At 58.6% G+C, this 102,127-nt stretch overlaps 10 protein-coding genes across 15 annotated transcripts; 2 read left to right on the plus strand and 8 right to left on the minus strand.

Annotated features, from left to right (window-relative positions):
- Window positions 1–8,711: 8,711 nt before the first annotated feature.
- On the minus strand, window positions 8,712–12,399 carry LCNL1 (lipocalin like 1). The gene is made up of 7 exons (XM_056352910.1): window positions 12,162–12,399; window positions 11,725–11,864; window positions 11,066–11,136; window positions 10,345–10,455; window positions 9,704–9,805; window positions 9,414–9,439; window positions 8,712–8,884 (listed from the first exon to the last, which is right to left on the minus strand). The coding sequence occupies exons 1-6, from the start codon at window positions 12,255–12,257 to the stop codon at window positions 9,414–9,416; spliced, it is 546 nt and encodes a 181-aa protein (XP_056208885.1). The 5' UTR covers window positions 12,258–12,399; the 3' UTR covers window positions 8,712–8,884.
- Window positions 12,400–13,591: 1,192 nt separating this feature from the next.
- Window positions 13,592–16,986, minus strand: LOC130155464 (lipocalin-15-like). 2 transcript variants are annotated; one of them, XM_056352777.1, is made up of 7 exons: window positions 16,052–16,986; window positions 15,345–15,484; window positions 15,049–15,113; window positions 14,635–14,748; window positions 14,059–14,160; window positions 13,923–13,944; window positions 13,592–13,762 (listed from the first exon to the last, which is right to left on the minus strand). In XM_056352777.1, exons 1-7 carry the CDS (start codon window positions 16,145–16,147, stop codon window positions 13,759–13,761), a joined length of 543 nt encoding a protein of 180 aa, XP_056208752.1. In that variant the 5' UTR covers window positions 16,148–16,986; the 3' UTR covers window positions 13,592–13,758. The 2 variants fall into 2 exon arrangements, with proteins under 2 accessions (XP_056208752.1, XP_056208751.1); XM_056352776.1 differs by having other exon boundaries at window positions 14,635–14,751.
- Window positions 16,987–17,093: 107 nt separating this feature from the next.
- Window positions 17,094–21,989, minus strand: LOC130155463 (lipocalin-like). Its single transcript, XM_056352774.1, has 8 exons — window positions 21,656–21,989; window positions 19,970–20,129; window positions 18,655–18,794; window positions 18,434–18,510; window positions 18,153–18,266; window positions 17,806–17,907; window positions 17,549–17,574; window positions 17,094–17,262 (listed from the first exon to the last, which is right to left on the minus strand). Exons 2-7 carry the CDS (start codon window positions 20,066–20,068, stop codon window positions 17,549–17,551), a joined length of 558 nt encoding a protein of 185 aa, XP_056208749.1. The 5' UTR covers window positions 20,069–20,129; window positions 21,656–21,989; the 3' UTR covers window positions 17,094–17,262.
- A 1,085-nt stretch (window positions 21,990–23,074) lies between these two features.
- Window positions 23,075–27,173, minus strand: C8G (complement C8 gamma chain). The gene is made up of 7 exons (XM_056352773.1): window positions 26,987–27,173; window positions 26,020–26,159; window positions 25,147–25,217; window positions 24,693–24,800; window positions 24,269–24,370; window positions 23,896–23,934; window positions 23,075–23,359 (listed from the first exon to the last, which is right to left on the minus strand). The coding sequence occupies exons 1-7, from the start codon at window positions 27,140–27,142 to the stop codon at window positions 23,346–23,348; spliced, it is 630 nt and encodes a 209-aa protein (XP_056208748.1). The 5' UTR covers window positions 27,143–27,173; the 3' UTR covers window positions 23,075–23,345.
- Window positions 27,174–27,577: 404 nt separating this feature from the next.
- On the plus strand, window positions 27,578–41,225 carry FBXW5 (F-box and WD repeat domain containing 5). The gene is made up of 9 exons (XM_056350814.1): window positions 27,578–27,729; window positions 27,903–28,116; window positions 30,765–30,922; window positions 31,563–31,737; window positions 32,614–32,762; window positions 34,079–34,565; window positions 37,330–37,477; window positions 38,554–38,766; window positions 39,246–41,225. The coding sequence occupies exons 2-9, from the start codon at window positions 27,924–27,926 to the stop codon at window positions 39,490–39,492; spliced, it is 1,770 nt and encodes a 589-aa protein (XP_056206789.1). The 5' UTR covers window positions 27,578–27,729; window positions 27,903–27,923; the 3' UTR covers window positions 39,493–41,225.
- Window positions 41,226–41,783: 558 nt separating this feature from the next.
- On the minus strand, window positions 41,784–68,721 carry TRAF2 (TNF receptor associated factor 2). Of its 3 annotated transcripts, none has more exons than XM_056350815.1 (10): window positions 68,110–68,721; window positions 65,517–65,737; window positions 64,814–64,892; window positions 64,352–64,450; window positions 53,936–54,007; window positions 51,640–51,714; window positions 50,568–50,927; window positions 49,442–49,619; window positions 45,828–45,976; window positions 41,784–45,061 (listed from the first exon to the last, which is right to left on the minus strand). In XM_056350815.1, exons 2-10 carry the CDS (start codon window positions 65,702–65,704, stop codon window positions 44,843–44,845), a joined length of 1,419 nt encoding a protein of 472 aa, XP_056206790.1. In that variant the 5' UTR covers window positions 65,705–65,737; window positions 68,110–68,721; the 3' UTR covers window positions 41,784–44,842. The 3 variants fall into 3 exon arrangements, with proteins under 3 accessions (XP_056206790.1, XP_056206792.1, XP_056206793.1); XM_056350817.1 differs by lacking the exon at window positions 68,110–68,721 and adding an exon at window positions 66,680–66,720; XM_056350818.1 differs by lacking the exon at window positions 68,110–68,721 and adding an exon at window positions 66,328–66,454.
- Window positions 68,722–69,148: 427 nt separating this feature from the next.
- On the plus strand, window positions 69,149–72,683 carry EDF1 (endothelial differentiation related factor 1). The gene is made up of 5 exons (XM_056350819.1): window positions 69,149–69,306; window positions 69,456–69,507; window positions 70,579–70,739; window positions 71,376–71,469; window positions 72,110–72,683. Exons 1-5 carry the CDS (start codon window positions 69,229–69,231, stop codon window positions 72,169–72,171), a joined length of 447 nt encoding a protein of 148 aa, XP_056206794.1. The 5' UTR covers window positions 69,149–69,228; the 3' UTR covers window positions 72,172–72,683.
- Window positions 72,684–73,561: 878 nt separating this feature from the next.
- MAMDC4 (MAM domain containing 4) lies at window positions 73,562–85,014 on the minus strand. 3 transcript variants are annotated; one of them, XM_056352919.1, is made up of 29 exons: window positions 84,832–85,014; window positions 84,069–84,182; window positions 83,665–83,838; window positions 83,323–83,448; window positions 82,912–83,057; window positions 82,685–82,769; window positions 82,289–82,417; window positions 81,870–82,016; window positions 81,578–81,672; window positions 81,170–81,328; window positions 80,471–80,555; window positions 79,881–80,030; window positions 79,612–79,719; window positions 79,287–79,418; window positions 78,883–79,013; window positions 78,683–78,788; window positions 78,252–78,368; window positions 77,887–78,021; window positions 77,643–77,773; window positions 77,343–77,559; window positions 76,817–76,954; window positions 76,584–76,705; window positions 76,378–76,468; window positions 76,000–76,146; window positions 75,591–75,725; window positions 75,188–75,315; window positions 74,988–75,102; window positions 74,689–74,864; window positions 73,562–74,106 (listed from the first exon to the last, which is right to left on the minus strand). In XM_056352919.1, exons 1-29 carry the CDS (start codon window positions 84,869–84,871, stop codon window positions 74,059–74,061), a joined length of 3,627 nt encoding a protein of 1,208 aa, XP_056208894.1. In that variant the 5' UTR covers window positions 84,872–85,014; the 3' UTR covers window positions 73,562–74,058. The 3 variants fall into 3 exon arrangements, with proteins under 3 accessions (XP_056208894.1, XP_056208893.1, XP_056208895.1); XM_056352918.1 differs by lacking the exon at window positions 84,832–85,014 and having other exon boundaries at window positions 84,069–84,474; XM_056352920.1 differs by lacking the exons at window positions 74,689–74,864; window positions 84,832–85,014 and having other exon boundaries at window positions 84,069–84,476.
- Window positions 85,015–88,080: 3,066 nt separating this feature from the next.
- Window positions 88,081–89,402, minus strand: PHPT1 (phosphohistidine phosphatase 1). The gene is made up of 3 exons (XM_056351832.1): window positions 89,237–89,402; window positions 88,844–88,968; window positions 88,081–88,470 (listed from the first exon to the last, which is right to left on the minus strand). The coding sequence occupies exons 1-3, from the start codon at window positions 89,388–89,390 to the stop codon at window positions 88,378–88,380; spliced, it is 372 nt and encodes a 123-aa protein (XP_056207807.1). The 5' UTR covers window positions 89,391–89,402; the 3' UTR covers window positions 88,081–88,377.
- Window positions 89,403–90,387: 985 nt separating this feature from the next.
- On the minus strand, window positions 90,388–99,672 carry AJM1 (apical junction component 1 homolog). The gene is made up of 3 exons (XM_056353098.1): window positions 99,349–99,672; window positions 95,696–95,769; window positions 90,388–93,875 (listed from the first exon to the last, which is right to left on the minus strand). Exon 3 carries the CDS (start codon window positions 93,810–93,812, stop codon window positions 90,567–90,569), a length of 3,246 nt encoding a protein of 1,081 aa, XP_056209073.1. The 5' UTR covers window positions 93,813–93,875; window positions 95,696–95,769; window positions 99,349–99,672; the 3' UTR covers window positions 90,388–90,566.
- Between the last annotated feature and the right edge of the window lie 2,455 nt (window positions 99,673–102,127).

Here is a 102,127-nt window from a genome sequence, read left to right on the forward strand (position 1 = left end):
ATGGAAGCAGCTGGGGCAGGGGGCGGCGGGGGGGGGGGGAGCAGTATGGGTAGCAAAATACTGGTGTCTCCTCTGGCTCAGGAAGAGCAGATGGTCCATATGAAATAAACACAAGTGGTTGTGGCCTCATGCAAAGCTAGTATGGAGGAACTCGAATTCCTACATGGAGCCGTCCATGGCAGCAGGTGTTCCCAGAGGTCAGAGAAACAGCTGGTGTGACCAGAGCAGAGGCAGCAGAGGACGCAGGAGGAGAGGGTAAGAATGGGAGGTGAGGACAAAGGGTAGCACAGCACAAGACATTGAAAGGCACCATCAGAATATCTTCCTGGGTCTAAATTGCCTTGGGAACTAGGGAAAGGAAGATCTGCCCAGACAGGGCCGGGAGCCTGTCACAGATCCCTCAGCCAGACTGGGGTGAGGACAAAGCCCCAGGAGAGAAATTCTTCCAAGAAGAGTTACTCTTTGGAGGGGCAGTGGTGGTATAACTCACAGGCTTGTCTGTAACGGTCATTCCAGATATCCTTGGATATGACATCTCACATGCCTCTTCACCAGGTCACAGTATGAAATGAGCTGATGAAGTTTTTTGTACCTGTTCCTGTAAAACAGGCTGTTTTTAGAAGAGCTATCTGAGAAAATAACTTCAGCTAGAGTAGGCATGACTCAATGCCATTTTGAGTAAATGGGAAGATCAATAGGAGCAGATTGGTGGCTGTGGCTGTGAACAAGCAAAAATCAGGACAAGTGAGGAGAGCTGGTTACTGCAGCTGGGCAGATTTGGAAAGTCGAGCATGCAAACATAGAGGAGAGCTGGGATTTCGTGAAAGACACAGTGCAAAACCCAGCTAAAAACTGTTTCAAGCACAAAGGAGAGGCTGGTGGAGCAGGGCTTCTCCCCTAGCAAACAAGCAAGGTATATACACCAAGGAGGATATTTGGAAAGAGTGGAAAGTCTGCAAGGAAAGAAAAGAGCCTGAAAAGCTGTAAGCAAGGTCTGCCGCTGAAAGATGAAGGAACGTGGGTAGACTGTGAAAATTGCTTGTAGTGTTATGAGATTAATATACGCCCTTCAGCCACGTATTTGGAAGGCAGGCAGTCCCGCAGCGCTTCTCGGTTCAGTGCCCTGGAAGTCAGACATCGCCCACTCCCAGTTTTCCAGGAGGACAATGACAAGTTGTGGCAAAGGTAGGGTGGTTGGTGACAACATGAGTGCACGGGGACAGAAGCATGAAGGAGGCAGGAGAGTCTTCAGAGGTTTGCTGAGTGTCAGCGGGGCTGTGGGAGGGGAGCATGGTTGTACCTGAATTCAGGAAGAATGAATGCTGCTTCTCCTGCTATGAGGATACAAAGCATCTTTGTGACGGGGGCTATGTCTGGTGGGAGAAGAGAAATCCAGCACCAGGTGTTTGCAAGGCTTTAGGGGAAAGAAAAAGAAAGAAAACTAGGTGGGCACAGAAGCTCTGGGAGTATGGATCAGTCTGCCTGCCTACAGGGTCCTTGGCTGGACATCCAGTGGTGCGGTCAGCCCAGGGTAGTCATGAGCTGTAAGTATGGCCCAGGACGCCAAACTGGCCATGGGGATAGCAGAAAGGTTTCCAGTCCATGTGGGAAAATGCTGATGCTGTGGTACCTTAGTGAGACCTTGCTGGGTGGTGCATGGGCAGCGGGGAGCCCACTCAAGGAGAAGGATGCTGAGCTGGGCTGCCAGGATGCCTGGAGAGAGGAGAGTCCATCGGAGAGGACACGGCACGATGTGGTCAGTCTGGAGAAGCAAAGCTAAGCAGGGAGATGGCTGCAGCATTGGGGAGCAGAGTCCTTTGCTTGAGCATGCTGCTGTAGGCAACTTTGGCATGGGAAAGCCTGCAAGATCTAGCAGGTTAAACCTGATTTCAAAAATTACTTTGACCCAGAGATCTTCTCCTTAGATCTAATGCACCAGGGTTTTGACAAGGAACCAAGGTCTCACATTGGTGCCTTCTCAGAAGGTTTGGGGTCCAAAGTACTCACACCATGGGGCAAAAGCAGGAGTGGTTTTGGTTCCTAGATCTGTCACCACTGAAAACTTTCCTCTTTACCTAAAATAAACCTGTTCGAAGTATAAGTAGGTGTCCAAGTGTCCATTAAACCATGCATTGATTTAATGAAGCAGAGGTGGAGAACCACATGCCTGGTTCACTTGGAAGGTGACACACAAACACAATGCAAGACCCCTGGGGAGGACCACCCCCACCACCCCCCCAGCTCTCCTGCCATGCCCTGTGGCTTTCCCAGAACTGGGGGCATACCAAGGACCTAGCGTACCCAGGGCACTGCCACAGTCTGGGCTACCAGAAAACCAGCTTGGCTTCCCCGGCACCAGTGGCCTCATTGGGAGGAGGTGGGCACAGGAGGGATGAGGCATAGCAGACTGTCCCCCTCCCAGCAATGCCCTCAGCCCACGAGCCAGGGAAGGAGGGGATATCAAAGGTGTTGCGCGACTGGGATGCAAGCAGCATCTTCATTTCACTTCCCAGTAACTGTAGGGGTTTGCAATTACATCTGCTGATCTGACAGTCATCAGCTGGGTGATCAGGCAGTCATTGGAAGCATCTGTTTGCCTTTCTGCTGATTAAATTGCATTTGATTTGCAATCAAATCTAACATGAGACAGGTGATCTCAAGGTAGGCTCAGGAGCAGGTGATGGGCACTGCCCCATGCAGAGCAGAGGCCAGCACCACGGTCTCCCTGTGTTTGTAGAGCTGCAGACCGGGAACACTGATGGGAAACAGGCTGTGGCACAGGTGAGTGAGGGACACATTGCAGCCAGGCAGTGTTTGCAGTAGGGGCAGGGCTCCTGCCGTGCCACCGGCAGGTGAGCTGCAGTGCTGTGAACTTTGAAATGTGTACCAGGTACTCATCTGGCTGCCGGGCCATGAGGGGGGCAGCGAGGACACCCACGTCTGTTGGTTGTGGGAGAGGGGCACAGAGCAGAGCTGGACATGGGGCTGACTCCTTCCCTCCTCCATCCCACAGCTGTCCTGCCCTCAAGCACTCACCCCACACAGGTGTCGGGGACACCAGTGGTCCAGCACCTGCACAACTTACCTTGAGAACAGGCTTTCTCTCTTCACACCACCTGTGTCTGGCACCACCAGCAGTTTGGGACATCAGGATGATTTCAATACAGTCCTGAGAAGCACCTGGGAAAAGATCCTCTGTACAGCACAGCCCATAATTGCTCTGCAGAGTCCCTCAGGCATGGCGCTTTGCGATGCTGTGGGAGCAGGGAAGTGCACTGCCAGGGAATACGGTGCGGCGAGTCCTGTGCTCAGTGCCCAGCTGTGGACATCCCCCCGAGGGGTGCTCCAGCAGCATCCCAATGAAGAGGGCCCAAAACCTCCAGGGACCAGGACTGGAGGGCAGGTCTGAAGTTGTCTTTAAACTTCTTAGCAGCTAGAGACACCGATAGCAGCCAGAGACACTGGTAGGGGTGGTCCCACGGTGGAGCTGGAGTAGCCAAAGTGGCTCAGAGTCACCTGTAAGCAAGATCCCGAGTCCAGGAATATATCAGTTTGGCTCTTCAGCACAGGAAGCTGTGCTTCCCTTTTCCAGCTTGTTTTCCCCACTTTTGCACCCAAGAGTGCACCTCCTGGCTTTGCTGGATAAACCTGGTTTCTTCTAGACGAGCTCATCCAGATTTAAGAGTGAGTTAAGGGACTCTAGCAAGCATAAGGTGTGTTGCTTCTCTGAACCACTGCTCAGAGACCTTCTACCCTTCAGAAATTTGAGAATCTGGAAGCGGGTTTTCCCCCTAGATGTACCAAACTGCAAAGCTCAGGGTGGGGCCTGAGAGCATCCACATCTTTGGGGAGGGGAGAATGATGGAGATGCTGGCCAGAAACAGGAGCCCCTCTTCCTGAAGCGGCATTTCTCCCCACCCCTCCAACTCAGCACTTCTTCCCACTTCCAGCACACAGAAATGCATTTTGGAGCCTAAAGCTTCCCTCCTTCTGTTTTACCACAGCCACCTCAGCCTTTGCCTGCTCTGCCCGTGGGTGTCTGGCAGCAGCCAGCAGCGCAGGGAACAGCCAGAGCAGGGGAGGGAGGGCTGAAAGCATGCTGAGACCACATGTTAGGAGGGGGCATCTTCCTTGGTATTGGCCACAATTATGTTTACTGGTGGTTAATAAAGAATAAATAATTTCTATGAGCGTTTGGTGTTCAGCTGGGTTCCTTGTTATCAGTCCTGTTTACATAGCCCTGTGGCCTGGGAAGCCTGGGCTGGAAGGCACCTCAGAAGTCTCCTCTGATCCTGCCCCTGCTCAGAGCAGGGCTAGTTTTAAAGGTAGATCAGGTTGGTCAGGGACTTGTTGGCCTCAGTGTGGGTACCTCCAAGGATGAGGAGGTACTTGGTCATGTTTCTAGATGTGCTCTGGCACAGGACCACTTATGATGAAGAACTTTCTCCTTTTGTCCTGCTGGAATTTGCCATGTTGCAGCCCATGCCCATTTCCCTTCCTCCTGTGACTGAGCACTCCAGGAAGAGTCTGGCCACATCTTCTCCAGATCCTCCCCTGAGGCAGCAGGAGACAGCAGCCAGATGTCTCCTTCTTCTCTTCTGAAGGCTGCGCCAGCCCACCTCTCAGTCTCTTTCCATACATGCTGTGCTCCAGTCCTCCACTGGACTTTCTGTGTTTGTCAGGAGTTTGTCTTGTACTGGGGAGCCCTGAACTGGACCCAGGTCTCCCAAAGTGGTCTCCCAAGCGCTGCCTCAGGCTGATGGCTGCCCTTCACTAACCCAGACCAGGATGCATCTGCCCGCCTTTGCTGCAAAGGCGCTCTGCTGACTGATGTTCAGCTTGGTGCCCATTGGATGTGCAGGGCTTTTCTTGCAATGCTGCCAACTCCCTGCAGACCCAGTCTGCCCAGTTGCATGGGATTAGCCCAGCCCAGTGATAGGACTTTGCATTTGCCTTGGCTGAATGTCAGGAGGTTTGTGCCACCCCATTCCAGGGGCTGCTGTGGCCTTTCTGAATGGCAGCTCCAACATAACAACCTGTCCCCAAAGCTTTGTTGTCTCCAAAGCCTGCCCATCGTCATTGATACTGGGCATTGCTGGGACTGATGCATCTTCACACATTTCAGGACATGCTGACCTGGCAGCTTGGGAAGTCCCCAGCCACATCGCTTCCCACCTTAAGGCCACCAGACACTTCCCATCAGCTGCCTGGGGTCAGCCAGTTGTGGAGCTAGGGTATAAAACCACGTCCCGAGATGATCCAGGGTGAAAATAGCCACGTGCTTTCAACAGCTTTCAACACCTGGAGGAAGCAGGAACATCTGGAACTGGTTGCGTTTCAGGTACCAGTGCCTTGTGAAGCTGTTTTTTGCTCACTTTTAATGGGTCTCAGTTGTATCCTTAAAAGTTTCTGAACTTCTGCATGTTTAACTTCTGAAAAGGCTCCAGAGGGCTTGTTGTGCCACTGCAATGCCTGGGGACAGGAGCTATATTTGCCCCTTCCCAACCCAGGGAGCAAAACCAGTATGTATTCCTCTGTGGGGCTCAGACCAGTGCAGAGGTGTCTACAAGCGGTAATTGGCAATTTAGAGGTGACTTACTCCTGACCCATGGGACTTCAACTTGTTTATGCCTGTGCTGCTGAGAGCTGATGTCTGTCACCCAAATCCCGTTGAGGGGCTGTCCCTGAGGCTGGAGGGTGGGGAAAGGCTCAGCTGGGCTGGCATCTGCTAGGTCCCACATCCAGTGATGCTTGGAGAACCCCATGATCTCACTCTACACCATCCAAGACAGACGGACAAGACCTGATGACCACATGTCGTTGGAGTGACTCCAGCTGTGGTGACTGTACCGCTGCTGGGGACAGTGGTGCTGGCACCTGTCACATGCAAAGGGACATCCAGGAGGCTCTAACATGTTGGACGGGTACCTGGGGGCTCAGGTTTCTGGGATGGCCAAAAGCCCACCCACAGTTCCTGAGCAGCAGGTTGGACCTGGGCTGAAATCAAAACGCCATTCCTGTGACAGCCAGTGCAACCTTTAGAACCAGAGACAATCTGATACAGTTGCATTTTATTTTTAAAAGGGGAAAAAATGGAAAGTCAAGAGGATTAAGTATCACATATGGCACAGAGATTGTCTGGAAAGACCAGCTTAGCTTCACTCTGAGCACTTAAGCTGATATTAGCAAATGCAAACACTAAACAACATTACCAAGGGAAAGCCTACATGGAAGCCAGTGTGATTAAATCAATTTAAAGAAGCTGATCAGAAATAAGAGAAATGTTCTTAAACTTGCTGAAGCTGCATCCACATGAAGATAAGTGAAACGACTCCTGGTAAATTGACTGGCAATGATGTAAGACAAACAACAAAGGCACCAGAATCTGGCCCCTTGCTCCTCTGCTCTGGGGAACGACAGCTGCACTTCCATGTATTCCTTTCTTCAAAGGCCCCAGGAGCAGGAATTTAACATTAGAAAGTGTTTGACCAGGAGCCAGTCAAATTCAAGGTGAGTATTCAAAGAAAATAAGCTGATAAAGCGAAGAAACTATGCATCCACCTTGCCTGAGGAGGAGCTTTGGTGGGTCCCCAGGCTGGACCATCTCCTTTGCAAGCACTTGAGAAGGTCCATCCTACCAATACGGAAGTGCAAGTGAGTAGTAAGACAGAGGACATGACATTTCCAGTCCAAATGGATCAGGTATGAAACTCAAACTTTTCGCTGCAGCATGTCATCTCTGCTTAGACTCATCTTTGCTACCTCTAGTTTTCACCAGAAGACTAGGAGAAGCAAATATGCTGACTTTTAAAGAGGTTGTGTGAGGTAAAGAAACTTCAGATAAGTGGATTTACTATGCAGGGTGGGCAAATACTCAAAAAAGCAGTAGTAAGTGGCAGACCTGGTTGACGTATGGACAAATTATGTCACAGGGGAGACTGAATCCAACTTTTGCACAGGAAGATCACCCCTCAGAAATACAGTTTCTGGAGGAGTCAACAAGATATGGGTGTTGGACACCCCTTGGTCAGCTGGGAAGGCTCTTTACCAAAGGACACAAGCTGCCATAGGCTAGGGAGGAAGATCCTCACTTGGATAAATGAGTGACTGAGAGAGAAAAAGGGAGGAAGATCACCCAGGGATCATGGGGGGGCTGTGGTGGGGACCCCCTGCCTGCCATGCATGGGAGGGGCTCATAGCCAGGAAAGATCTGAAATTGTAGCCTTTATATATACATCCTGCTCTGGGCCATGGGGAGAAAACAGACGGGAAAAAGGAGTGGAAAATGCGGGGCAGCAGAGAGAAATGATCTCACTGCTGTCTGGCAGGGTGATGCCTGCACACGGCAGGAAGGAAATATTTGGCTGGAACACGATGTGGAGACACTGGGACTCCCCGCCACACAAAGCCCTTGGCGAAGAGCATTGCTGGCAGCAGGATGTTTTCATCTCCATCAATACACATACCCAAAACAAGCCTCAAGGCAAAGCCATATGTGGGCCCAGGGCTCTTGGGAGCGCAGCACATGCTGAACTGTTCCAGTCCACAATGCCAGGGAGAATTCCTGCTGGAAATGCTGGGCTCTTTCCAAAGAGGGTGGAGATGATGCTAGGCTGGGAAGTCCCAGTGAGGTCCCTTGCCCTGCTGCTACTGGGATGTGTCCAGCTCTTGTGATCCTCAAGATCAGGAGAGGCAGTTTCCCAAAAGTATTTTCCTGGTCTGTGGAAGGAGGAAAGAGAACCTGGGAACATCTCGAGGCGCTCAGCTGCTGGGATGATACCTTCCAGGGGTACCTGTTACCATCATGCAGCAGCAAGGCAGATCCTGGGATGATACGAAAACCCAGGTGACTGGCCAGGGATGGGCAAGGTGGAAAGGCCAGCACAAAGAATTTTGGAGGAAATTCCTTTTCCAGGAGAGGCACAAAATTCTTCGTACCCTGCCAGCCCTCAGTGTCTGTGAGCACTGCCTGAGCCCTGGAGATGAGCACGGATGAGGTGGCAACAGGTTACCCTGGGTGGGTTGTGGTTTCTCCTGGGTGGATTTGAGAAGCTGAATAGTGCAAGAAAGGAAGGATAGAGTGGGATTTCAGAAATACAAGTTTAAAGGAAGGCAGTCTCTGGAGGCAGACACCCACCACCACCAGATAGTCTGACTCCAGTGGGGGTTTTCTCTGTGCAGTGACCACAGGCAGCCCCACACCAGCCCTCCAGGTTTGGGTAGGGGGGATTGAGACCCTCACATTCTACCTTGTACCAGCCCTGCAGCACTGCGGGCCTGGGAGGTCCCAAAGTGGGGTCTTGGCCCAAGCCTGAGCTGGTGGACAAGCGGGGCCCCAGGGGAGCAGAGGGCTACAGCTGCTGCAGGACGAGTGGAGGGAAGGTGAGTTGGATGGTGGTGGTGGCTGCAGCCCTTCAAACCACAGCCTCAATCTCTGTGGCCAAGTCCCACAACCTTTCTTCACCCAGCCCCTCATGCCCACATGATTTCCAGCCTCACTGCTCCCTTTGCCTCACCTCTGCCTGGCCATGGTCCTGCCCCATGGGAGGCACCAGGAGCAAAAATCCTGCTGGGCTCCAAAACTGTCCTCACTTGGGTAAGCTCAGCCCAGGATCACTCCTGGCTGCTCACCATCCACAGACCCCATGAGGACAACAGAAGGGACTACATGCCCGAGCACCCCAGGTTCTCCCCAGACAGCTACACCAAGCTCTGGGATGAGTTGGTTTATTGGCAAAAAGGAGGGATTGTGCACTGGAGGAGCAGGGGATGTGTCAGAGCCTTGGCCACTGAGCTCGGAAGGGTGGTGGAGCAGCAGCATAGAGCTTCAGAGCATAGGTCTTGCATCACTTGGCAGGAGCATCCATCAGCCAGTCCACACCTCCTGGAAAACAGCCAGAAGAGGTGGGCTGAGTATTTGAAGTGAGGGACCGATGGAGAGGGACAAGCAGGGCTCTCCATCAGGATCAGTGCATCCCCTTCCAGTTCCCTGCAGCTTTGTAGGGTGAGTGATCTCCAGCACTGGGTTTCTAGCTAACCCTTACGACTGGATGTGTATTGATCTGGTGGGAAAGCATGTGGCAGGGTGGGCCAACAACAATCAACCAAACAAAAAAATGTTTTGCATGGTGAGCCACCAACCCAACCAGTGTCCCGGCCCCCATGGCTGGATGAGCTCTGTAGCCGTTTGGCCACTGAGCCAGCGGTTTCAGTTCAAGTTCACCCCGAGGGTCCTTCCTGCAGAGCAGTTCCAAAGAGAATGGTCCAACCTGGGTGGGAGCTCCAGCACAGGTTCAAACAACTCAGCCCCCAGAGTAATTTGAAGAGTTCATGGTGGCCCTTGCTGGGGCACCAAGGGGGACAATTTCCAGCTGGGGACATTGCAAACGCTGTGCTGTGCTGCAGCAACTCACCTACGCTCCGTCGAGGCTGCATTCCTCTGTGAAAATAAAGAGAAAGGTTGAGTTCAGGGCTGTGGTCTGGCTAGTTCTATTTAGCACCCAAAATAGACAACTCAGGAATGAACTTGAACAAGGCAAAAGCCACAACATGCCGAGCCAGAGCACCTCTTGCTCCCAGAGCTTTCTCCTGCCAGCTCAGACCACAAAGTGGTGGCAGTGATGGGCTGAGCTGGTCCCTGCCAGCGTGTCCTGCCTCCCTGTATTGACTGAGCCAGCCCGACATGGTGCTGGGCAGTGCTCACCCTGGCTGGGCAGCATCGTGATCATCTTGTCGGTGAAGCCCTTCTCCCTTGCAAACTTCTTGAACAGCGCTGTGATTTTGGGTCTCACCTCCCGGGTTCTGCCTAAAGGCAAAGACACAAGTTAGCTCCAGGCTTTGGCCTGTCCCTGCATCTCCTGGGCACCAGGCGAGTGCACCCAGGCGAGGACAGGGTAGATGATAGTCCCTGGGAGAAGGCTGAAGGCAGTGGCGGAGGTCCTGGAGAGTGGTAGTGGCCAGGCACATGAGACATGCCTCCCAGGGGACAAGACAAAGTGGAGGTGCCGGCACTGGCACAGTGTCTCCTCCTCTCTCGGTTCCCATCCCCACCATTTCTGCCCCCCTTGCAGTAGGATCCCTGCTCTTTACCCTGTTCCACCAAGCAATTTACCCAAGGCCATGGACTCCCAACACAGTGCAGGAGCCTGACCCCCAGCCTCCCCTGCCACATGGGGGACACACAGCACCCCCAGCCCCGCTCCCGCACCCCATCCAGGGCAGGGGGGCATAGTGAGGAGGGGGTCTCTCCCACAGCCCTTTTGACTCCTGGCTCTCAGGACACTACGAAGCACCCCAGCACCTCCGAGCTGTTCACCCCCCGTCAGAACACCACTGGCTACGCACTGTAGAGCCTCAGCATGCGGTAGGTCTTCCCATCCTTCACTCTGAAGGCAAGGATAACGGCATATGTCTTGCCGTCGGTATGCAGCACCTGCACTGTTTTATTGCCTCTCTCTGCAAAAGGACATGGAGGAAAGCAAAAGATTAATTACCTCCTTCTGAGAACAACCACACCGCAAAAGGGCTGTAAGAGTGAATCAGGATGGTAGGGGCCAGGGCCACCCAACCAGCCTTTCTCCTGTGTCTCCCCCTCCTGTTTTTCCCTCTTGCTAAGGCTCCTCTGTAAGCCTGGGGGAGCCCACAGCTCACAGCAGAGCAGAGGGATGGGAGGGTGAGCATGGGAGGATCTGGGGGTGGTCACTGCAGACAGCAGAGTAACCCAGCCAGTGTCAGATGGTGGGAAACCACTCTTGCTTCATCCCTTGGGAACATCTATCCACAACCCCTTTGCAGGATGAACCTGCTTTTCCCCAGGGTTTAAGCTTGGGCTTATCCCAGAGGGAGGGAGCAGGGGTGCCTGCCACTCCGGTAGGACACCAGCCCTGGCATGGACCAGCCCTGGGGTGCAGCTGGCAGCTGGCTGCAGAGGGATGTCCCACCCAGGACCTCAGGAGAGGCAGGCAGGCACCCTGAGGGCCACATCCCAGGGACAAGCAGATGCTTCAGACAGGGATGACGGGAAGTGCCTCCACCCCACCCCGGGGACCAGGCTCCCCCCACTCACCAGAGCTGTAGTATTCACCCGGGATGCCTGTCGGCTTGTAGATCGCCTCTGATTTCTTACATCCCTCCGGGCTGCAAAACAGTGAAGGATGCTCCAGCTGGGGCAAAGCAACCCCTCCCTTCCCCTCCCCTGGGGATGCTGGCTCTGGGGTCGCTACCCCAAATGTGGGACCTGCTCTTCAGGGATGGGATGGTGCAGCCAGGGCAGGGTGGGGAGAGATGCCACCCTTGGAGCAATGGGTACCTGGTTTGGCAGGGGACAGCGCTAGCATCTGAGGATTGTCCCACGGGGTCACACAGCTATTCCCTTGCTCATGATCTGAGCTTCTGGGATGGGGCTGGTCCTGCTGGGGAAGCTTTAATCGTAGGGTGTTTTATCACGCTGCTGCATCCCTGCTGGGAGCAGTAGAGTGTGTCACCCTCTGTGGTGGGACTGTTCCTGGCTGGTGCTGCCCTGAGCCTGCCTGGACTGCCCTGAAGAAGGGGTCCCCACGATGCAGCCTTCCCGAGCCCCTGTTTTAAACCACGGGGCTGGTGGTCCTGCCTTAGCCCTTGCCCAGATTTTTGGTGGGTGCTGGGTGGAGGCACCCAGGTGGAGACCTGCTGGTGAAGGTCCAGGGAGGTCAGTGAAGCCCACAGAGAAAAGCGTTTGGCACTTACGTGGGAATTGCAAAGGAGACCTTCAGGTCACTGTCCCCCAGGACCGTGACGCTGGCCATTGCCATCTTCAGCTTGTCCTTCTTTTGGAGGTAGCCCTCAGAGTCGGAGGCCAGAGCAATGATGTGCCATTTCCCTGCAATCTGGCAGCAAGGGCAGGCTGTGAGTCCGGAGGAGCAGGCAGGGACTTTCGCCTCCTTGGGGACCAAGCCAGGACACCCTCAAGCCATGGAACACCCACAGCCCCTCTGGGCACCAAAATCCCTGCTGGGGCACCTACGCTGGACCTGGGTGACTGCCCTCACCTGGGTGTGACAGTGGAGCCAGCGGTGGCTGTGGTGTCCCCAGCTGTCCCCAGGACCAAAACACCTCTCCAGTCTCCACCCTAGTCACCAGAGGCCACGCTCCCACCTTCCCTTCCCTGGGATGCTGTGGATCACCTTGCTCTTGTCCAGCCCTGCAACCCCGAGGTTCTCAGCCCTGGCACGCAGCAGGCAGAGCAGCGCCAGCCCCAGGCTCAGCCCCACGGTCCTCATCTCACGGCAGCCTCCTCCAGCTTCACCGGCGGGATGGAGAGTGGTGCCGAGGCTGGTGGCTTTATAGTGCCACGCTTCCCGCCCCCTCTGCCCACCCCGGGGCCGCTGCGTGCCGAGCTGCACGGACACGAGCGGCACAACACGCTGCTGGTGTTGGCTTGGGCAAGGTGGTGGTTTTGAAGGGTGAAGTCAACCCCCGGCAAACAGCCTCCTGTCTTGCGGCAGAAGGGAAGTGCCTGCAAGCCCCGTGAAAGGGCTGAGAATCAGGCTTGCAGGAGCTGTTGCACCAGTGCTGAAATTTAGGATTTTCCCTGTTTCTTCAGTTGCTTGTGAAAGAACAAAGAGAGCTTTTGTTTCCCAGCTGGCTGACAGGAGAGCTGCCGGGAGGAGCAGGGAGGTCCTTCCCGGCATGGGCCCCAGGGCAGCACTGTCACCCAGCGACCTGGCATGAAGGGGCTTGGTCACCCACCCCTCCGGCCAGGCTGGGATCTGCCCCAGGGCTGCTGCCGGGAATGTGCCTACACCCAGACACCCACACACTGCTGGCAGGAGCTGACAGCACGGTGCCCTGCAGGGTCACCCACCTCCTCTGGGGCACTCGGGGTCTGCAAAGCGGGGTGCACCCGAAGCAGGGCAGGCAGAAGGGGTCTGTGTCACTGCGGGCATGTGTCCCCTTCCACTGTGCCCTGGGTCTGGCAGGCTCCCAGGATGTCAGGGTCCACGTTCCCTCCTCACAGCCCTGCACCTGGCTGGACATTGAGGGAGCCCCACTCCAGGGCAGGGAGGTAGTTGGGGGGGAGCAGGGGCTGCCTCCACTCTGCAGGAGGTGGCGGGGGATGGATGCCGCCTTTGGAGCTCATGGCAGCATAGTCCTGCTTTGGGCAGACGTGGGGACCAAAGGGGGTGGGAGACAGGCACGGAGGTCCTAGTCCTGCCGTGCATTTACCCTGGGCAGCCACGGTGCAGTGCCACTGCTGCCTGGTGGCCCCACGGGAGACTGAGCTGGGAACGGGCTGTCCTGGGGACAAGCTCCAGGAGCCAGATCCTGTGCAGGCAGGGCTGGGCAGCCCGATTGCTTAACCCTCCCCACCCAGCTGGCTGTGCAAACCCCTCTCCATCCCAGCTCGATTCTCCCCTGCCCGCAGCCCTGGCGGCTGCCCCACTGCACCTTCCCCATCCTCCCCACACTGTGTGCCGCAAACAATGCAGCGAAGGAGCCCTCCAGTGCCCCCGGGGTGCTGAGAGCAAGGGCTGGATCCAGGACTGCTGGGCTCAGGGTGCCCGAGGACCCTGCAGCACACCTGCTCCCACCAACAAAAGCACTGAGACCTGGGGCAGCTTCTGCACCTGTTTATTTAGGAGGGCGAGGCGTGATCCTGGTGTGGGGCAGCAGGGCTGGCAGAGCCTGGCCAGGGAGGATGGGAAGGGGCACCATGGAATGAGGGAGCAGAGCGCAATTTCCACCAGGTCTGGAGGACACGTGGCCCTGGTGTTGGCCCCTTTAGCTGCAGGGAGGCAGGACAGACGGACGAGTAGTTATAGCAGAGGAAAGCCGATGTGACGCAGAGCCGCAAGGCAGGCAAGGGGCTTCCTGGGGGGCTGCAAGTCCTTGCTCAGCCCAGGCCATGCTGGGAGGGAGACCCAGCTTCCCTGAGCCACACTCACCTGATGACCTCGGTGCAGTGATCTGTTGAAAAGCAAAGAGAGGGATGAGAATGCCATGGGCAGTGCCGTGAGCCCCTGCACAGCGTCCCTGTGCAGGGGGGCTGTGTGTGCCGCCCCGTGCCCTCCTGGCACTCACCCGACTTGGGCAGGACAGCCAGCATGTCCTTGGTCAGGCCCACGGTGGGGATGAGCTCTTTGAACCTCTGTAGGAGCTGGGGAGTCACATCCTGCTCCCTTGCTGCAGCCAGACACCCAGAGTGGGGGCTGGTGAGTGCAGGGGGACCTGGCAGCGAGCCCCATGCTGGGGGTCTGGCTCCCACAGGGCAGCGATGGGACCCCAGGGAAGGGCAAAGGTGAAGCTATGGAGGTGCAGGGTGGACAACCAGCAACCCACAGCTGGCAGGAAAGGGGCACAAGCCCCTTGGATGAGCGACCCACCCCCCCAGGGATGGTATGGGGCAGCCAGTGGGTCTGGGGGTCTGCAGCTGGACTGGCACACTGCACGGGGGCTTCGGTTCCAACCACAGTCAACCAGGGATATTTTTGGTGCAAGGTTTCATTCAACCCAGAATGAATTCCCTGGGTGCCAGCACACTGGGGGCTGATGTTGGCGGCCCCAGGTAGCAGAGGGGACCCCAGCCCCTGCCTCCCGCTGGTGCCTGTATCCCTCCCCAGGGAGCCGAGGGTGTTCGTCCCCGCTCCCGACACCCACTCAAGAGCTGCAGCGCAGTTCTGGGCCGTTCCTGCCCGTTCTGCTGGAGCTGGTGCACAATGGCGTAGTGGCTGTAGTCCGTCTCCATCACATGCATGTCCTTCTTCTCTTGTGCTGCTAAAGGACCCCAGACGGTGCCTGGTTGGGCAATGCCGCACAGCCAGAGCACCCCCACGGCCCCAGCTGGGGCTCATGGCTCCGGACCCGAGCCCCAAGTTTGCCTGAGGGGGTATGAGAAGGGGAATGCTGCACGATCCAGCAGAGCAGGTGCCCACCCGCAGCACGACCCCTTGCCAAGCAATGGAGGCAGAGGGGCCAAACCCACCTCCTGCTGCTCCCAGGCATGGGGGACCAGTGATGCCCACCCTCTGTTTCAGGGTGTCCATGGCTCCAGTCCCCCCTGCCCACACATACCCACGTAGTGCCCTGTCTGTCCACTTCGCTGGAAGAGCAGCTCAAACTTTTGGCATTTGTCCAGCCTGGAAAGGGAAAATGGAAATGGCAAAGGTGGCTGGATGCCACAGGGGAAGGCAGAGGGGTGGTGGGGGCAGGAGGCCGCCCAGCCTGCCTGTGCGACATGCCAGGATCCAGGCAGGACCAGGTGCCGTGGGGCAGTGGGTCTGTGGGAGGATGCTCCTCACCCAGCTGTCTTGGTGGGGAGGGGAGTCCCCTGGCCCAAGCGGGACGCAGTGAGCAGGGTGGGCACTCACATAGGCCAGACAAGCTTCATATCCAGGTCATCCTCTGGTGTGAGGCTGATGGTGATGGTGGCTGACTTCATCCCGTCCTTAATCTTCAGGAACACGGAGCAGTTGGAAGCGGCAGCTGCGATATGCCACGTCCCTGCAAACTGCCGCAGGACATCACCAGTGGGGTTGGGGAAAGCCATGGGGACCTGTCAGCCTGTGGTAGGGGACCTGCCACCCTCTGTGGGGACCTGCCACCCTCTGCGGGGACCTGCCAGCCTGTGGTGGGTGAGCTGCCACTATCTGTTGAGGACTTGTCACCCTCTGTGGAGACTTGCCAGCCTCTGTGGGGACTCGCCAGCCTAACACAGGGACCTGCCACCCCCCTGTGCGCAGAACACCCTGAGCTGCCCTGTGCCAGGAGGGTGGGCTCAGCAGCTGGCCCATGTTACCTGGGGAAGTGCTGCGTGCTTGGGGGCATCACAGCCCCTGGTGTTTGTGCCCCTGCAGTGTGGCCACCACCAGCTCTGGCCACAGCACGCAGGAGCTGGCCAGGACTACCCCAATTTTGCCCATGTCCTCCTGGGCACTGCCCTGGTACCAGCTTGGTGCCGGGACAAGGGTGCGCTGGGGGTGCCCAGTCATGCCTGGGGATGCAGCATGGGCACCCTCCCCCCGCCAGGCCCCCCAGTCCAGGCAGGACCAGCCAGGTGGGCACCTTGTGCTGTTACCTTCTCAGCGCTGAAGCTCGACTGCACAGGGACCTCGGCCCCTGCCCGCAGCAGGGAGAGCAGGGCCAGCGCCAGGCTGGGCAGCGTCACCATCATCCTGGCTTGGGGGGCTGGATGCGGGCAGGAGAGGCTGCATGGATCTGCTTCTTCCTGCACCCGGCTTTATAGCCCCCGCTGCTGGCAGCACCCCCTGCCCGCCCCCACTTTATGCAACAGGTTACACAAGAGCAGGGATAACTTGTACCCGTGTTAGGTGACAGTGTTGGCCCCTTCACCCTCTAACTGCCCAGTCCTGGATGAATGAAGCCTTGTGTGAGACCCAGCCCAGAGCACGTTGGGGACTGGGTGATGCCCCGTGCCCAGCACTGTGTCTGGAGAGGGAAATGAGGGTGCCCCCAGTGCCCCCCACCTGGCTGTTGCCTGCTGGCCCTGGGGACTGGCAGTGCTGGGATGGATCCTGCCTCAAGGAGGAGGACGGCTGGGCCACTGTTTTAGCCCAGGGTTGAGCCACAGCCCGGTGCCCCCCAGAACGGATTGTGGCTTCCCAGGCTGCTGGCAGCAGGCACAGATCCTGATCCTGGAGAGGGTCATGGCACGGAGACCAGGCGGGTGGCCGGGGCTGAGCCACATCCAGCGCTGTTGCTCTGGTTCATGTCCATCCTTCCCCAAATCTTTGGAGACCTCCCGTGATTGCCCATCCCCATTCCCATGCTGCCAGCCTGCTCTCCAGCAGCAAAACTGAGGCAGGGAGACTGGGGTAGCCCAGGGTGCCCGAGGGGCAGGCAGCAGCAGACCCCGCAGTGGGTGCCAGCCCCGGGGACCCATTCTCCCTGGATGGGGCAGGTTTGGTGGCCAGGCAGCACCGTGGTGTGGTGCTGCGAGTGCACGTGGCATCCCACCCCAGCAGCCCCACCACCATGAGCTGGGATCAGCCCTGACCCCCAGCACCAGCCCAGCCCACCACCACCAGCCATGCTTCTCCCCCCGCATTGCCCCACTGGGGCTCCCCCTGTGATAACCCAGCAGACAAGGAGGGGGGGTGTCTGGTTTTACGTGGGCTTTAATAAGGATGGGGATACAGATGTGGGGTGCAAAGCCATGGAACGAGGGCTGCCAAGGTGCTGGGGGTGCACTGAGGACAGGGTGGGACGGGGCAGCCACTGGCTTGTGCTGCTCTCGGGGCTCCGGCCAGCAGCAGCAGCTGGGTCTGCCTGGAAGAGATGGGGGGGCAAGCACAGCTGAGCTGGGGGAAACAAGGGGACACACACCGGGGGGGACATCAGCCCTGCCAGCTCCATGTTGAGTGGGTGGGCACCCAGGGCCTGGGACAACAAAAGAGCCACTCCATGGGGATGGGGTGGGGGGTCCCCAGCAGGGGTAAGCAAAAGGAACATCCTGGTGGGGGTGGGAAGGGGCTGGGGGCTCTGCAGGGTGGAGTGGCTCGGAGCACCCCCCCGTACCCTCCCACAGGGCTGGTCTGAGCCCCAGTGAACTCACCTAGGCAGCATCTGCCATGCATTTGTCTGCAGGAGGAAGAAAAGCAGCTATCAGCTCCTCTGGGGGCTGGGGGACCACTGCCCGTCGAGGAATTCCATATCGGGGCACCCCATGGCTGGCCCCATGCTGGCCCCACAGGGAGGTAGAGACAAGCCAGGAGGGTCTCCTCCTTCTCAACCCACCAGGGTACCCCATACCTCACCCCCACTCCCTGCTGCTCCCCTGTCCCCCCAAGCTCTCCCACTGGCTGCTCTCACCCGTCTGGGGCAGGATGAGGATCTCTTCGTCCGTCAGGCCCTGCTCCTTGGAGAACTGGGTGAACCTTTCCAGGCGCTCAGGACTGAGCTCCTTTGTCCTGCCTGCAGCCAAAAACAGTGTGAGAGGCAGCCCCCGGACCCCCCAGCACGAGGTCATGCTGTCCCAGGGCACGGGCAGCCCAGCAAGGGATAAGTTCCCAGGGAAGGGGGTCCTGACCCCACCATCCCATGGGTCACCCCAGCTTGGGAGATGCTGCTGCCCTTCTCCCATGGGCGAGATGCCCCACGGAGGACATCCCAGGGGGTCCTGGGGGGTGGGTGGCATGGTGGTCCTGGGGCAGACGTACTGTAGAGCAGCACCATGGTGGAGGAGCCGGTGCTCTTGGAGATCTGGGTGGCCACCAAGGCGTACTCCTCATAGTTGGTCTCCACTACACGGATGTCGTGCTTGCTGCCCCAGCCTGCAGAGGACAGGGAGGGCAGGGCTCAGCCCCAGCACCGAGCCAGCCCTGCGGTGCTCCAGGAGGGCAGGAGCAGGTACAGGTGACAGCAGGGCTGTCCCCCAGGGCTGGGAGCACATCAGGGGCTGCCCCGCAGGATGGGGATGGGCTGGGAGCTGGCAACTCACGTGGGCTGGTGTAGCTGTACCGCCCTGGCTGCTCTGTTTTAGTGTAAAGGCTGTTCCTCTTCTCACACTGGTCACCCCTGGGGAGCACAGCACAAGGATGTCAGAGGGGCCAGGGTGATGCTCCAGCCCACACAGAGCCCCATGCATGTCACCAGTGCCCACCACCCCAGCCCGGGATGGGGGAGCACCCCCTGCCCCCCCACACCTCCCCATGCCCATACTTGGGGTAGGTGGAGGTGACTTCCAGGTTCCCATCTGCAGTGATGGAGATGACTGTGGTGCACATCTTCATCAGGTTCTTCTTCTCCTTGAACCAATTGGAGTTGGAGGCCAGGCCGATGCTGTACCATCTCCCCGTGAGCTGCACACAACCTCCGCTCAGTTGCCAGCCAGGCGCAGACCCTGCCTTGCCCCTTGGCCATCCACCAGCCCCAGCCCAGGCCACCTGCCCCTCCCCTGCCAGCCTGCACCCCGCAGCAGGACGGTGTCCTGGGCTCCCTGTCCCCCAGGGAGCTGCTACAGCTCTCGGCGTCCACAAAATGCAGCAGCCAGGAAATCCCTGGTTTATAACATGCCTTTCACTGCCCGACACTGGGGGTGTTTCTTTCCTCTTTGCCCCCTGCTCAGGGGCAGGTGACAGGGCTGCCAAGCTCCAAGATGCTATTTCCATCTGCTTGGGGGTGTGAGGAGGGGTCAAGACCCCAGGGCCGGCATGGCTTATCCCAGCCCAGTCTCTGGGGCTACCAGCTTGGTGCACCCAAAGGGGAGATGGGTTGTGCTGGGAGCACCCTTGCAGGACATGCTAGACACCCATCCTTGCAGGACATGCTAGACACCCATCCTTGCAGGACATGACTCCATCCCCATCACCCCCCTGGGGTGCCTTCACCCCCAGGACCCCTCCAGGAGCTCCCTGGAGGAGCAGGCAGCATGGCCACTGCCCCAGCTTGGTGGGACCCCAGGGCTGTGATGCCAGCCCCCGCTGCATGCAGCCAGGCTGGGGCTGTCCTGCCCTGGGTCCTGCCCATCATGGGGGGAAGAAAGGGAGCGCAAGCACCCCAAGCATACTAGCACCTCGGGGCTGGGAGGGCAGAGGGGTGTGTGGACACCCCAGCACAGCAGCCCGGTTTTGGGACCCTGGGCTGGGGAGTGGGGTCTCTGTTGGGGAGGGGGGCCCATGGTCCATCTCCGTGCTGCCTGTCAAACTGGCACTGCTTTTCTCAGTCCCCGCTATGAAATCCCTGTGTGTCTACACCCACCCCATGGCACAGCAGATGACCCAGCCCCACACTTACTCGGTCCTGCCCCACAGGCTGGAGCCTGGATCCTGCATCCCCTCCAGAGCCACCAAACCGGGGCACCAGGGGCTCCCCAGGGACAGGGGCTGCGGGTGCACCAGCTACCCTGCCCCTCCCAGTGCTGGGGCTCAGCTGGCCCCAAATCTACCTGCAACACCCTTTCTAAACATTTCCAGGGTGAGGATCCCCCCAAATGCCCCAAACCTCCATGCAGGTGATGCCGGCCAGGCTGGGTCACCTTGTCCTGCTGGAAGTCGGTTTGCACAGGAACGCTGTCCTGCGCATGCAGCACCCCGAGCAGGGCCAGTCCCAGGACACTGAGCAGCGTGGCGTGCATGTCTTCTGCTGAGCCGAGCCGAGCTGAGCCGAGCGAGAGGAGCAGGCAGAACGCTGCAGTGCTGGAGAGTCAGGCAAGCCCCTATTTATGGGCAGGCTGTGCAGTGGCCCCAGGGGGACCAGCCCTGCCTCCCCCCCATGCCGTTATGCAAGCAAGAGCAGCGGTGAGCGCTGAAGCCAAAGGGCAGGCAGGGGAACCTGCAAATGTTTCCCTCCTGTTGATACGACATGTTTGCTTTGGGGTGCCAAACTGCTCCACAGCGAAAATACAGCTTGCAGCCAGCACGGTGGCTGTCCCTGCCCCCAGCGCTGCACAGCCGGGGTCCAGTGGCACAGGCAGGGGCCAGAATGGGGGTCCAGGGCTTGCTGGCTGCCCTGTCCTTCCAGGATGGCCTCACTCAGGCTCAGAGAGGGGCCCAAGCGAGGTGGATGGCGTGTCAAGTGCTTGCCAGGTCCAATCCAATCCATGGGACTCGTGGACACCTTCAGGTGTTTCTGCAGCACCCCTGCCTTGCCCTTGCCCAAGCCTCTGCATCACCTGAGGAAGCATCTCACAGCTGGCCCCACCACCAGTCAGGGTGCGTCCCACCAAGGCACAGCCCCAGTGCACCCCAACGGCGAGCTGGGGGGCTGGGGGTGTTGGGCAGGGAGCCAGACCCCACCTTGGGCAGCCCCAATGCCCAGCTCTCTGGGGACCAGCATGCAGACAGAGGGATCCCCAGTGCTTCATCCTCCCCATGCCACCCTGCACCCTTTGCCAAGAGGGGCTGGGAGACGTCCTCCCCCTTGGTTAGGGGTCACCAGCAGGTGCTGAGATGCTCCCCCTCCTAATCTGGGGACACCCTGAGCTCCCACAGGGTGAGGGCTGAGGATGAACACTGGGTGTCAGCAGCAGCACCCACGGGTCTGGCACGGTTTGGGCAGGGCTGGCCGTGCTGGGCAGAGCATCAGCTCAGTGGCTTTCCCCACGGCACAGCCCTGGCCAAGGCTCTTTATGTAAGGAGCGTGTTTTCACAACAGCTGGGTTTTTTCCTCTGGCAGCCCACCCTGCCTGCCTGCCCCAGCACATTCCCTTCCCTCACCCAGCTGTGAGCCCGACTTGCCCCTGCACACCACGCGCCAGCAGCCAGGCCAGCCCCAGCGACGCGGATTTATTAAAACAAAACAAAAGCTGAGCTGGGCAGGATGGAGCATCACGAGAACCCAGCTGGGGCCCCCCACATGCTGGGCTGGGGGCTCAGCCTCTGTCTGAGCCCATCCTTGGGGCTCAGGGTGCTGGGAGGAGCTCTCTCCATCAGGTGTCAGAGGCACGGGCACCCACGGGTGTCACTGTAGCACTGCGCTGGGGTAGGGGCACAAAGCCCCCACCCTGCTGCCCTTTTATCCCTAGCTCCCAGCCCAGGGCAGCAGGAGGGGGTGCCCATGTGGCGTCTGCTCTCTTTGGGGGTGGCACAGCTGGGGGCCAGCCCAAGGACCTGGGTGGCAAAGCTGGGTGCAAGCGCAGGAGTGTTGGGGTACATGGGGGCAACGGTGTGGGGCAGGCTGAGCCTGCTGCTGGGGCTGGGGGGCACAGGCAGGATGGAGGTACCTGGGCTGTAGATCACCAGGGTGCCGGGACACGGACCATCACGCACAACATGGGCATCTGCACCGCAGAAATGGGTTCATGCCTGATAAACACGGGCTGGGCTGAGCTGGGGTGCAGGGGGGTCCTTGGGGACCAGCTCAGCTCCCCTCAGAGCAGGAAAGCAGGGTCCCCCCCTTGGCCCTCATTGCCCTGCCACGGCCCCACCATAGTGCAGCCACTTCTGGGGTGCAGGTAGGTGCAGGGCAGAAAGCGAGCCAGATCCGTAACACCCCGACTCTGCCAGGCTGAACTAGGCAGCTTGGGGGATCTGCAAGCGCAGCCGGACTGACTGCCCCGCACGTGGGCAGCGAGGACAGGGGCTGGCTTTGGGCGAGTCACGCGGCCAGCGGTCCCTTACATAAGTTGCTGATAAACAACATGTGTTACCAGTTTCCGCTAAGATTGCAAAACACCAGCGCTGGGGGCAGAGGGCTGCCCTCCCCCGCCCGGGGCTGTGGGGTAGCTCTGGGGTGGCTGGGGCACTGCAGCTGCGGGGGTGGGGGGCTACCCCCCACCCCCTCCCACCCCCTCCCACCACCCAGCCTGTCCCAGGGAATTGTCACAGCTCGCTCAAAACGCACTGGCCCAAGCGTGTGCCAGGACAGCCTCAGCCAGGCTCCACACACAGGGGAGAGGGGTCCTGCAGGGGGCTGCAGCCCAAGGGGTAACGCTGCAGCCCCTCCCCCCTGGTTACACCCCTGGTCCAAGCCCCCGCAGCCCCCGTAGCCCCCACAGCCTGCTCAGAGCACCCAAAGAACGTCCCCTGCCTGGCTCTCGGGCGGGGTGCTGGCTGTGCCGGTGGGCTTTGGGAAGCCCTCGCAGGCAGGGGTCCGGCCCAGGCAGCAGTTCCCTGCAGGGAACGCGGTGTGTAGGGCTGGGGCAGGGGGGCTGGGGCAGGGGAACGGGGTGTTTCGGTGCCCTGGAGGCCCTGGGGATAGGAAGCAGGACCACTGTGGGGCCAAGATTTCCTCCTCTGGGCTCCCGGAGAGTTTTCCTGGCTTGTTGCAGAGGGAAGGCTGATCCTGTGCCAGTCCCTAGCACCCCCCAACCCCACGCAGCCCCACAGCACCAGGCACGGGGTGCTTTTCCCCACACTGTGCTGGGCGCTCAGCGCTTTCCCTCGCTCACCAACCAGCCAGGCTCATGTGCACCGCAGCGCCCAAGAGTAAATCAGGAACTGCCACGACTCCTGCCTCATTGTCCCATGGTTGGGGTGAGGCTCAGGGAGAGGATGACGGGGCTGCATGAAGGGGGACGCACAGCCCCCCAGCACCCTCCCGGCACCCCGTGGGCCAGGAGCACAGTGCCAGGGCACGGGCAATCCCAGGGCAGCACTGGCCTTGTTGGGGCAGATCAAGGGGTGACTTGCCTGGACACATCTTTTTCTCTGAGGCATTTATTGGGGTGTTGCTGGCTGCTGCAGGGCACTGGGGTGCAGGGCAGAGGGGTGGCACAAAGCTGTGGGGGGACAGGACAAGGACAGGCATGGCTGCCAGTGCAGCTGGAGGAGCCAGAGAGCCCCAGGGCTGGCTCCAGAGCTGTAGAGCAGCTGCAGGGTCTGACCAAACCCTGGATCAGTCTTGCATGACCATGGATGGCTGGATGAGGTGAAGGCTGAGCTCTGGGGACCTCCTAGCAACAGCGTCTACACCTATGGCTTCGTTTCTGGAAGGGAAAGAGAAGTGCTGTGGGGCTGGGGAAATGTCTGAGCCCAGCATTAGGGCTGGAGACCCACCTTCTGCCCCCTCAAGCACCAACAACAAGTTATGGGGCTGTCCTTGGGGACCCCAGCCCTCAACCCAGGGTGCTTCTGTCACTGGACACCACATCCCAAACCAGCCCTCACTACAGGAAACACCAATATAGACCCCACAAAGCCCAGCCTGACCCATGTTGGGGGTGAATGGGGCTTTGTTTTGCCAGCGTGCATCTGATGCCCATCCTGGGTGATGGTCTGCCACCTCCTTATCCCACATAAGGCCACAGAGGGACCCTGTCCTGTGGGATGGTCTGGCATGGACCCCCCTCCCCGTGCCCAATCAGTCCCCTAGGGCAGGACCACAGAGCTGTGTTGCAGTGTGGGTCTAGCACAGTGTGCCCAGCCCACAGCCAGGGCAGGGAGAAGCCACACGGTGCCCAATGTGGGGCCAGGCTGGGGACACGGAGGGGACCCAGGATATTGCATGGTATTCACAACTCACCATCAAGGGTGTGAAACTCGTCTGCAGAGTCGCAAAACCCTGCAAGAGACAGAGCCCGGGACGGTCACCCTCCTTGAGCACCCAGGATCCTCCAGCCCTGCGCCCCAGGGACACTGTGGGGCACACCCAGTCCTTGCATCTTTGTCCCTGGGGTGGCTGCAGCATGGGAACAGACTCCACACGTGGCCCTGCTGTGGGTGACCTGGGGCCCCAAGCTGCTCAAACCATGTGTGTTTGTGCCTCTCCTTCCCCATGCTAGAGGGGCCAGACCCCAACCCCTGATGCTGAGCCAACCCCTGATGCTGAGCCCTGCTTCGGGGTGCAGGCCTCACCATGGGTGCCCCCTGCTCCCGGGATATCACGTGGCACTCACCGTATGTGGGGAAGTAGTAGGTCACATCTTCGCTCAGGCCCACAGCTCTGACATGCTGCTCAAACTTGTCCGCAACAGTGTCACTGACCCGGCTGGTCCGTCCTGCGCCGGGAGGGAATCAGCAGCTTTGAGCCCTGCCTGTCTCTGCCGCAAAGCCCCCCATGCCCAATGCAGCAATGCTTAGGGCCAAGGGGTCTTTCGGCTCAGAGACACTGGTTACCAGTTCCCCGTTCCCCGCTCACTGGCTCCCTTCTGCAGCATTTGGGGACAATTCTCCATCTGCGGCCTGAGACCCTCGGGGAGACCCCATTCCTGTCTGGGTCCTCTGGGGCACTGGTAGGCATTCCCTGAGCCCAGCACGGGTTTCCCACCCCTCTGCCACTCCCATCCTTCATCTGCCACAAGTCCCAGCACACCAACCCACCATAGAGTTTGACAGAGATGCTTCGGCCCTTCTGGTAATAGAGGATAGCGTAGCTGCTGTGGTCTGTCTCACCCACCACTACGTCCACTTTGCTGCCATACCCACGACCTGGGAAAGACAGAGAACAGCCCTGGTTAGTCCCAGTAAACACTGGTTAGCCCCGGCACCATCCAGGGGCCTCATTTCACCACAAGCAGGGTGTACAAGGGGTGAAAATCAGGGCCAGAGTGGGTGCAGACCCACAGGGTGCTGCTCCCAACCAGCAGGCACCAGTCTGCAGCACTGCCCCTGATGGCATCTGGCACTGGGGCACGTTGAGACCTCAGAGGTGAGATACTGGGAGGGCACTAGCAGGGTGGACACAGGTACCAGAGCCCTGCTGAGAGCAGGAAGTGGGGGCTCCAGCCCCACGGTCCCTGCAGCACTCATGCCACCCCAGCCCAGCCTCCCTCACCTTTCAGGAGGAAGCGTCCATGGGCCTGGGCAGGGAGATAGCGCTGCCTGATTTCCCAGCACATCCCATCTCTGTACGAGGAGAAGAGAGAGTCAGCAGGCTGGGGAGGATCCAGCCCAGGTCCCTGCCTGCCCCACTTGCCAGGGCACACATGGTATCTGTTTTCCCGGGACTCTGTTTTCTCCCTGGGGAGATGCTGCAGAGATGCAGAGCCCAAAAACCTGCTGAGCCCAAAGGGGTCTTTCCCCCTCCATCTCTCAGCCTGGCTTGGACCCTCAGCACCCCCAGGGCAGGGGGAAGTGCCCATGGATGCACTGAAGATCCCCCTCCTCAGCTGTGCTGCTGCAGTGGTGGCCCCAGGATCCAGTCTCTGGCTGGGCAGTCATGGAGCAACCACGTGCCTGATCGGTGCCTTGGTTTCCCAGGCCTGGCTGCCCCCCAGCCTGCCCAGCCTGGGCAGCCCAAGCCCACGCTGGGTGGGTGGCTACGTGGGTGGCAGGGTACCAGCCTGCTGTGGCCAGGACTTCTGCAACAGACCATCCCTCTGCACTTTGCTCTCTCCTCCTTGAAGCCTGTGGCCAGGGCACTGGTCCTGCTCTGACCTGCCTGCAGCGTCTCCATCCTGCCCAGCGTCCCCATCCCACCCAGCATCCCCTGTCCCCATCACAGGGCACTGATCCCACTCTGACTTGCCTGAAGCTTCTCCATCCCATCCAGCATACCCTGTCCCCATCCCAGGTCTTGCTCTGACTTGCCTGCAGCATCCCATCCCATCCAGCATCCCCTGTCCCCAAGCCAGGGCACGAGCTCTGTTCTGGCCTGACTGCAGCATCCCCGTCCCTGCCTACGGCCCCACTGGCCAGCATCACTCACAGCTTCCTGAAGGTGCTGATGGCCAGGCTCTGCCCATCCAGGATGGTCACCGTCACTGCCGTGGCCTCGAGCCTGTGGCTGTGCTCTGCCAGGTAGCTGCAGCGGGAGGCCATGCCAACCAGGAACCACCTCCCTGCAAGCTGCATGGCACAGAGGTGACCCGTCTGCCAGGCTACTATCTCAGGGTCCCGCTACCGTGCTGCCCTGAGCACCCACCACCCTGAGCACCCTTCTTCCATGATGTCTCCCCTTGCTTGGCACCTCTGCTGTCCCCTTGGTGTGCCCATGGGGCATGACTGCCCTTGTTTGGGAGCTGGTGGGTGGCACAGAGCAGGACAGATAGGAGCCCGGCATGGGGACAGGCTGAAGGGGGGGCTGCGCGGAGGGGCTGTCCAAGGCACCCACCCATGCCTCACTGCCAGCGAGGCTGTGAGCACCACAGTGCAGCTCTGGGTGCGTGGTGGACAAGCACTGTGCTGCCGTGCCCAGATGCTGTGGCCCCAGCTCAGACCCCCCAGGCCCCCCGAGCCCCAGCTGGAGGCCGTGCCCAGCGCCGCAGGGGGAAGCGAGTGCCAAACCCAAGGTCGAGAACCATTGCACCAGCCCTGGGGCTGAGGCTGGAGGTGGCTGTGGGAGCAGGGGGTCTGGCTGGATGGCAGCCGCCCGGGGTGGGGGTCCCTGGCGAGGCTTCAGCCCCTGCACCTGCCTCACAGGGCAGCGCTGGGCTCATGCTCCTGTCACCCCTGACTGTGGCGGTGGGGGCGGACAGGGGGGCTTGGGCTGGGGGCCAGGCTGCAAGGCCAGGTCTGGAGGGGGTCCCTGCAGGCCGGGGGAGTGCTGCAGGGTCACACCTGGCTGGGGACACACAGGGGGACAGAGCGCTGCCCCCGCTGCCATGCTGCAGCCCCACATGCAGTGCTGTGCCCCCAGGCCCCATGTGGGGCCCCACCCAGCCCCAGCCCCTCACCTGGGGGAGGCTGAGATTCTCCTGAGCCGCCACCTTCTCCAGTGGGCTCTGGGGAGGGGGTGGCCGCTGCCGCCGCCCGGGCCCCAGCCCCAGCGCCGGCCCCGGCGGGGCAGCGAGAAGCAGGCCGAGCAGCAGGAGGCTGCCCAGGCCCGCCATGCTGGGCCCGCTGCCGGGAAGCGGTGGGGGCAGGAGGGCGGCGGGGGCAGGCGGCACCGTGGCCGGGCTGGAGCCGGGCCAGGCCGGGGCCGGTGGGGCCTGCAGGCCGGGGCAGGCCGGGAGGGCCGCGGTAGGCAGGGGTCAAGGTCAGGGCAGGCTGGGGCTGGGGGAGCTGCACGCTGGGGTCAAGGCCGGGGACTGGGGGTCCCCATAGCTGGGGCCGGACAGGGCCACCGGGGAGCAGGGGGGCCCGATCCGGAGGGGAGGGGGGGGGGGGGGGCGACCCCACGGCTGGTGGGCGGGGCCTGATGGGATGGGGGCGTGGCCTGATCAGGCGAGGCGGGGCAGAGCTGTCGCTTTAGGGGCGATCGTGCCGCGCTCGGCTAGCTGCGCCTAGCGCGCTGAGCGGAGCTCTGGGCTCGAGCTCTCCGGCCTGCGGCAGAAAGCGGCGCGGCGGATTCGGCGGGGGGAACCACCGAGAGGGGCGGCTAGAGCGGCCCCTGGTAGCTGTAGCGGAAGCGCAGGGCGGGGAGGCCGGAAGCGCTGAGCGGGAAGGTGGGGGCAGCGGAGCCGCCGGAGCCACCGAGGTGCCGTGAGGGGGAGGCGGCGGCCCGGGGCGGCGGGCGGGCGCGGGGCTGGTGGTGCCGCGGGTCCCCGGAGCGGGCCGGCGCCTGTGGGGCCCCCCGAGGCGGGCGCGGGGTCTCGGCGCGGGGCTGCGGGCGGCCGGGCCGTGCCAGGCCTCACCCCCGTTTGTTTCCAGGCGCGGCGGCAGAATGACACGATGGACGCGGGCGGCGGCCCCCTCCTCCCCGACAGCGTCCTCTACGAGATCTTCCTCTACCTGGACCACGTAGACGTGCTGTCGGTGGGGCTGGTGTGCCAGCAGTGGCACGCCGTGGCCCGCGACGAGTTCCTGTGGAAGGAGCTCTTCTACCGCTACTACCGCATCTCCCGGGAGGTGCCCCGGCACCCAGGTGCGCTGGCGCGGGGGGAAGGGGCTGGCATGGCTGCCCGCAGGGCTGGCTGGCCTGAACCTGCCGAGCAGGCAGGGCAGTCCCGCAAGGGCTGGGGGGCTGCTCAGCGCCAGGCCTCCAGCCGCCCCGGGAGGCCGTTTCCTGGTGGTGGCACCCCAGACCTCCCTGCCGTGAACCCAGAAAGGAAAATCCTCTCCCCCCTCGGCTGCTCAGCCCTCTGTCCTCTGGTGTCAAGGGTGGCTGAGCCACTAAACTGTCACCTTAGCAGACTACAGGCTTGGGTGGTGATGGCATCTGGAACTGCCCAAACCCTTCAGAGACAGGCATCAAATGGCTGAAAATGTTTTGAGTTTCCTTTTCTTTCACAGAAGAGCGGGTTCCGAGTTCTTTCTAGGCATGTGCTCTTGGGTAGCTGCTGCACAGCTTGTCTGGGCACTGCTGCTGAGGGAGATCCCGAGGAGACGCAGTGAGTCAGTGCGTGCTACTACATCACAGCCCAGTTGGATTCTATGATAATCACTGCTGGCTTTTCCTGATCAGGACCTCACAGCAAGCCTCTGCTTCAGGCTCTGTCCCTTTCTCATCTGGACTAGGAAGAGCTGCAAGTACACATTAGCTGATCAGGCTATTTCCATAAGGCGTAGGCAGCACCTGCAGCCTGGCTGTGGAGGGAGAGTGCTGTCTATAAAGAGGGGGGTGGGTGTGCAGCCATTTAATTGTACAGTGGGCAAATGCTAAGGCAGTAGCTGACCCACTTTGCAGGGGCAGGTTGGACTTGATCTTGGCTTCATCTCACAGTAGGAAAATGACCTATTAACAGTCGGGATCAACTGAGCCTGGCGGAGCCTTCCTGGGGTAAAGCTGTTGGCAGTCTTGGTGGTGGCAGTCATATATGGACACAGGTCTGTTCCCAGCTGAGTGTCAAGTGCTGGAAGCAGTTTGGTGTGGTCTGAAAGGGTAGCCCAGTGCTGTTGCAGCAGCTGAGCACTGGGCAGGCCTTGGGGACCTGCCAACAGGAGCCCTTCCTGCCAAGGTGGGTCTCTCGTGGAGTCCAAAAAGCTCATTCCCGGCATGCTGCACAGGTCCAGGAGTGCTGTGCTCGGTCGTCCGCCCTGAGGGTGCACATGGGGCTCCCAGCAGTGGCTACAGCAGAGGGAACTGGCTTCTTGGACTAGAGTTGCAGTTGCTGTAGAAGGATGGGAAGAATTACCAAGGATCATGCAGCAGGAGCTCATCTCCCTGCACCAGAGAATACCAGTGCAAAAGGACTCTGAGATGTGGATGGGATGACTCAGGCTGCGTGACTTCACTTGCACGGACCCAGGGAGCTCTGTGGAGTTGAGGATATTATCTTTGGCTTTTATCTGAGGCTCTTTGACCAGGCTCAGTCTCTTCAAGCCTCCTGAAATTAGTTAGTAAGCTGCTAGCTCTGTTTCTTAGCATTAATTTGGGCTAAGAAGTCAGTGTAACTCAGTAACATATTCAGGCACCTCCCAGGCTGTGCTTCTGGAGCTGTGAAAATCTTTCATGAGGCAGTGGGGGCAGAGGGTGGCTGGCAGGCTCAGGAAGGGGCTGAAACAGGAGTTTAGGGAAATCTCCTGCCTGCCCTGGGCAGCTGTGTGGTTTGAGGAATGGTATCCAGTGGGTCTTGTAAGAGGAACTGTTGGGGTTGCTTGGCTAGATGGGATTTGTCCAGGCTGCTTCCCAGCCAGACAGGCCAGGACCGAGAACTTCAGAGGGGGGGATGAAGCACCCAGCCTAGTGAGCAATGGTGGGGTGTCTTGGCAGCAAGCTGCTCCCTGCCTGCTGGAGCGGGTGCCTCCTGGGCTGCAGCAAGTTCAATAAAACCTTCAGTCCTGTTCAGTGTAACTGGGAAAGTTGGCCCTTATCCATATACATGTCTAATCCTCTTTGCTTCCTCGGGATTTGCTGCTGCAAGAAGTCTGTAGGCTGCCTTACCAGGCACTTTGTTAAAAATCCTCTTTATTTTTCTTTTTATTGGCTGTCGGTGTGACTCCTCTGAGTGTGCTCCAGGCTCCTCTGCTGCAGGGCTTCTCCACTGCAGGGCTCCTCTTCTGTCCTGGCATGCTGTGTCCAGCTCCCATTCTTCTTTCTCTCTCTCTCTTCCATGCACACACCCCCACACCCCTCGTCTCTTATCACATGGAGACGTTTTTTTTTCCTGGTCTCATACACTTTCTGGAATCTTCTTAATTCTGTGTTAGATGAGATAAAGATAAACAGAGTGGAGGCCGGTACCCTGAGGAGCAGCTTCCCTCTCATCACATGATTTGTTTGTGCTGTGCTGGAGCACGCCTGCAGTTCTGACAGCTGTTTTGTCCTGAGCAAGGTTTTTGTTAGAACACTAACAGCTCTGCCCTGGATGTTTCTTGCAGTGGCTGTACTGGTTTAGAAAGCAGGGGTATGGTGTGGAATTGGGCGTGTAGTGGAAGCAAAGATTTTCTGTGGGTGGGATTGGGGAAGCTGCTGAGAAAAATGTTAAACCCTGCTAACTCAGCTGAAGCCATAGGGATGGTGGCCCCAGCAGAGCTCCCAAAGACTTGGTTCTGCAGCTGCCATGTTTAGCTCGGGTCCGTCACTTCACTCCGCTTACATTCCTGTCCTGTGTCCCTGCTGATGTGTTACAGCTGCCGTCTCCTGGTATGATGAGTTCCAGAGGCTCTACGACACTATCCCTTGTGTGGAAGTGCAGGCCCTAAAGGAGCACAATGACCAGGTTTTGCACCTCAGCTTTTCCCACTCTGGCTGTTTGTTTGCATCGTGCTCCAAAGACTGTACCGTCAAGGTAAAGCATCAGTCTCTCCTGCACGACCCTTCCAGCTTTGATTTAGTGGGGTTTAGCTGTGAGAGCAGCCTTTAGGAAGTCTACTTTGAGGAGAGGAGGTGTCCCTGGTCTTAGGCTGGTTCCTGCAGATGCTGAGTTGTTCTCAAAGCCACAGAGCTAATGACTCTTGCAAATGTAGCCTTGAGGGTTGTGGATTCCAGCTCCAGCCCATGTGAAGGTGGCCGAGGTGCCTGCCTGGCTCTGGCTGCTTTCTAGGTGCAGATCAGTCCCCTGTTATGCTGTTGGGTCTAAGAGAGGGTGTGGAGATAATGATCCACTGCAGAAGATGTCTTGCGTGAGTGGTTGTCTTGGAAGAAATCTCTCTGAACCTGCTGAAAAATCCAGCTGTGACAGTACCATTCACTGCCTGAACAACTTCTCCACTGGCTGGCAGAGAAGCAATCCTGCATTTAGCTGCTCTCCAAAGCTGTTGGCCATTTTCTGTCAGGGTAGTTGACAGGAAAATCGGGACTGAGAGGCAGTTAAACAGGGTCTTCAATGATATTTTTTTTTTCTTGTCCTGGTGAGTGCTGGCAGAACAGATAAAGTGGAACTTCTCCCAGGCTTCTCAACAGCTTCCTGACTGTTTGTCTGTCTGTAGATCTGGAGCAATGAGTTGGACATCACCCTGCAGCACAGCTCCAACATGAGGCCGTACAACTGGAGCTACACACAGTTCTCCCAGTTCAACTCTGATGACTCCCTCCTTCTGGTGTCAGGTGTCTTTGTGGGGCCTCACAACTCCTCATCAGGAGAGATTGCCGTAATCAGCATGGGTAAATGCCTCCCTCACCTTCACTGGGGCTTTCTGGGAGGTGTGAAACGGTGGGTGCTGGGGTTCCCTTTCTCTTCAGGTTGTGTGGTGGCCTTGACCTCTGCTTGTTCTGCCTTCCACCATCTTGCATTGGCCCCAATCGGTTTCATAGGGTAAACCTTCCAGATAACTTTAACTCTGCTCAGGTCACCATGTCATTGGTTAAAGGCAGTGTGACATATATTTATTAACTTCTATTCTAAGTGACAGCCTGGGCAAGGGAAGAGTTATCAAAGTTACCTGTTGTCTTGAGGCCACCATTTCTGCCTCAATGAGGTCTCACATGGTGTTCTGAGTCTGTTCATCGGGGCCTGCTTCACCTCTTGGGCTGCAGTTCTGTAAAACTTGCTAATCCCCACTGTGTTATCTCTCACTGTCTGTGCTGCAGTCCCACTGTGCCAAAAATCGAGGAGTGCTGCTAAATGCACAACTGTCTTGCTCAGAAAGGTCCTGAGCCCCAGGGGCAGGAGTGAGGAAGTTCTGTACGTGTTTGACTTGTTCTTGTCCTTGAGGGTGTCTGCTTTGGGCCACACTGGAGGAAGGCTGTGAGGATAGGTTGCTCTCTGGTCTGGCTCTGTCTGGCTGCCCTTTTATTTTGGTTTCCCTTGTGCATGCTCTCCTCACACATCTCTGCAGAAGAGAGGAATTACCTGTCTTCATAGTAGTGACTGGAAGCTGGAGGGTGGTCAGACGGTGTCTGCTCAGCTTGTGGTGGGGGTGCTGCACCAGTGCCTCTCCTGTGGAGACTTGAATCCACTTGCCATGTCTTTTGCCATGGTTTCTCCAGGGCCCTTGCCAGCAGCCAACACCTGACACTTGTGTTTCCCCTCCCTTTCAGAGAACTTCACGCTGCTTTCCAGAGTGAGGAATAAACCCTATGATGTGTTTGGCTGCTGGCTGAATGAAACCAACTTGATATCTGGCAATCTGCATCGGATTGGGCGTATAACCTCCTGTTCTGTGCTGTGGCTGAACAATGCTTTCCAGGTGAGGTGCCTTTGTTCCAGCTCCACAGGCAGTGTGTATTCCTGCTGGCTGCTGGGGGAGGAAAAGCTGCGGAGGTGGTGTGAGCAGGGAAGCATGGCCCAATCCTCCTGTCCTCCCTGTTTGTCTCCTCTGACTTGCCCTCAGGATCTTGAGCTTGAGGCAACCCTTGTGTGAGTTTTCTCCACGCTTGATGTTGTGGTACCCATTGCAATATTCTAATTCTACCCTCAGACTGCAGTAACTCTTGCCCCATTAATTGGGATGAGGACCTGACTGCAGTGCCCCAGAGCATGGTGTTGCTCAACAGGAGAGTGGTTGAGCCGCAGCAGGTTGCTGAGGTCCTGGGTAATATGAAGCTGGGCCTTGGGTGCCTGTAGTCCGGCATGTATTTGAGCAACGGCCGTTCTCCCGCTTTTGGCAGCTCGGTGTGCTGTTCCCAGGAGACAGAGGCAGCTGAGAGGCTGAGCTCAGCCCTGCCTGTCCCTGATGACATTTCTGTGGATTGGTGCTGTCTGATGCTGTGATGAGACCTGTGTGCTGGCCTCGGACTGCTTGTTTCTTTGCTGCTTGTTCATTCTGTAGCACTTGTGCTGCTCAGATGTGTTCCTCTGCCATGTCTTGCCTCTGTCTCAACGTGACAGCTGCACATCCTGGCGTTTTGTGGTTTTTAACATGGATAATTGATGCTGGCCCCAAGTGAAATTCTCTGGTAGCAGGGACCCTTCCCATGCCCACATCTGTTTGCTGCAGTGACACTATGGTGTCAACTCTTCCATCCCCAAGAGGCAAGGAAAGACCTTGCGTGCTTTGACAGGGGGCGTTGGAAGCATGGCCACAGACTGCCAGAGCAGATCACCAGGCTGGTCCTGCTGAGGGGTACAGGTGAACTACAGGAGCACAGAGGTCTCCTGCCTCTGCTGCTTGTGGGCCAGAGGGATGGTGCTTCACGCTGCACCTGTGTTTATTGCAGAGGCCCGTTCCTGAAATTCATTTGAAGTGCTGAGCAGCACCAGCACATAACCTCAGGTGGGGGAGTGGCAGCAAGGCTGCCCAGCCTCTGTGTTTCCTAGCTCCACTGTTGCACTGTCTGCCTGCAGAAACTTTCTACCTCTGTGTGCCCACCTCCAAGACGGGAAGGAGTGAAACAAAGCTGGCCAGCCTCTAGGGCCATTTCTGGTGGTCAGCGCTGCATATAGCAGTGTGAAGGGAGGTTGGTGCGTGGCTGGTGTCCGCTGTGACGGCTCAAGGTCTGGGCAGGTTTGAACTGTAGGAGTGACGTGAGGTGGTTCCTGCTTACTTCTGCCTTCTGCTTGCAGGGCATAGAGTCTGAGAATGTGAATGTAGTGAAGAGACTGTTCAAAATCCAGAACCTGAATGCCAGCACTATCCGGACTGTGATGGTGGCTGACTGCAGCCGGTACGATTCCCCAGACCTGCTCCTGGACTATGAGGAGCAGCTAGCTGCTTCCTCCACCTCCACCTGCCCAGTCTTTGATCTTGGCAGTGACAGTGAGGAAGAGGAGGCCAAGCCCAAGCAGACTCTGGAGCCAGCAGTACAGGAATTGCCGGATGACGGGGGTGTGACAGCAGAGGATGGGCTGCAGCAGTTCTTTGATGATATCATGGAGGGCCGTGTGAGGCCTGCCATGACTGAGACAGAGTTGGAGACAAAGGTGGCTGAGCTGTTTGTACGCAACAGAACTAAACCGCCTGAGCTGAACCTGCTCTCCACGGACAGCAACAGCAAGACAAAATACTTAATCTTCACCACAGGATGCCTCACCTACTCCCCGCACCAGATAGGTAAGGCTGTGGTCTGAGCCCAGGGCACAGCAGCCTCCCTGGGGGTGTGGGCTGCAGCTACACTGTGAATTTGAATCTGCAAAAGACCTGGTTAATTTGCTGCCTGTTTGTGGTGAGTGAGTTGCAGTTTTGCTCAGGCTGCTGGACTCTTGATACAGGAAGCTTTTGAGATGCCCCCAGTCACTGAAGGGGGTTCCACCCTGCACGCGCTTGCCTGAGGGTTGTTTTGTTGCTACCACGCTTGACATGTGGCCTGAAAAGAAAGTCATGGTGAGGGCTGAGCAGAAGATCAAGAAGGAACTTCTGACTTAAGGACATCAGCCATGAGTTGCACACCAGTGGGTGGATGTGAAGGGCAGCGGTTGCTCTCATAGGGGTGTGTGGAAGGGCCTCGGTGCTGTTCTCTTGTGTGGGTGGAGAGGGCATCAGGGCAAGACTGGCTTGAGCAGCTTGGAGTTGTGTGTTGCTTGCACAGTGTCTCGCAGCTCTGGGTGACAGAGCCCTGCCTGCCTCTGTGCCTTGCCTGCCTGCCCCACTGCCCGGTGTGTGATCACCCTGCATCACAGGGCCTTTCGGCCTCTGTTTTGGTACTGAAGAGGTTTCACGGTGGGTTATTAGCTGCCCCAGCAGATGTTTCCATGGCAAACTGATGCCAGCTTGGTGGCACTCGGCTTCCTTGCTTGGTGGGGTACAAGGGACTGTAGCTGCAGCACAAGCCAGGCAATGGTGCTGCTGGTGACCTTTTCTGGGTTAGGACTTCCAGGGCTCTCTTGTTGAGGCACTGGGACTATCAGAGTCTGAGCAGAAGCAGATAGTCTGGCTGCATCTCCAAAAGCCCCTAAAGCTGGTAGAGAAGTTCAGTGGGAAAGACCACACAGATCAGTAGAAATGTGAGGAGGGAAGGAGCTGCTTCTAGGCATGAAGGCTTTTCTGTAAAGCCAGATAGTTTCAGTTCCTTTTGCTGTGGGCATGGTTACAGCCGTGCTTTCCTGCTGCGGGCTCTTCTAACCTCCCTGTTACTTGGTCCTGCACCAGTACAGCCCAGTAAGGCTGGGAAAGGCAGATTCCAAAACCATAGGCAACTTGAAGAAGAGTCACTTGATCTTTGCCCACCCAAGTTAGGCATGTGACCTGCACTGACTGTAGCACTGCTCCATGCTCCTGTCCGTGGCTGGCTCTGCAGACGGACGCGGTGGACCTTGGCCTGCCTCTGGATGCGTGGCAGGTGGTCTGCCTGACTCGGCCCTGCAAGCAGCGCTGCATCTTGATCTGCTGCGTTGAGCAAATGCTGCCTCGCAGGCTGGGACCTGCCGCGTGCAAAGGCGAAGCGTGGCATAGAGGCGGCGCCTGCCTTTGCACTCCACCGACTTACAGCGCAGCCTCCCAGGGCCCTGGGTTTTGGTGCCTTTGAACTCCAGTGACTCCCTGGCCAGTGGCCAGTGCCTGTGGCGCAGCCTGGCTGTTCAGAGGGACGAACCCTGCTTGGCTCCTCTCCCAGCCATGAGTCACTGAAAAATGTTATGTTTGCCCATTGGCGTGTGTGTGTCGAACCAGCCTTTGTGCATCTGCTGTCTGCCCCCAAGGAGCTGGTACTTGAAAGAGCTCGCTGTTGTGCTCATCTCTCGCCAGGCTGCTGCTGGGAGCCGTGCTCCTGGCTGCTGGGCATCGACGCTATCTTGCCTGATCTGTGGCACGCAAGCACTTCTGCAAGAGTTGCCTTTGAGCTCCTGTCTCCCTGGTGCTGGTGGCAGGCTTGAGTCATGGGCAAAGCTGTCTGTTCCGCTGGCTTGTGCGTTCGTGGACGGTGTAGCTGAGCTTGGAAGTGGGAGTGTAGTGCTGTGGAAACGAGGATGAAGATGCTGGTGAGCAGTGCCACTTGGGTGGAAGAGCGAAGGTCCTGTCCTGAAGGTCCTGGGCTACCCAAGTTCAGATGCAGTGATGTATTTGAGGTGCAGTGTGGTATCACCCCTACCTTGTTGGTCTGTGGGAGCGGGCTAAAATCAGGGGTGTTTGGCAGCAGTTCCCTCGGGAGGGCAGTGGGGTGGGATGGGCCATCTTCCAGCTCTTCTTGGACCTGCTGAGGATTAAGCTCATGTGTGCCCAAGAGCTGCTGAGACTCAAAGGAGTCTTCCAGGAAGTGACTGTGGATGGTTTTGTGTTTGGGACCTCTCTCCAGAGCTGGAAGGGGACTGAGCATGTGTCTCCATTAGTCAGAAAGCTCAAAAGCTACGAACGCTTGAGCCCACTTTGGGTTTAAACCCCTGTTCTTGGAGCTTTCTGAGGATGACCCCCACTCGCACTTGACAGTGTCAGGGGAAAACCCTGACGCAGCCAGTGCATCTGCTGGGCCTTCTCCAGGCTGAATATTGCAGGAAACGGGCCCAGCCCTGCAAGCATTCATTTAGGAGAAAAAACTTTCTGCAACCAGAGCATCTCCCAGGCCAGCGCAGCTTCCTGGTGCTTCAGAGCACGCTGCACGCTGGGCTTGGAGCAAGGTGTGGCTGTACCAGCTGGGTGCTGGGCATCTCCCTGTCTGGGGTTAAATGTGCCAGCGCATCACTGATGGGCAGTGTCCTGGCCAAAGGCACCACTTGCAAGAGCTTGAAGGACCCTGGCAGGGACGGCAGCCCTGTCCTGGTCCTTGGCCAGTGAGCCAGTGCTCCTTTCTTAGCAGCACTAAGCGAAGCCCCTTCTTGAAGCCTGGGGACTTCCACCAGCGCCTCTGTCTGCTGGCAGAAGCCTGATTCTGCTTTCTATCCCCAAGGGATTAAAAGGATCCTGCCCCATCAGATGACGACTGCTGGGCCAGTGCTTGGGGAGGAGAGGCGCTCAGATGAGTTCTTTGACTCACTGGATCACGTCATTGACATTCATGGCCACATCATCGGCATGGGCCTCTCCCCTGACCACAGGTGAGCATGGCACCACAGGTGAGCATGGCACCACAGGTGAGCATGGCACCACAGGTGAGCATGGCACCACAGGTGAGCATGGCACCACAGGTGAGCATGGCACCACAGGTGAGCATGGCACCACAGGTGAGCATGGCACCACAGGTGAGCATGGCACCACAGGTGAGCATGGCACGGCAGAGCTGCTGGCTACAGATGCTGCAGGGGGTGGGTGGCAGCTGCTTAGGGGTTTTGTGGAGTGAACAGGAGAAGAAATGACTGTAGTGGATGGAGCAGGGTGTCTGCATCAGCTGCTCTGGTCATTCACATCCCATTTATGTCCCAGTGCTGATGGCCTGTGTTGCTGCCTGAGCAGCAGGAATTTTGGCAGGAATACTTTTCTCCTTCTGCGCTGCTGAGCCTGGTTCAGGATAGGGTTAGGCAAGGAGCCTTGTAAGAGTAAAGGAGCTGCCAACAGCAATGTGTCTTGTTCCTGAGGCAGATCAATCACAGAATGGTCTGGGTTGAAAGGGACGTTAAAGACAATCTTGTTCCACCCCCCTGCCACGGTCTCCTGGAGCTTTCTCTTCTCCAGGCTGAACAACCCCAGCTCTCTCAGCCTGTCCTCTTAGGGCTGGAGCACCTCTCCTGTGATCATCTTCATGGCCTCCTCTGGACTTGCTCCAACAGGTCCATGTCCTCCTTATGTTGGGGGGGTGCCAGAGCTGGATGCAGTACTACAGGTGGGAGTCTCACAAGAGCGGAGTAGCGGGGGAGAATTGCCTTCCTCAACATGCTGGACCCAGTACACCACCATCCTTGCATTTGGTTTTAATGGTATTAAAGAGGCTTGACCTAGCTCCCAGGGCCACCTTCCCCGTTGTGCTGGCCATTTCCAAACACAGTGAGAAGTGTTTCAGCAACATGTTCCCGTATTTCAGCCTGGATTTTAGGGAGCTGAGCTGCAGGCTTGCTAAGGACCAGAGAAACAGCTCAGGCCCTGCGCTGCCAGAGTGCTGCGCATTTGCTGCTGGGGTTTCTTGAGCTTTGTTGCATGTGGCAAGGTGCAGGGTAACCCCTCTGCTCCCCTCCCCCAGGTACCTGTACGTGAACAGCCGTGCCTGGCCTCGGGACTGCGTCATCTCTGACCCGATGCAGCCACCCCCCATCGCTGAGGAGATCGATCTGCACGTGTTTGACCTGAAGACAATGAAGGAGGTGAAAAGAGCCCTCCGTGCGCATCGGGCCTACACGCCCAACGAGGAGTGCTTCTTCATCTTCCTGGATGTCAGCCGGGACTTTGTGGCAAGGTGTGTGGCGACAGGGCTGGGCAGGATCCTGCCCTTCATCTGGGACGGCCTCGGGGCCATCGCTGTGGGCAGCTTGTGCAAGCAGAGCTGGGCTGGGTGCTGGCAACTGCTGTGTGTTGGGAGCGGAGCAGGAAACGGGAGGTTTGTAAAGAGCAGAGGGTGCTGCTAAAGGCTGTTTGCCCTGGTCCTGTTGTGAAATCGGTGAGGAAAGGGGAAATTTTGAGCTGTGGCATGTTTGGCAGCAGGTGACAAATGCCCTTCTTGGGGGCTACAGGCAGCAGGTGCTGCGGGGTGAGAGGAAGGGGCTTGTCAAACAGCCTCTAGATCCTGGAGGGAGCCGACTTGCTCAGGGGTGGTGGGGCTGAGGGGGAGGCTGGGGCACCCTCTGCCTCCCATTGGCGCGGGAGGAAGGGGGTTGGGAGCGGCACGCTGTCGGGGCTGCTGGGGTGACCTCCTTCCCTGTGTCTTGTCTGCTGCAGCGGGGCAGAGGATCGCCATGGCTACATCTGGGATCGGCACTATAACATCTGCCTGGCCAAACTGCAGCACGACAATGTGGTCAACTCCGTGGCATTCAGCCCGGTGGAGCAGGAGCTGCTCCTGACGGCCAGCGATGACACCACCATCAAGGTGTGGCGCTCCCCTCGCACAGTGCGCATCCAGCAGGCCAGGAAGCCCAGGCCCAGGAAACTGCTCTTCTCCTGGCTCATGAACCAGAAAAGCTGAACCCAGGTACACTGCTCCTGCAGCTTCCTCACTGCAGCCACCTCTGGAGCTTGCAGAGTTTTGAGCCCTGCACAACAGAGACGAGCTCTGGGCACGCGAATCCCATCCGCCAAGTCAAGGAGGGGATGGGTAGGGGGAATTTCTTCCTCCTTGGAGCGTCTGCTTCAAAGACAGAACGTGAGAGCTGAGGGCTCGTTCGTGGGCCCAGCAGACGGCAGCCTGAGCTGGTCACTGCAGGGTGGGCTCCCCACGGCTTTGCACGAACGCTGCTACTTGGTCACAGCTCTCTCTGGGTGAGCTTTGGTCTCTGAGAACAGACTGAGGCACGTCTCCAGTGTTTGTACTGTGTGAGCTGGGACACGGCTGACCTCGTCGAGAGCTACTAGCTGCAGAGCACTTGGCAGAAGCCACAGTACAGTGCTGTGCTGCCTTACTGCAGGACTCTTTTAATAGTAGTTTTATTAACATTTATTTGTCCCAAACCTCCACAGGCAACTCCCCTGGCTGCTGGGTAATGCCGAGTGCCTCCTGCCGCACGGTGTCTGTCTGGAGGGCAGGGAGACTGCAGCAGGGGAGGCAGGGCTGGAGGGGCCTGGCTGGCCTCTTGTGTGGCCCCCCAGGGATGCAGCCAGTGCCCCCTCAATGCCTTGTTAGCAACTATGTGTTGGCATCACCAGTTTCCAAACCTGAGAGGGGGGAGGGCTGGTGGTAACACGGTGCTGGCTTTGCCCTCTGTCTTCCTCGGCTAAGGAGCACTTAAATAAGCTATGGCATTGGTAATGTATTTATTCTAGGGGATCTGCTGCCCCTTCCCAGGGAGGCAGCTGTGAGGATGGCTGGTGGGTCTTGTGGTCACCTCCCTCCCATGCTACTCAAGTCGTGGCACTTTAGGTTCTCTTGGTATGTTCTCTGTGATAGGTGTAGGCACCCAGGGGTGGCTGCAGATATTTAACCACAGGTGACAGGGGAACGCAGCCCTCCTCTGCCTGAAGTGACAGCTGAATAAGCTTCCATTCACCTGGGCTGTCTTGCCATGGGTTTGGTGACCAGGTCCTGCTGGGGACCCCTCTGATGGTGGAGCTGCCTCACTTGTAGCAATTGTGAACTCAGTGGGTTTAACCTGTCCCTGAAGCTCTTCTCCATGCAGCTGGTACCCAAATATAAGAGCCTATTCTTTAAGCTCCTAATCTTGACTTGGCCTTGGTGGGTCCCCCAGGAGCCGCAGTCACTCCTGGGAGCTGGGCTGTGTCTGGAAAGGAGCCGGGTCCTGGGGGAGGTGCTTCAGGACTCCCCTGGGAGCACCGGGGGCAGTTGTCTGTGTCACTCATGGCCTTGGGTTGCAAATAGACTTAACAGCCGGCAGCAGATACTGTCCCGATAGGCACTGACGGCTTTAACAGCTCCTGCGGCCCTTGGTGGGAGGGTTTGTACCCGTGTTCTGCTGGGCCCCAGCAGGTGCCCATGGCTTTATCCAAAACCCCTGTACTCAGGTTTTCTGTCTTCACAGGACTTCCAGAAACAAGGGAGTCCTTTGTGTGTGTGCATGCAGGATCCACATCCAGCGCTCTGTCCTGTCACACAGCAAATGGCCTCTACCTTCCACCTTCCTCCCCCAAGATTGTGAAATCTTTTCTCCCTTGGCTCGGTGTAGTAGTGAGCAAGGCACTGAGGGTTTATGTTTGTACCGAGTTTTGCTCTTCACTATGGCATTGAATAGATATTCTGCTAAAGCATCTCTGCAGTGCGAGTTTGTTTTTCTCAGTGCTGTTCTACTGAGGCAGAGCTGAGGCCCGAAGTATCACACCACTGTGCCTACAGCTGCTGGGGCACTGCGGCAGGAGCTGACCAACGTGTAGTTACCTGCCCTGGGCCATGGAGTGCAGGCGGAACACTGTGAAACAACAGGAGGAGAGAGAAAAGAGGCAGAGAATTGCCTGAATTTCCTTTGTCCTTGTGGAGGAGGATGGGACAACCGTGAAGAAGGGGAGCAGCAGTTCATAGCGGCTGTGGGAAAGCTCTTTGCTGCCAAGGCTGAGCACTGCGGGCTTCAGGATGGTCCAGAGCTGGGCCATCCTGGCTTCTCTGTCTCTCCTTGATTTCTAGTTTTTCCACAGTGCTGGTCAGACCGTGCAGCATTACTGTGGGGGGGTGTGGGGTGGGCAGGTGGAGGGCAGCAGCTGGGGAAAGCTCCCAGCACAGAAATAACCCCCTGCCCCAAGGTGATCCTGCAACTGCTCCTCTTCTGCCCCGTGCAGTGCTGCAGCCCTGGTGTCCCAAGGATTATACAACAATGCTCTTCAAACAGGTTTTTATTAGTGGTTTTGACTGTACTACATCCTCAAGGAAAACTTACTTCACAGTGCCAGGCTGAGATGGGTGTTCTCTGATAGCTGTGGAAAGAAAGGAAAAAACACAGCAATCCAGCAGTGGCTTGTGCCGTGTCTGTCCCTGTGCCAGCCAGGCTGGCAGAGCTGTGCCCAGGAAGGTACCATACCCCTGCCTGCAGCAAGGGACAAATACTACAGTTACCACTGCAAGCTCCAGAGCTGCTAAACAAATGAAAAAAGGATTGTTGTCAGCACCAGCCCTGCATCTCTTCACCCACATGGTGAGGGAAGGGCAACGCTGCGGTAAGTAAAAGCTTCTGTCAGGGGGGGCTCAACCTGCCGTGCTGGACCCCTCTCCAACGCCCCTGTGTCCATCCACAAGCTGGAAGTGGTCAGCCTGCTCTCTGCTCACAGCACAGACCCTCCCACTGAGCTTGCAGGCACCTGCTGGGGCAGGAGGACCAGCACCCACCCCCTGACAGCAGGCCAGACCCTTCCCCCCCCACCCCCGTCAAGCTGAGCCAACATCCCCACAGGTATCCCCGGCACTACATGGCCAGTCACCTGCTGCAGGCACTGGTGTCCAGCACCCCAAGAGCAAAGACATTCACACAGCTCAGACCAAGCTTCCCTGCCCCCCCCAAATAATACATTAATCCCAGCCCCCAAATGAGCAGAGCTGATTTTCCTCCCCCTTCTAGGCCTTTCCCTGCTGAGCTGCTGTGGGTGGGAGCACAGCTCTCAGGCTTTGCTGGGCTTTTTCTTTTTCCTTCCTAAGGCAACAGGGTGAGAGTGGGGTGAGAGGGGCAAGACGAGGCTTGATCCATCCCTCGGGCCAGGCTGGAAGGGGGTTTGCACAAAGGAAGGGTCCTGGCACCCCTCTCCCACCTCTGGGAAGAGCTGAGGGGACAGTGGCAGCAGGGCAGGGTGCAGGCAGCTGCCCAGCCCTGCCTGTACCACAGCCCTCACCTTTTCAGTCACAGCAGCCGTGCCAGGAGGTTTCACAGCCCACTGTGCTGCTGCGCTGACCCATGCCACAGCCTGCCCTGCCCTTCCCACACAACCGGTATGGCAAGATCCACAGGGAGACTTCCAACGGGGACCTGGAGGTTCCTCCAGCACCCATCCACAGGGAGCGCCCCCAGCCCACACACAGCCCTGGGGTACAGGTGTAGCCTGGGTCAGGGTCCCGCTCAGCTGCGCACCAGGATGGAGAAGGATGCCAGGCAAGGCACCAGGGATGCTCCAAACCACCCCAGGAGCAGAGGACAGCCAGACCTGGCAGGGTGGCCCAGGCCATCTCCCCGACAGCCCCACCGTGCAGCCATGCCAGAGCAGAGGTGGAAGCGGACCACGAGGACGGGCTCTGCATCCATCAGGCTTTGGGCTTTCCCCTACCACAGCCTCACATCTCCTGTGCCCACGAGCAAGTGGTGGCCAGCCCTCCTGCCCAGAGGAGGAGCATGGGAGGGGTCCTGCACTATCATTGAAGGCGAGGTCAGCAGCTGGCTCTGGTGACCAACACAGCGGCCTGGGGCACGTTCAGATGCTGACACAGGGGTGGGAAGCACAGGCAGAGAAGGCAGCACAGCCTGCAGAGCCCAGCCTGGCTAACTGCCCAGCCGGAGCTACTCACAGCCCCAACAAAACAGCCCCAGAGGGACCAGCCAGCCCCAGCTCAGGGACGTGGCCATGGCTTCTCTTCCACAACGACCTTCTCCTGGGTGCCAAACACTTGCTGTCTGAAGGGAAAGGTGCCAGGAACCCCGGGACAGAAAGGAGACGGCAAGCTTCACTTGGGGACTTCTCCACCCACTTCAGGTCCTACCCCGGTGGCTGCAGGCTCAGTGAGGAGCAGAGAGCATGCCCCAGAGCTGAGGGGAGGACAGCAGAAAGCTGCTGCGGGTAGGTGACAGCAGGAGCTGGCCAGCAGCTGCCCACTACCTGGGCAGACAAGATGTGCCACATCCATCAGTGCCGCAGCCGTGAGTGCCTGTGGGGAGGGATGGCAGCAGTGGAGCTGCAGCTGTACAGGACCCCAGGAAGGTTGGTGTGCCAGCTGCCCTGTGACAGGGACAAAAGCCAGCTCAGAGCACCTGTGTGTGAGTAAAGTCAGCTTCCAGCTGCCACCACCCTGCCCACAGCTGCTCAGCTGCAAGCATGGGAGGGCCTGGCTAAAAATCCACCTGGGGTTCGCAGGGTGTGGGAGGCTGCTGTGCTGCACGGAGCCCCGTGTCACCCTCCTCTCCTGGGACAGGACGGGCAGTCTCCAGGGGAGATTCGCTTCTCTTTCGCTACGGGCATCCCCGGTGCTGTCCCACACTCCCTTACAGGCACTGCCTGCCCCATCCTGCACTCCCAGCACCCATCAAACACACAGCGAGAGCCAGACTTGAGGTACTGCTCCCCCACCTGCCACGCAGCTCAGCTCAGCGCCCCTCACTGAAGACACTGACAGAATCAAAACAGCAGCAAACCAGTTAGCACCATTCTCGCCTGGCTTGCACCAAGTCCGCCACACACCCTTCCTGTCCACCAAGGCACAGACCAGCCAGCAGCACACAAAACTTCCAGGAATATGGAGATCTCTGAAGAAAATCCTAGATGACTGAGCCAAACATCCACACAAGGTGGTGCTCCAGCAGGCCAAACCCTTGTTTTACTACAAAGCACTGTGGATGTGCACTAAGCCAAGTAGAGCAAGAGCTGCACTGGTTTCCACTGGGAGCCCAGACAGCAGCAGTTCAGACACCCAAGTTCCTGCAGGAGATCTTCTTGTACCCTGCAGACTGGGATCATCCACCCAAACCTCTGCTCAGGGAAGGTCTCTCTGACACCAGGGAAGAGGGTTCCCGTCAGACACCTCGTTTCCACTCGGAGTGAAGGTCCCTTTTTGGGAAGGGCTTTTCCCTTTCCCCTTTCTGCCCCCTCCTCGCTCCGAGACCTGCCTGAAGTGCAGCACAAGAGGGGGGTGCCCCACTCGGGGCTGGCTCTGCGTTCACTGCTCCTGGAGGTGAGGAGGGTTAGAGGCCCGTGAGATCAACGATGGCTTTAATAAAGATGGCGTCATCACGCACGTAGGAGTTCTTGGCTTCCATCACAGAGACGGGGCAGAACAGCGGGCAGCCGCTGGCAATGTTCATTTCCGTGATGGGTCGCTGGAAGGAGGAGGATGTCACGTCAGGTCGGAAGGCATCGATAATGTGCTCCCGGTTGTTCTGATCCAGGAGCATCAGGGTTACCTGTGGGGAAGTGTGAAAATACAGGAGAGCGGCTGAATAAGAAGCACATGGAAACCCGGCCTGGTGCCCTGCTCATCTGAAGCCCACGAAACACGCAAGTGCCAATGCAGCCGTAGCCATGCCACACGCCTACAAATCTGAGAAATGCCTGTAAGCAGGGTCAGCAGACAACATCACCTTGGTGACATTCTGCAGAAACCTTCCCACATCCTGCCCTGTCACTGGAAACTTCTGTGTGGCAGCGCAGGGCTGTCAGGCTGACACTGAAAACCTGCAAGTGGCCGGTGTGGCACTTGCTCCAACGCCAATACCCCATGCAGGTATTTCACTACGGCACAGAGTAGCAAGGTCCTCCTGCACAAGAAGGCAGCCCCTCTGCATCAGTGCTTCGCCCGCTCAGCCTCGAAGCATCCTGCAAACCTGCAATGTCTAGGAACGGCAATCTGAGCTTCTGATGCCGAGCGAGCATCAGCTGCACCCCAGGTACCGAGGCCACAACCCCCTTCCCTCACCATTCATGCAGAGGCTTTGCTCGCCTTCCCAACACGCTGCTGCTCCCCGCTTGCACCCTCTGCCATTTCACGCCCCTGCCCTGCAGCACACTCGGTGCTTTCAACACGACTGGGGAATCCCCAGCGCTGACGACATATCCAAGTCCTTCCTTCTGCTTGCTAAGTAGCCCAGACCAACGGTGTCTAGAAGCTCAAGTGGGTGCAAAACTAGAGAGGCAGGTTGCTGGGCAGAGCGGGCTTTGTCCCAAACCTACCTTCTGGTTGAAGGGCCACCGCAGAAGCGCATCGTTGGGCCCTTTCATCACCACAAAGAACAAGGACAGATGGGTCCCACGCCCGGTGCCATCCCCGTTCAGGTAAACGCGCAGACACATCTTGTAGCCGTACTTGCTTGTGTAGAAAGCTGTCACAGAGTTGTAAAACAGACACAGTGAGTATCAAACCCAGCAAAGCCTGGCACCAGCAGGTTCCTTTGAACTCTGAAGACTCTTAGAAAGTTTGGATTCTGGAAGAAGCCAGGTCTGGGTCTTAAAATACCTGCACCGTGGAGGTGGTCTGGAAAGCTACCAGGTACAGTCAGATGCCATCTTGGACTGGCCTGGAGACAGCCCAAGGTCAGGCAGTCACAAGCCCCTGGTCTAGCCGAGCCGCAGAGCGCTGTGGCACGGGGCAGGGCACCTCCAGCCCCTCGGGCTCTCCCCAGCCGCCACCGCAGGCGGAGCCCAAAGCCGGAGCTCTGCGATTCCCACTGCGTCCTCCTGCAGACCGCACAGGACTGCTAAAGGAGCGGCAGTTCATGGCAATGATGCTGACGAGCAAGAACAAAACCACCCCAGAAAAACCCTGACTGGGGGTAGACCACCCTTAGTACTCGCTGCACCCCCTTTGTAAAGTGGCTGCCTCTGATGGGGGCAGAGGTTTAAGCAAGTGAGCTTCGGCCTCCTGTTAGGAACCCAGCCACTCCACGGTGTGGGCACAGGCTCCGGGATCTCAGGCTTTCTCCTCCAGCAATTCCGGGAATGCCCATGTTGTGACACCAGACCCACGCGGGGCCACAGAAATACATCGTGGAAAGGGACCTGCTGCAAACCACCCTCTCACAGCGGCACAGCCCTACGTGCCTCAGGTCTGGTGAGGCTCAGCAGCCTCAGGGCACAGGGCAGGATATCAGAGACAGCATTTTACTGCAGAACTCAGTGCACTTTTAGGAACAGGCCACCCAGCAATAGCAGAGATACTGTGCACTTCCACAGGCTGAGGACATCAGGGCTTGGTCACTGCTTCTCTCCTGGCTCTCCCCAACTCATTTCCTCTAGTCCTTCCCCTCCACCTGCTTCACCCAAAGGCTTTCCGGGCAGATGTCACGCTTTGCTAGTCTAAGCAGCATATCCTCCCTGCCCACCTGAGGATTCTCAGCACTCCTGTAACCCTGTGAATGTAAAACCAGGCAGGGAACTGGAGGAAGGATGGCCCCAGAGTGGTAGGAGTACCCAGGAAAAGGAACCAGGCAGCCAGTGCTAAACACCTTACACACCGCACCACCAGCTCAAAGCAGTGAACCGGGCATCCTGCTTCCCACTGGCCCGAGCAAAGGCAAAGCAGATCAAAAGCAAAGCAAGAGCCCAGCAAGCTGCCCCCCCAGCATCTGACAGCCAGCAGCAGATGGCTTCCCAGCAGGAGCTTCGCTTCGGACTGTCCCAGTTCATGCCCCAACAAACCTTCCCTGTGCGGATTTGCCTTTTTGAACTCTTATGATCTTGCCCTTTGCAATATCCTGTCGCAATCCTTGTGTCCTCACAACGCAAGCAAGTGGTAACTCTACTTCCTTCTCATTTAAGAGTGATTTCATTTGGTATTTCCTTGCCTTTATATTTAAATGCAAAACAAACAATTATACTCATTTCCCTTTTTCATCCCATTCACAACCTAGACCTCTCCTCTCAGCTGTCTCCTTCCCAGACTGAACAGCACCAGTCTATTTGCTTCACTTTCCAAGATAAAAACCATGCAGCTCCACGAGAAATATTTGTTTCTCAGCCCAACTTTCTCAGCTAAAGCAGCACCAGGAATAAGGATCTCTGTCTAAACGACACAGTCGACGACCGTAGAAAACAAGACCTTGCACTTTGTACTTGAAAGATAAAGAAAAAAAGGAAGGAAGGGAAGAAAAAAAACAAAAAAAAAAAAAGTCCTGCCTTTTCCAGAAGCAGTCCTGGTGTTAGGCAGAAGCAACCCTCATATTCCAATCCATCCAGCCACATAGGAGATTTTCATTAGCAGATTACAGAGACCAACCAGCAACACAGAACAGTCTGGTGGCCCACAAAGGAGTTTTTCCTTTGATGAAACAGTTTATAAAAGCCCTGAGCCCTGCCTTTGCTGCCAGGTGTGGGATGGAGACCAGCCAGCACAGAGCATGGAGGAGGAGGAGGAGGAGGCACCAGCAACCACAAGCTGCAGTTCTGGGAGGAACTGCATTCAGAGAACAGCCAACAAATATCTGCACAGACGACGCCTCTTGCATTTGGAGAGGTTCCATCCCTTTCCCTCCCTTGGGCTGACTCTGATACACACATCTCGCCCCTCTGTGAGGACCCTCAGGTGGCATCAGCTCATGGAGGGACCCGAGGAACCCCTGAGCTGGGCACAGCCAGCCGGGATGCCCACGGCTGCATCCGTCCAGCATCTGCCCCCAAACCACAGCCTCTGGAGATGTTCAGGCCAAGCAGCCCTCCAGCACAGTGCAGATGGACAGGATGCAAGAATCAAGGCCCTCTAATTCAACCAAAGTAGATTTGAAGCAGACTCATTGGCTTTGGGAAAGGGAAGGAAGTGCTGCCCTTTCCGAAGCGGATAAAGAGCAGGGGTTTTCCACGGCTCCTGCTGACTTTTAAAAGGAAATGCTAATTGCACGTGCAGTTTCAGTAGCAGTTTAGTTTCTCTCAAGAAGGGGAACCTTTTTTCTTTCAGTTATGTATATTCAAGAGAAAAGGACTCTGAATGGCCTTCATCCAGAAAATGGAATTTAAAGTAGTTTTAAAAATTCAATTGCTTTCATCTCATGGCCCAGCCACAGTCTGCTTTTTCTCAGCACCAGGAAGCAGGTGCAAGGTACATGCTTGATGTTTGCATCCAGCTCTGGGCATCTTGAAAAAGCTTTGCAGCACACTTAGATCTAAGCGATTCCTGCTCAGGCAAACACAGACTCCCCTCCTCAACCATTTGGTTGCAAGGCAAGCTCCCCACCGAGCAATGAAATTGCGTGAAGAGATGTTTTCACCTTACAGCTGCAAGCCTGGGAAGCGCATTTGTAAGCAAACAAGCCAGATCACAACCTACTGCTCACTATCCAAGTTTTTCTTTTTTAAGAACAGGAGGAACAGTGCTGGGCTGGGGCAGTTCTGCGAGGAGAGCCCCTTCCTCTAACAGATATTCAAGCACTTCCCTAGCCATGGTTTCGGGCTTTATTTAGGCGACGTCTCTTGCACTGTCATGCTTTAGGCACTAAAATGTATTTCTGGGGCTCTAATATACGTTTACTCCCTTCCTTAACCCCTTCATTGCTGGTTTTATGGTCTCTTGAGTATATAACTGAAGGGTTATGCAGGGGTATTCCAAAGCTAAGAGGGCTGCATCCTCCATCATGAGAAATTAAAAAAAGGTCTTCTGCAATCATAAACCCACCCCTTTCACCATCAGTTTCATTTAGCCCAATGCTAAAAAAACCCCAAAGTGGTTCAGGCTCCGCAGAGAAAGGGGGGCAGAACAGAGGTACATCTGAATGGCCAGCATCTCCCCTAAGGACACCGCTACAAATCCCACACCCAACTGAGATGTAAAAGGCTTTTGCAATTTTGCAGGCAATAACCTGGAGAGAAGATCGCAGGAGAGCGGCCTGTTATCGCCTCCTGACGCTTCCTGGCAAATTCTGTTATCTTCCAGATGAAAACACCATCGTAGGTGGAAGCTTCCATGTTGCGGATCTTTTCCTCCATCTCAGCCATGGCCAGATCTTTGAGCCCAATGCTCCTTTCCAGCTGCCGGACCTGCTCAGTGGGATACACGGTGCAGCCTGGTTAGAAACACGTACTGGTGTGAGACCCAAGAAAGCCAGCAGACACCAGCATCCCCTCCCGGACGACCCTTTAGTGAGAGACTTCTTCAGAATTGACAGGGGATCATGGCAGGGAGAAATTTAGCATCGTAAGCCAATTCATTGAAGCTTCCCTTTGAACCTTGTCATTCTGGAGAAGATACATCAATACAACTCAGTGCTTGAGCTGGAAACTTTCCCACAGTGAATGGAAAAATCCTCCCAGTGAGCAGCTCCATTACACTAGCAGCACAAGAAGTGAGGATGGGGGGACAAAAAAAACCCCAAACAATCTCAGCATTGTGACAAAACTAAGTGAGAAACAGAACCTACACCCCACCAACCAGAGCCTTAATCGCTGCCAGCTAACATGGGGTCACGCCAGTTTTGGCACACAGGTACCCGCTGCAAACGGCACAGCTCCCAGCTGCCACGACACACTGGCAGCACTCTGCGGAGACCACGCTGGAGCATACTGGTGGGGGCAGCTTCTTCACACCTCCGGACCCTGCCTGGCACAACGCTGCAGCACAGCATCAGTGCTTATGCTCCTTTTGAAAGGTCTGGAAGGTGAGCAGCCCCACAGATTCAGAGGGGTCCAGTGCAATGCTGGGTGCTGTGTCTCTTGTTGGAAAACTTGACCAGGGAACAACATCTCTGTGTCTGCGTAATGATTACTAGCAGAGATCCGAACGCTTAATGCATGTCAGTTTAATTCCCATCTTTTCCAGGAAGCTTTGAGGGTTGGGCACAGGCACAAACAATATTTTAGTGCTGCCTTCAGATTTGTGGAGTTTCAGGGCTAGGTGGTGAAGCTAATAACATGGAAAGGAAACTGAAAAAAAAAAAAAAAAAAAAGTCTGCTCAGAGCGCTAGAAAGCCCAAGTCAGTGGCTACGCACCTTGTTACTCAGTGTTTCAATTTTCTCCTGGTCTAGGCGATGTTGCCGACTGTAGGCTTCGGCTGTTAGAGACACTCTTTCCACCTCCCGATTGAGCACACAGACAATGTTCTCAAAGGTCACTGTTTTCCTCTCAAGGGCCTCACATCTTCCCAAGAGCTCCAGGGACCTGGAGAGCTCCGACTCTGAGCACAGAGAGTTTGCTGCCAGTAGTGGGGAGCTGTTTTGTGATGAGGAAAGAGCAGGAAGGGGCTTTAGGTCTCCAGATCCAGCCTTGAGGCTCAGCACAAAACTCAGTAGCATGTAGAGATGCTCAGCCAAACACTTGCTTTCGTGTTCTAGTAGCTTTGCATTTTCCACCTGCAGGAAGAGAAATACATCCCCCATTCAGCAAGCTCAATCTACGCTGTCACCATCCACAGAACAAATTTCTCCTCTTGAGGTCACAATGTTGGCTTTAAATTATAAAGGGGAAAAACCAAAAGAAAGATAGTTAAAAAAAACAAAACACAACACATTTTGGGGGTGGTGGCAGTGGTTTTTGTTTTGTTTTAGAAATGCTGCAAATCACATACAATGAAAGATGCTTAACACTTCCCCAGCTGCACACAGCGTTGTACTCTGTCTTCCTCCGTTACTTCCCAGAAAGGCTCCGTCAGACGTATTTAATAGCACCAAAGGACAAAACCTCTCACAATCCTCCCAAGGAGGAAATTTACACGAACATCACCAGTAGGAGCTGGGAAAACTTAAGTCATGTGGAGAAATCTGGCCTGGCCCCGGTTCTGTGCTTACAGCTGAAGGCAGCATAACCACCAGCTCCTCAAAGCACTCAGCATGTTCCTCAAGACGGAGAAGGTTTCCTTCCACATTAAGTTCATTCTCTGGATACCCAAACTCTGGACAGCAGATGATGTTAAAGCTCCATTTGCAAAGGGTTTGAAGCACCACTTTGGTCAAATATCCCAACACAAACATCTATAACAGTTTGGGTGACAGCAGTTTGCAGGTTAACTCCAACACTGGAACTGAGCACAAGTCCCACGAGAAACATCAACAGACGAGCCCTTACCACCTCAGCACATCCGACAACCTCAAATCTGCAAGGCACTTTTGATCTCCCACAAGACTTCACATGGTCCCGAAACTGGAAAGGAAGGCAGGCAACGTTAGATCTTACACGTCCCTGGGTAGCTCCCTTTCCATCTCACTGATGTCTATGAAACTGAAGACTATCTCAAGAACACCCAAGGCACCGCTGATCCCCAGCTGCCAAAGGGCACGGTTAAACCTGGACCCTGCCTACCATTAGGTAGGTGCAATATAAATATAGCACTGACACCTGGAAGGAAGTTTTATTTCTCTTTCTTTCGATGGCTACGAGGTCTCACTTCTCACCTGCGTATGTAAGAAAGAAAAAGCAGCCAGCACAGGTACACATCATGGATGCTGCACAAGAAGCTACACTGAGGGCAGCGGAAGGGGAGGCAAAGGAACAACCCTGTGAAACAGCCAGCCACTTAATTCCAGGGATGCTGCTTCCCCTGGTCGGGACATGCCACAGCTTGGTATTTTTACTTCCAGCTAAGCATTATAAATTTGGGAACAAAAAGCTTCCCGGTGGTCCTGCCTGAGCCTTTACAGCAACTACTGCAGGCCCACCTGTGCAAGGGAAGATGCTCTGCTGGGCCCAGCCACCCCTCACTGGGAGCTGAAGGACGCCACACCTCCACCACCTCTCGTCTGGCGGCTGCCGTGAGGAACTGAGGCCACTACAGTGGATATTTCTATAGAGAAGTGCCACTAAACCCCCAGCCGCCTTCGTTTGGGTTCCCACACAGTGCATGATTAATGCTAACAAGCCCTGGCACGTTATCAGCTTGGGTTTGATATACCTCTCATCATCAGATATCAGTGGTCTGTTCTGAACAACGACCATATCCCACATTGAACACCTACATCTGCTACAACAGATGTCGATGAAAACTGTTCTTAAACCACTTTTTTTAAAAGCTTCTAGATCCATCTGGCTTGCTTAATGAGTCAGGTTACTCAGAGCTACAAGGGCTGCAGCTAATCAACAAAAAGTTGAGAGAGATAAAAGAGGGAGTTGGTATTTAAACAAAGGGTAGATCACTTATGGCAATTGTACAAACCCAGCCTCTGCTTCAGCCTGCAGACAAGCAGATCTGTATCCCAAGACCCCAGCACAAAGTCCTTCATTACACTGCTTGTTTAGAAGAACTCTCTGCTCATCTTTTTGATGCTTCTGTCCCCCTGCCCTGCTACAAGGACCTTGTGCAGTCCTACTAAAAGTATGTGCCCATAGCAGGCAGGCTGGTTTCAGATGAATGCGCTTTTTGAAAATGTTTCCCACAACTTTGATTTTCAGACTTTTGAGCCTTGATCCAGGAGCCAGCAGCATAGAGACCCCATAGACATAGATTCCATTACATGATTAATTAGAAATAAATTCATTTAACTGGAGAAGGGCTCCCCTTCCAGTACCCTTTCAACCCATGAGCATGCTTTTCCCATGGAGGCCCTGCACACAAGCACGGCAAACACAGCGCTCAAAGCGAGGTGGCGTTGGCAGCACTAACACAAAACTACAAGTGCTGATGAGTCACGTTCACTCACACCCGACCAGTAGTTTGAGGCTTATGGAAAGGTCACAGCTCTACTAATGGATGCCACTTGTCTTCCCCGCTCCACTTTCTAATGGTCTTGGTTTTCCTCCCTGCTTCCAGCCGAGTTAATTTTCTTGTTAGCAGTGGGTGCAGTGCTGTGTTTTGGATTTGGTGTGAGCTGGTAATATACTGATGTTTTCAGTTGTTGTTAATTAACGCTTATACTAAGTCAAGGACTTTTCAGTTCCCCAGGCCCTGCCAGCGAGAGGGCTGGAGGGGCACAAGAAACTGGGAGGGGACACAGCCAGGACAGCTGATCTGAACCAGCCAAAGGGATATTCCATACAGAATATAAAGCTGGGGGAAGGAGGAGGAAGGGGGGGGGATGTTCAGAGTGACGGCATTTGTTTTCCCCAAGTCACCATTACGCATGATGGAGCCCTGCTGTCCTGGGGACAGCTGAACACCAGACTGCCCATGGACAGTAGTAAATTAATTCCTCGTTTTCCTTTGCTTGTGTGCACAGCTTTTGTTTACCTATTAAACTGTCTTTTTCTCAAACCATGAGTTTTCTCACTCTAACCCTTCTGATTCTCTCCCCCATCCCAGTGTGGGGGGAATGAGTGAGCAGCTGCGTGGGGCTGAGTTGCCAGCTGGGGTTAAACCACGACACTGTGTCAGCCCAGCAGGATGCCAAACACCACCACAGCACACGGTCACCGACAGCTGGATGGATACCTTCTCCCTTGGGATCTTCCTCCCACAGCCTTCGCAAGTTAGTGGAAATTCGGGGCAGACTTCGTCATGAGCCTGTAAAAGAATCAACAGGAGAATATTTGGTCCTCTAAACAAAAGCTCCAATGAGGTTATGTAAGTAAATTCAACAGGGGTAGTTTTATACTTTAGCACAGAAGAGCTACGCTCAAATCTTGGTCGTGCTGGTAACTCTGCATGCTGACTCACTGGTGCAATCTCCAGTCTACCAGAATTTTGGGTGCCTGTGTAGTCTCAGCCTCAATTTAAAAGCTGCTATAATACCTTTAAAAATACCAAATTATTGACGGACAAGGTAACTCAACAGGAAGCTCCATTTACAGCTCTGCCAGGAAAACACACATTCAGGCAGGCTGAGTGAAGCCAGCCACTACCTCAGCAAGATAATTTGTTTAATTTTTCCACAGTAATGGTTATCAGTCAGCTGAAGTATGAACCCACAGCCTACTCATCACACGCTGGGCTGAGCTGTCCAGTAGTATCTTCACATTTGAATCAGAAACCCATTTTTCAACCAGAAAGAAAAATATTTCAAAACTGTTCTATTTAATATATGCACACAAGCCCCTACCCCTGCAGCAAGAGCACACGCAGCTTGTTTGGCGGCCAGAGGAGCTGAACAAACTGTAAGGGCAATATGATACTCTCTCCTCAGCAGATACCAGGGCCAGTGATACCAGCTAAATTGGGAAAGCTAGAATGCTAGCAGTGCCTCTGCTTTCCGTGTCATTTCCACACTGCTTAAACTTTCTCTTTACACAACAACCAGCTGAAACAAGGCACTGCAAATGCCATGAATATGCAGCTCAAAATTCAGATTAAAAGATAAGTGCACTGAAGTATCCTGCCATGGTAGTAACAGGAAAAAACAAACAAACAACAAAAAAAAACAACACAGAAGCATTTATAAATCAGTCATCTGAAACCAGATGCTTTGAAAACTTGGTCACATTTATTCTTTATTAAAAGAAGTTACTGTCTTGGGGGGATGGGGGAACATGCACAAACTTAAACACTGTTACCACATCAGAAACTGGAAAGTGAAACCCATTAGCGGCTCAGCTTTGGCTTCTTAGTTACTCTCTCCTTTTTATACTTTAAATGAGTAACTAGACTCACACCCTCGCTGCACTGCCCCTGGAAAGGTGACCGGACCAGCCAGGTTGTGCAGCTCAGCTGGGCAGTGCTGCCTGCACAAACACACCTCTGCCTGTGGAGCAGGTGGAGGAGGCAGACTGCCTGCCTTCATCCCACTTGCTCAGAGGGGCTGAACCCTTTCTTCTACCCACCTACTGCTCTCATGTTCTAGAAACACCAGATAGCATCTTCCTCACGACCCACAAAATGCTGGCATGAGAACAGACAGTCTGGCTGTAGGAAGGAAACTTCACTGTAGAGACAACTTATTTTAAAAAGGAGTATTTAAAACTTATGTTCTCTTGTGCCAACGTGCTAGGCATGAAACTACCACCCCCTCCGCACTCCCCGCCTCCCAGCACTTATCTTTCATCCTGGCTCCATGCTGCACTGCAATACAACATCCAAGACACAGGCAGCCCTGCAAAGCGAGCCCAACTTGCAGCACGAGAAGGGAAACCAGCTCTACACAGCTAAGCTGAAGTGCAACTAGTCGGTATGTGAATGTTAAAGACACCCAGAAGCATTAGCTTTAACCAGCACAGATCCAAGCCTCTAGACAAATGTTTCTGTATGAACAATGTTTCTGTATGAACAGTTCTGGGCTCTTCTGGAATCCCCTGTTCCTTCCCCCCCTACACGGGTGTTTAAACAGAGATGGATAGTATCGCTGCTGGAAGAAATCCACCCCACCCTGGAGCCGAAGAGGCTGGCATTCAGGTCTGATCTGCCACACTCCACTCCCCCAGGAATGGGGCAATCCTCCTGTTTACATCTTTCCCAAACCCACATCTGTGAGCTTCTGCAGCAGGGACAAGCACCTCTGACATCCAGGCCTTTGCTGCGAACATTTCAGGCGGATTTGGGAAGCCATCACTGTGAACGGGGCTCGGGGAGAGCAGAGTCACCCTCCCAGAATGAACCTGTCATGGACATAAGTCAGATGGGGGTCAGAGACAGTGGACAGCAACAAAAACATTAAAGCAGAGCTGAAAGACCACAGTCTGGCTCTTATCTTCAGGGCTACTCTCCAGTTACCCTCAGCGCTGACTTCTCCCCCACCAGCTGCAAACTGAGGCACACACCAGCCGGCAGCATCCAAGAGCAGGAAAATCAAACCAGGCAGAGCTAACAGCCTGCACAGCAACACTTTGCTCTTCCCACTCAATTAAAACCAAAACTGCAGATTGATCTGCACATCAATTCCACTCCCTAAAAATAAACAGCGAGAAAACCCAGTGGCAGCCTGTACATCACATGCCGCCATCAGAACAGGCAATTCCCTGGGAAGCCACCTGACAGACTAGAAACCCAGACACCTCCACCGCCTTCGGAAGGACCAGGGCAGCGCACGAGCACTTGCCTGGGGTGCAGACGCTCACGGCTTACCCACTGTGGCCACCCAGCCCTCCAGCATCTACCACCAACGGGCTGCAACAGAGATGTAAAGCCCTCTTGCCTGGGGGTCTGCTGGCTAACAGAGCTGCCTGTGTGCACACCATAACTCTCCTATCTTGATACTGGGAAAAGTAGAAGAGTGATTTGCAGGATTTTCAGTGGAGGTTTCTCCTGGGGCACTCCTGGGATCATCCCCAGCCAGCAGGAACGCGCAGCTCCCGGCACAGCAGCTCCTGCGACAGCGAGGGCAGCACATTTCAGTGCAGCCGTGCAGAACAGCGCGGGAACAGAGAGGGGAAAAATCAGATTTTAATAACAGCTGCTGATCCCTGGAAGACAAAATGATTGTTCCCTACGGAATGCCAGGATGACCTGCTCTGCTGTGCCAGCATAAGGCAAAAGGGAAAACTGCAGTTTAATCCGATCACCGTTTCGCCTCTCAAGGCTTTGCTAAACTTGAACTATGGGAGAAGAGGCCACTGCTGAAAATTATTACCCCCATCTCACGAAGGCAGAGCAGGAGGTGCACCTGCTGCCCAGCTGCCCTGCTCATAACCTGCCCTATCAACATCAAGTCTGTTTTTATGAAGGTCTTGCAACTGCGCTGGACAATCCATCAGCGTGACACACCGCCCCCCCCCTCCAGTGAAGAGGGAAGGCAGGCAGCTGAGAAAAGCAACCTTCGGACCAGCTGCTGCGAGATGCCTCTGCCAGAGCCCGGCAGGAAGGTGATCGCAAAGGGCAGGGCTGGCAGAGAGACCAGGCGCAGCACAGCAGGCTCGGTGCGAGCTGCACACCACAGCTCTTCTGCAAACAGCCTCCTGCAGGGTCGTCATTGAAAGTTAGCCCCCTCCAGGTGCGGCAACAGCAGCCGTAAGCACAGACAAAGCTGAAGGGCTTGGCAGCAGGAAGGGAGCAACAAAAAGGAAGGTGAGCTAACAGGAGAGCAGAGGAAAGCCAGCTGAAGCGGCACAGGGCACGCCGGAGTGTGGAAGGGCTTTGGCAATCTCCAGCCCCAGCACTGCCATGTCGGGCACGCGGCTCCTTTGGCATCTTAGCCCAGCTGCAAGGGTAGGCCCACAGAATTGTAGAGAAAACACTGAAAATGGGTGTCCAGACATCCATCCAAAAGAGATGCCTGCCTAGGTTTTGAGGGAGCCTGAATCCCTTGTGCCAAGAAGCATGAGTTGCTTCATGCACCTCTGCCAGGTCCCCAGTGGCTCCGGAGCCTCCAAGATGGGAATGTGCCCACAACGCAGGCACTTTGGGATGTCCTGCTCCTCTGAAGTCAACATGCCCTTCTGTGCTGTGTCTCCTCCTCGTCAGGGGAGTCCTGAGGCTGGTTTTAAGCCAGGCCTGCTCAAACCTTTCCCAACATGGGTGGGCTGGGCTACCACACGCATGGTTCTGGCACATGGCGACCACGCACATGGTCCTTGCACTACTGCATGGAGCCCAGCAAGACGAGGCTGGAAAGCAGGAGGCCAGTCTGTAACTCACAGTGCCAACCAGGAACGGAAGCTTTCCGAGATTGTCACATCAGCTGCTGCCAGACACAAACTGCTCCCTTCACTGGGACACGCTGATGACAGAAATCCAAACAAGTTCACTTGGCATCACAAATAATTAAACCCCAAAGAACGTGTCAAAAACAAAGATTAAGTAACTGCTCGTGGCTTTAGTTGGACGTGCACATGGCAGCAATGGCATGGCACACCAGCCTTTACAATGCTGTCCAACGTCACGGCATCTGAGTTGAGGACAAAAATTGGCAGAAGAGATGGTAGGATTCCCAGGGGCCTCGCTCATGCCTTTTCAGAGCCAGTACGGGAACTTTTACTACCAGCATTTGATGGTATTGTTCATCCCCTTTTAGGGCTGATTACACAAACATTTGATTTGAGGTTTACTGGTAGAGAGACATCACAGCAGCATTTCATGCATTGAAGACAGATGTGAAAGCAAGAGCAGGTTTTGAAGAAGGTTGAGGGTACGAGAAGCACCTGAAGGCAAGCAGCAGGTTTTCTACCATTTCCTAAAACAGACTCTGCCTTTCCCTCCCTGTTTATTTTGAACTACATGAGCACAAAGTAGTAGCACACTCCAGGATGCTTTTTCCAAATCCCTCCGTCATCCCAGAGAAATTACTTTCCTAGGGAGACTCCAGTCCAAAATGGAGCAGGGTTGGACCCCCAAAGCACGTTAGATAAGCCTGAGTTTGAACCTGACCTGGCCCCACTGCCAGCTGGAGCCCGCACACAACTGTCTTCCCATCTCAGATGTGGCCAGCTGTGTTGAAAAACCAAAAAGACTAAATCTGCTTGCCAAGGAAATTAAAAATTATGGTGCTGGATTATACAAAGTCTCTGTAAACAGCTGGTTGACACATAACAGAGGTTCAAAGGAACCGGGAATGTGTGATCAGAGGTAACTCCACAGGTCTTCCAGGCTACAATTAACAGTTACAGTCATGGTTGCGTGAAAAATACCCAAGATGTACTGTTTGCATCTAATGAGGTCACTGCTCAAGAACAACCTGCCACCAGGGAGCGGACTCCAATCATACCATCATGCTAACAATGCCAGGCACCAGCACATTCGAAGCAATGATCTAATTTGCCTCCCATAGTTATTTCTGACAGTAGACCACTGTCGTTAGCCGTGGGAGATGCTCTAAGCACACTGAAAGCGCTGCCCATGCTGACCAGGTCCCAAGACAATGCCCCTGGAGAGAGCTCCCTCCCTTCTAGCAGTACTTTCACCAGCATGCAAAGCTTCACCTTAATCCTTCAGATCCAAAAGGACAGCCTTAGGATGAAACCTCTTAATGGTCCACTTGACCTTCACATTAGAAAGGGTGGTGTTGGTGTCGGCCAGGCTCTGTGAGCTGCAGATGGTGGGCATGGCCAAGGCTGACAACACCACTGGCACCCAGAAAAGGGTAAGTGAGATATATTACAACTAGGATAAGTATCTTTCACATGCTGGAGAAATCGAGAGCCTGTGGAGAGTGGTTTGATTTCAAACCCGCTTTCTCTAGGTTGTTCGAAGAGTTGGAAGTACTCCAGAAGTTGCATGTGACCATGGCTTTGGCTCCTGCCAGACACCTGAAGCCCAAGGAACATCTCCCTGGCCATGAAGTGCTGCCCCACAACCCCTAAAGCTGTGCTCGCACAGAGGGGTTTCATCACAGCTTGGAAGGGACACACAGCACTCTCCTCAGTTGCAAAGCTCACGACTTACAGCTTTTCATTTTCCAAGGGGCAGATGCCGAGACTGTTAATTAGGTGGGCCACCACAGGGAGGCTGAGCTGTTTTCAGAAGCAAAAAGCAGACCCTCTGTAGTTGGGGCTTTCCAACCCCCTCCCACACATGCTCTCTGGCACTCCCCGTGGCTTACCTCCCACCACGGGCTTGGACGGGAAACTGCCTCGTGTCTGGGAAACAACTGCCTCGTGTCTGGGCAGCCAGCTACACAACCTATACTTCAGGGACTGCAAGGGAAGCTGGGTTTTGTTTGTGGACCTCAGCTCCAGAAAGTAAAGGCGCATCAGATCACTTTTTCCAAAGCGTGAGGTCCTTTTGGTCACCTGCACATGCAAGGCAGAGATTGTTGCATAAGAAAGTAATCTGGTCCTGGGACAAACTGCTGGATCAGGCTGGAGCGAGCTGCAAATTGCACTTCAACACCAATCCATAACTCGATGCCAAAACCTCCAGAAAAAGACAGTAAACGCTGGACTGGATTTTAAAAGGAAGGCTGGTCGCACTGCCATGGCATCTCCAAGTGTGCTTGCCACAGCGCTTAAAACACTGCATCCCATGCAGCCAACGCTGCTATAAAACACTCCAAAGTACACTTTGGAGGCAACTAGGCGAAGTAGCTTCAAAGACCAGCAGCTCCGTTCTAAGCTATGCACAAAAAGCCTGAAGATTAAGTTTTCAGCCTAAGCTGAAAATCACCACCAAAACCTGTCGGGCACTCCTGGGATACAGCTGGAAAGGGGGGGCATGAAACAGTGAAGCCACACGAAGCAGGAGGACCCCCTGGCCCAGGGCACTCAGCAACTTTTTTGAAGAGGGGACAGTTTTCTCTACACGAGGTGTAGCAGGGCTTCTCCAGCATCTCCCAGCAGGAACACTGGGCAAGAAGGGACTGCCCAGTTAGCTTGTCCTCCTAGTCCCAAGAAGCAATGTAGCCCAGAAGGGGCTGCAGACATACTCTCTGACACCACAGGCTTTGCAGTAGCAACACATAAGTTCTGAGTTTTGCACCTTCCACAGCCTTCCAGGCTTCAATTAAAATGAAGTCGTCAAAAGTGACAATGAACTACAAGGAAAATGCAGCCCCTACAGTTTGGATTAGGACAGGTTATCACCACAGATGACAGCCACCCATCCTCATTAGCTGAGCTCATCTGTTTTCCTAGAAACGTCCCCATCAAACTTAGTTTAAATACCACTGTCAGGATTAAGTTTAAAATGTAGTTCTATTTCCAAAACAGACAAATCCACTTTTTTGTGTCTCCAATAATTCTGTATCTCCCAAGATGAACAGGGCGTAATTCAAATGTCTGTCTGGGTTAACAAATGGAATGCCAAGGCTGACCAAGTGAGCACCGCTCTGCAGCCCCCTCATCCCACCCCAGTCCTGGGCAGGGAGACAAAGAAAGGGAGCTGGCAGTATGAAAAGCATTAAATAAAAAGTATAAGAGAACTGAAGATACATTGATAAAACAGAAGACAGACACAGGGAACTGGAGGTACTGCAAGGCAAGTAAGGAAACGCTCCAGAGCTGAGAGACCAGACTCCCTCTACCTGGATACCACAAGGCAAGTTTTCCTGGTCTTTCCTTTTATTCTAAGGGATTTGTTTTCGTTTCTGCAACCCTCCTCAGACTTTCCACCTGAATATAAAGACTCCTGCCCCCAGCCTGCTTTTCTGCGCACACATTCAGGCAGACTCAACAGGAAACCTATACATGAAAAGAGGTTACTGATTAAAAGGAAAAACCCTCCGGCCCCACCACAAATTCCTTTATCCAAATGCCACTAAATATTTATAATATTTATAAAGTCTGAAAAATGCATTTATAAACCTAGACATGTGCTAAGCACTTAAATATTTCACATGCTCCACGCAGACTGCACTTTCAGTTTTGTATCTCCCTTTGAGACCTGAATTTTAGAAATTTAGTTTCTAATAGAAAGCAAAACTGAAATCAGTTTTATTAATTTTTTAAGTTGAAGAGCTAGAGCTTTTCAGCTGCAGAATATTTTTTTGCCTTGATCATGCCCTGGTAAAATTAACAAACCAGAAGTGACAGTATCTCTTGATTTGTAAGTAGATAGCAGCTGAGTAAATCTCTCTCAGTACGAACAACATAATTTTTAAATCAGCAAACAATGAATTCGCTCTTAGGGACTTTCCATGTCCTGTCGGAAATAGCGCAGCAAGGGACTTTCCATAGAGGGAGCGCTGAGCTGCTGCAGGACGTTACACACATTGCTGGCTACAGATGCAACCATACCAATGAGGCAAGCTCTACTTTGTGGCACTAAACTAAGAAGTCTACCTGTACAGCAGGGCATAACGTGCACGGTACCGAGACAGACTCGGGGCTAACATGGCTGGTTGATGCCTCCTTTCATCGCTCAGCCACACATAACATCTCCTAAGCTCCGATTGCATGACTACAGCCAAGCCTGGTTGAATGCCATAGCTCTTTGGCAGGCAGCTGGGAGGAGAGAGAACACAAGCCAGACCTTGCCTTCTCTCACCAGTTCCCTGGAAAGAATCGGCTTTCCCGAGAGGACACAAAATAACCTTACCCCCAGTTAGACTGAATGCCCCCCACGGTAGCATGAGAAGTGAGCTCAGTCCTGAGATGAGCCAGCTAGCACTGCTCGAAATCCCCACTGCTCCCCTGTGATTGCACACACTGCCCCAAGACTAACAAAACCCATGACAGTCAGGATCAGCGCCGCAGACCTGCAGGCCAAGCACTCCAGAGCCGCTCTGCCACAAAACACACTCCGTTTTAGCAAAACACCTAACAGGACCTTTTGAAGATTGGGTGGAGATAAAAAAAGAGGCACAGCCTTAATCCACTCAGATGCTCTTAAACAGTTGTGTGTAACATCCTGGAGCATCACACACACCTGCAGCCTTGCAAGAAGGCAGACTTATCCCAGGACAGCTCACTGCCCGTTTGAACTTCTAGTGCAAGTTCTGGCTGGACTCAAGCCTGTGTTCAAACACTTGTAAGACCACACAGGAAGAACCTTCAGCATCTGATGATTTGTGCTTAGCTCTGCCAGAGCTCTAAGATTTTTTTATTTAAATCCAGGGGAAAAAGTTCAGATCCCATCAGTTACAGCACAATCAATACCATTGGAAGCCACTGACTATAATCTGGTTTAGTCTAATGGAGATGAACTCACGACAATTACCATTTGAACACTGCAGTGGGCATCGGACTTCTAGTCACTGGTCACCAGAAATCAAAGCATAGGTCGAACAATTTGCAGGCACCAACAGCACAGCTTGAACCTAGAACCTCAGTAAAACACACCATATCCTGAAATGTAACCCCCAAACTTTTAGTGCTGCATCAGTGTTAAGCTTTCAGCTTGACACTTACTCGATCATACATCCACACCACAAGCCACTTACAGATCTGTAAGTGAGGGTTTCACAGCAGGACAGCCTACATCCCCTCACCTTTTGGACTGAACTTTTAGCATGAAAAAATGAAAGGTTCTAGAGAGCAGGATGGCATGGGAAGCCTCTCTCTTAACAGGCTCAGCAAGCCAGGCAGAAAACTCAGGCATGATCCACAGCTGTTCCTTCTTGCCACCTTGCAGTGGCATTGCAAAGATAATCCAAACGTTAGCCTAGACAGACCCAGGTTAAACCTTTTCTGACACACATCTCAATCACTACCAAATCTCCATGAACCACAGGGCTACAACCTTTACCTAGGGCAAGTGTTAGAGGGAAATAAAACTTATTCCTCTTATCTCAGGCCCCCCACACAGTGGCTCTTCCATTTCAAGAAGGATGACAATATTGTCCTTCAGGAGCACCAAAGCTTCACCGTTGAACATAAACTCCCTACTAACTGTCAGTGCATTTTAACACTGCAAATTGCCACAACAGAGTTGACTTGTTGGAAAGCACAGCAAAGCACGGGGTCCACTGCCACCCTCGGATAGAACACACTTTTATGAAGCACGTTAGCTGTATACACGCTAAGGACCAAACACCCACAGCCACAATGAAGGCCTGGATTAAAGAGCTGGTGGGCTCTTTGAGAAGAGCAGGGGTGGAAAAACCATCCCATCCAGCAGTATCATGGCCCAGGACAGCTCGGAGCCATGGGTAGCCAGCCAGGGATCAACACCCAGTCCTACCACCCTGGTAGCTGTCGGGGCAGTTGGCTGGAAACAAGATGGTGGCCAGGCCACTTTCCCCAAGCTCAGGGCTCTGAAGTAGGTTTTAGATTCACGTAATGCAGAGAACTTCACAACAATTTTATGGCACAGCACAATTTCTTGACAGTTTGCTTGTCTTTTACAGCAGAAAGGAGCTGGAGACACAGAGTGGGTGGTTCCCACCATGCAAGGGATGTGCTTAGTGCCTGCAATCAAAAGCAAATCTGAAATTGTTTCAGTTCAGCCTGTGCCCTCAGCAGGACACACAAACCTAGCTCAGCCAGGAAATCTCCAGCTTACATTAAAGTCCAGGGAATTGGCAGCTCCTACCACCATCGGTGGACATGGAAAACCACCAGAGAGAGAAGAAAAAGGACTCCAGCTTGAAAGCCTTGCTTTGATCTTTACCTCGTATTCTTTAATAGTCCCCTTCCAAGTACAGCCACTGTTAATACAGACAGCAGGCAGACTTTCCACCTCCCGACGAGCCGCGTTGTCCGGGAAAGCCTAAAATGGAAAAAACAAGCAAACCACAAAAATTACTGAGAGGTTGCAGTTTTGGTTGGGTCTCTTAATTCTTCCTTAAGACTTTCTTAAGACTTCTCCCAGGCCAGTTGCTACACACATCCTCAGAGGTGAGCTAACTGCAAACAAATCATTATTACAGCATTTAAGTAGGGCACCACTATATCAACATGACCTGGATTTTAGAAGCCAGGGAGTCCACCACATTAATCATAATTCTCACTACTGATGAAAATATTTCCTAGGAATAAGGGATTCTCAGAATCTGTTTTAAAACAAAACCTGCAAGTGGTACTAATGACATCTGTGAGCTTCTTTATTTTTTAAAATGCATTGTTTACTTACCGAGCTTGTTTCTAGAATAGAAATTCCTTCTTCGTATATTCCTTCCTGAATACAGCTGGCACACTTTTGAGGTCCAGCACTATCAGACAGAAAAATAAATCAAACAAACAAAGAGACCGATCTATGATTTAACAATAAAGTGATTCCTGGTAACTAACATTTCAGTAACTGAAATGAAAGCATTTTCTTAATTTTAAAACACCACACTGAGCCTTTGATCATGTGTATTTTTAATGCCCATTTCTGATGCTAATTTTCTTTTCTTCTCCTGATTAACAGCTCTATTTAGCTTCCCTCAGTTAAAGGCAAGAGTGAGACAAAACACAAGGAAACTTTTCTGGAAGCCAGCTTGTGCCTAGATTTCTCATATTTTGGCATGACGTCCATATGATGACTTTTAGGAGCAAGTTCCTTCAGTAGCTGTGGTGAAGACTGAAGGAGTTGGGTGATCCACCCGGATTGCCACCTGAACGGCAAAAGCAATCTGGGAGATTCTGGAAAAGGGAACACTGAGGCAACCCTCAGAACAATAAAAGCAAGTCAGAGATTACACATGCTCTTAAAGAAGGCCTGATGCTGAATCTCAACGATAAAACACAGCTCCTTTGCTGAGAAGACCCTGAAAATGAGACTTTTCTCTCCTTTTTCACTTGAAAACACCTTTTCAAGTATTCTGTCTTTGGACTGAAATCACAAAAGGTACCTTATAATTTTCTTCAGACAATAGGAACAGTAGCGATGTCCACACTGAGCTTGAAACGGCCTCCTCAATATATTCTTGCAATCGGAGCAGAGGTATTTGACCTCCAGTTTAGTTCCAAGGATCTCCTTTGCAAACCCAGGCTGGTTTAGATCCAAAGAGCCAGGTGGAGTAGAGTTTGCTGCTGCCATGTGAACGAAAAAAACTGGCTGTATCTCCAGAGCCTGAAAATAAACATATTTTTCCTGTTTGATTATAACTGGATGGGGGTAATTTTTCCACACAAACTGCATTACTCACAGCATATTACACCAGCACCCAAAACCCAGCAACACAGGTAAATGGGCTGATGTAAACCATGAACTTGCTTTCACCTTGTTAAAAATAGGGAAGGAAACTTTACCGCTAATTTTAGAACTAAATCCAGAACAAAGAGACACCCAAACTTATCGAAATGCAGCCCACCCCCAGAAATCACAGCTTCTGGCCCAAAACAAGGTAAAAAACCATCCTAAAGCCCAGCAGGGTCTCACCCGGGGGGGCTGGGAAAGAAGGGCTGGAGAGGCACAAGGGAGTCAGAAAGGAGAAAAAGAATAAAATGTGTTTGTTTGGACCAGAGGGGATGATGTGCAGATGCCTCCTCGCCCACCTGCGTGTCCTGTGGCTGCATCCTCGCCCCCCGCGCCCCCTCCTCGTGTTTTAGGTCGCGGGTGGCCCCTGCGTGGGCCCAGGGGGGGTTCGCCCAGCCTTTAAATGCCCTTTTTTTAGTTGCATCAAGACTGCCTGCCGCTCGCCAAGCTGCTGCTGCACGCACCGGCACGTCCCGGGGACCACGAGGGACACCGGGCACTGCCCGGGCCTGCAGCCGCACAGGCTCCCGCAGGGCTCTGCCAGCCCCGCTAGCGGGGACTCCGCCGCCGCCGGCCCCGGTTACAGCCCCCGCCCTCACCGGGAGTAACTGCCGGGCTGGCAGGCGGTGGCGGAGCCTCCCTACAGCACCGCCACCCTGGGGGGAGCCGTGCTCCGCGGGGAACGGGGCCCGCCGCCCCCTGGGGAGGAGCGGCCCGGCCGGGCCAGGCTCAAGGCGGAGCGAAGCCCGGGACGGGCCCGCGGCTGCCCGCCCCGCCGCTCCCCATCCGCCCGGCCCGGGACAGCGCCGCACTCACCGGCCGCCTCCCTCCGCGCCCCGCACCGGAAGCGCGGCCAGGCCCCGCCCACCGGACACGTGTAGCACGCCCCGCCCCTCCCGCCGTCACCGCCCGCTCCGGCCACGCCCACATCGCCCCCCTCCGGCACCCCTCCACCCCACTTCCCTCGCGTCACCCCCGTCCCCGGCCACCTCCACGTCCCGGCCGCAGGCCGCTGCCGCCCCCGGAACCCCTTCACCCAGCCTCACACCTCCCGGCGGGGGTCCCCGAGGGACAGCGGTGCCCGGCCTAGGGCACCCCGACCCCCACCCCGCGGGGGCAGCCGCCCTCCCGCCAAGGCTCCCCGTTACCGACCCGGGCCGGCCCGGGTGAGCAGCCCCTGGCCCCAGACGGATTCTTTAAAGCGCTTTGGGCCATTCTAGGTCGCTTACCTGTGCCATGGTCACCGTCTGCCCGGAGGGACCGGGCAGGGCTTCAGTTTAATCAAAGAAAAAGGCAACTGCCGCGGGGGAAAGGGCAGCCCCCTGCCACGCAGCGGTGAGGTCACCGCCCGGGGCTTTTCACAGGGGAACCGGCCCGGTGCGGGGGTACTGCAGCAGGGCGTTTTGCTCGGGGTCCCCGGCCCACGTGGGCTCACACCACAGGAGCTGCGGGGTCCAGGCAGTCTCGCTCCCACCGCCTGGGGAATTCACCCAGCGCCGGGGAAACCCTCCCCGGGGAGCACCGGCGGTGACCAGGCCGGGGACAACCCCGGTAAGGCAGCCGGGGCAGCCCCGGGGCGAGGGCAGCGCAGAGCGGGAAAGCTGCAAGCTCGGGGGGCACCGGGCCCCCCCGAGGCAAGGAGCTCCCTGCAAGGCCAGGGCAGGTGGCTCCGGGGATCCGCGGGGACCGGAGGGGATCCCCCACGTGTGTATCAGGCCAGCACCGCCTCGCTCGCTCCCCGGCAATGTCCCTTTTCCCGGCACTGCCTCACTTGTCCGGGAGAATGAGAGTGAAACCTCTACGCCGCCCGGTTCCTGGCTGGCTGGGGGAACCGAGCAAAGAAAAACCGTTCAGTTTCCTGAACGGACCGTGACCCTAGCAGCAGCACTGGGGCAGGACATGCCGTTCCCAAAGCCACAGGAAACCCGCAGCACCGTCCCACCCGCGGGACAGGAGCCACGGGCCCTGCTCCAGCACTGTTCCACCCCAGCGCCACCCGTGGGACAGGACCCACAGGCCCTGCTCCAGCACTGTCCCGCCCCAGTGCCACCCATGGTATGGGCCCACGGGCCCTGCTTTAGCACCGTCCTGCCCCCGTGCCACCCGTAGGATGGGACCCACGGGCCCTGCTCCAGCACCATCCCACCCGAGTGTCACCCACGGGCCTTGCTCCCACCAAACCCACCGTGGCAGCACCCCGGCTGCCGGAGCGCCCTGTAACACGACAGTAACACATAGTCACGCACCTCCTCAACGTTCCACCTCCAGTCCCCAAGCTGCCGCCTCCCACAGCGGCGGGCGGAGCACGGGCGGTGTCAGGGTCACAGGCCCACCTCCGCAGGGGAAGCCCCACGCTCTCACGGCACCCGGGTGCCAAGCGATGCCCAGCCCGCCGGCAGCCCGCAGAGCAGCCGCCCCTCCCGCATTTTGCTGCGGGGAGGCCCTACGGAAACACGGCCCAGGGTTTCACTCCCGTCCCCGTATTTCAGAAATAAGGGAGCGGGAGGTCCGGGCTTTCCTGCCCTTACTGCCGAACGTCCCTGCCGGTGGCACGCTGCTGCCTTCCGGCGGCAGGGCCTGCCTCCCACCCACGGCTTTACGCAGGTTTCCTGCGAAACTGAACACAAACCGGAGGCTTTGCCGGCCAACGGGCCGCGGCAGCTGCAAGCCGGCGGGAAGGGCCTGCCACAGCCGCCACGCACACGAGGGGAGCGGGAACCCCCGGGCCCTGCGCTGAGGCTGGGGGAAGGCGGGAAGGGCCCGCGCCGCCCTCCCCTCGCCGGCTGCCGCCCGAGCGGGCACGCAGCTCCCGGGGGCGGCCCTGAACCGACGCTGGCGCAGCGGCCGAGCTCGGCCGGGCGGACGGAGGCGGCCACTGCGGCCCTGCCCACCGTGAACGACCACCACTGCGCATGCCCAGCTCTGCTCAGCCGGCCGCGGCTATTGGCCAGCTATACTGACAGCGTCGTGGCATAAGCCAATCCCCTCTGGGCATCGAGTTATTGGCAGAGAGAGCAGCCTCTCAGAATGCACAAGCGGGCACCCGCCCGCCTCCAGCCTGGCGTGCACACCAGCCAATCCGACAGCGAGCAGTCTGACTGCTAGGTTTCCGTGCCTATTACGAGCGACTACGTCGCGCCCGGATTGCTGTTAGGCCGAATTCCCTTGAGGACCCAGAAGTCCCGCCCGCTGCGTCGCGTCTCTCCCCGCTAATGAGAGGCTGCCTTTCCTGAAGGGCGTGCGCGCTGTCCTATCAGCGTGAGCAACGGCGGTTGGCCCCGCCTCCCGGGGCGCGGTCGTTGGGCTGTGGCCCCGGAGCGGCGGGCGCGGCCGGGGCGGCGGCGGGCGGGGTCAGAGCCGGTGCCATGGCGGAGAGCGACTGGGACACGGTCACGGTGCTGCGCAAGAAGGGCCCGAGCGCGGCCCAGGCCAAGTCCAAGCAGGTCAGCGGGGGGCTGGCGGCGGAGCGGCCGGGGGCCGGGGCCTGGCGGGGCCGAGGCCCGGGCGAGCCTGCGGCCGAGGCCCGGCTGCTGTGGAGGGAGGGTTGCGGGGGGGGGGGCGGCGCTCACCTAGGCACGTTTACTCTCCTCAGGCGATCCTAGCGGCCCAGCGGCGTGGAGAGGACGTGGAGACCTCCAAGAAGTGTGGGTATCCCGCGGCCTGGCTCCCCAGGCAGCCGGCGGGGGGGGGTGGCAGGTGGGCCCGGCCCGGTCCCCCCAAGCGCGGGGTGGGGGCGGGGCAGAAGGCAGCACCCCCAGCTAAGTCAAAGGTCGGCCGAACTGGGGCCACACAAACCCCAGCACCACTAGGCACCCTGGAGCGCTCCCCAGTAGCCAGCTCCGAGTTTCTGGTTGCCCAGAGGCTGCACTTTGGCTAGTGTCTGCAATGATCTCGGAGGAGCTTTCACGATGGCAAAACTTAAACTTCCAATTTTTGCAGCTAGTTTCTCCTGTTGATAACACAGGCTTAAGGAGTTCAACGTCTGCTTCTCTTCCTGTGGCGTTGCTCTTTAAAATTCCTGGGTTTCTGCCCAGTGGAAATTCTCAGGTTCTCTCACCATAGGGATGAGATTGTGATGGTTGGAAATAGATGATCCTTGAATGAGATTTAGTCAGCTTTACCAAGAGACTGTCAGAAACTAACGTGAAAGAAAGGGGTCAAACTGTGACTTAAATGCTGTAACTGCGACAAAACAAATAACATGGCTTTTGAACCTTAGACTTCCAGCAAAACTAAGTATGGTTAGAGTTTACTTATAAAAAGAATCAGAAAACTGGTTGAAAGCCACTTATTCATGCTACCTTATACCTGAAGCAAACATGGTTCAAGTTCAAATATTAACCCTCACACACTGTAGCACAAATGTGTGTCTGGAATGATGCTGGAATATTGTATCCTCAAGCAACAGCAAGATGTTGCCTACTTGGAGTGAAGTTTGGATGTGAAGCAGAGAAAGGCAAGAACTCTGCATGGCTGTGTTTAGACCTCAGCATTAACCGGATTAAGATAACATGTTCTCTGACAGGCAGGATCTGGTTGAGGTCAGTGCTGATGTTGACATGTTGAAATCTTGAAAGCTCCCTGGGATCCTGGGCAGCTGAGTAATGAGAAAAAAACATTTTGGTACTTTTTGGCGCAGCTCTGAGCTTGTTTTGTTTGTCCTTGGGTTGTTTGGATTTTTTTTTTTGTTGTTTTGTTCTTGCTTTGAATGATAGGGGCAGCAGGCCAAAACAAACAACACTTTATTACAAAGAACACTGCCAAGCTCGACCGAGAAACAGAAGAGTTGCACCATGACAGAGTTCCCCTGGAGGTGGGCAAAGTGATCCAGCAGGGCCGACAGAGCAAGGGCATGACGCAGAAGGACTTGGCTACAGTGAGTACAGCCCGGGGCCTGCTGGCCTCTGCTCCTGCTTCGTGAGGCAGGTTTAGGCACCTCAGGGAAAAGGTGAAGGTTTTTCCTGTCTCCTCGTGGGCAGCTGCAGTGGGATGATATCATGAGCAAGAAGTTTGGTGAACATTGCTATCTCTGATGTCTGATCTCTAGGCAACATTGGTTATCTAGGAAATGTTACAGGGGCTTATCTATGCAGCCCTTGGACACCTGCTTGGAGACAGGGTATTGCTGTGGCTGGCAAGCTGGTAGGAGCCTTTTTTTCCTCCCTCTCCTCCCATCAACTCAGCACTGATGTGAGTTTTTTCTACCATCTGGGCCTGATGCAGTGTTCAGAAGCTCGCTGCTGTCTTAAGGAACAGCAGTACATACCATTACTGCTTCTCCTGGGAAGCTGAGGGAAGTAGAAGCCTGTCCAGGATGGGCATCGCCATCACTGTGACATTCAAAATACTGGAGAGAGGCGATAGTGGTGGTGGGAGTAGGCCTGGAAGTAGCACTGTCTTCTGATCCTGGCATGATTAGAGGCTGTTACTTATCTGTGTGAGTACTAGGGGGCTGGTGCTGAGTGTTTGCTGTCTATGCAGCTAGTATTTGAGATGCATCCTCTCTTTTTAGAAAATCAATGAAAAACCACAAGTTATTGCTGACTACGAATCAGGAAGAGCAATCCCCAATAACCAGGTTATGGGCAAGATCGAAAGAGCCATTGGTAAGTCAAGAAAGGAGCTTTTGAAAATAATGACAACATTTTTGTGCCTAGGAGGGATATTTTGGTTTAAATTACTTACATTTTCAGGGAAATGTAAGTCAGGGAGCAGTTGCTGGCTGTAGATTATTGTGAGTGCAGTGTCATTAAGCTGTGTTCTGATAACACTTACATCTGCTGACTGAAAACAAAACTCGGAACTCTTGTTCTCTTTCATTCTTCATCTTCATGCATGGGGCCGTGCGCTGGGGACCACCCCTGCATGCTTCCCTCCCACCCTGAATCAATGAGATACCGAGACCCATGAAGGCCTGATTATACTTGGGGAAGTATCTTGCAGCCAGCAGCATTGATGTTCCTCTCCCAGGCCAGTTCAGATACCGTTTCCTAGGAAGATAGCTGTCGCACAAGCAAGAATTGGAGCAGCTTTGTCTGAAACAAGGCTGGTGCTCCTAGAAACTCAAGCAGGATTCTGCCTAACTCTGGTTCCCCTGCCCTCTTTTATTTTCTTTTCTTTTTTTTTTTCCTTTTTTTTTTTAATGTTCTCTTCCTTATAGTAAAAATTTGAGGAAATAAAGTTATCGGGTGAATGATCGAATGCTGGTGGCAGCTGATGGTGGTCATCTTCTTTGTCTTATTCCAGGCCTTAAACTCCGTGGGAAGGATATTGGAAAACCGCTGGAAACTGGCCCCAAAGGGAAATGACAACAAAGCCTCGAAATCAGTTTGTTCAGACTGATCTCGTCTGGCTGGTTCTCCTTAACCACCAGAATCTCTCTTCGTATTGCCAAGCTGAACAAGAGGGTTTCAGACTTGCTTTGGGGGGGGGAAATCTGCCGAATCTGTACCTGCTGTAAAAAGGCAACCTTAAAGAAGCGATTTTCCTGATTTTGTTTTTCCTTCCTCCTTTCCAGAGATTGAGGAACTAAACCCAAAAAAATACTGCATCTGATTTGCCAGAAAACATGTGCATCTTGGTGTTTAGAAGCAGCTAATGTTAAGACACTTGGGGTGGTCTGAAATGTGGTCATTTAATTGAAACAACTTGGGGGATGGGTGGGATATATTATATATAAATAATTTGGGAGAGTTGGGGCTTGATCAGTGTCTGCATTTGAAATGATGACTCAGTCACTGCATCTCAATGACATTTTTGTTTGTTCCTTCCAGCCTGTTTTAAAGAGATCTATAATAAAGTTTGATACCCTTCAGTTGCACAGGGTAGTTGCTGCGTGTTTACCAGCTGGTAGTAAATTTTGGTTGGGCATGACTGGAGCTGCAGCACCCTCTTCCTTCTGGAAGCATAATTAATGGGACTAACCGGAATGTCTGGGGTAACGGCCGTGCTGTCACAGCCTTCCTGGCTGCTCTGCTCCTTTCCCTGTCAGTGAGCACTGCAGCTCTGGCTTGTAGCCCAGAGATGAAATCAATATTGTGGGTTTATCCTGTGTGGAGGTGAGTGGAGTCTGTTGAGTTTTAGAGAGCAAGGCAGATGCAGAGACACTCAGTTGGGCAATTGATAGGAAGCCTGAGCCCTCCTTATCTCTCTCCTCTGCCCTTACCCAGCTCCCACGAGCTCAGCCAGGCACTGCCAGGGCAGTGCTGTGGTGGAGTTTGATGTGACTGTGGCATAACTTAAGTGGGACAGAGCTGGAGGGAGAGCTGTCTGCAGCAGGGTGAGAGGAAAAACGGGTTTCAGTCACAAGCTGGGAAAGCAGGACACCCCGCTCCCCTCCGGACAAGCTTGTGGGGGTTGAGGACAGGAGGATCCCTGATGGACTGCTCACCTGCACGCAGGCTGAACCGGTCAGTCTGCTGTTGCACTTGGGTGGCATGTTTGGCCATGGGCTACTTAGGAGTTGCACAGTATTAAATTTTAAGTTTTGAAAGCTAGTGGGGAAAGGGAGGTGGCTTGGGTGCAGCTGTGGGCGCCCAGGCCCTGAGCCCACCCAGCCTGTGCCTAGGAACATGTTTCTTTTTCCCAACAACAACTAAATGCAAATTGCAGCAGGGTCAGGGCTGCTCTCTGCTCTGGGGTGTGCGGCATGGTGCCCCCTGCTCTGTCTCCCACCCTCCCCAGCCCCCCTCCTCCAAAACCAGCAGAAGCACTGGGCTTCCTCCCCGCGGTGGCTCTGTGCACTGGGAGCTTTTGTGCTTAATCCCGAGTGTGGGAAGGGTGTGCTCGTACCCCACGCAGCACCCACTGACCTGCCCAGCCTGGAGGGAGGCCAGGACTCTGCACTTCACCCCCTTCCACAGCCAGGACCCTGCTCAGATGAGGATGGTCGCTGCAAGCAACTCCTGCTGACAGCGCCTGTCAAAGCACAGGCAGGTCACTATGGCTTGGTGCAGAAAGTTCATGTTACAAAAGACAAAAAAAAAAAGCTTTTCCCGAGTGCTTGGAGGTAGTGGAGGCAGCGGCACGTCCCTCTGTGGGGCCAGCACCCCGGGGGTGAGTGCCTGCAGCAGCTCCCCAGTGTTGGATGCTGTGAACCGGAGGCAGCTGCTAGAGTGTGAGGTCTTGCTGGAGGGGTGCCCTGCCTTGTGTGTGCCCTGCGGGCGTGAGTAGGCAATTAATGCTGCTGGCTGGTTTCAATCCTCATCCCCCTCTTTTGGCACTGAAGAGATAATGACCTTGTCCTGTAAAGAAAGGTGAATGAGAATCGGTTACAATAAGCATAGGCTGCGTCTAATTTGAAGAATGCAAGGACTTCTTCCAGGCTGCAGATGGGAGAACCCGTGTGCCAGCCCACCGTGACCCCAGTAGAGGAACCAAACCCCACAGCATGCTTAGGGGGCTCCACAGCCTCTTTTGGGGTCAGTCCTGGGGCTGGTGGATCTGCTGCGGACTATGTGGCACCAAACTTGTTGAAGGAAACTGTAACTTAAACTGCCTCTCCCATTTTTGAGTTAGGGGCTTGAAGAGGATGAGCAACGTTTGTGCGGCTCGCTCCCTGCAGGGCTCAGGGGAGGAGGATCGCAACCTCAGCTTTTTCTGGAGCAACTACCTGATGGCAGCAGCAGCGTTTCTAGGTCAGTCTTACAGCTGGGGATCACTCGTTTGCCAGCAACCAGATAAGAGGCAGAGCCCTTTGCACCTCCCTGATGTGTTGGCAGAGTGCAGGCTCAGAGGGAGCCTTCTGGGATTTGCTGAGCTTCTAGGAAAATGCTGTTTTGGCGCAGTTGGGGGCAAGCAGGACAGCCTTTCACCCCTGCCCTTACATCTCGAAAAGTGATGTTGTCAAAGCCCTGGGGAGTGTTGCTCTCTGCCAGTGTCCTGCTCGCCAGCCCTCGCTGCTTCAGCCAGTACCGGCCTCCAGCAGCCACCAGCGCCAGGATGATGATGGCCAGGAGAAGACCGAGTGCCACCTCTACCACAAGGCTGCTGGAGGATTTCTCTGTAGGGAGAAGGGATGCTGCTAGGCTTGACCAACCACTCAGGAGAGCTGGCTCCAGCCCAACCTTGGCACCAGCACCCTGAGCACCAGCTTGACCTTTCACAGCCAGAACGAGCCCTGCACCTTCCATTGGCACCTCCAGGATGGAATGACAGCCCTCCCTGGCGCTGTACACAATGTCATCCAGTGCCACTGTCCCCTCCATTGGCCACCTCCGTGCAGTGATCTCAAAGATGATCTGTGGGGGAAGATGGGATCTGGGGGGCTGATGCATGGTGAGGACACCCTGTGCACCCAGAGGGCACCCTGCACCCTGTGCTCACCTGGAACTCGCTGGGGCTCCGCACAGGCACCACAGCGCCCTGCCAGCCCCGGCTCTGATGCCCCACCATGCTCCACACCGTGCGCTGCCCTGCCACGCTGTGCAGCATCACCCGCAGCTCCCCGCAGGCTGCAGTGTGGGGGAACACAGGTGCCACAGCATCAATGACCACCTGGAGCCCCCCTGAGAGCCACCGTGCCCTCCCGGCTGCGCCATCCTCCGCTGGGATGGCAGCACCCAGCAGGAATGGCACATCCCCAGCGGCCAGCTGGAGCTGAACCAGTGTCTACGGTCCCATGGGTGGGGAGGGGGTTTGCAGCTCCTGGCTGAGCCCCCCCATACCTACTGGGGCTCATGACACACTCCCTGGGGACAGCACCTGCTCCCTGCCTGGCAGTGCTTACAGAGGTGCTCTGGGATGTCCATGTGGTACCAGAACCGCAGGCAGGAGTCGGCAGCAGCAGGCAGGTGCTGGCTTTCCAGCCAGGCACTGGTGCCCCCGGGGCCCAGCACACTGGTGTCGAAGTGCACGTAGTGACCTGGGCAGGGACAGAGCACAGGGTGTTCCCCCGTTCTGCAGCCCACCCTGCTCCCCAAAACACCCAGAGCAATGGCTGGAGGAATGCATCCCCCCAGCCACACTCCTCACGGCCTTTGGGACCGAGCTGTCCATCTCGGGCAAGGAGGGGTAGGGGCTGCTGTGAAGCCAGGCCCCCCAGGACGTGCTGGGGGGGATATTCACAGGTGACCCCCAGGTCCTCTTGCTCACTCCAGCCATGTCAGGGTGACCTGGGATGGATGGGTGCCTCCTACCATTCCTTGTGCCCAGGGTGTGATCCTGCTCGGGGCCAGGGTACTTGGTGAGGGGGACCCCGCTTTTCCAGCCCCAGGCGAAGCTGTGCAGGCGGGGGTCCGAGGGGCTGGTCCAGCCACACATATCCCGCTCGAAGTCACAGGATGCTGGGAGTAAAGAGGGGGCTGTGACGCACCCAGCGCTGCAAGCACCCACTGCTCTGCGCTGGGAGACCCCGGCCCCCTTCCCCACCGCCCCCAGCTTTGGGCCAGGCCAGGCTCAGGACAGAGCCATGATGGATGGGACAGGCTGTCCCCATTCCCATAGCTGCATGCCCCCATGGGGTGCTCCAGCCCACCCCGTCCAGCCCACTGTGCCCCCGCGACGTGGGCTCTCACCTGGCTCAGGGCAGGCTCCGTCCGACACATGCAGGTCATCCAGTGCAATGTACCCATGGTCACCCCCAGCTCCCACCACCTCAAATATCACCTGCCGGAGGGGTGGGCAGGGGGGTATGCTGAGGCTGGCAGCTGCCACATCCCCCTTGTCATCCCTAGCCTGTACTCCCCTGCTGCAAGGTCCCCAGCACCCTGCCCCATCTCACCTGCCAGTCCCCATCCGGCAGGACGGTGACATGGCTGCGGTGCCAGGCGTACCCCTCCCCGGCGCTCACGCTCATCACCTTCCTCCGCACCCCACTCTGCTTCACGGAGACCCCGAGGGAGCCTGTCCAGGGCACCCACCGTGGAGGGGGGGGGTCCAGAGCCATGCCATGCAGGACCCCCACCCATCTGGAGGTGCCCCCAGGGCCAGCCTCAGGGAGGTCCCGGTGCTCACCTGGGGTCCCGGCACTCAGCTGGTACCAGAAGGCCAGGCACTGGGCGGGCATGGAGGACTGGTAGGGCTGGGAGATGAGGGCAGCCATGTCCCCTGCAGGCAGGGAGCCCCTGTCCGTGCTCACCACCATGTAATGGCCTGGGAGAGAGAAGCCCCTGTGCCATGAGCTTCTGTGCCACGGTGCCCCAGGGTGGGCACCAGGGGACCACTGGGGCTGGGGATCCCACCCCTGTTGGGGATCCCTGGGTCTTGGAAACTCTGGGTCTAGGCAGCCCTGTAGAGCAGTGCCCTCTGCACGTCCTGGGCAGGGCAGGCAGGGAGGGCAGGCAGGGCAGGTAGGCAGGGCAGGCAGGGCAGGTAGGCAGGGCTGCTGTGGAGGCCAGAAGGGCACTCAGGGCAGGCAGGGAGGGCAGAGAGGGCACAGGGGAGGCAGGGAGGGCTGGTGTGGAGGCCAGAAGGGCACTCAGGGCAGGCAGGGCAGGCAGCAGGGCTCCCCCAGAGCCCCAGGAAGCCGTGGCCCCGGTACCTGTGGCAGTGCCAGTGCTGTGGTCAGCCGGGGGGCCGGCAGTGGTGCCGGTGCCATTGCTCTGCCGCAGCCAGGTGCGCTGCCCGATGGCCACCAGCCCGCAGGCATCCGCCTCAAAGGAGCAGGAGAGCTCAGCCCCGCAGGGCCCCACTGTCAGCGCCAGGTCATCCAGCGCCATGTCCCCCAGGAACCCATCCCGCAGTGCCTCGAAGGCCACCTGCCACCGAGGCAGCGGTGTCAGCCAGCCCCATGCCCCATACCTGGGCGCATGGGGGGGACACGGGGACACCCGGTTCTCACCCGGTACCGCTGCTGGCCTGTGGCAGGCAGCGTCGCCCGTCCTCGGTGCCAGATGCTGCCGTGGGTCCCCCGCTGAGTCCATAGCACCATCTCCTCTGCTCCCTCCAGCCGCAGTTTCAGGTTCAGGGTGCCTGGGCAAGGGAAGCATCAGGCAGCCATCCTGCACGCCTCGGGGACCCTGCTGTCCCCAGGGGAGGAGAGCCTGGCTGAGGCATCCCCTGGAGGATACCACCGGGCTACATACCAATCTGCGGGCCGGCCAGACGGTACCAGAAGGAGAGGCAGCGTGGGGTGGTGGCGGGCTCCTGGGGGTAGGTGACAAGCTGTGCCCGCTGCCCGCGGCTCCCTGGCGCAGAGGGGTCCGCAGCCAAGAAGTAGCCTGCGTGTCAGGGACAGCCAGGGTGGAGGAGACATGGACAGGAGTGCTCTGAGCTGCACCTGCCTCCCCTGCACCCTGGTCCTGGATCTGGGTGTCCCCCGGCTGCCCCGGCCAAGCTCGACCCATGGGCATGGGGCTGCCTGGAGTGCGTGTGGCACGTCCCAGCCCTGGGGACAGGAGGCTGTGGGGTGCCCTGGGCTGTCTCCCCAGGAGATGAGCCAGCTCCTTACCTGAGCCAGTGGTGTGGTCGGAGCCCTGCCCCTGCCCCGTGCTGCGGACCCATCCGAAGTCACTGGACCGATCCTGGTACCAGCCACACATGCCCCTCTCAAAGTTGCAGGACAACTCTGGCCGGAGAGAGGTGATGGTGGCGAGGGAGTGGGGACAAGGCACCCCAAAAGCAAATAGGTCCCCCAAACTCCCCTTTCCCTCTGGTTCCACACCCCACTCCCCAAGTTCACCCCATGCGGGGTCCCGGGGCAGGATGCATGCTTGGCCCCAGCCCCAGAGCTTCTGCACCACAGTCCTGTCCCTGGGCTGGGGACAGGGTGACAGCCATCAGACAGCTCCCATGGGAGCATCATCCATTTCTGCTGATGAGGGGGCCAATATCCCCTCCTGCCTGCAGCCACCCTCCCTGCCCTCATGCCCCTAGCCGTACCCATGGCTCCCGGTGGCACCACACTGGGGTGGCACTGCAAGAACGTCACGTTGTCGATGGCAGCACTCTCAGAGTCCTGCAGATTCACCAGCGCCAGCAGCTCGACCTGGGGGCAGCATGGCGGTGGCGGTGAGCCCAGGTAGCGCTGGCACTGCCCTGCCAGCAGCCAGCCGAGCTGGTCCCCATGCCCCTGGCTGCACCTGGAAGGGTCGGGTCCTCTCTCCCAGTGGGACACGGACACGTCCCTTGGCTGTGCCATCGTGCCCCTGCATGTGCCAGGCCAGGTGGGTAGTACCAGTGGTGTGATCCATGACACTGACGGCAAGGAAGCCTGGGACGAGAGGTGGTGCAGAGTCCGTGGGCACTGGCACCCCCGGGAGCTGCCCCAGGGCCCAGAACCCACCCACAGTCACAGAGGACAGGGGTGGGGACACTCTGGCTCCAGGATGGTGTGAGGGGGCAGAGTGAGGCTGGGGGGCAGCAAAGGCAGGTGTGGGGGGCTCTGCCCCATGCCATGGTGGAGTAGGGAGCGGGCAGGGCACCCCGGGGTGAGCAGAGGGGACACGGAGCAGGCAGGGCACCCCAGGATGAGCAGGGGGCTTACCTTGGGGGCTGCTGCGCATGCGGTAGCTCATCTCCATGGCACAGGCGGGGCTGGAAGGACCCAGCACAGGCGTGCGTGCCTTCGCAGCAGCCACCATTTGTCCTTCTCCTGCCTGGACGGCCAGGAAAGCTCCTGGGCACAGAAACACTGAGAGGTCGGGGCAGGGGTCCTGCATCCCTGGCAGCACCCCCAGCCCAACACCCTGCCCAGGCATCGCCCCCACCCATCCACCCAGTCCAGGTGTGAGCAGGGGGACCCTGCACCCTGGATGTTCCGTGGTGCTGGGGACCAGAAAGCACCATCTTGGCGGTAGGAGCAGCCTCACCTGTGAGGCTGTTGTCGGTGGGCTCGGTGCCGCGCTGCAAGCCCCAGCGCAGCTGCCCCACGCTGACGTCGTGCCAGCCCCCGGCCCCCATCTCGAAGGTGGTTGCTCCTGCAAAAGCCCAGGCTCAGCCCCACCAGGACACCAGGCTTCCCAGGGGCTGTGCGGGCACCCGTGTCCCCCAGCTGTGCCAGCCAAGGGGTGCCCGGGTCCCCTCTGCTGCCTGTGCCACTCCACCCCCAGGAAGCCTGTAGCCCATCCGTGGCTCTCACCACAGCGCTTCTCATCAGAGCCGTCGGCGCACGTCTCGGCGAAGTCACAGACCAGCTCTGCGCTGATGCAGTCCCCGCTGTCACAGGCCACCTCCCCAGCTGTGCAGGGGCCAGCACCTGCCCGACTCGGCAGCGTGGTTGAAAGCTTCTCTGATGACAAAACAGCCCGAGATGGACAGCAACGGTGAGAGGGCCTGGCATCATCATCATCATCACCCCTTCAAGCTGTGGTCCCCTGTCCCTGAGCATCTCCCTGGCTCGCCATTTCCTCCAGCTCCTGCCCTGCCTGCTGCCACCAAACGAAGGGGACCAAAAGTGTCAGTGAGAGCTGCATGTGTGACATGGCTCGGGCAGGAGGTTTTAGCACAAGGGCTGGACTGTCACAGCTGCAGGACGAGGATAGCCAGCAACCCAGTCTGTGAGCCCCAGGTGAGCGCTTGCCATGCTGTGCCCAGGATGGTCACCATGATGAGCAGATGGACAGGCAGACCCTGCGGTGTGTCCTTTGGGGATGGTGTCATGGGCATAAGACACCTGGGGACCACTGCCTGCACCCAAGCAGGGATGGGGACAGGCATCCTCTGGCTCACCCTGTGCCCGCACGCAGCCCGGAGACAAGATCAAGTCATCGATGGCCACGGTCCCTGCACTGCCGGCCGCCCCCTCGATCAGCACCTGCAAGGAAGCACCATGCCAGCCACGTCAGCATGGGGTCTTGCACAGTATGGAGGGGCTGGGCAATGGTGCTGGGCACAGGGGAATTCAGCTCCTGTGATCGGCTGACGCGTGCTTCCCCCAGGAAGGGACTTGCTGGGAGCAGGGGCGATGCTGCAGCTGGAAGGTGATGCCAGGGTGGGTTGGCACGGCCATGGGGGGCTTGGGGTGATGGTGCTGCCCCTGCACACAGTCACAGCCTGCGGCTGCCCAGGGGTGGTGTTGGGGTGCCATCAGGGTGCCCTCCAGGGCCAGCTGGGAGGGGACTGGGTTGTGTTGTTGGCCATGGGAGACAGCGGACGGGACGGTGCAAAGGCATGGGGTGACATGGGATGGATGAAGACACCCCAGTCCCACTCTCTTCCAAGCGGGGTGGTCCCAGAGTCGTGGGGGCTGGTAGGGGGATTTAGGGATGTGGGCACAGGGACATGAGGGCGGTACACGCCAGCACCAGAGGCTCAACTCTGGTGTCTGGTTCCCAGTTCAACCCCAGTCCTATGGGTGCATATGGGGGGTGGCCCTGTGCCCCTCACCCCACAGGCAGCCCCGCTTGTCCCAGCATGGCGCCAGCCCACCTTGAAGATCCCTGTCACGTTGAAGTCCACTCTCTCCCGGACCCAGCAGCTGCCCAGGTCCCCCATCCTCTCCCTCACCAAGTGCTTGGTGGAGCCGGTCACGTAGGAGATGTTGAGGCTGCTGGTGGCTGAGCCGTGCAGGTGGTAGTACAGCACAAGCTGAGGATGAGAAAGGGGCTGAGCAAGCCCTGAAGCCCCAGGGCGGGGCATGCAGCCCCCAACACCCCATGGCATGGCTGCCACCCCATGGGGTGCTCACAAAGGTGGGGCTGGAGGAGCTCAGAGCTCCCAATGGGCACCAGAGGTACCACCAAACCACCTCCCCAAACCTGCTGCCCATCCCCAGCAAAGGGCCAACCACAGCCCCATCCCCTGCCACCGCGGCATGGGGTCCCAGCCGTGACTCACCGAGCAGGAGTTGGTGGCCTGGAAAGCGGGGCTGCTGAGCCGTGCCGTGCCGCTGGCCCCCGCGGCTGAGGTGCTGCGCACGTGGAGAAAAAAACCTGCAGGAGACACCAGGAAGGGGCTGAGTGGTGCTGGGCTGGGCATGTGGGTGCAAGACTGTTTTCCCAGTACAGCCTTAAGCTGAGCCCAGGCACGTATTACCCCAGGGGCTGGAAGGCACATCTGCCCCGGGGCCAGTGATGCCCCAGGGACCTGCGAGGGGGCTCCCCTGGGGTGCTGGTGCCCAGCCACGTACCTGCCCTGCTGTTATTACTGTGGTCCCGGGTGGGGATGCCGTACGCGGTCCCCAGGTTCAGGCTTGTGTTCCTCTCCCATGCTGGCTGCCCGACCTCAGCCTCCCAGCTGCAGAGATTTTGCTCAAAGGAGCAGAAAGTGAAGGACTCTGTGGGAGGGAGGGCAGAGTGACCCAGGAACTGGGGGTGCTGGCCCACCTCCCGACAGAGAGGTCCCTGCAATGGGCTGGGCTGATGCCACCCCTCTGCAAACCCCTAGGGGTGAATCTGCCCCTCTGGCTGCACAGCTGTGGGGCAGAGCTGGGGTGACCCCTGCCAGCCCCACAGCCTGGCTGTGCTCCACCAGGGCAGACCCTCAGCTTGTTTGTGCAGCCAGGGGGCTGGTGGGCAGGACCCCCTCCCTGGGGCCAGGGGTGCTCACTGCACAGTGTCGCATTCTCGTCTGAGCCGTCCCCGCAGTCGTCGGTGCCATCACAGAAGCGGTGCTGGGCCAGGCAGGACCCCCGGTCACAGCGGCTCTCCTCCGGCCTGCAGACCTGCTGCCGAGGCTCTGGGGTAGTGGGACATCCCATCAGCAAATGGCTGGCCCCACAAGGACCCGAGCACATGCTGCCTGCCCTGCCCTCCCCCCCCCCATCCCTCCATGGGGTTGCTCAAGGGGACAGGCTTTCACTGTCTGCCCCATGCCCTGGCCAGGGCAAGGTGCCCCAGACACAGCTGGTGGCAGAAGAGCTTTCCTGGGGTGCAAAGCCCAAACTGATTCCCCCCTCCCCGAGGATCCCAGCTCATATCTCATCCCAGTGGGTGTGGGACTCACCCTGCAAGCCACAGTTCCTGAAGACGATGTCGTCAAGCACCAGCTCTGCCTCGCGTGAGGGTGGTTGTGTCAGGGAGAAGAAAAGCTGCCGATGAGAGGATGGGGATGGCATGAGCTGAGCATCTGCCTGACCTTCCTGGGCATCCTTGGCTCCCAGCACATCACCTGGCTCCTCTGGCCCTGGCTCACAGGGACAGCGCCCAGGTACCAACACTTCCCTGTCTCACCTGGAACTGCTGTACAATCCGGCCCGGGTAGGCAACCAGCTGGTGCCAGCCCTCGCCTCCGCGCTCAGGGCTCTGCCACAGCCCCACCACCTCGTCCCCATATGCCATGGTCAGACGCAGCACTGGCCACTCTGTCTGGCTGAGCCCTGCAGGGAGCCCCAAAACGTGGCCCTTGGCACTGGGCATCCCGAGGTACCCACAGGGGTGAACCGAGCCTTGCCAGCTCTGGGGACCAGGGCCGGGACCCCTGGGTCCTACCAGCTCTGCTTGTGGAGCATGGAAGACCAAGCAGGATGGCAAGGACCCATCTCGTGGTGCCAGTAGCCCTGTCCCTCCTCCATTGCCCCCCATCGTCGCTTGCTCATGCCTGGCACCTCAAGACCCACCCATTCCCACCATGGGTGCCCTCACCGCTTCCTGAGAGATGGTACCAGGCCCTGATCTCACACGTGGCAGCTGCTTCCCGCATCACTGGTGACCTGAGCCAGGCTGTGGCTGTAGTCTTTGCCGTGGGGGACACAGTCAGCATGAACCACCCTGGGAAGGGCAGAGGGCAGAGCAGGGGCTGCAGCCCCATGGAATGGCACTGGAGCCGTGGCCGGCACGGCTCCTGCCCCACCATGGGTCTGCTCCATCCCCTGTGCCCTACAAGGATGGGTGCCCTGGCAACCCAGTTTCAGGGCACCCATGGGCCAGAAGTGTGATGCTGTGGGCGCCTAGAGCCTGCTCACCAGCCGAGCACCTTCTGCTTACCCAAGTCAGTGCCCAGGGTATGGTCTGAGTGGGGTCCCCTGCCCCACAGGGCCAGGCTGGCCCGGCCCCGCGCCCATCTGTAAGTCGAGGTGCTCACGTCCTGCCAGCCACAGTTGCCTTCCTCGAAATCACAGGTGAAGGGGGTGCCCAGCACTGCTGAGCCCCGCAGGTACCCTGAGGGCAGGTGGAGGGGGCATCAGGGCAGGGTTGAGTCCCCCCTGGAGACCTGCACCTGCCTCAGGGACCCCCGCTCCCACACTGGGGATCTGCACCCACCCTGGACACCAGCAGCCACCCCAGGGACCTTCACCCACAGTGCCCCCAGCTCCATCGCCTGCTCTCACCCCAGGAGCAGGAGCAGGGTCAGGGAGTGGGGCTGGGGGCTGAGGCGGCCGGGCACCCACCACACTGATTCTCGTCGGAGCAGTTGCTGCAGTTGCAGACGAAGTCACAGAGCTGCCTGGCCGAGCTGCTGCAGCTGCTGGTGACCACGGACCCTCTGGGGAGGATAGTCCTGGCTACCAGAGAGACAATGGGGCTGAAAACCCCGCAAGGATCCAGGCATGGTGTGTGCCCAGAGCAGGTGACAGAGGACACGTGACCTGCAGGTGACATTTGTCGGGGCTCCCCAGTTTGGGAGCCTGCTGGGGGAGTGCTGAGCTCTTAGTGGCATCCTTCCTTGGACAGGACCCTGTGGCACCGTGCCAGCCCCCCACACCTCCCACTTGCCATCTCCCCACTCCCACACACCCCTGGGGTGCCAGAGCCCGCTGGGGCTGGGGCACTGACCCTCCAGCCTGGGATCTGACACCCCTGCTCCAAGCCTCAGCCCCCCCCATTTTGGGAGAAACAGGAAAATCCGTGCGTTTTCCTTCCCACGCCGAGCAAAGCCGTTGGCAATATCCACCCCACCGCTGCCTGCTCCGGCGCTCGCCTGGCCTGGGGAACCCTGTGCTGACCTTCACCAGCGGAGCGCAGGGCAGGTTTTGTTGGGCTCTATCTGCTCCAGCCCCCCCAAAGCAGCGCAGCACAGCCCCCCCCCCCGGAGCTGGGGGAAGCAGCGATCCCCACGGGAGCCCACACCAGGGAGGGATGGAGCAGAGCAGCCGGCCCCACGGCCCCTTCCCTGCCCACCGCATGACGGACCCCCGCCTTGGCAGAGCTCACCCAGCAGCAGCAGGAGGGCGAGCACTGCCTGTCCCGCCATCTCAGCTTCAGGGCCACGGCGGCAGTAAAATCGGAGGCACGGGGCCGGCGTGGGAGGCCACACCGTCAGCGCGGAGCTGGAATCTGCTCCCCAGGAGCTGCTCCGTGCTGGACTTAGCCCCGCCGTTATCTGCTCCCCAGCGTCGGCAGCGGGCTTTATGGCCAGGCAGTTCGCCAGGCTGGGACGTTACCCAGTCACCCACCATCCCCCCTTCCCAGCACTGCTGCCAGTATCGCAGGTGGCCAGCTGGCAGCTGCGTGTCCCCGGGAGACCTTTGGCTCTTTTTCCCCCACTGAACCCCTGTTCTTCAGCCTCCCTTTTCCAGGCAGGACAAGCTGCTGGGTGCTGCTTTGACCGGGACGGGGCCAGATGGCACAGTCTGGTGGCACACACCGGCTCTGCAAGTGAAAAGTCTTCTTGCCGAGCTGGCAATGCTGCCAGCCGTCTGGGCTGCACCATGGCTAAGCACAGGACGAAACAGCCCCCAAGCATAAGGAGCAAGTCACAGGCTGGCAGCAGGGTGCACCCTGGCCAGGGAGGGCAGTGGGAACGGGGTGCAAAGACCGACCCCAAGGCAGGAAAGGTGTAAATGGCTCGTGGTGCACCCATGGTGAGGCGCAGCAGGCAGAGACTAAGGAGGTTTATCCATAAAAATGCTGGGGCTTTGAATTCAGAACAAAACTTTGTCTGGAGACTTGGGACCGGCTGAGAGAGGAGGCAGGGACAGGCAGGAGGAGTGTCCCAACCCATCGCAGCACCCAGCTGAACTGGCCTTGCACAGCCCAGCCTCAGGGACCGATGGCAGGCAGGAGCAGGGTCTCAGCCTGCCCACCCTGGCAGCCCCGAGTGCCCAGGTCAGCGCAGAGCCTGGCAGGCTGCCAGCAGCCTCCCCCCAGCCCTTCCCCTCTTCCCAGCCAGCAGCCTCCAGCCCTGGGGACCCAGAGGTGCCACCAGCAGGAGCCTTCCCTCACCCCCACTTGCATTGCCCTGTCCTCCAGGAGCATCGGGGCCACCCACCTTATGACTGCCACAGGGTGAAGGGGCACAGCTCCGACTCCCTCCTGGGGCAGAACAACCTGGAGGAGGCCCAGGAAGGGTTGTCCAGCCTAGAAGGAGCCATCACTCGGCAGCCAGATCCCTGCACAGAACCACAGGAATTGCCGGGTGATGGCAACCGCTGCCCTGCCTCAGTTTCCCCACCTGGGCAGGGGGTGCTGCTGCCAGGGCTTGTGTGGGGCTGGCATTGCCCTGTTGTCTTCGCTGCCAGCCGGCAGGACCTGTGCCTGGAGACGGGCCCCTGCTGCTGAAGGGTGAGCCTGGAGGTTTCTCCCCTCCTCGCTGATGGCCTTGGACCACAGACTGCAGCACGATTGCATCAGGCGCAGTAAAACACAGGGTTCAGCTCCTTCCCCCAGCATAAGCCAGGACAGGTGGAACCCAGCAACCCTGTGCCCTCCCAGGCTGGGCGCCCTGGGGCCAGCAGCACCCCCAGGCAGGAGCCCTGCCCTTCCCCTGCTGCCTGGACACCTGGCAGGCACCAAGCTGACCCAGAGCCATGGTCTCCAGCAAAGCAGCCTCCAGGCTCCTGCATGCCGTAGGCAGAGCATCTCCAGGTCTGATCCCTCCCCTCTGCACTGGGGAGACACAGGGGGATGCTGACCCCCCCTGCTAGAGATGTGGGGACGCTGGAGATCTAGCTAGCAGCTGTGATGATTGCGAAGAGACTGGTCTTCCCATGAGAGAGGTTGAGAGAGCCGGGGTGGCTCAGTCTGGAGAAGAGAAGGTGCAGGGGGATGTCCCCCGTGTGTATAAAGACCTGACAGGTGGGAGCGGAGAGGAGCCAAGCATCTTCTGAGCAGCAAGTGCCCCGAACGGGCAAGAGAAAACAATGAAGCAAGAACAAAAAATGCTCCTTAATCTTAAGAAAAACCTTTTTCCTGTGAGGATCATCAAAATCAGAGGTTACCCAGGCTGCAGTGGGGTCCACATCTGCGCAGATGCTCAAACACTACCTGGCCACAGCCCCGAGCAACCTGCTGTGGCCAGGGGATGGACTGGACACATCCAGAGGTGCCTCCACAGTTGGTGATTCAGTGACTTGAAGGGAAGCTGTGCTCCTCCCTGTGACCAACACCAAGGCACCCAGACCCCACCGAACGGCCCCCAGCACTCAGTGCACACACGGCTGTTGGGTGACACTCACCTTGCAGGTCTCGGCACAGCAGTTATTTTTCTAGAGTGGGCCCAGTGCAACATTGTGCATGTCCTGGGCACCTGGGTTTAGCCCCTTTTCTTCCCCCTCCGCCACCTCACAAGGCTGGTGGGCACCATCCTCCGCAAGAGACACAGCTCCAGCCCCAAGCTATCAGCTGGGCAGCGGGTCCTGCACCCCCAGCCTAGCGCATGGAGCTCATCCTCACCCAGCACGATCTACCTCTTGAGTTTAGGGCTGGACATCAGGCACAGGGGCTGAGCTTCAGCAGGTCACGCTAACCCTGCATGGCTCCGGGCACAGAGGAACAGTCTCCTGTCTAGGTAGCCCACATCCCCGACGGCAAGAAGGGAAGGCAGGAAGGTAGCAGCAGGCAAAGCATCCAGACAGGAGCTGGGAGCACACAGAATTGTAGCACTGTTCTATGAGGTGAGAACAGCGTGGTTCCTCCAGCCCCAGCCCTGCATGGCACAGCAACTGAGCGGTCCACCCCGCCAACCTGACCTGCACATCTCCCTCGAGCTCTCCTGCCACCGAAGGCCCCAGCACCTTTCCCCAGTCTCACTGGGAGTGCAAGCAGGGTCCCCCTGGGAAATGCTGAGGGAGCAGGAGCGAGTCTTGGCTGTTCGGAGGGCTGAAGTCAAGGAGGATGCTTGACCTCAAGGCATAACCACGTGCCAGGCTGGGAACAGGCATGTTCTTCCAAACCACACGCCCAGGCAGCTCAGCTCCCTCGCAGCAGGAGAAGAGGGTGGTCCTTCCCCTGGGACCACCCTGCCCTTCCTTCTGCCAGGCATGCAACCCATCGCTTTCTCTTCAGCCCTTCCCCACACTAATCCTGACACACCTTCTGCTGTCCCCACCCCAGACCCTGCCAGCTCCAGGCTCAGCATCCCCCCGCCCCCCAAGAGGCTGGAACCCCAAGGGGGTCACTCCCACTGACCTGGGGGAAGGAGCAGACCAAGCCATGACATGAACGTGTGACCACGCGAGCAGCTGCGCTCCCTAACGTGTTTAATTCTCACATACACGTGTGGGACAAACCCCCTCATCACCAGGGAGGCTGGGGCAGAGCACCCACCGGCTTCACCAAGGCTTTGCTGCGCTGGGGAAGCGGGGGGGCACCCACGGTGTGGGGGAAGTCCGGTGATGGTGGAGAACGGGCGAGTTCAATACAAATTAAAACCAGGAGAGCCCTGAGCGCGGCTAAGCGCAGCGAGCCTGCTGCCACCACCCCGACGCCGGGTCTGGCCACACCAGCTCCAGGCTGGTGCCGCTGCCCGGCCAGAGCAGGTCAGTAGCCTTCATCTGCCCAGGTGACCTCATAGTCCGGATACTTGGCTTTCAGCTTCTCCGTAGTCACCGAGTGGTCCGCTCGCCCAAAGCCCTGGTGGAGGAGAGGGTCTTGAAGTTGAGCTGGCGCAGTTACCACCCCTGGCAGAGCTCGGCAGACCCCCGGCAGCGCAGCCTGTGCCTGTGCCAGCCCCATCGGCTCCGATCCCTGGGTGGCAGCAGCTCGTGGGCAGCTCAGCCGGGTCCCGCCACTGCACAGCGCCCAGGCAGGGGGACAGTGCCACCCTGGAACGGGAAACGTGGCACCAGTATCACGATACCCTCCCGGGGGGATGTGGGCACTGCCGGCTCCCTGCTCCCGAGGGGATGCGGTGCCCCGGGGGCTGGCACAGTCACCTGGGCTGCCGTCGGGAAGGACGAGCTGCGTCCCCGGGTGGGTGTCCCCCGCCCTGCCGCACCCCGCTTACCACCGAGTACCCGTAGACGTGGATCTTCCTCTCCTGGGGGCGGTGGGAGAGGCGGCCGCCCCCCAGGCACTCGCAGCCCAGGCCCTGCTGCTTCAGCTCCTCCGCCGTCCGCTCGTAGAGGTCGGCTGCGGGGGAGGGAGCCGTGGGGCGATGCACGCGTGGGGCGGGGGTCGAACGGCGGGGGGAGGGGGAGGTGGGGCGCAGGAACCCACCGGCTGATCCACCGCCCACGGGGGTCCCCGGGGCAGCCCCGCCCAGTCCCCCAGGACCCGCGGGATGGAGGCCCACCAGGGATCCCGCCCGCCCGCCCCACCGGGGATGCCGACCCCCCCGGTGTCCCGGCCCGCGCATCCCCTCACCCGAGCGCGGCCACCGGTGCCCCGCGCCCCTCACCGTGGTACTCGGCCCAGCCGTGGCCGCGCACGACATCCTTCCCGGGCCCGCCGGCCGCGCGCACGCGCAGCAGCACGTACTTGAAGACGCCGTCGCCGTCGATCTCCACGTCCGCCACCCCCTCGAGCCCCGCCGCCGCCGCCGCCGCCATCATCGCCCCGCCCCGCCGCCTCACTCCGCCCCTTCCGCCCCGCCGGCCAACCAGCGCCAGGCCCCGCCCTGCGCCCCGCCCACAGCCCTCAGGCCCCGCCCCCCGGCGGTGGCGGGGAGCCGTGCGCGGGGGGAGCGCGCTGCGGCAGCACCAGGGCGTGCTTGGGGGGGGCGTCCCGGGGCACCGGCCCCCGCCGCAGGGAAGGGGGAGTGGGCTGCCCGCGGGTAGGGCGGCCGGGAGTGCGGGGCCGTGAGGCATCCCTGCGTGAGCGGGGGGTGGCGGAGAGCCGGCGCGGTGCCAGCTTTGCCTTGACCCCGGCTTAACACGCCCCTCCCCCCCCCCCCCCCCATCTTCCCTGACACCCTCTCGGGCAGCCCCGAAGCCGTCCCCGCCTGGCATGCCGCCCCCCCTCACCCGCGAGTCCCCCCCGCTGCCCCTCTGCGGCGGCCGGCCCCACTGCTGCGCACAGCCCCCCGCCGGCTGTCCTCCCCCGGCTGCCGCCTCCCGGCACCCCCGGGCTCGGGCCCCCCGGCACTGGGCACAACCAGAGCTGCAGCAGTACCCAGGTTCCCCCCAGCCCTGTCCCACGTGCGGGGGCCGTACCCCACCAGAGACCTTACGGGGGGCACCCAAGGGTGCCTGGCAGCCACCCCCTATAGGGTCCCCGCTGCACCTAAAGGTCGTACAGCAGCGTGCTCCCACCACGGAGGGGCCGCTGCCACCGACACCGCAGGGCTGCCAGCAGCACCCGTGGGCCGGGTGCTCCATGGGGCCCCTGTGGGGGCTGGGCAGGGCCCCGGGCCTATGTGGGGGGCTCTGGGGGTGTGCAGGTGGGCAGAGCTCTGGGGGGTACCCCCACTCTGGTCAAGCACCGCTCATCCCGAGAAGGCTCTGTGGGGTCTTGCCAGGATGCTGGCTGGGACCTGTGCTCCATGGCCCATGCTCCCGTCACCCCACAGCACCCCCCAGCCCAGTCGGCCCCCTGCCCGCTGCTCTGGCTCCAGCCCCCCACCCCCAGCCAGCTCCGGCTGCCTGCAGCCTGTCACCGCCTCCTTCCCCCAATGCCACATCCAAGAGGGGGTCCCCGTCCCACCGCACTGACAGGGCAACACCTATCTACAAAGGGGGGGGGGTGGGGGGGGGTGACGTGGGGGTGCCAGAGGGGTCCCCACCCCACGTTCACATGATGTCGTCCAGGAGGTTGGGGCTGGCCACCCAGTCGAGGGTGCGGGGCTCAGAGGCTGCCATGATCATGCACATGAACTGTTTGCCCGTCCTCTTGTCGATGGGGTAGATGGTGGTGGGGGTGAAGCGCTTGTTGCTCTCCACGAAGTCGCAGAGCTGCTCGTAGACGGCAGGGAACTCATGCCGTAGGAAGACTCCACGGATGCGCAGCTCCCGCTGGATGTTGATGAAGCAGACCTCCCGTGCCTTGCGGCCCTCCTCCCCCTCCTTGTCGATGTCTGCTGTGCCAGGCGGCGGGGTCAGGATCAACGTCTCCATGTCCCGCTCCTTCTTCAGGATCTTCTTCTCAGGGCTGGAGGAGGCTAAGGCCACCTTGGCATATTTCCTGACCGTCGGCACCTGTGTCTTCGGTGATGGCCTCTCTGGCACTTTTTGGGTGACGGCCACGGTTACATTCAGGAGGAAACATTCGTCAGGGTCATACTGGTTGCCCGTCTCCCGCAGCTCCCGGGCATACTCCCCCAGGTTGTCCGAGTAGCTCTCCAACTCCCGCAGGGACAGGTAGGTGGGAGACATCAGCAGGCTCTCCAGCCCGAACTGGAGGAAGTTCTCAGCCGAGCCGGCATTGGGGAAGCCCAGGAAGAGGACACCGCGGCCGCGGGAGAGGTAGCCCACCTTGGCGATGCGCGAGAAGGCCTTGTGCACCTCGGCGTTCTCCCGGCAGAACTGCAGGACGTGGCGGCAGACGCTGCCCACCCGGCCATAGACGCAGCTCTCCTTGTGTGTGTCCCAGTCCTCGCGGCGGCAGTGCCGGGAGCAGTAGTAGGTGTAGCAGCTGTGGCATGACTTGAAGTAGAGGCAGGCGTTGAACATGGTCTCCGTCCGCCGGCACTTGGCGTTGGAGCACATCATCATGTCGTCCTCCTCTGCGCTCAGGTCGGGCGAGCAGTTCTCCGGGGACTTCTCGAAGGGGCCAACGGACAGCGGGGCAGGTGGGGGGCGGGGGGCGCTGGCGCGGGAGCTGGGACCTGGCTGCTCCTTCGTGGGTCGGGGTCCCTCGGGCACAGCGGGGGGGACCCTCCTGCCCTCGCCCCGCCGCGGGGGCCCTGGGGCGCTGGTGCTCAGAAGCTGCTTGAGCTGCTCAGCGAGGCTGTCCCTGTCCCCGGCGCGGTGGCCTGGTGCCGGTTTGTAGTCGATGACAAGGTCAGTGATGAGCTCGTCAAGCTGCTCCAGGCTGCGCTGGCGCCCTGAGCTGCTCTCCCTGGGGACGGGCTGCGGGGCACAGGGCATGGCGTAGGGACCGCGCTCCCGCCCCGCATCCAGCACATCCCAGCTGGCCGAGCGCCTCTCGCTCCTGCCCAGCCCGTCTGCTCGGATGTCGTTGTCGGTGATGGTGATCTCTGGTGTGACATACCAGGAGCGACTCGGGGGGCCACGGCCACCGTCCGCGTGCACCCTCTCGAGGATGGAGCTCTCAGAGAGGGACAAGGCTGCGTAGCGCTTGGGTGAGCTCGACAGGTTGATCACCACCGGCTGCCGGCGCTCCTCGGGGGATAAGGCACGGTGGTGCTCCTGGGCGAGCAGGTTCTCGTAGCTGCGCCCGCGCTGCAGGACCTCCTCCCTGCGCACCGCTGGCGCCAGGATGTTATCCCAGGATTTGGAGTAGTGCTGGGTCTCCCGGCCCAGCCGTGGGGGGGTTACACCGTAGCTGGCGTGCCAGGAGGAGACCATGGCCTCACGCCCGGCCGGCTGTGGGGTGAAGCGTGACACTTGCAAGGTCTGGTAGGGCATCGTGCTCCGCTCGGGGCAGTACCAGTCACTGAAGTGCAAGGGCTGGGCGCTGCGGGGCGGGGGACACGTCCGCGACAGCATCTCCCGCTCCCGGTACTTCCCGTAGTCCTCGGCATAGAAGACCCGGGCAGAGGAGCCGAGAGCCGGGTACGTCCGGGCATCCTCGGCGTAGAGGGTTTTGACAGGGGTGCCGCGGGGGGCGTAAAAGCGGGGCTCATCCCCATAGAAGGCACGGGTGGGTGCCTCCTGAACGGGGTAGCCCCGTGCCTCGTCCACGTACAACGTCCGGGGTGGCACCGTGTGGACAGCAGCTTTGGCTGGGTCCTCGGTGTAGAAGTGCGGGGGGATGGCGTGGCGGCCGGGGTAGGGGTAGCTGGCGTAGCCAGAGCTGCGGAGGGGCACAGCGGGGCTGGGGCACCGCACCGCATCCTCTGCATAGAAGAACTTGGCGGGGCCGCCGGCAGCCGAGAAGGTCATGCAGCCCCTCTCAGGGTACTCCCTGAACTCCCGCGAGGCTGGCACCGGCACTGTTTGGTACGCCAGTGCCCGAGGGTCTGCCTCGTAGTACTCACCGGGATAGGGCAGGAGCGGGGGGTCCCCACTGTAGGAGTCGCTGGGGGTGGGCGTGCGGGACGTGGATGCCTGCCTGCTCCCCGGCACCGCCAGGCTGCGGGCAGCCCCGGGTGCGCGGGGCCAGCGTGGCGGTTCCTGCCGGTTCTGGGCTGCCCGCAGGCTGCGCGCCGCATGCACCAGCACCGCCTCGTCCGGCTTGATGTCCACCCGGCACTTGACGTGGGGGCTGGCACCCACCTTGGCACCTGGCCCCTCCTCGAAGCAGTTGCTGCCCAGGCAGAGCGGGGAGATGCGGCTGACGCTGCTGCGCTGTGGCTGCAGCTTGATGGGGTGCACCTCGTTAGCCAGCGCCCGCAGGGGGACCTGGCCCTCGCGACGTGGGGATGGCTCAGTGCGGGAGGGCTCCCGCGCCACCCGCAGCGCCTCCCGCCCGCGCCGGGCTGGCGGCGGTGACGATGAGACGGCGATGGGCACGGGGGTGAAGGTGGACTTCACCCGCGGCGCGCTCTTTGAGCGGGCGCGTCGCTTGGGCTCGCTCCTTGGTGCAGGGGGTCTGCAGGCATAAGGGTCCGGCTTCGGCGGCGCCCGCCTGCCCGGTGGTCCTGGCGTGGGCTCGGGGGTGCCGGGGCGCGGGCAGGGGCGCTCCATAGCCTGAGGAGGAGCGCCCAGCTGCTCGTCCAGCGACTCAAGGAAGTCAAAGCTCCTGCAGTGGCGCTTGTTGAAGGGCTGCGGCTCGCGGGGCAAGGACGAAGACATGGAGGCGTCACATTGTGCCAGGGGCTGGCAGACGATCGAATCCCCAGGGGCTGTGGTGGCCACCTTTATGTCTTGGTACACCGTAGACACCAGGATGTCAGGTGGGTCTGTTCGTGTCATCTTAAAAGCGACTCTTCTCCCGCCAGCTCCCCTTCAGACGGCCTCAGAGGAAGGCAGCCGGCCCTGCAAGAGAACAGACGAGGCGCCTAAATCCTGGCGGGGACCTCGGGGAGCCACGATGGCACTGGGTAAATCCCCACAGCTCCTGGCTTAGGGTGGGCTTTTGGCCACTTCTTCAGAAATGAGGGTTCGGGGGCGTCCCAGCCTCCACTGCTGCTGTTAATAGTTGGATCCCAACTGGGGGAAGAAGCTGGAAAAAGGCCCCAAATCCGGAGTGCAAATAACAGAGCAGATGGCTGCCACGGGGCAGCCGGGGAGGGGTGCCAGCTCACCGTAGCGAGAGGAGGCCACCGACCGCCGTGCCTACGTTCCTGGGGTGCAGGACATGGGGAGCCTCTTGCAGCATCATGGAAATGGGGCTGGGGGGACCCAACAACAGGGTTTTCCATAGCGGATGGGGAACATGCCTGGCCCCCTGCTGTGAACATCCAAGTGGCTGTGGAGTCTCCTGGGACCACGCATGCCCACGTCCTAGCATACGCTGTGTCCAGTGCCAGCGTTGTAGGCAGGGCAGGCAGGAGCTTCACCCAGGGGTGGGTACCATAAGCACTCACTGTGGGGGCTGGGAAACCCACGCAGCTCTGGGGCTCTGAGGGGGGCCAGGAACAACAACCTCCCGCCATGGCAGCTGCACCCACCATGGCCCACAAACACCTCTGTGGGGTGCCAACAGTCCTGGCTGCTCACAGCTGCCACTGGGTGCTGGCAGAGGGGTGCTGTGCTGGGTACCCCAACACTGTGTGCCAGCAGCGACTGCTCCATTGCTTCCCACAGCTCTGAGCAGGACAGATCAGGGTCCCTCTGCAACAACCCTGTGTTGGAGGGGCTGTGCTGGCTGAGCACCCACTACCTTTGTCCTCTCCCATGTCTGTAACCGTGACACGTCTCCTGGGCTGGAGAGTGAGTGGGATGGCAGCTGCAGCTCCCACGGGACATGGGTTCTGGCACCCACCATGCACCAGCACCATGCATCCCACCTGCTCCAGGCCGATGCTGCATGGGTGGCTGGGATGGGCAGAGACCCAAGCCACATGCGTGACACAGCTGTGTGGCAAGGGGAGACGTCAGCACAAGCTCCCCAGCATGACCAGGAGAGCAGACAAGGTGGTTTGCCCGCAGGACCTGGTGGGTTGTGGCACTGACCTTCACCAACAGCCCATTGAGAGCCGGCTGCAGGCTGCCATTGGCACTGAGCAGACGTACACCCAGCTTTGCTCACGGCAGGGATACCTGGCTGGCTTTAATGCTCATCACATCCCATGAATCTTTGCTTTTTTGGCCACCTGGCCACCGGGGAGTGCAGGTGGGCACCAGCTGCTCCACAATGCACTAAAGTTGTGTGGAAAAGGCCAGCAAAATGCATTTGGCTTTAAACAGCAGCAGAGGACCACAGGGAAGGTATTTCTGGGAGGAAAGGAACAAATTTTATTTGGCAAGAAGAAGTATTGACTATGCAAAGATAGGGAGGGGGGCTTGGGTCCCCCTTTGTTACCCAGATAAAGCCCTGTCTTGCCCCAAGGCCAGGGAGAACAGATGCCAGAGTGAGGTGAAGCCAGTGGGGTTGGGGGTGTCTGTCCGTGTGGTGGGGAGAGCTCGATGCCAGAGGGAGACGGGAATCCCAGTGCCTCCGGGGCTGGGGGAGCAGGTTTGCCCCCATAGCAGTGGCTCAGCATTGGCCCTGCTGCATTAAAATGCTCAGGAGCTGGGCCAGATCCAGGAAGACAGCACCCCGCGCTGCCATGATGCTGACAGCAGCATTGGGACGCCCATCCCCATGGTATCGGGGTGGCTGGTGGGCAGGGAACCACAGCCCAGGGTCCTACCTGGTCCGGCAGCAGCAGGGAGGGAGTGGGAGGGCTGAGCTGGCTGAGGACCCCGCGGTGGCTCCATCCCAGCACTGAAAAATAAAAGAGGCATGTCAGGTGCTGGGGACCCCCCAGCCATGGCAGAGGGGCGGCTGCCTGGGCCATGGGATGCCTTGGGGGGACATCAAGCGCTCTGAGAGACCCCTGCAGCCACAGTCCTGCTGAGCCTGACTGAACTGTAGCCCAGTAAAGCCCCCGTGCGCAACCCTGTGCCCGGGGGACGTGGGCACCACATCCCACAGGCACCGCATCCCACAGGCACCACATCCCACGGGCACCGGCATCCCACGGGCACTGTCACATCCCACCCCGCACCCCAGCAGCACCTCACCGCCTGCAGAGCTGCACGGGGTTGCCATGGTTTCTCCAAATTATTCCTCCAAATTATTCCTCCTCTGCGAGGGCAGCGTGGGTTGCGGGTGTGTGGGGAGGCTGCTGGGGCGGCAGCGCTGCAGGGGGCTGGGGGGAGCCGGGCTTTGTGGCACCACAGGGAGAGCAGGGCACCCACAAAGCCACGAGCATCCTCTACCCATTGTGGGGGCAGAGCTGGGACAGCCCCACCAGCACTGCCAGTGCCCCGTGCCACCGTGCTCCCACACTCTGTCCCCTGCGCTGAGTCCCGTCCACAGACAGTGGGTTTTGCATCCCCTCTGCTCTCCTACCCCCTGGCTGGAGGGCACCAGGTGCCCTGCTTCACTCCCAGCCCTGCTGGCTCTCGCTGGACACCAGGCTCCCTGCCCAGGGTCTCCATGTTGTGTCACCCTGGGGGTGCTGACACCAGCTGGCAACGCTTGCAGAGCTGCTGATGTCCACGAGCTCCCTGCGCAGGAGCCACCCCTCGGGGCACGTGGCCCCTGGGGACACAGCCAGCCCCCATGCCCACATCCCCACCCCAGGGAGGGCCCAGGTGGTTTATTGCAGAGCCCCCCATCATCCCGCTGCTGGGCAGGACACATGGACACCAGCCCAGCCCGTCCCCAGCACAGCAGCTCCTCTCCAGCACACCCATGGTGTCACCGAGTGGCACCCAGTAGGACCCACCCCGTGCCAGTCCACAGGGCCACCCCACAGCTCAACCCAGCACTGCTGCAGAGCCCAGTGCCACCCACCCAACCCTGTACCGGTTGCTGCCCGCAGCTGGGGGCTGCCCTCACCCCCAGCCCAGCACCCCACGCTGCCCAGCACGCAGCTCGCACCATGCCACACGTGAGCACCCGGCCTCCGGCAGCTCCAGCCCACCGGAGGGTTCTGGGGACCGGGAGTGACCACGGGCTGCCGGAGAGGCCCGTGGGAGGCTGCCGGGAACTGGGTCACTGCCTGCATGTGGCACGTGCCGGCTGTGCAGTGGGGCTGTGCAGTGCCCTGCCGGAGCACAGCACGCCACCCAGGCACCGCAGCACCCTGCCCGGGCACTGTGCCCCTCGCTGCCTGCCCCATGCCCGCGGTGAGCGCGCTGCCTGCCTGCTCTGCACTCAGCACTCTCCGCCAGTGCTCTGCCTGCAGCCTGCCCCCACGCTGCCTGCACACGCTGCACCAAACGCACTGCACGGGTGCTGCCCATACACTGCACACACTGCACCGAGCACTGCCAGGGCACTGTCCCCACTGCCAGCATGCTGCCCTGATGCTGCCTGTGCACTGTACAGCGTAGGCTGCCAGGACCCTGCCTCACGTGCTGGCAGCCTGCTGTGCCCACATGGCCCGTGCATTGCCCCAAGCTGCCTGCACGCACCACCCCACAGCCTGCCCCTGCTGTGCTCAGCACCACCAGGGCACTGCCACCTTGCTGCCCACCCCATGCGCACAGCAAGGGTGCTACCTGCACACACTGTGCCGAGCATGCTGCCAGTGCACTGCCCCATGCATGCTGCCTGGGCACTGCTGCACACCCTGCCCACATGCTGCCTGCACCACATCCCACTGAGCACCGAGCTGGCAGGCAGCGCTGCCTGCACGCTGCCTGGGCACACTGCAGTGGATACGCTGCCAGCACGCTGCCTACACATGCAGTGCACTGAGCACACTGCCACTGCACCACTCCGCAGGCAGCCCGAGCGCACTGGCAGCACACGCTGCATTGCACTGAGCTCACTGCCTGCGTGCAGCCCCATGGGCCCTGCCAGCAGCACCACGCTGCCCTGAGCACGCCAGCGGTGCCCACATCTGGAAACACAGCCCAGGCAGCATCTTGTGTGCTCTGCAACCGCCATGCTCGTGGAGATGATGCTGGGGGTACCGCCGGCACGCTGCCATGGGTGCAGTGCCCGTGCACGCTGCGCCATGGGCACTGCCAGCACACAGCCCCGCTGGCCACAGGCCTGTGCACTCCGTGTGCATGCCAGGAGGGCGCTGCTGTGATGCTGCCGGTGCACACGCTGCCTGGGCACTGCCCACACGGGGGGCTGGCACCCAGCACTGCCCACAGCGAGGGAACCTGCTGCCCCCCCAGCCCTGCCCTGGGTATGTGGCAAATAGACACCCCCTCCTCTGAGCCACCCCTGGGGCACCCCCCAACACATACAGCGCCCTGTGCCCCTGTGGCATTGCTTCCCCATGCACACCGCACTGCCCCTCCACCCCCCTCCCCATGCCCCCCAGCCCTGACCCATGCAGCCCTGTGCTCCTGCCCATGCCCCTATCCCGTGTGCCCCTGGCACCTCCTATATGTCCCCCAGCCCATTCTCTGAGCCCCCCTGGCTTCCTGCGTGCACGGCTGAGTGGCCACAGCCCCCCTGGGTGCCTCAGCACCCCCTGCCCTGCCTGCACTCCCAGAGAGGCTCATCCTGCCAGGGGCAGCAGCACCCCCAGCCCCAGCCCAGGAGGGTACCCCCAGTGCTGGCACCCAAGTGAGTGGTGACCAGCACCCCAGCGGCAGCAAGGGACACCCCAACCCCAGCCTGCCCCCGGTCAGGCCCTGGCACCCCACCCTGGAGGGGGCACCCACAAACGGGTCAGGCCAGGGGCAGGGGGGCTGGGGGCACCCTGGGGCACCCCGGGTGGGTTCCCAGTGCCCAGCCAGGGTCGGGGGTGCCGGGGGCGGTCCCCGGGGTGGTGGTGGGGGCAGCGGGTCTGTCCCGTGTGCTGCTGCCGCCGCCCCCCACAGCCCCCAGGGCGGTGGCCCCGGGCACCCCCCGCTGCTGCGCACCGGCACCGGGTGGCACCGGGCCCGCTGGGCCGCGCAGGGCGCTGAGCACGGGCCGGCATCGCCGGGTACCGGGGCGAGATGGCCCTGCCCGGGCACTGCGGCGGGACGGGATGAGGATGGGGACGAAGATGAGGAGGGGGATGAGGATGGGGATGGGGCACACGGGGGGCTGCGGTGTGGGGGACTGGGATGACTCGGCCCGGGGGCGCGGGATGGAGATGGCCCGGAGGATATGGGGAATGGGGGGATGGGGGGAACGGGGGGAGTATGGGGGGATGGGATGGCATAGTCCGGGGGGGTCTCGGGGGATGGGATGGGGATGTGGAACGCGGCAGGATGAGATGAGGGCTCGGGGAGGGGGGCATGGGAGGTGATGCGACGGTCCGAGGAGGTCGCGGGGGGGCTGGCTCGGTCGGGGTCCCCCGGGAGCACGACAGGGCCCAGCCCCCTCCCCGGCCCCCCTTACCTGCTCCGCGCCCACCGCACCGGCGGCCCCCCCGTCGCATCCCCGCCGCCGCGCTAGGCTGGGGCTGCCGCCGTTCCGGTGGCCATGGCCCGGCCCGGCTCCGCCCTCCTACCCGGCACGGCACGGCCCGGTAGGGCACGGCTGGGCACGGCTCGGCACGGCCCGACGCTCCGCCGCGGCCGCCCGGCTCCGCCGCCGCTTGTTTTCCCATAAATACGGCAGGCGGAGTTACCGGCCGGGGCCGGGACCGGGAGCCACCCACCGGCGCCGCCCCCGGCCCCGGTCCCCATCACCGGTCCCCGGTCCCGGTCCGGCTCCGCTCGGCCCCGGCCCCATCCCCATCCCCGCCCCCTGCAGCATCCCCCGCCCACTGCGGCCCCCCGCCGGGGCAGCGTCTGGAGGGGCTCCGGCGCCCCGGGCGCCTCACCCGGTGCCATCCCCCGGGAGGGTCCCCCCGCAGCCGGGATTTGGGCACCCGCAGGACCCCCAGTGCCCCCCGACAAGGCACAGGCATCTCCTGGAGAGATGCCGGGGGGGCTCAGCCCCACGTCGCGCACCACGAGCCCACCGCCCCCGTGGGAAGCTGTGCCCTCACGGGCACCTGCCCTCGCGCTGGCAGCCCCCGGTGCCAGCCAACAGCCCCCCTGTCCCCACCCCCGGCAGCACCGCATCCCGCCTGACCTTGGCACATCACGGCGGCCCTGCCCGGCCGCAGCCAACTGGGCAGCAAAATCCCCGCTAAGCTCCTCCGCGGAGTGGCCTGGTTTTCCCACAGGGACCAGGGCAGCCGGAGCCCCGCGGGGGGATGCTCAGCCGTGCGATGGGCAGTGTGCCCAGGTGGCCAAGGAGGCGTCTGGTGGCTTTCGGCATACGACAGCTCCAGTGCCCGAGCTCTGCCTCAGTTTCCCCATCTCCCACCTCCCTGAGCCAGCATCTGCTGCCCACCGCCCCGAACGCACCGCTGGCTCAGCACCTGCGGGTGCCCTGGCAAAGGGGCCTCGGCACTGGGGACCCACCGGGAGCTCACGTGGCTCTGAGCCCAGTGCCAAGGGCTGCCACTCGCCACGTCGCGGCGTGGTGGGTGTGTACTGGGATCCGCTTGATTTCAAAATCCTCCGAAGCCAGGACCCTCCTACCCCTCCGCTGTGGCACTGGGAGCATCCTTCCGCCACCCCCTATGCCTGCACCGGGCAGAGGAGCAGCAGTGTGAGCACAGGGGCTGCAGCACGCTGGTGTTGCCATGACTCCTGCAGGAACGCAGCCCGGGCTGATGCATTTTGTCCCGAAATGCTCCCTGTGCTCCCGGGGATGCTGTGGGCACGGCTGAGCTCACTGGGGCCAGCAGCACGTACCCTGCCTGGGACTGGGCTGAGCCCCAGGAGCTCATGGCACAGGTGAGTGGGGTGCAACAGCTGGGGGGGGGTTGGGAGCTGGGAAGCAGGGTCAGCCCCTCCCTGCTGCACAGACAGGGCCGAGCGGCTCCCCAGGGCCCTGGGGTCCCCCTGCTGTCGTCCCCCCCAAGAGCTTCCATTTTCCTCCCTGCAGGATGCAGCGCTTGGGCTGCCGGCTCAGCAGCTCCTGCTGCCCCCGGCTTCCTGCCTCTGCGGCCCCCACGGCCCCCATTGTGATGCTCCATCTGCTCCCTGCCTACTGCTGGCCCACGCCAGCCAGCCCTGTGCCTGCGCTGAGCACCAGCGAGGCTTGTGGCACGGCTGCTGATGCATGTGGGAGCGTGGGTCAGGCCAGCTCGCTGCTCACAGGGGTGCCAGGGCTCAGCATCCCCCGTGGGTGCAGTCACCCTGATGATGCAGGAGCCCAAATCCTATGGGAATGCCTAGAGACCCAGCGTGGAGGATGCTGCTGCCAGGTGGGCACTCAGATCACAGAATCATTTAGGTTGAGATCATCTAGTCCAACCTTTAAATGCCTGCCCTGAGGGCATCCCCTGCGGTACCACCTCTGTCCCTGCAGCTGTGGCAGGGGACAAGTGGGCTGGACTGTGTCCCCCCACCTCGTGACACGGGGCAGTGGGACCACCTGCTCCCCCTGTGCAGCTGGGAAGTGCTGAGGGATCCAAGTGAACCATGGGCACGTCTTCACTCCACTGGAGAGGGCAGTGGCATGGCATGCGCTGAGGTGGCTGGGGCTGTGGACACCTCCTCCTCCTCCAGCCAGGGGCAGCCGGCAGGGAGAGAAGGGAAGATCCCACAGGAGCAGGGAGGCTGTGGCCATGCTGGCTGTTAGGGCTCGCTGGGAGCTGGGCAGAGGGGCTCTGGCAGCAGCTGGCACCTTCCCCTGAGCACCATGGCACGCTGCTGCTTTGGGCTGTGACAGCCCCAGGCACCCAGTCTGGGGCACTCAGGGAGGGGGGGCAGCACCAGCCCAGCCCCACGGGTGCCGGGACACCCCAGCGTGGCCCTTGGGCAGGGGTAGGGGGCTGCCCCTGGCCCTCTGCCCGCTGTCTGCAGGGGCGGCAGCCCCTCAGATGGAGGGGACCCCCTTGGCACAGCCCCCCACATCAGCCCCATGTGGGCAGCAGGGCTCTGCGGGGAGGGACAGGGCTGTCCCCTACCCCTGCACACAGCGTTGGGTGCCCGCCATGGCTGCGCAGGTCCAGGCTTGTCCCTGGCTGAGCTGCCGGGGGCCCCTGCGCTGCCGATGGGGCACATGTGAGCGGCCAGAGGGATGACACGAGCTGGAGTTCATTCTGGCAATCCTGCAAGATAAAGGCTGGCCCAGCACCTGTCCCCAGGGAGGAGCAGCCTCTGTCCCTGTGCCT

This window comes from Falco biarmicus, chromosome 9 (assembly GCF_023638135.1).
Source record: "Falco biarmicus isolate bFalBia1 chromosome 9, bFalBia1.pri, whole genome shotgun sequence".
In the NCBI taxonomy this organism is placed as follows: domain Eukaryota; kingdom Metazoa; phylum Chordata; class Aves; order Falconiformes; family Falconidae; genus Falco; species Falco biarmicus.

Bases quoted from the DNA above. Each gene is read 5' to 3' on its own strand.
- TRAF2 (XM_056350815.1), bottom strand. From the start codon at position 65,704: ATGGCAGCAGCAAACTCTACTCCACCTGGCTCTTTGGATCTAAACCAG. The intron at 54,008-64,351 runs GTAAAGATCAAA...ATTCTTTTACAG, and splicing joins GGACTATTAAAGAATACGAG to GCTCATGACGAAGTCTGCCC. The intron at 45,062-45,827 runs GTAGGTTTGGGA...ACTTCCCCACAG, and splicing joins GGTGGCCCTTCAACCAGAAG to GTAACCCTGATGCTCCTGGA.
- MAMDC4 (XM_056352918.1), bottom strand. From the start codon at position 84,279: ATGTCACCTGCAGGTCACGTGTCCTCTGTCACCTGCTCTGGGCACACA. The intron at 83,058-83,322 runs GTGAGGGCACCC...GGCTCCCTGCAG, and splicing joins GTACCATCTCTCAGGAAGCG to GGCTCAGCCAGACAGAGTGG. The intron at 82,017-82,288 runs GTGAGCACCCCT...TCCCTCCCACAG, and splicing joins CGAGAATGCGACACTGTGCA to AGTCCTTCACTTTCTGCTCC.
- FBXW5 (XM_056350814.1), top strand. From the start codon at position 27,924: ATGGACGCGGGCGGCGGCCCCCTCCTCCCCGACAGCGTCCTCTACGAG. The intron at 28,117-30,764 runs GTGCGCTGGCGC...GATGTGTTACAG, and splicing joins GGAGGTGCCCCGGCACCCAG to CTGCCGTCTCCTGGTATGAT. The intron at 31,738-32,613 runs GTAAATGCCTCC...CCTCCCTTTCAG, and splicing joins GATTGCCGTAATCAGCATGG to AGAACTTCACGCTGCTTTCC.
- PHPT1 (XM_056351832.1), bottom strand. From the start codon at position 89,390: ATGATGGCGGCGGCGGCGGCGGCGGGGCTCGAGGGGGTGGCGGACGTG. The intron at 88,969-89,236 runs GTGAGGGGCGCG...CCTCCCCCGCAG, and splicing joins CGGCTGGGCCGAGTACCACG to CCGACCTCTACGAGCGGACG. The intron at 88,471-88,843 runs GTAAGCGGGGTG...CTCCTCCACCAG, and splicing joins ACGTCTACGGGTACTCGGTG to GGCTTTGGGCGAGCGGACCA.
- LOC130155463 (XM_056352774.1), bottom strand. From the start codon at position 20,068: ATGCACGCCACGCTGCTCAGTGTCCTGGGACTGGCCCTGCTCGGGGTG. The intron at 18,511-18,654 runs GTATGGGCATGG...TGTGCTCCCCAG, and splicing joins GTCACCTCCACCTACCCCAA to GGGTGACCAGTGTGAGAAGA. The intron at 17,908-18,152 runs GTACGTCTGCCC...TTTTGGCTGCAG, and splicing joins CACCATGGTGCTGCTCTACA to GCAGGACAAAGGAGCTCAGT.
- LOC130155464 (XM_056352776.1), bottom strand. From the start codon at position 16,147: ATGATGGTGACGCTGCCCAGCCTGGCGCTGGCCCTGCTCTCCCTGCTG. The intron at 14,752-15,048 runs GTATGTGTGGGC...GGGGTCCTTTAG, and splicing joins ACAGACAGGGCACTACGTGG to CAGCACAAGAGAAGAAGGAC. The intron at 14,161-14,634 runs GTGGGTGTCGGG...GTCTGGCTGCAG, and splicing joins AACTGCGCTGCAGCTCTTGA to CAAGGGAGCAGGATGTGACT.
- AJM1 (XM_056353098.1), bottom strand. From the start codon at position 93,812: ATGACACGAACAGACCCACCTGACATCCTGGTGTCTACGGTGTACCAA.
- C8G (XM_056352773.1), bottom strand. From the start codon at position 27,142: ATGGCGGGCCTGGGCAGCCTCCTGCTGCTCGGCCTGCTTCTCGCTGCC. The intron at 24,371-24,692 runs GTGGGTTGGTGT...CTCCCGGCGCAG, and splicing joins CATCTCTGTCAAACTCTATG to GACGGACCAGCCGGGTCAGT. The intron at 23,935-24,268 runs GTGAGTGCCACG...TGTCTCTTGCAG, and splicing joins CTACTACTTCCCCACATACG to GGTTTTGCGACTCTGCAGAC.
- LCNL1 (XM_056352910.1), bottom strand. From the start codon at position 12,257: ATGAGGACCGTGGGGCTGAGCCTGGGGCTGGCGCTGCTCTGCCTGCTG. The intron at 10,456-11,065 runs GTGAGTGGGGGG...GTCCTTTTGCAG, and splicing joins GGGTGAATACTACAGCTCTG to AGAGAGGCAATAAAACAGTG. The intron at 9,440-9,703 runs GTGAGCACTGCC...TTATTTTCACAG, and splicing joins CACGATGCTGCCCAGCCAGG to AGGAATGCAGCCTCGACGGA.
- EDF1 (XM_056350819.1), top strand. From the start codon at position 69,229: ATGGCGGAGAGCGACTGGGACACGGTCACGGTGCTGCGCAAGAAGGGC. The intron at 70,740-71,375 runs GTGAGTACAGCC...CTCTCTTTTTAG, and splicing joins CGCAGAAGGACTTGGCTACA to AAAATCAATGAAAAACCACA. The intron at 71,470-72,109 runs GTAAGTCAAGAA...GTCTTATTCCAG, and splicing joins CAAGATCGAAAGAGCCATTG to GCCTTAAACTCCGTGGGAAG.